The sequence below is a fragment of the Salmo salar genome, chromosome 01 (assembly GCF_965601325.2).
Source record: "Salmo salar chromosome 01, fSalSal1, whole genome shotgun sequence".
NCBI classification, from domain to species: domain Eukaryota; kingdom Metazoa; phylum Chordata; class Actinopteri; order Salmoniformes; family Salmonidae; genus Salmo; species Salmo salar.
In genome coordinates, this window is record NC_138291.1 from 31,767,058 (window position 1) to 31,911,236 (window position 144,179).

The 144,179-nt window shown below is 41.8% G+C and overlaps 5 protein-coding genes across 13 annotated transcripts in view; 1 reads left to right on the forward strand and 4 right to left on the reverse strand.

The window, feature by feature from the left end:
• Positions 1 to 265: 265 nt before the first annotated feature.
• Positions 266 to 10,946, reverse strand: tnfaip2b (tumor necrosis factor, alpha-induced protein 2b). Of its 5 annotated transcripts, NM_001140254.1 has the most exons (13): positions 10,728 to 10,843; positions 5,063 to 5,266; positions 4,155 to 4,806; positions 4,034 to 4,061; positions 2,997 to 3,119; positions 2,771 to 2,865; positions 2,543 to 2,638; positions 2,321 to 2,447; positions 1,997 to 2,122; positions 1,705 to 1,860; positions 1,468 to 1,589; positions 1,093 to 1,225; positions 266 to 632 (listed from the first exon to the last, which is right to left on the reverse strand). In NM_001140254.1, the coding sequence occupies exons 2-13, from the start codon at positions 5,262 to 5,264 to the stop codon at positions 594 to 596; spliced, it is 1,899 nt and encodes a 632-aa protein (NP_001133726.1). In that variant the 5' UTR covers positions 5,265 to 5,266; positions 10,728 to 10,843; the 3' UTR covers positions 266 to 593. The 5 variants fall into 5 exon arrangements, with proteins under 5 accessions (NP_001133726.1, XP_082824586.1, XP_082824926.1 ...); XM_082968460.1 differs by having other exon boundaries at positions 266 to 1,225; positions 3,950 to 4,061; positions 10,733 to 10,946; XM_082968800.1 differs by having other exon boundaries at positions 266 to 1,225; positions 3,950 to 4,061; positions 10,728 to 10,909.
• Positions 10,947 to 17,774: 6,828 nt separating this feature from the next.
• Positions 17,775 to 42,437, reverse strand: LOC106599536 (exocyst complex component 3-like protein 4). Of its 2 annotated transcripts, none has more exons than XR_014391929.1 (16): positions 42,285 to 42,437; positions 32,479 to 32,798; positions 31,984 to 32,028; positions 31,202 to 31,429; positions 29,655 to 29,783; positions 27,644 to 27,874; positions 26,756 to 27,383; positions 26,517 to 26,634; positions 26,229 to 26,357; positions 25,984 to 26,084; positions 25,665 to 25,763; positions 24,196 to 24,319; positions 23,783 to 23,905; positions 22,245 to 22,397; positions 21,852 to 21,966; positions 17,775 to 20,966 (listed from the first exon to the last, which is right to left on the reverse strand). XR_014391929.1 is itself a non-coding variant. In XM_014190825.3 (16 exons), the coding sequence occupies exons 2-16, from the start codon at positions 32,780 to 32,782 to the stop codon at positions 20,750 to 20,752; spliced, it is 2,748 nt and encodes a 915-aa protein (XP_014046300.1). In that variant the 5' UTR covers positions 32,783 to 32,798; positions 42,285 to 42,437; the 3' UTR covers positions 17,775 to 20,749. The 2 variants fall into 2 exon arrangements, 1 of the variants encoding a protein (XP_014046300.1); XM_014190825.3 differs by having other exon boundaries at positions 21,852 to 21,970.
• Positions 42,438 to 62,420: 19,983 nt separating this feature from the next.
• si:ch73-49p17.1 (protein LBH) lies at positions 62,421 to 65,785 on the reverse strand. Its single transcript, XM_014190863.3, has 4 exons — positions 65,595 to 65,785; positions 63,774 to 63,864; positions 62,888 to 63,086; positions 62,421 to 62,788 (listed from the first exon to the last, which is right to left on the reverse strand). Exons 2-4 carry the CDS (start codon positions 63,861 to 63,863, stop codon positions 62,715 to 62,717), a joined length of 363 nt encoding a protein of 120 aa, XP_014046338.1. The 5' UTR covers position 63,864; positions 65,595 to 65,785; the 3' UTR covers positions 62,421 to 62,714.
• Positions 65,786 to 97,979: 32,194 nt separating this feature from the next.
• On the reverse strand, positions 97,980 to 112,165 carry LOC106586451 (uncharacterized). The gene is made up of 7 exons (XM_082957600.1): positions 112,156 to 112,165; positions 111,632 to 111,681; positions 111,368 to 111,478; positions 111,197 to 111,283; positions 110,937 to 111,081; positions 110,483 to 110,646; positions 97,980 to 110,377 (listed from the first exon to the last, which is right to left on the reverse strand). The coding sequence occupies exons 1-7, from the start codon at positions 112,163 to 112,165 to the stop codon at positions 98,120 to 98,122; spliced, it is 12,825 nt and encodes a 4,274-aa protein (XP_082813726.1). The 3' UTR covers positions 97,980 to 98,119.
• A 26,353-nt stretch (positions 112,166 to 138,518) lies between these two features.
• The window catches only part of si:dkey-229e3.2 (uncharacterized), a 9,210-nt gene continuing 3,549 nt past the window's right edge, over positions 138,519 to 144,179 (forward strand). The window contains exons 1-4 of one of the 4 annotated variants that reach the window (XM_082973660.1): positions 138,519 to 138,602; positions 139,466 to 139,679; positions 139,851 to 139,999; positions 140,116 to 140,260. In XM_082973660.1, coding sequence (XP_082829786.1) covers positions 139,479 to 139,679; positions 139,851 to 139,999; positions 140,116 to 140,260 — 495 coding nt within the window. In that variant the 5' untranslated portion in view covers positions 138,519 to 138,602; positions 139,466 to 139,478. Of the gene's footprint in view, positions 138,603 to 138,648; positions 138,988 to 139,037; positions 139,182 to 139,465; positions 139,680 to 139,850; positions 140,000 to 140,115; positions 140,261 to 144,179 lie in introns of those variants that run through there. The other 3 variants (XM_082973663.1, XM_082973658.1, XM_082973661.1) reach the window with 3 other exon arrangements.

The window sequence follows — 144,179 nt, forward strand, 5'->3', positions numbered from 1 at the left end:
GTAGCTTACTGGTAAAGTGAGCGTTTACCTGGAACTGATACACAAAATAAATCATGGTCGGCTAGACAATTGGTTGGAGTGTATACTTTGCATTTTCATTGACAGAATGGTAACAATGACTTGGAGTCATTGACTAACCAATTCAAGGGAAAATGTAATTTAAATTATAATCTATGTACCCACAAGTAATTATTTATCATGAGATGGCCATCAACAATAACTTGTGATGCAGAATACTCCAAGAAAGATTAAAATCCCACCTCTCTGGTATTTAAAATTGTTTTTATTGCTGAGGTGTAGTCACTTTCGAGGACACACGCTCAAGTGCACAGTACAAATATGATACACATATGAAATATTTTATGATGTATTTCCTATTCAACAAAACTGTATGAATAAGGCTTGCTTTCTAAATATAGTACAATCAAATTCTAAAACAACTAACTATAAAATGTAAACTTCCTTATAACTGTAAAATACATGTTTCACATTAGAGAAAATGTGCATATTCTCTAAAGGTTTCTCTTGAACAAAACTTCTGCCCCCACCCTTCTGAACATCAGACAGGACTCTAGCTTGGCTTCCTGAACTCATTATGAACTGGCCGTTCTTCTCATATTAATATTGTCCGTCTATGACAAACAGAAAAAACATTTAAAATCTGTGAATTATTTTTGATGACTTTGATAAAGTTCTGGATGTGATGAAACCATTCTCTCCTGCTATGCTAGGATCTAAGGATTGCAGGCATGTGCTTTGTCAGTGGCTGTGACGTAGCATTCAGCCAGGAGTTGATGGAGAATTTGAAGAGTGAATGAAATGGTAAGCAGGGCATCCCAGCTTCAAGTGATGTCAGATTTCACAGCCTGAGGTATACAGGTGGAAGATATATACTTCCAAGTCCGTGAGATCTAGGGCTATCGCTGAATGCATGCTATTTCAATCTATGGTGTCCACAGAACAATTTATAAGCGAACATTTTGGTCAGAACCGGAACCAGAACCACGCTAGTCCCCTCTTTAAGGTACTTTCCTTACAAGAGCATTGCAGACTTGACTCATTAAGAGTATTCAGCACTCATCTGACCTGTACCTTGGAGAAAAAAGATGGGGCATCCTGGGAGCTGGTGGTGTCCTGGTTGTCCAGGAGGGTCTTCTTTACCCTCTTCACGGCAGAGGCAGAAAGGTTGGATTTGAGGCTAAGCAGGGCGGACACCTGGAATTCACTGTGGGTCAAAGTGGAAAAGGTTGAGCTCACTGGGTGTTCAACGCAAACACAGCATCATCTGCAGTGTGTTATTGGCCTTGTGCAAGGCACTGCAACTGAATTTAGTATTATAAAAGGAACTGTTTCAGCTGTTTCAATATAAACAATCACTGCATTAGAATATGCAATGGAAATACAAAATCACATAGCTACAGTATTGTCTAACAACAGTTATGTGAATAACAAGTATGAAAGTTTAACCTGAGGTCAGGGTAAGCTTGACTCAGAGTCACTATCTCCAGCTGTATGGAGGAAATGTCTTGGAGTTTCAGCACTTCAGCAATCTTGGGCAGGATGTCACTTAGCCACTCCTCCCTGGAACCCTGTGACAACAAACACAATATGATCTCCAGTGTGTATGTGTGTGTGTGTGTGTGAGTGAGTGAGTGAGTGAGTGAGTGAGTGAGTGAGTGAGTGAGTGAGTGAGTGTATTCTCACCGCTTCAGTGAACAGTTTGTGTAGTCTCTGGCCATCCTCACACAGCAACCTGGCCGCCTGCTCCTGCATCTCTTTGTCTCTCAGCTTGATCTTCCTCTTCAGTAGCCTCCTCACGTACTCCACTGTCACCTCCAAGTGCAGCTGGCTCAGCAGCTCCTGCATAGTCATTCGACCAATTAATCAACCAACCAACCAACCAACCAACCAATCAATTTCTCAATCTATAACCAACCTACCAACCAACCAGGAAATCAGCCATTCCATCTCTCAATCAATCTGTTAATCAAGTTACCTGATGACAGGAGTCAGTCAAGCCCTTAAGATCCTGGGTGTGTTTGTTAATTCCTTCAAACAGCTTATCAAACACCTCTTTCTTCTTCTCCAACCAGACAGGCGTTCCCAGATCGCTGTACTGAGACTGTGTGTGTGTGTGTGTGTGTGTGTGTGTGTGTGTGTGTGTGTGTGTGTGTGTGTGTGTGTGTGTGTGGAGAGGGCAGACAGACAATAGATCAGTACTGAATTAAGAGCAAGGACAGGCTAGTAGGTACATTGCACTTTATATTACTTGACTCAGACGCAAAATCAAAGAGAGATGAGTTGTGTAAGTCAGCTATACCTTGAGATCCTTGTGTATAGGGCTTGTTAAAGATGTGTAGCCAATGTTTTTCATTTCAGCTACTATGGACAGACAGCATTCCTTTACATCCACTGGGAAGATATCTGCTTTGTTCACAATATAGTCCCTGTGTGGAATCATAGACATCAAATTAGATGACTAATGTCATGGTGGTCCTATCAATTTGGACATAAAAAAACAGAAAAGAAAAGTAAAACATACCTAAATTGTTCAACACAGGCAAGAATGGCCATTATCACAGTTCTGCTGTTTCCATTGTTGCTTCCCTTGAGAACTTTCTCCTGGAATTTCTTATAGCTGCAAGTGTGTAATTTGGTATATTAGTAATAGATAATCATCATTTGATAGTATTTGGAGTAGAATACAATACAATGCATTGTAACTTCAGGACATGCAATTCTTTCCTGCAAAAAGTGTATACTGTAGTACCTATTTAAGAAGTCCTTCAACAGGCACACAATTATCTGGACTTTGGACGTGTCTCCCCAAACTGCCTCTATCGATTTCACTGCAGCATTAATAAACTAAAGGGACAGTGAAATAAAAAATGTATTAAATGAATCCCTGTTAAAATAAACAACCTAATTTGTGACTAACTGAATAGTTAGAGCAATAAAGGCATGAGGATGCCAAATATTTCCTATATGATGTCTACCTGAATTACGTCGATGGCCAAGGGGCTAAAGTAACAGTTGTCTCTGAGCTCAGGCACAGACCCCTCCATCCAGGCTTGTTCCTCCACCATCAGCACTTTGTTGATCAATGTCTGCACCTCTGCCTGAAAACAGGGCATCAACAAAACAATGCATCTAACAAGGGAAACATTTATCTCTGCACTCTTAGAAAAAACGGTGCTATCTATAACCTAAAATATAACCTAAAAAAAGTAAATGGTACTAAGCCCACACACTTAGAAAAAAGGGTTCCAAAAGGGTTCTTTGGCTGTTCCCATAGAATAACTGTTTTTTGGTTCCAGGTAGAACCCTATTGGGTTCCATGTAGAACCCTTTCCCCAGAGGATTCTACACGGAACCCAAAATAGTCCTACCTGGAACCAAAAAAGTGTGTCGGCTTATTACCATAAACTTTTTTTAATGATCCACAAGCCATCATTTACATCTTCAGATGTAGGATCTTAATTTGACGCTGCATCTAACAGCAGGAAAATAATCCAGGAAATTTACATTTTTGGAGACGGTTGATACATTTTTAGTAAGGGTAAATCAAGTCTGAACATTTTAAGTGGAAATTACTAACTTTAGAAGCCTTTTTAAACCTTTAATAGTTTTTTGTTGTTGCAAGATCCTACATCTGTAGATGGGCAAATCTAGGGCTCTATTCAATCCGTATTGCGGAAGTTCAGCATTACAGCATGATTGACATTTAAAGGCAATGTTCCTGCATTAGTGAAGACTTTATTCACAATAAACGCTGCATATGTCGGCTCAAACAGATATTACATTTACATTTCTATTGCACAATCTGTAATGCTTCAGCGATACAGACTGAATATAGCCCCTAATCTTTTTCTGTACAAAAACATAAACACATGGGTCAGAAAGCTGTGGTCCAGTTTGCAGGACACATTTGAATTTAAATCCTATCTACCTCTTTGTGAGTAAGACATTGATTCTCCAGTGGTGTTGTCAACTCCTCAGTCAACAGCTTTCCAAACATTTCAGGGTTAATCACCTTGGTCAGTTCCGGATTTTGTAGAATTCTAAGACAAAAACCAGGAGTTACTAGTCAGTCACATTTCCTTACCTCATTATATAGTCTTTTAATAACCAAACACAAACAAGACATCACTCACTCTGGGTAGGCAACATTCACCCAATACAGGAGGTAAGAGCAGTCATCCATGCCCAGCCCATACTCTTCAATCTTCCTCATTCCTGCGCTGAAGGCTTGGTGATACATCTTTCCAAAGAAGTTGCAGATATCCATGTCCTCTGGGTAGCAGCCCTTCACATCCTTCACCACCCTCAGCAGGTCCTCCTGCAGCCGCCTGCCCTTCCCACAGACATCCCTCTGCAGGGAGGAGCGTAGCTTGTTGCTCTCTTCAGGAGGCAATTCGGCATTGTCCATACGCTCCTCCACCAGGCTCTGGAGGACAGTGTTGTGGTGACGTCTACACTCACTGGGCCTCCAGTCAGGCCGTTTACCCTCCTGCTTCAGCCATTGCCTATCCTGCTCCTCCTCCTGTAGGATAGCTTTCACTGCAGACTTCAGAGCCTCAAGACTGTCTTCATCCGGACTGAGAGAACTCTTTACAGCCAGGTCTATTTGGCTGAGGAGGGCTTTGTGATCTCTGGTGAGCTGCTCTTTCTCCTCCTCCCTCTCTGTGGTCGACTGAACCACCTCTTCTGAGATCTGTCCATATAGACGCTCCTCTCTCTCAATCAGCTGTTGGCCAGCAGCAGACAGGCGATTTCTCTCAAGGTTCTGCTCAAAAGTCAACAACTCTGAGGGGAAAGACCACAAAGACTGTGTAGTGTTTACAGTGTCTAAACTATATGCCATAGAACATTTGCATATGAATGTACTGTATGATATCTGTTATATTAACCATCTACAGATATTATATAAACAAATGAATCAGTCATAAGGGAAATGTAAATTCCATAGGGATTTTGATAATAACCTTTGACAAGAAAGGAATCATTTGAAAATGCGATGCAATGACAGATAAAGGTAGAACTCATTGCAGTGTTTACTCACCCTCGAGAGGGGCAGTAATAACACTGGATGTGTTGGGGACATCTGGAGCAGTGATGCTGGTGTTACTCTTGGAATTCCGTCTTAGGATCTGGGGCAATGTTAAAGGTTTAAACTTTCTTCCAGCTGGCGCTGTCTTTCCGCTGTGTTCCACTGAGTTTGGCTCAGTGGATGCTGTTCCTGAGACTATGTTTCTAGTCCTCATCACTATATAGAGACAGTCAGAGACAGATGGACACTTACTGCATTAGCATCGGAGGTGGCATGCCGGTGGGGGTGTTTTACAGACACAATGTGTAATAAACTGTTGGTATTCAATCTGCTGCGCTGTTAAATATTGCACCGACTTTAACACAACACATAGCGATAGCGACCTCATCAAGAGGTTCGGACCGTTTAGTGTAAAGGTTAAGCATTTCGCTACACCCGCAATAACATCTGTTAAAAATGTGTATGTGACCAATAATATTTGATTGGATTAGTGTTAGCTTGACAGTCGCTGAACTGGGTTGGGTCCTGGTCATGGCTCCCCCAAATTCGCTACAATATTTAAAAATGTAAGGCCTTTTATCTAGCAATATCTTTATCTAACGTTACCCTAAAAAAAGTGGATAAGATATATATTCTGCAGATATCATTGCTATGTATATTTTGTTAATTAGAATTCTGAGATAATAAGCAAACGTTCAGTATGTGTAAAAGAAAGCATTCAGTATAGACATACCTTAAGCCAGATAGAAAAATAAGTGTGAACGGAAAGGAATAGCTCTACTCTCCCGACTGGACTGACCACTTTACTTGTATAGCGTAGAACCAGAGTTGCCAACTCTCACGCATTGGTCATGAAATACACGCATTTGAACCTCTTCTCACGCGCGCACGGCACACGTCTTATATCTCACGCATTGAAAAGTACTGAATTTATTTTTGTAATTAGTCGATTATAAAGTCAGCGCCTTAACTTTTCAACTGTGCTCCAACTCATTCTGAAATCGGAGCATATGCGCCTGCAATTTAACATCACGAGCGGAACCTCTATAACGGTCCTGCCCTGCCACACACAGTCAACCGCCGCATATTGAAGAATATGATTGGTCTAAATCTGTAAGGGCTCAAGATAATTGGATGCATGTTTTAAAGAAACGCCCCTCTAGGTTAAAGTGGCGCTGAAAGGAGAGAAAGGCGGCATTCCAAAAACTTAAAAGACACACTCTCTCCCCTCAGCCGTCAAATGAAGTGGACACTTCTGATCCTGACGTCTGACGAGTTTACACTTTTTTATTTATTAAACAGTAACATGTGAAACACAAAAAGCAGAACAGCCAGAGGGATTCCACAAAGAAATAAGGAAGATAAAAAATAAAATAATAATACAAATCCACATTATATCAATTCAAATACAGACATGTAGCGAATATATTTTTTAGACATTTTGTTTTGTATGCACTTGCAGGGCAAGGGAGGATCCTTGAAAGGTCGAGTATTGCTTTCTAAAGCTGAAGGTATCTCCAGACTTACTTATGCAGCCCAGTCCCTACATCTTGACAACAAAATAGGTAAAGCGGTTGACCAGATGCTTTTCAACTTCATCTGGAAAAATCGTACACATTATATTAGGAAATCTGTCGTTATAAACACATATGAATATGGTGGTCTCAATTATTTTGATTTTCCTACTTTGAATAATATGTTTAAGATAAATTGGGCTAAACATTTCTTAAAGAATCCAAATTCAATTTGGAATTTCATCCCTCATTATATCTTCTCCCATTTTGGTGGCTTCAATTTTATGTAACTTTGTAACTATAACATTGATAAGATTCCTACAAAATGATCTGCTTTTCATAGAGAAGTATCCTTAGCGTGGTCGTTAATATATAAACATACTTTTCCACCGCATAGGTATTTCATTTTGAACAATAAGGATATTTTGTATAGAAACAAGTCTTTATTTTTTAAGAACTGGTTTAATAATCATATCCTGCTGGTGAGTCAACTTTTCAATGCAGAAGGATTGTTACTCAATTATGAGGAATTTTTATCTCCTTACAATATCCCTGTTACACCTAGAGAGTTTGCCATAAACTTTGATGCTATTCTATCTGGAACTCTAATGTTGTTTAGAGATGTAACCAGACTTCACCTTCTTGACCTACCCTTGCTTAATCCAGTTGACTCTCCAATAGGAAAAATGTGTTTCTCCTTGCTCCCTCAGAACAACAGATCTATACGTGCTTTATTTGAAAGGGATATTGTATCCATTCCTTATGTCACAACTTACTGGAATACATTTGTCAATAATATCTGTTGGAAACAAGTCTGGTTATTACCACACAAATACCTGCTTGTTAACAAGGTCAAAGAGGTCTCTTTCAGAATGATCCATAAGTATTACCCTGCGAATCATTACCTGAAGAAACAAAAAATACATTAACATTAACTGTACTTTTTGTGTTGAGCATCCAGAAACAGTTTTGCATTCATTTTGGCATTGTGTACATGTAAAGAAATGATGGAAAGATATTCATAGTTTTATAATTGTTAATATTCTTGATGACTTTTGGTTTTTATGGGAGAATGTGCTGCTCGATTTCCTTAACTATAATAAGGATAAAGAAACATTTTTACCTCATGAATCTAATTGTGCTGATGGTAAAATGTCATATTCACAAATGTAAAATCACGAATAAAAAAACATTATTCGTGTTGTCTATAAGGAATTTGAGCAGTACATTAAGACCATTCTACATCTACGGTCCCGTGTGGCTCAGTTGGTAGAGCATGGTGTTTGCAACGTCAAGATTGTGGGATCGATTCCCACGGGGGACCATTACGGAGAAAAAATGTATGAAATGTATGCATTCGCAACTGAAAGTCGCTCTGGATAAGAGCGTCTGCTAAATGACTAAAATAAACATTCTTCTAACAAGAAAGCTGTTAAAACAATATGTTTATCTTTTCAGGTCTTTCTATAGTCTGTAATCATTGTCAGATTGTATACCTATTTTATGTATACTGTTTTTTTGCAATAAAAAACAATAATATTAATTTTTAAAATATACAATTTACAAAAAAATATGAAAAAACAAAACAAAAATCAGTCAATTATGATTGCATGTCTACTTATATTATATTAACTAACGTTATATAATTATTAATATAATACGCCTACAGTACGATAGCTAACAAATTATTAAGCTAACTAACATTAACCTGCCTAGCTGGAACTTCTGAAGAAGGAAAATGATTAATTTCTACATTTTTCAAAAGCTAACCAAACAAAAACATAATGACTTTTACGTGCATTTTACGTGCACAACGTCTAACTTATTTACATTCGTTTTTACTTACTGACTCCTCCATATTGACGTTGAGGTTTTAAGTTTTAGCTGACTCTTCTTAGTGGATGTACAATTAAAAACGAGGGCTGAGGGACTTACGTTGCAAACTTCCCTTGCTTGGGTAATCATTTGAACCGACGACAAATATGGCCGCGGGGATTCCCCCAAGGGAACGAGGGTGAAAGTGTCTTTTATGAGTTCGAAACGTAGCCAGAGAACGTTCTCTGCTGAGTTTATAAAACTGTAAAAAGACGCTGTAGCAACCCGTCATTCAGGGCAGGTGAGGGTTTTGAGCCCCACCTGTTTTGCATGTTATTTTTGCATTGATATGTGACGTTATCATGATTCAACTTTGTTTTTTTTCCGAGTTCCCAGCTGTCTTGAAAACACCATAAATCCAGAGAATGCCAGAATTTGATGACAATTTTTGATGACAGAATTTGCCTATGAAGGACCGTAGCGCCACCTTTCTGTTCAAGTGAGCACAGCACAACAAGGTGAGTCCAAAAACGTATTGTATGCTGCTGCGTAAATGATGTAACATGCCAGGGAGATATGTATACTGTAACTAAGAAAGTAATACTAAGCGTATGTTGTGTAGTAAGCTGTTAGTAGCCCATGTGCCTCTGTAACCGATGTGAAATGGCTAGTTAGTTAGCGGTAATGCGCGCTAATAGCGTTTCAATCAGTGACGTCACTCGCTCTGAGACCTGAAGTGGTTGTTCCCCTTGCGTTGCAAGGGCCGAGGCTTTTGTGGCGCGATGGGTAACGATGCTTCGTGGGGTGTACGTTGTTGATGTGTGGTTCGAGCCCAAGTAGGGGCGAAGAGAGGGACGGAACCTACACTGTTACACCTCACCCTAATCAGTTTGTCCTTTTCCCCCTCTTAATTTAGCCTACTGTTCTGACTTGGTGGTGCACATGTAGCCTATAGCCTGTTTTAGATGACAACTTGTTTTCTGGAGATTTTATTATCTATTTACTTTAATTAGTCTGATCAGTGGAACAATTCTCATTCTCAACGATGGGCTAAAATATAGGGTAATTACTGTGCTTGTCAGAAAGAACCCTACTGTTATTCCCCACACTTACTTTGTTATTCCACTTCTTCCTAATTATGCCACTGTAAACACATATTTCAAATCTCATATTTCTACTTATCTTTGAAATGGAATAATATGAGGCTATGTATTTTTGCAGCCATTCATGGACAGTTTTGAATAAGTCATACAAATAAGCATTTCTCCAGGAATCAAATATCAATTTTTGACATTTTAGTATTGTTCACATGGTAGGCAGAGATGGTAGGTGGACTCACAACTCATAAACACATATTTTGTCTATGTAGAGTAAAAGGATGGCAAGGATCTTCAACTAGTAGGCCTAAACCACCTGAATATTGATATTCATTACATTCTTCTTGAAGGTTTGGTGATTTTGAGAAATGTATTATTATAACAAGAACATTTTCAAACACTCAACTCTAAGGGAAACATAGATCAGCAGTTCCCAACCCTCCTGGAGAGCAAGCAGGATTTTCTTTCAGCCCTATTTTAAAGAGTTTACCCAAATTACAAATACAGAATATTTGCAATCTGCAAACTATGATTTAGTTAACCACTGCCATCAACCATTATTAATATTTCCTGTGTAGAGCCTTAGTGTAGTGGCAACACTCCCAGGCACGTGTTGCATGCAACTTTCCACTTGAGAACAGGGATCATTGCCTGCTTCCAACCTTCCCACGGTTTCTAGCGTTTGCCTGTATCCTTATTTCATTACTGTCCGAATAAAGTGTCAAACCACCTATAAATATCTCACAAAACCACACCTATCCCACTTTTGTAGAAGTTCAGAACGAGAAAGTGTAGGTTATATAGAAATACAGTAATTATGCTCAAATGAAAAATTATTAAACAAAATAATGAGGATTTCTATCAGCCTAATCGAGGTGAGATGACATCTCACATTTCAGTGTTCGAACTTGTAAACAAGGCTGCATGGGATTTATTTTAATACAATTCCGTGAAGCCAAGGCAATTTCCACTTTAGGGATAATGCAGGGAGAGCTTGTGGATTTGACTGCATTAACGCAGTTTCACCTCCAACACCGTCAAAACATCAGTTATGCGGATGTTGGCTAAAGCGGATTTGATTGAATCGGCCATAAAACACTTTGAGGCTATGGAATTTATCACCTGTTTTAAACAGATAGTTATTATTGAAGTAGCTAAGCAATAGTCTACTGAAGCAGTGAAAGCTTAATTGTTAGATTTATTTTCCGTTATGCAATGTCATTGAGTTCTAGACTTGAGAAATGATCATACCTTACCTGCTTCATTCCTCAACCCTCGAAATAACTTCATTCTTCCACAGTGTGCGCTGATATTAATGATGGGTCAAGTGTTCTACCTCCCCTGCATGTGGCCCTGGTGAACTGAATGTTGCTTAGAAATAGACACCTCAGGAGAATACTGAACAGTCTTTTATAAGACGGTTGAGCTGCTCTGTAGCAACATTGCTTCCTTCCTCATATGACGATATGGGGTTTCCTGTAGGTGTAGCTGGCTTCTGTGATCTGATGCTTTGGAGTTTATTTTCATAGAGCATGTCTCAACAGTCTCAAACATATTTCCCAATCCTATCATGTGCTGGGTTGGCCTGCATGCATCTCACATGATAAACAGGCAAATATGTATTTGACTTAAACTTAATGTACAAGATAATGATTACCTTTATGACACATTTGCTTATCATTATAGCTACAATATAATTAATGAGCTGACACAAATGATCAGTGAACTATGAGAACAGTATACAGTAGATGTTGGATGGATTTCTTTGGGATGGACTTGACATCTATAGTCATACTAGACACATGAGTACAAAGGAAGCAACTAAAGCTTTCACTTAACTAACAAATGGAGAAGAAGACTTCATTTGTTTTGTGGTTTAATTCTCTAAATGTTATATTTCAAAACCTCACTACACAAAAACAGAACTGTGGACTGTGGGGCCTCCCCTCAAAAAAACCCCGATAGGCTAATACCTGCAACGAAATGCATCTAAGTAGCCCGGAAATAGCTGTACTTTCACTTTCGTCAATGGTAAAGTTTGTCCCCCCCCCACAGTTTTATCATGAAAGAGGTAACGGTGTGCTTTAGGACCATACGGATGCCTCCAAGCGGTCTGGTAGGCTGTTTGGAGTGTTTATCCGACTGGATTTAGGACCACTCGGACACCACAGAGCGGGCTGACAGGCTGTGTGAAGGCAAAGCTTCTGGAAAGTTGGCTGGACCAGCACGGGAGATTTGAGCATAGTTTACGTGTTACGCTCTTTCCCTGAGTTGTGAGAGGAACAGAAACTGGCTACTTTTTAGTTGACTGATGTAGCTGGCAAGGTAACTGCTGTTTAACTTAACAGGAAAAAAACAAAACTTGTGTTTATTCACAGTGCTGAGCTAGTATTGTAACTGACATGTAACGTTAGCTAATGTTTCATCCCCTCTCGACTGAGGTGAATAAATAAGCTACGCTAGTGAGTAGCTAGCACAGCCAGGTCAGCTCTAGCCTTTAGTTATCTGTCAGATAGCAATATGAGGTGGCTATTATTACTATAGTAACAGCAGTTGTTTGTATGGACATGTTTTGTAGCCTTTGTTTTGTCACGTTTCAGAAGTAAATTCACTTGGCAAGCTTTTGCCAGTTGATAGAGAGATAGCTGGCCAAAAGTTGGCTTACATTAGCTATTATTTTGCCTCAATCAAACTAGACCTGACTCAAACAATGAAACCATCGACCAAACAATTTAAGATTGATATTCTGATGTTTTTTCAGTGCAATGTGGGTTGTATTAGTCTATGTCAATGTAACTGTCATGTCCTGACCAGTAATAGGGGTTATTTGTTATTTTAGTTTGGTCAGGACGTGGCAGGGGGTATTTGTTTTATGTGGTTCAGGGTGTGTTTGTGTATGTGTTCATGTAGAGGGGGTATTTGGTTTATATGGTTCGGGGTGGTTGTTTATGTAGAGGGGTATTTGATTTATTAGTCCAGGGTTTTGGTTATTGTTCTATGTTAGTTTAGTTCTATGTTCAGTCTAGTCGTTTGTATTTCTATGTTTAGTTAATTGGTGTTGGGGCCTTCAGTTGAAGGCAGCTGTCTATCGTTGCCTCTGACTGAAGGTCCTATAAATAGGTATGTGTTTTGTCATGGGATTTTGTGGGAGATTGGTGCTGTGTATAGCTTTGTGCCTTACCGGCCTGTTCTTTGTCGTCGTGTTTTTTGTATACGCGTTTATTTTGGTTTTCCTTCTTTGTCCTTTAATAAAAGATGAGTATACATTTTCCTGCTGCGTCTTGGTCTAAACCCTACGACACCCGTGACAGTAACGTTATTGATCTGTCAGTTTCCCTAGCTGATCCCCTAATTTTCACACTAACACAGTAATAAACAGCTCTAACGTTACAGGCTTTACCATCATGGTGCATAGTAGAGGTCTGCACCAGACCGATTTCTTCCTCCAGCTCTCGCCTGCACCAGCTGGCTTACTGTCTGACTCCCACCCGCTACCGCAAGAACTGGTCCCAAACCCAACCTCTGTCCTGCAATGTTATTTTAGGCATATGTGATGCAGTTCACTTGCCAGCCATGGTCCCAGCAATTTTGCGCCCTATAGGCAATTTCAAATGCGCAAAAATAACTTAAGAAATAGGTTAAAAAAACAGAGATTCTCACATGGCCCTTACATTGTATTACTGGGCTATATCAGCCAATGTGCTAGATGTAGTTTGAAAATATCAATATTTAGGCAATGTAGTGAACTATAGCCTATTTAGAAAGTACATTTCCTTGGAAAGATAACTGTCCCGTGCTTCTCCGCCCATTCTCTTAAATGCATACCAGCAAAGCCACTACACAACACTAAACAATAAATTAATTGCACTATAATGGTGACAAACGGTGCCCACAAATTGTTAGGGCCTACATAAAGCTGTCCCAACAGAAGAGTCCCAACAGCAGTCCCAACACCTTATCACTGCTACACCTGGCTATCAGCGGAGCCTTTTCTGGCAGCGAAACAGTTCATTCAGCCTCATTTATTGCCTTTTTAAAAAACATAGCTGATATGGCTGACTTGCTTAAACAAATGTGGTTTCTACTGACAATTGAGATGTACAAACTACATTATGGCATAAGGTGACGACGAGCGGATAAGAGGCAATCCATAATTTAGATTAAGACATTCATGAGCGAGCTCGGACGGTCGTTGTCAATATAACTAATTGTTCAGCACTTTTGAAATGTACAGCATCAGAATTCAGAACATGGGCCGTTCATACACTATTCTCCCTGTGCACCAAGTCAGAACTGTAGGATAAATAAAGGAAGCATAAAAGCAGACAATGAAAGCTCTTTCAATATTCAATGATTACATTTCTCTAAAACAGGCTATAGGCTACATGTGCACCACCAAGTCAGAACAGTAGGCTAAATTATGAGGGGAAAAGGGACCAAATGATTAGGATGAGGCACGTGGGCTACTAACAACTTACTACACAACATACACTTAGTATTACTTTCTTAGCTACAGAATACATATCTTCCTGGCATTTTACATAATTTTTTATGCAGCATACAATACATTTTTGGACTCACCTTGCCATTCTCTGGATTCATGGTGCTTCCAAGACAACTGGGAACTCAGTAAACTTCAGGTCGGAGCTCTAGAAAGAGGCCTGAGTTCCCGACTTGCAATTCCGAGTTGGATGAACGTTCAAAACTTATTTTCCCAATCAGAGCTAGATTTTTTCCCGACTTCCCAGTTGTCTTGAACTCACTGATGTCTGAGGTGTCCCAGTTCCGAGTTTCCAGTTGTTTTGAGAGCGGCAGAAGTCATTCTGGATTGACAGCAAGGCCAATGTTGAATGTTTATCCTTTCAAGCTTGGAAAAGAGACCCTTAAACCCAGACTTGGACCACACACCCACTCCACTGAATAGCAGACTAGTGATTGCTTTGCAATGCTTGCAGTTAGCCACTGATTCCTTCAAAACCACTCATTGTTGAATTTGCAATTTCCAACTTGTGTAATGTTTATGTCCAATGATCACCGATACATTTTATCTTTAATTTCTCTTCATTATTTCTCTTCACATGACAAGAATTGAAAAGGATTTGCCAGTAGATTGTCTACTTGATTCATGATGATGACTGCTAGCTAAGATTTTGAAAGTATGATGTTGACATAATCAGTCCAATCAAAGCTACGGTAGATATAACATGATTGGATGTCATATGTGTGGCCAATGACCTTGAGCCTTCTTGGATGGGCACTTCTATGTAACTCTATGGCAGCACCCAAGGGGCTTAAATTTTCACACTCTACCCGTAGATTTTGCGATGATGATATGTCCCCATGAGTGACAGAACACTGAGCCAATCACGGCGCAACTAGAGAACATTACCAACCCTTTAAGCTCCATATTTTCCTTTGGCTGCCCCACCACCACAGAAAGCGCTGAGCTAGGCTGACACACCTGCATTTTGGAGCTGCCTTACTCAAGAAAGCAAAAAAGAGACCAAGTTTGTATGTGGCTTTATTAACTCAATGATTCTTACTATTTGATAGTTTGCAAACTGATAAAAAAATGTTTTACCTTTATTTAACTAGGCAAGTCAGTTAAGAACAAATTCTTATTTTCAATGATGGCCTAGGAACAGTAGGTTAACTGCCTTGTTCAGGGGCAGAATTACAGATTTTTACCTTATCAGCTCGGGGATTCGATCTTGCAACCTTTCGGTTACTATGTGACATGTATTAATGCCAAAATAACATGCAAAACAGGCAACCCCAAAAATGTAAGTATTTCTTTTTTTAGCTAAACAGGTGGGGCTCTGCCACGCTTGCCCTTAATGACGGGTCACCACTGGTGTGAATAATGTGAAAAATGTGCTTTTAACACAATAGGTAGTCTAACGCATACAAAGCAGAAAGAGGACAGTTAAAAAACAATCTGTGCGACAAAAATATTTTCATTCCAAAATCGTCTGTCTGAATGCCCGCTCCCGCCTGCAGCATCAAAAATGCCGACCACACCGCAATTATCTCTGTCAGGACCCGCATCCCTGGATACAGTTATGTTAGAATGGCCAGTCAAGTCCATATAATCGCAGACATAAATTCATGCAGTTTAAGACCATCCAATAGAACATACTATATGCCAGTGAAACTGAATGCCATGCACTCAGACATTGCATTATTCTGCTGGAGGTGTAAAGCACAAAAGGGGACATATTTGCATATGGTGTGGTCTTGTGAAGGCTGGCTGAATTCTGCCAAAGAGTATGTTCTTTAATCTCAGCATGTGTACAGATTCTCCCTTTTCCCTGTTTTTGTTTGCTTGGAAATGTTGATACTGGAGACTTATCAGAAGAAACTGTGTAACCTAGAATTTATAGTGGTTAATAAATGCTTTGCCATTCATTGGAAGGTTGGTTATCCTTCCACAATGTATGGAAGAAATGTCAAGTTATGTACAGTATCACTAAGATTAAGGGTATACTGTGCAACACCCCCAGATGGTAAGGGTAGGTAACAACACATCTGCCACGCTGATCCTCAACCCGTGGGCCCCTCAGGGGTGCGTGCTCAGTCCCCTCCTGTACTCCCTGTTCACTCATGACTGCATGGCCAGGCACAACTCCAACACTATCATCAATTTTGCCTATGACACAACAGTGGTAGGCCTGATCACCGACAACGATGAGACAGCCTATAGGGAGGAGGTCAGAGACCTGGTCGTGTGATGCCAGGACAACAACCTCTCCCTCCACATGATCAAGATAAAGGAGATGATTGTGGACTACAGGAAAATGGGGAATGTGCACGCCCCCATTCTCATTGACGGGCTGTAGTGGAGCAGGTTGTGAGCTTCAAGTTCCTTCGTGTCCACATCACCAATAAACCAACATGGTCCAAGCACACCAAAACCTATTCCCCCTCAGGAGACTGAAAAGATTTGGCATGGGTCCTCAGATCCTCAAAAGGTTCTACAGCTGCACCATCGAGAGCATCCTGACTGGTTGCATCAATGCCTGGTATGGCAACTGCTCGGCCTACGACCGCAAGGCACTACAGAGGGTAGTGCTTACGGCCCAGTACATCACTGGGGCCAAGCTTCCTGCCATCCAGGACCTCTATACCAGGCGGTGTCAGAGGAAGGCCCTAAAAATTGTCAAAGACTCCAGCCACCCTAATCATAGACTGTTTTCTCTGCTACCGCACGGCAAGCGGTAACAGGAGCGCCAAGTCGAAGTCCAAAAGGCTTCTTAACAGCTTCTACACCCAAGCCATAAGTCTTCTGAACAGCTAATCAAAGGGCTACCCAGACCACGCTTTTACACTCCTGCTACTCCGTTTATAATCTATGCATAGTCACTTTAACTCTATGTTCATGTACAGTTGAAGTCGGAAGTTTACATACACTTAGGTTGGAGTCATTAAAACTCGTTTTTCAACCACTCCACACATTTCTTGTTAACAAACTATAGTTTTGGCAAGTCGGTTAGGGCATCTACTTTGTGCATGACACAAGTAATTTTTCCAACAATTGTTTACAGACAGATTATTTCACTTATAATTCACTGTATCACAATTCCAGTGGGTCAGAAGTTCACACACTAAGTTGACTGTGCCTTTAAACAGCTTGGAACATTCCAGAAAATGATGTGATTGCTTTATAAGCTTCTGATAGGCTAATTGACATCATTCGAGTCAATTGGAGGTGTACCTGTGGATGTATTTCAAGGCCTACCTTCAAACTCAGTGCCTCTTTGCTTGACATCATGGGAAAATCAAAAGAAAATCAGCCAAGACCTCAACATTTTTTTGGAGACCTCCACAAGTCTGGTTCATCCTTGAGAGCAATTTCCAAACGCCTGAAGGTACCACGTTCATCTGTACAAATAATAGTATGCAAGTATGAACACTATGGGACCACGCAGCCGTGGTCTGTCTCCTAGAGATGAACGTACTTTGGTGCGAAAAGTGCAAATCGATCCCAGAACAACAGCAAAGGGCCTTGTGAAGATGCTGGAGGAAACAGGTACAAAAGTATCTATATCCACAGTAAAACTAGTCTTATATCAACATAACCTGAAAGGCCGCTCAGCAAGGAAGAAGCCACTGCTCCAAAACCGCCATAAAAAAGCCAGACTACGGTTTGCTACTTCACATGGGGACAAAGACCTTATTTTTTGGAGCAATGTCCTCTGGTCTGATGAAACAAAAATATAACTGTTTGGCCATAATGACCATCGTTATGTTTGTGTCACAGTTGTCGTTGGTAGAAATGGAGGACCAAAACGCAGCAGGTACGTGAATGCTCATCTTGATTTTTAATTATCTTCAAAAATGAACATACAAAATAACAAAACCGAAAAAACGAACAACTAACAAACAGTCTGGCAAAGCAAAGCTCAACACAGAACAATCACCCACAAATCACACACACAAACACACCCTAATATATGGGACTCTCAATCAAAGGCAGATAGACAACACCTGCCTTCAACTGAGAGTACCAACCCCAATTAACCAAACATAGAAACACACACACCAGACTAACCATAGAATACAAACACATAGACCATCAACCAAAAACCCGGAAATACTAAATCAAACACCCTTTACACAAACACACCACCCCGAACCACATAAAACAAATACCCTCTGCCACGTCCTGACCAAACTACAAAAACAATTAACCTTATACTGGCCAGGACGTGACAGTACCCCCCCCCTTAAAGGTGCTACCCCAGAAGCACCTTAACAAAAAATAACCCCAAGCAACACCAAAAAAAATTCCCCTTTTCTAAAGGGAGGGAAGGGAGGGTGGCTGCCGTCAACGACGGCACTGTGCTACACCCCCCCTCCCCAACCCACCTATTTCTGGAGGTGGCTCTGGTTCCGGCCGTTCCAGGCTGTCGGGCCACTCTGGCATCGCCGGGGGCAGTCGGGCCAGTCTGGCATCGCCGGGGGGCAGTCGGGCCAGTCTGGCATCGCCGGGGGGCAGTCGGGCCAGTCTGGCATCGCCGGGGGGCAGTCGGGCCAGTCTGGCAGTTCGGGACAGTCTGGGCAGTTCGGGACAGTCTGGCAATTCGGGACAGTCTGGGCAGTCTGGCAATTCGGGACAGTCTGGCCAGTCTGGCCACTCGGGACAGTCTGGGCAGTCTGGCCACTCGGGACAGTCTGGGCAGTCTGGCAACTCGGGACAGTCTGGGCAGTCTGGCAACTCGGGACAGTCCGGCAGTTCAGCGCAGTCTGGCCACTCCGGCAGTTCAGCGCAGTCTGGCCACTCCGGCAGTTCAGCGCAGTCTGGCCACTCCGGCAGTTCAGCGCAGTCTGGCCACTCCGGCAGTTCAGCGCAGTCTGACGACTGTTGACTGGCGGGCAGCTCTGACGACTGTTGACTGGCGGGCAGCTCTGGTGACGACTGTTGACTGGCGGGCAGCTCTGGTGACGACTGTTGACTGGCGGGCAGCTCTGGTGACGACTGTTGACTGGCGGGCAGCTCTGGTGACGACTGTTGACTGGCGGGCAGCTCTGGTGACGACTGTTGACTGGCGGGCAGCTCTGGTGACGACTGTTGACTGGCGGGCAGCTCTGGTGACGACTGTTGACTGGCGGGCAGCTCTGGTGACGACTGTTGACTGGCGGGCAGCTCTGGTGACGACTGTTGACTGGCGGGCAGCTCTGGTGACGACTGTTGACTGGCGGGCAGCTCTGGTGACTGTTGACTGGCGTGGCTGGGTTGACGCACTTGTAGCCTGGTGCGTGGTGCTGGTACTGGGCTTACCAGATTATGTACACGCACCTCCAGGCTAGTGCGGGGAGCGGGAACAGGACGAGTCGGACTGGGTTGACGCACTTCCGGGTCCGCACGAGAGACAGGAGCTGGAAACCCAGGGCTATGGAGGCGCACAGTCGGTCTCGATCTTACCTCCTGCACAACCCGTCTTGGCTGGATGGAACTAGTAGCCCTGTACGAGCGGGGTGCTCGTACAGGGCAGACTGGGCTGTGCAGGGGCCTGATGGTAGCCGTGCGTAGAGCGGGAGTTGGGTAGCCTGGTCCTCGGAGGCGTACCGGCGACCAGATGCGCTGCGCAGGCATCCTCCTACCAGGCTGGATGCCCGCTCTAGCACGGCACCTGCAAGGGGCTGGAATAACGCGCACCGGACTGTGCGTGCGTATGGGTGAGATAGTGCGCTCCTCAGCGAAACATAGCGCTCTCCACCCCATACGCTCCTCCATATAACCACGGGTAGCTGGCTTCCGGCTTTTCTTACGCCTAGCCAAACTACCCGTGTGCCCCCCCCCAAAAAAATTATTGGGGGTGCCTCTCGTGCTTCTCCCTCAGCGCGTACTTGGCCTCGTACCTACGCCTCTCTGCCTTGGCTGCCTCAATTTCCCACTGCGGGTGGCGATAATCCTCAGCCTGGTGCCAAGGTCCGGCCCCGTCCAGAACTTCCTCCCAGGTCCATTTCTCCCGCCAGTCCAACTCGAATTCCCTCTGCTCCTTCTTCTGCTGCTTGGTCCTTGAGTGGTGGGTGATTCTGTCACAATTGTCGTTGGTAGAAATGGAGGACCAAAACGCAGCAGGTACGTGAATGCTCATCTTGATTTTTAATTATCTTCAAAAATGAACATACAAAATAACAAAAACGAAAAAACTAACAACTAACAAACAGTCTGGCAAAGCAAAGCTCAACACAGAACAATCACCCACAAATCACACACACAAACACACCCTAATATATGGGACTCTCAATCAAAGGCAGATAGACAACACCTGCCTTCAACTGAGAGTCCCAACCCCAATTAACCAAACATAGAAACACACACACCAGACTAACCATAGAATACAAACACATAGACCATCAACCAAAAACCCGGAAATACTAAATCAAACACCCTTTACACAAACACACCACCCCGAACCACATAAAACAAATACCCTCTGCCACGTCCTGACCAAACTACAAAAACAATTAACCTTATACTGGCCAGGACGTGACAGTTTGGAGGAAAAAGGGGGATGCTTGCAAGCCGAAGAACACCATCCCAACCGTGAAGCACGGGGGTGGCAGCATCATGTTGTGGGCTGTAGTAACAATAGATGATAGGAAACAAATGTGGTGTCTTAAAGCATCCCTTTGATTACATTAATCATTATTTTAAGTTTCATTTGTGCGAGGTGAACCTACTTGTGATACAGTATGTTATTTTTCTCAGACAGTTTGGTTAGGTTACCATCTCTGTGGTGGGCTCCTGTATCTAGGTCTGTTTATTAGCTGTCTGGGAGGAGGAGACAGAAGAACGGCATGTCAGCCAGACAGTCTGTATTGGTGACCTGCATGTCACTAAAGAGGGCTCTTCTATTATCTCCAATGTTCCCTGCGGTTCCCAGTTCCCTCTTCAGCTCAGTGAGACGCTGCAGGATCACCTGTCTCTCCCTGCCTCGCATCAAGCCCCTGAAGTACAGCACAGCCGACAGGTGCTTCTTACTGCAGACAGAGACCAAAAATTAAGTGAATCTTGATTTGTAGTTTACTAAAGTTCAATCAACAAATCACATGTCACAGAGAGATTCACAAAGACCCAGACCAGGACAATGTTCTGGGAAAGTACAGCACAACATACAAGTGTTCATGCCTCATCGGGGGAACACCCCCCACTGTCAGCCCTGCTTTGTAGTCAATTCAATGGGCTTTTTTCACATGGGAAACATTGCCAAAGTAAGTGAAATAGATAATAAACAAAAATGAAATAAACAGTAAACATTACACTCACAAATGTTTCAAAGCAATAAAGACATTTCAAATGTCATATTATAGACAGTGTTACAAAAGGGAAAATAAACATAAATATGGGTTGCATTTACAATGATGCTTGTTCTTCACTGGTTGCCCTTTTCTTGTGGCAACTTGTCACAAATCTTGCTGCTGTGATGGCACACTGGTATTTCACCCAATGGATATGGAAGTTGTTCAAAATTTGATTTGTTTTCAAAATCTTTGTGGGTCTGTGTAACCTGAGGGTAAGTATCTCTCACCAGGCTCAGGTGGGTCTGGCCCCTCCTATGTACATCCTGCATTTACTTCTATCAGGAATCAACAATTGCTTTCTGCTCCCTCGCAATCTGCTACTGTCAGCATGCTTCCCCTGTCTGATGAACACTGCTAACCACTGACCTACTTTGTCTTCCAGTGCTGTTCTTCTCTCTTCACAGCAACAGGGCCATAACAGAGTCAGAGTAGAATTCATATGATGTTTTTTTAACTAGTTTTTTGTCATTGTAATTTATACTGTGCATATTACACCGGTATACTCTGTTGATTACCAAAATCAACAGATACAAGATGTGACCACAGGAAGATGCATGGTATTACCTGATGTCTGGGTAGTCAGCAACGAAAAGTTTCAGGTGGTTCTTTATGTCCCTCTTGTTTGTTTCCCCAATGATGTTACTCAGGTGGTCTCCTACTGGGTGGAGCCAGTCATGGGCTGTCTTATAGAAGAGGAAAATATGTGTGTGTCTTGTAGTCTTGAATGGTTATAACAAGTAATTTGTTTATGACAGCACTGAGGGCCCATTCTGAATATACAAAGTAACATTCCTCAAAACACAAAGCCATAACGATGAAACAAATCAATGTACTGTAGTATTCTACATTTTAAACAATGTTGAATGAACATGAAAAGTGGAATGTGTGTGGATGTAAATTGATAAAACAATCTTAGAACGGTCAGATTGTGGTTCAGGGTTAAGAAGTGTTAGCTACCATTTCCTTAAACAGATCCTTGAGTTTATCCCACTGCGCCCTCATCTTGGTGGCAGCTTTGTCATGCTTCCTGTTCTTACAGGAGTAGTTGTTTTTCATCAGCTGGGAGACATACTCTTTCACCACGTAGTAGTGCAAGCGGCTCAAAAAGGTCTGATGCAGAGGAACACAGGGAACAGTGGGGCAAGAGAAAATAATTAAAAAGAGAAATTAAAGTCTGCTGTTTTCACGGTTTACATTCTCTCTTTCACATGACTGACATCATCCTAATCAACTAAGTGACATCCATCCTCCTCTCCCTTTTACTGCTTTTCCTGGCAGTTCACCCCCATTTCCACATCAACTCAAGAAGCTACTTTAATCCATTTTCCATTCTATGCATGGTCACCTTCCAGCAACAGACTCTTTAGGAAAGAGAATAGCAGGGAGGCTGCTGGCCCGGACACGGTCCCTCCAGCCATACTTAAGCACTGCGCTGACCAGCTCTCCCGTTTTCACGGACATCTTCAACCAGTCACTAGAGCAATGCACGGTTCCTGTCTGAATGACTACAGACCTGTACTCACCTTGGTCATCATGAAAACCTTTGAGCGTCTGGTACTGTTCCATCTCACAACCATCAATGAAGCTTTCCTTGACGCACTGCAGTTTGCCTACAGAGCTAACTGGTCTGTGGATGATGCTGTCAACATGGGCCTACACTACATCCTCAAACACCTGGAGAACCCAAAGACATATGCAAGGATACTGTTTGTAAACTTTAGCTCTGCGTTCAATACCATCATCCCAGAACTGCTACAAGACAAACTCTCCCAGCTGAATGTGTCCAGCTCCATCTGTCATTGGATCACTGAATTCCTGCCCAACAGGAAAAACTGGGAAAACACCTTTTGGAACTCTTTATCTCTCAACACCGGAACGCTGCAAGGCTGCATGCTCTCACCTCTTCTCACTCTACACCAATGACTGCACCTTCAACAACGCATCTGTCAAACTACTCAAGTTTGCAGATAACACCACTATGGTCGGTCTCATCACCGATGGCGATGAGTCCATGTACTGTGGAGAGGTCGATTGGCTAGTGGCCTGGTGCAGTCGTAATAACCTGGAACTCAACAAAGGCAAAACCGCGGGAAATGGTGGTTGACTTCAGAAACCGCCCTCCACCATCTCTCCCCCTTGTGATTGATGGCTCAGCTGTTAGCACTGCTGAATCATTCAAATTCCTGGGGACCATCAACTCCCACAAGCTCAAGTGGAAGGACATCACAACGGTCACCAAGAAGGAACACCAGCGGATGTACTACTTGTGGCAGCTGAAAAAACTGCTCATTATTTTATAGCTCTATGCTCACTCTACCTAGTTGTATTATATATTGTATGTAAACTTTGTTTAAACTCCGGTGTCTGTATTCTGTCTCTAAATGTTGTCTATCACTAGCAGCACCATATCACCAAATATAATTCTGAGTATTTTCTTAATTGAGTGTTATATCCTTAATTTAAAACAATATGAACAGCACTTCCTGATTCCTTACCTGTACATTTGGAGGTCTCATTTGTGAACAGCGATGGGTCAGCTTCTCTGTCCTGCTATACAGCTGTTGAAAGTCCTCATCTGTGGAGAGCCACTTCCTCGTCATCATTCTCCTGAGGTAGGGCTGGAAGAAACAGACACATATTAACCCACCCATTCCCTCACAATCTTTTTTGTTTGATCACCCATCCATAACATTGACAGCAGGAGCAATTGAGAGCTTAGCTTAAAAGCCTTTACAAAAACATGTGCAAGGATGAAATCAGTAGGCTACCAAACTAAGTAACTTCCAGGTCACCCGAGACAAGTAGCAAAGACAGATCTCAATCACCTCAACACACTCTGATCAACTCAGGCTATCAGGGCATTTGTAGAATGAGGATAAGGTCAATCAAACTTCCCTCCCTAACCTACCCTGACATCATTTTTAAACTGGTCCTCCAGGCCCTGGACCAGTCTATGGACCAGGCCATCCACCTCTCTGCTGAGATGGTCTACCTGTGTTGGGCAGCTCTCCCTGTAGCCCTCCATATGCTCCCTGGAGGAAGAGAAAGAGGGAAATGAAAGAGGTCAGGTCAGGTTGTCATTCATACACACCTATGTTCAATTCATCAGAACACTACGTTGGGGAAGGGGGGGTGAAGGGGGAATGGCATGAGGGTTTCAACAGGGGTCGTCAGAATTATGTTTTGTTTGTGTAACTATGTGATGTTTCTTGTGAAACTGGGGTTTTCGGATTATGTTTGGAAACATTTGTGACAGATGGATTTGGTAATTTGGGGAAGAAGGGCTATGTTGTCTTGATAGAGCTGCGTGATGAGATTATCCAAACAAACATTATGCCAATAGTAGGAAATACGGCTAAACAGTATAAAGTTATATCTGGCCATCTGAGTGTCCTGTCTCCTTGAACATGAATAACTAAATCTGCAGGAGAGAATTCTGACTTTTTTTGCCCATCTCTAATACTATGTTCCTCTTTTTTGACTGACATAGGCATGCTGTGGATTGTTTCAGTGGTATTACCAGCTCTTTGAGCATGGAGAGAGGTCTTCTACAGCTTAAACCCCTAGGCAGTTATTTTGCGCAGCTCCGTTTCCCTGAAACCACGTGGTGTTTCTCTCTTCAGACTGGCAGTGATATACTCCAGAAATGCCTGTTGGCTGGAAACAGCTTTGCTCTTCAATACACTTTCACTTATACAATAATATGATATAGTGTGCCACTGTGCCTGCATGGTAGTGTGTTTGAGTATGTTTGAGTTGGTTTGTAAGATACTGTACATATCTATCCATAATTCAACATGACTTGTGTATTTTTTTATGTTTATCTTGAACAGCATCTTGCAGGCAGGCTAAATTACCTTATTTGGGTTCCACAGAAAATGCACATTAAATAAATACTCTCTTATAGTTGTTTCATCGTCCCAGTTTTCCATCACACTTCTGTTGCATAAGTGGCAACTTCAAATCAGACATAGTGAAGTTAAACTTGTACCTAAATGCATGACACTATACCACTAAAATATGTTTGCAAACAAAAAATGTGCATCAAATCACTGAGATAGTTTAATTAATACTAATTGTTACTGACACTGTTCTTCTGATCCAAGACTTCTGTTCTTAGGTCAATCTTTTAGGCAGCAGTCAAATGTTTCATTTATTCACACCTTCCTTTGCTGAATGTACCCCAAAGTGTCTGGCAAGCTGAACTGACTGCCTAGCAACTGTTGTCCAGGACATTCTAGTCTACATTGTGGGTGGAGGAAAGGGAAAGGGGGATACCTAGTCAGTTGTCCAACTGAATGTATTCAACTGAAATGTGTCTTCCGCATTCGTGGGGAGTGTTGTTTACCGGATGTAGTGAAGAGGATTCAGACTTACTTAAGAGCTGTAAAGGTGTTGATGTAGGTTATCTGATAGTCAGCCCAAAGTGAAGGGTTTTCCACACTGTTACAGCAGTACGTTAATTTAGTCTCAAATCTATGGAGAGAGAAAGGAGAGATAAAACATATATAAGCCATGGGGTTATTAACACACAAAGGAGAAGGCCCGGTTTTGTTTTTCCAGTGAATAATGGTTAGGATAGAGATAGAAAAAGCAGACTCAAATCAAATAACATTTTATTGGTCACATACACATGATTATCAGATGTTATTGTGAGTGTAGCGAAATGCTGTTACAGGACTGTTGCAGAGCATACCGTTTGGGAAACTGCTGTAACTCTTCCAGGCAGGAACAGACTACTCTCATCTCCAGGTTCACGTCAATCCTCTTGGAGTTAACAGCATTGCTCTTAACTTTCTACAAAGAAAGCAACATCAGTTTCAACTCTTACAAAGTAATAGTAGCCTGTCACTACAATGAAAATGTATCTAAGTAGGCAATGTTGCCCTCTAATGGAGATATGACAGTATTGCAATATATGAAATCATGACAAAACAATACCGTCCAAATATCCATGTGTATGTCAGAGTTCAAGAAGTGTTCATCATCGGTCTCTGGTGCCTGTTTCTTTATCCAAATGTCCTCGTTTTCAAGCTCTAATATTCTATCCAGCGAAGCTCTCATGTCCTCCTGGAAAAGACATGGAAAGCAAAAGAATAATAAAGGCTAAAGGACTGACGAGCAAAATATAACAAAAATGTTTGTAAACTCTTCTAGTGTACCTTCTTTCAATCTGAATTCCTCCTAAACATCTTTCCATCTGTCTCTTAGAAGTGTTCGATCCCTTACCTTAGCCCGCATGCAGTATTTCCCCTTGAGCTGGTCCAGGAAGCCCTCCTCCAGTGAGAGGCCTATTTTCTCAGCCTCCATCTCTGGTCTCAATGAAGGACTGCTCATTATCTTCTCACTGTTCAACAGGGATGGTGTCTCTCAGATACAATAATACTCACCATTTTGAGTCATAGAAAACATTTTGTTTATATGCACTGTACTTCTTAGTCAAGACAATGACTTTTAGTCTTCCTCACCTCTCATAGCAATTGATGATCCAGTCCAGCAGGGCGTAGTAGTCCTTCAGATCTGTCACCTGCTGCTGAAGCGTGTTCAGGTGCTGGCTGACAGCACCATGGTAACAGCTCATGTAGGTGCTGAACACGTTGAAGCTGGGTGGGTAAGAGCCCTGCAGCTCTCCCTTCACCTTCTCCAAGTCTTCTACAATGGCCTTGCCCAGCAGGCCCAGGTGGATAGCCAGCCAGGAGGCATTCTGCTCGGGCCTGTCCAGATTAACTCTCTTCAACGTTGCCTCGACCCCCTTGCTCACAGCCTCCCTCCAGGCACCCCGCCAGTCCCCTAGCCCAACGACGCCCCCGGGCTCTGCCTCCCTCGTCTCCTCCTCCTGGATGACGCGGGCCACATGCATCAGGAGCTCCTTGTTGCAGGAGGGAAGGCTGTTGGAGTTGCACACTATCTCCTTCACCTTTTCCTGCATGGCTCTATAAAGGATGCTCAGGTCCTTCTCCTTCTTGGCCAGCTCCATGGGGGAGGCCTCCTCCATGCACTCCTCCCTCTCCCGCTGGAACTCCTGGCGTAGGGAGAGGAGGTTCAGGTGGGCCTCCTCCAGCACCTCAGTCTTAATCAGCTCGTTGATCTGCATCACTGGAGAGCAAGAGCAGACAGAGTGAAGGCCTTAGTGCATATAGAGACGACTTTGTTATCTGTCTGTGGAAGTTCAGGCTGTTTTACCTAATACACACATACTGCACACACAAGCGTAGTGATTTACATCACAGATAAGATCTCTTGTGATCTCTGTTGCTAAAACAAAGAAAGATGGATGAGACAAATCAAAGTGAGAGAGAAAGTGTGAGTGAGAAAGAGGGGGAGCGAGAGAGAGAGAGAGGGGCGGTGAGCCTCACCTGAGAGGGGTGTGAGGGGTATCTCTGGGAGTGTGTATGACTCTTTGATCTCTACACTCTCCTCCCTCTCCCGCTCTTCCTCCCGCTCTCTTTTCTCCTCCACTCTGATCTCAGTGACAGACTGGAGCGGCTCCTGTTTGAGGGTCTTGTCCTTCTTATTCCCCACAAGTCGCAAACTCCGTCGAATGGAAGCCCCCTTCTTCATAAGAGAGTTCCCAATGGTTGATGAGTCTATAGATGGCCAATACAGAGATCAGATTATGAAGACCTTAAAAAGACTCAGGATATCCCAACGGAGCTCTCTAGAATCTTGTCAGTGAAAAATACACTGCTCCAAAAAATAAAGGGAGCACTTAAACAACACAATGTAACTCCAAGTCAATCACACTTCTGTGAAATCAAACTGTCCACATAGGAAGCAACACTGATTGACAATAAATGTCACATGCTGTTGTGCAAATGGAATAGACAACAGGTAGAAATTATAGGCAATTAGCAAGACACCCCCAATAAAGGAGTGGTTCTGCAGGTGGTGACCACAGACCACTTCTCAGTTCCTATGCTTCCTGGCTGATGTTTTGGTCACTTTTGAATGCTGGCGGTGCTTTCACTCTAGTGGTAGCATGAGACGGAGTCTACAACCCACACAAGTGGCTCAGGTAGTGCAGCTCATCCAGGATGGCACATCAATGCGAGCTGTGGCAAGAAGGTTTGCTGTGTCTGTCAGCGGAGTGTCCAGAGCATGGAGGCGCTACCAGGAGACAGGCCAGTACATCAGGAGACGTGTAGGAGGCCGTAGGAGGGCAACAACCTAGCAGCAGGACCGCTACCTCCACCTTTGTGCAAGGAGGAGCAGGAGGAGCACTGCCAGAGCCCTGCAAAATGACCTCCAGCAGGCCACAAATGTGCATGTGTCTGCTCAAACGGTCAGAAACAGACTCCATGAGGGTGGTATGAGGGCCCGACGTCCACAGGTGGGGGTTGTGCTTACAGCCCAACACCGTGCAGGACGTTTGGCATTTGCCAGAGAACACCAAGATTGGCAAATTCGCCACTGGCGCCCTGTGCTCTTCACAGATGAAAGCAGGTTCACACTGAGCACATGTGACAGACGTGACAGAGTTTGGAGACGCCGTGGAGAACGTTCTGCTGCCTGCAACATCCTCCAGCATGACCGGTTTGGCGGTGGGTTAGTCATGGTGTGGGGTGGCATTTCTTTGGGGGGCCGCACAGCCCTCCATGTGCTCGCCAGAGGTAGCCTGACTGCCATTAGGTACCGAGATGAGATCCTCAGACCCCTTGTGAGACGATATGCTGGTGCGGTTGGCCCTGGGTTCCTCCTAATGCAAGACAATGCTAGACCTCATGTGGCTGGAGTGTGTCAGCAGTTCCTGCAAGAGGAAGGTATTGATGCTATGGACTGGCCCACCCGTTCCCCAGACCTGAATCCAATTGAGCACATCATGTCTCGCTCCATCCACCAACGCCACGTTGCACCACAGACTGTCCAGGAGTTGGCGGATGCTTTAGTCCAGGTCTGGGAGGAGATCCCTCAGGAGACCATCTGCCACCTCATCGGGAGCATGCCCAGGCGTTGTAGGGAGGTCATACAGGCACGTGGAGGCCACACACACACACTACTGAGCCTCATTTTGACTTGTTTTAAGGACATTACATCAAAGTTGGATCAGCCTGTAGTGTGGTTTTCCACTTTAATTTTGAGTGTGACTCCAAATCCAGACCTCCATGGGTTGACAAATTGGATTTCCATTGATTATTTGTGTGTGATTTTGTTGTCAGCACATTCAACTATGTAAAGAAAAAAGTATTTAATAAGATTATTTCATTCATTCAGATCTAGGATGTGTTATTTTAGTGTTCCCTTTATTTTTTTGAGCAGTGTATATATTTGTGCTCATCTTTGAACAGTATTTATGCCTACTGCAAACAGCCTCTAAAAACATCCATTGACAAGAACAAGTTATGGTTGGTTGGGTTAACAGCAGTGTACCTGAGTGTGTTCTGAAGTGTTTTTTCTGGGATGGTGGTGAATCTTCTGCAATCTCTCCTCCCTCCTTTCTTTGGAAGAACCCAACCGGACTCTTCAGGGGAGAGCCCACAGGAGACCCAGCACTCAAACCTGAGTGAGAGAGAGAGAGTTGCTGCCCAGCTAGCACCTAATGCCAGGATAACCATATGTTTCTTAGGACAACCACGCTCTCACCAAGCTCTATGGTTATTTTACATATAACCTTCCCACAATGTTCTGGGAAGGGTGCAGGATAGCCAGGAAAAACATAACGTTCTGAGAACCATATGTTTCTTAGGTGGGAATTTCAGCATAACGTTTCCTACAGGTTCCTACATGGTTCTATTTAAAATCATGTTCTCAGAACATTAACAAAACTTTCCATAAAACTGCAAGAAAACATTAGTAACGTTCAAAGAACGTTCCAAGAATGCTATTTAAAAACATATACATTCCACTCTCAGCTTCAACAAAACTCTCTCTATCCTCTATCTTGTTAAGTGTGTTTAAGTGTTCCGCTAATTGGCCACACCTGATCTTAATGAGTGCTTGTTTCCTTTGAAATGGGGTCTGTTTGAATAGAGTAAAATGAACAGCTTCGTATGAGTTTTAAAAAATGACACACTATCTCCATCCTGGTGTCGCAGAGGACTAATTCCTTGGATAGAAAACAGAAGATCATAGGTTAGAATCTCACTGACGCCATGCCACAATAAATAAGAAATGTTTTTGCATGATTAATGCCTAAGCAAATGAATTTCTGTGTGTCCCATCTGTGCTTGGAGTTCAAAACAGTTAACCCAAACTAAGCTAGCAGTACTATTAACAGTCTTACTGAAACATGTTCTCAGAACAACATTTAAAGGGTGCACTATGCAGATTTCACTGCCATTTCCTGGTAAAATTATAATAGTTTGCCTACTTTCAGTTAATGTGACAAAACAAGCAAGTATAGTGTAGAGAATCATTATACCATCTAAATCCCTAGAAAATCTTGCATTTAAATTTTCAGCTGGTGTACAAAACCAAAAGGAAAAGACAAAAACAAAATTTAAGAAAGGGAAGCATAGAAATAGTGCACATAGAACAGATCTACCGCTTTTTAGACTTGCTTTCAATGAGAATGACAGATCTATAACTCACGTTTCTATGTGAATTTGGTTGTGTCGCCCAAAAAGTTACATATTGTCATTTTAATTACCTTCAAATAACCTATAATTTATGTTCTCGGAACGTTAATAAAAACCTCCCAGGAAAACTTTCAGGGAACCATTGTAAAATGTTATAATAACCTTCCAGCAGCCTAAAAATGTACATTCCAAGAACAGTCAATTTTCACTACCGTTCTCAGAAAGTAAAAAAAAAAGTTCAGTTTTACCGGTTAGGAAAGTTCTGGCTTTTTTTGAAGAATCAATGGGAAGCTGAAAAAACATACATTCCCACAACTTCCAAGGAACCAAATGTTCTAGCTGGGTGATCTCTTTGACTTTGATATTGAAAGAGAGAGAGACAGACAGACAGAGCCTTACCTGAGGGGGGTATGAGGGGTATCTCTGGGAGTATGTATGACTCGTTGACCTCTTCTTTCTTCTTCTCTCGCTCTCGCTCCCTCTCTCTCTTCTCCTCCACTGTGATCTCAGTGACAGACTGGAGCGGCTCCTGTTTGAGGGTCTTGTCCTTCTTATTCCTCACAAATCGCAAACTCCGTCGAATGGAAGCCCCCTTCTTCAGAAGAGAGTCCCCAATGGTTGATGAGTCTATAGATGGCCAATACAGAAAACAGATTACGACAGTGGTTCCAAACTTAATCTCATCAAACAAATTAATAACATTTATCTTCAAATAGATATACGAATACAACCTTTTAATGTCAACTAAGGACCTCTTACACTATTGGAACGCACTTTCATGTCATTATTATGTCTTGGAACAGCCTGCGGGACCTAAAATGTTGTAAATATGAACACACAGCGTTAACTAGGGGAATATCATTTTCCCAAATGGGGTCCTCTGCATTTTCTAGTGTCAATTTGGGGTCATGTGCAGTAAAAGTTTAGGAACGCCTGTATTACAGAAGGGTATCCCAACAAAGCTCTCTAGAATTCTCTCAGTGAAAGAGATGTATTTGTGTTCGTCTTTGAACAGCATCTACACCTACTGCAAACAGCCTTTAAAAACAACCATTGACAAGAACAAGTTCTGGTTGGTTGGGTTAACAGCAGTGTCCCTGAGTGTGTTCTGGAGTGTTTTTTCTGGGATGGTGGTGAATCTTCTGCACTCTCTTCTCCCTCCTTCCTTTGGAAAAACTCACCTGGACTCTTCAGGGGAGAGGCCACAGGAGACCCAGCACTCAAACCTGAGCGAGAGAGAGAGTTGCTGATCTCTTTGACAATGAATACCGGTAGAAATGTAACTACCTTTTCAGTGTAATAGTGGGTGTGCTGACTGTTTGTGTGTGTGTGCACAACTGGTTAAGCAGCTTCTGTCAGATTTGTTATTGTACAAAGGTTAGTTATGTTAGTGTATATCCTGCTTGGTTGGGAGATGTTTTCTTATTAAGATAGGAATGTACATTTTTGAGTAATGAGGAAAACCTCCTGCTCAGTCTGGCCTATGTCAGGCTGAAAACAAATAAATACAAGTCCCCAATACAGTGCATAGGAGAGTCCTTCCTGTAATTTATACTGTCATTCTGTGTCTCCTGAGACTTCCTCTTCCCATGACCTTGGGAAGCCCTTTCTTGACTAAAGAGGATATTTCATAACTCACTTAATTTGACAGAGGGACAAACCCGAGTAAAACTTACTTGGCGAGTGAGTGGGCGGCAGCTGATGGGTCAGAGATGTCACTTCAGGGTCAATACTGTCCCCCCCCTGGTCTGAATAGGGTCTGTCCTTTGACCCGTTGCTGTTTGAGGCCAGAGGACTCCTCTCTCCAACCTGCTTCATCATCCCCAGTTTCTTCTCCTTCACCGGGCTGTCTGGTTGGGTCTTCCCGTTCCTTTCCATGGTGGATATGAGGGAGGATCTGTCCTCTAGACCCTGAGCTTCATTCACCTCCTCCATGTCCCCAGGTTCCCCAATCTCTGCCATCTGATCACCGCTTGCCATCGAATGTCCCTGGTTACTAAAATAAAATGGTAGGGGAAAGATGAAAAATGTCTCTAAAAAATACATCTGTGTCAGGTAAGGCAGTGTCTGTGGAATGTGTTGTTAAAAGTGCCTGTAGCTTTTGGTGCCTGTCTCAGCAGTCAGCAGGAACAGCTTCTGTTTACAGACAACATGCTATTTTCTCTTGAAGGTAAGAGGGACAGGGACAGTATAACGTGTACACTGGGAGTCGGGAAGCATGTACAGGGAGATAATAATTTAATAAATAAATGAACATGGAACAAAACAAGAAACCTGAGCAGCGTACAGACATGGAACACAAACAGTCACAGGAACAGAAACAATAACACCTTGGGAAAGAACCAAAGGGAGTGACATAAATAGGGAAGATAATCAGGCAGGTGAGTGAGTCCAGGTGAGTCTGATGAGGCGCTGATGCGCGTAATGATGGTGACAGGTGTGCGTAATAATGAGCAGCCTAACGACAGATGCCTCACAAGTCCTCAACTGGCAGCTTCATTAAATAGTATCCGCAAAACACCAGTCTCAACGTCAACAGTGAAGAGGTGACTCCGGGATGCTGGCCTTGTGAGGCGCCTGTTTCTCAAACTAGACACTCTAATGTACTTGTCCTCTTGCTCAGTTGTGCACCGGGGCCTCCCACTCTTTCCATCAGCCATTTCCAGCTACAATAGTAATTTACAACATTAACAATGTCTACACTGTATTTCTGATCAATTTGATGTTATTTTAAAGGGACAAAAAAATTGCTTTTCTTTCAAAAACAAGAACATTTCTAAGTGACCCCAAACTTTTGAACGGTAGTGTATATAGGGAAGGTAATCAGGCAGGTGATTGAGTCCAGGTGAGTCTGACGAGGCGCTGATGCGTGTAATGATGGTGACAGGTGTGCATAATAATGAGCAGCCTGATGACCACAAGCGCCGGAGAGGGAGTATACGTGACAGACAGGATGTGCCATCATGGTAATCAACCCATCGTCCCAAGATGGCGTAGCAGTTCAGACGTCCTTTGTCTTCCTCTTGTCGTGTATATATATATATATTTACATATTTTCTTCGCATATCTTTTTACATATTTTTTTTTCTAAAAACTCAACCTCAAAACACTCTTCTGCAACCCGCCTCACCAATTTAAAAAATAAAAGTATTATTTACCTCAAATCTGAAATCCACAACAGAAGCTAGCCAAAGGTTATCCTGGCTAACGTTGGAGTTTAGCTAGCCACGGTTAGCGGTCCTCAGCTATCCATTAGCTCGAAAAGCTATCACCAATTTTTGTACAGCGCGACTTTGTACACCGCAGGCTCTGGACGTTTACACCTGGATCTTGCAGCTAGCTAGCTGCTACCTGAGTGACTATTGGCAACATTGGTCCCGGAGTTAACATAATTATTCCGGAGCTAGCCAGCTGAAGAGTTTCATCAGCCACTCCTGGGCTATTCCGGAGCTAGCCAGCTGAAGAGTTCCATCAGCCTCTCCTGGGCTACAATCACCTATCCGGACCCGTTTTACGGCCGATGCGGAGCCCCATCGGGCCTTCACGACTGGACCACCGGCGTTGCCTGCCCGAGGGAGTTATCCAACTGGCCCCTCCGTCGCGACGTAACCTGAATGCCCATCTGCGGCCCGCTAATCGTTTGCTCTCTTATCGGCTGCTATCTGAATAGGTCTATTGGACAATTTTCTTGGGCCACTATAACTAACTATTTTGCCAATTGGACTGGTCCCCCCTACCACATGGAACCCCACTAATCTACAGACGGAATTGCACGAGGTGGCTAAAAACAGACCTCCTCCATCTTCTACCAGCTTGCTACCTATGGCTCGGCTAGCTATCACTGGACCCTTTGATCACTCGGCTAAGCATGTCTCTCCTTAATGTCAATATGCCTTGTCCATTGCTGTTCTGGCTAGTGTTTATTGGCTTATTTCACTGTAGAGCCTCTAGCCCTGCTCATTATACCTTATCCAGCCTCTCAGTTCCTCCACCCACACATGCTATGACATCTTCTGGTTTCAATGATGTTTCTAGAGACAATATCTCTCTCATCATCACTAAATGCCTAGGTTTACCTCCACTGTACTCACATCCTACCATACCTCTGTCTGTACATTATACCATGAAGCTATTTTATCGCCCCCAGAAACCTGCTCCTTTTTCTCTCTATTCTGGACGTCACAGACGACCAATTCTTATAGCTTTTAGCCATACCCTTATCCTCATACTTCTCTGCTCCTCTGGTGATGTATCCCTAACTACAACGTTTTCAGACAAGATAGAACGGCCAAAGGGGGCGGTGTTGCAATCTACTGCAGAGATAGCCTGCAGAGTTCTGTCCTACTATCCAGGTCTGTACCCAAACAATTTGAACTTCTACTTTTAAAAATCCATCTCTCTAAAAACAAGTCTCTCACCGTTGCCGCCTGCTATAGACCACCCTCGGCCCCCAGCTGTGCTCTGGACACCATATTTGAACTGATTGCCCCCCATCTATCTTCAGAGCTCGTGCTACCAGGTGACCTAAACTGGGACATGCTTAACACCCCAGCCATCCTACAATCCAAGCTTGACGCCCTCAATCTCACACAAATTATTAATGAACCCACCAGGTACCACCCCAAAGCCGTAAACACTGGCACCCTCATAGATATCATCCTAACCAATTTGCCCTCTAAATACACCTCTGCTGTTTTCAACCAAGATCTCAGCGATCACTGCCTCATTGCCTGCATCCGTAATGGGTCCGCAGTCAAACGACCTCCACTCATCACTGTCAAACACTCCCTGAAACATTTCAGCGAGCAAGCCTTTCTAATCGACCTGGCCCTGGTATCCTGGAAGGATATTGACCTCATCCCGTCAGTAGAGGATGCCTGGTTATTTTTTTTAAATGCCTTCCTCACCATCTTAAATAAGCATGCCCCATTCAAGAAATTTAGAACCAGGAACAGATATAGCCCTTGGTTCTCCCCAGACCTGACTGCCCTTAACCAACACAAAAACATCCTATGGCGTTCTGCATTAGCATCAAACAGCCCCCGTGATATGCAACTTTTCAGGGAAGTTAGAAACCAATATACACAGGCAGTTAGAAAAGCTAAGGCTAGCTTTTTCAAGCAGAAATTTGCTTCCTGCAACACAAATTCAAAAAAGTTCTGGGACATTGTAAAGTCCATGGAGAATAAGGACACCTCCTCCCAACTGCCCACTGCACTGAGGATAGGAAACTCTGTCACCACCGATAAACCCACTATAATTGAGAATTTCAATAAGTATTTTTCTACGGCTGGCCATGCTTTCCACCTGGCTACCCCTACTGCAGTCAACAGCACTGCACCCCCCACAGCTACTTGCCCAAGCCTTCCCCATTTCTCCTTCTCCCAAATCCATTCAGCTGATGTTCTGAAAGAGCTGCAAAATCTGGACCCCTACAAATCAGCCGGGCTAGACAATCTGGACCCTTTCTTTCTAAAATTATCTACCGAAATTATTGCAACCCCTATTACTAGCCTGTTCAACCTCTTTTTCGTGTCGTCTGAGATTCCCATAGATTGGAAAGCAGCTGCTGTTATCCCCCTGTTCAAAGGAGGGGACACTTGACCCAAATTGCTATAGACCTATATCCATCCTACCCTGCCTTTCTAAGGTCTTCGAAAGCCAAGTCAACAAACAGATCACCGACCATTTCGAATCCCACTGCACCTTCTCCGCTATGCAATCTGGTTTCAGAGCTGGTCATGGGTGCACCTCAGCCACGCTCAAGGTCCTAAACGATATCGTAACCGCCATCGATAAAAAACAATACTGTGCTGCCGTTTTCATTGACCTGGCCAAAGCTTTCGACTCTGTCAATCACCACATCCTCATCGGCAGACTCATTAGCCTTGGTTTCTCTAATAATTGCATCGCCTGGTTCACCAACTACTTCTCTGATAGAGTTCAGTGTGTCAAATCGGAGGGCCTGTTGTCCGGACCTCTGGCAGTCTCTATGGGGGTGCCACAGGGTTCAATTCTTGGGCCAACTCTTTTCTCTGTATACATCAATGATGTTGCTCTTGCTGCTGGTGAGTCTCTGATCCACCTCTACGCAAACGACACCATTCTGTATACTTCTGGCCCTTCTTTGGACACTGTGTTAACAACCCTCCAGACGAGCTTCAATGCCATACAACTCTCCTTCCGTGGCCTTCAACTGCTCCTAAATACAAGTAAAACTAAATGCATGCTCTTCAACCGATCGCTGCCTGCACCTGCCCGCCTGTCCTGCATCACTACTCTGGACGGTTCTGACTTAGAATATGTGGACAACTAAAAATACCTAGGTGTCTGGTTAGACTGTAAACTCTCCTTCCAAACTCACATCAAACATCTCCAATCCAAAGTTAAATCAAGAATTAGCTTCCTATTTCGCAACAAAGCATCCTTCACTCATGCTGCCAAACATACCCTCGTAAAACTGACCATCCTACCAATCCTCGACTTTGGCGATGTCATTTACAAAATAGCCTCCAATACCCTACTCAACAAACTGGATGCAGTCTATCACAGTGCCATCCGTTTTGTCACCAAAGCCCCATATACTACCCACCACTGCGACCTGTACGCTCTCGTTGGCTGGCCTTCGCTTCATAATCATCGCCAAACCCACTGGCTCCAGGTCATCTACAAGACCCTGCTAGGTAAAGTCCCCCCTTATCTCCGCTCACTGGTCACCATAGCAGCACCCACCTGTAGCACGCGCTCCAGCAAGTATATCTCTCTGGTCACCCCCAAAGCCAATTCCTCCTTTGGCCGTCTCTCTTTCCAGTTCTCTGCTGCCAATGACTGGAACAAACTACAAAAATCTCTGAAACTGGAAACACTTATCTCCCTCACTAGCTTTAAGCACCAGCTGTCAGATCAGCTCACAGTTCACTGCACCTGTACATAGCCCATCTATAATTTAGCCCAAACAACTACCCCTTCCCCTACTGTATTTATTTATTTTATTTTGCTCCTTTGCACCCCATTAACTCGTTTTCTACTTTGCACTTTCTTCTACTACAAATCTACCATACCAGTGTTTTACTTGCTATATTGTATTTACTTTGCCACCATGGACTTTTTTTTGCCTTTACCTCCCTTATCTCACCTCATTTGCTCACATTGTACATAGACTTATTTTTCTACTGTATTATTGACTGTATATTTGTTTTACTCCATGTGTAACTCTGTGTTGTTGTATGTTGTCGTCCTGCTTTGCCATATCTTGGCCAGGTCACAATTGTAAATGAGAACTTGTTCTCAACTTGCCTACCTGGTTAAATAAAGGTGAAAAAATAAAAAATAAAACCCAACCTGGCAAAGTACCTCAAGTTGAAAATAAGGGTAGTGTTCCTATATTGCGTAAGAATCATATATGGATACATTAATTTGTGTACAACCTGTAATTACTATGTAGGGAGTATTATATTCTAATATGCCGCTAGGCAAGGGACAAACAATTCACAAGTCACTGCTAAGAATGTACTTTTATAAAAGTCTGTCTTCAGTAGGGATTTAAAAAGGGGCACTGAATCTGCAAACCTAATCTCCTCTAACAGACCATTCCAAAGTCTAGGAGCTCTAATGGCAGTTTTCGACTTTGGAATGGTCAACAGTGCTTTGCTAGAGGATCTCAGGCTGCATCCCCACTCGTAAGGAGATAAAATATCTGAGATATAGGATAGGGCTAAACCGAGCCTTAAACGTGATTAACACAATTGAAAAATCGATTCTAAAAGTGATTGGTAGCCAGTGTAGAGAAGCTAAAATAGGTGTGACATGGTACATTTTCTGGTGCCTGTTAAAAGCCAAGCTGCAGCATTTTGAACTATATGTAGATGGAGTGATTTCTGACTAATACATTTATATAAATAGTTAACGTAATCTAGGAGTGAGGAAATAAAATCATGATTAACTTTGTCCTGATCAGTGACTGAAATAAAATACTTGACTTTGGCTATATTTCTAAGACGATAAATGCAGGACTGGACAATCTTCTTTACATGCAACTCGAAATTTAGATTAGGGTCAAAGAAGACACCAAGGTTTCTGGCCGTAGGCTTTACATTGGTGGACAAAGGACCAAGGTTATTCTCAGTCTGGGTTCTAGCAAGGTGAGGGCCAAATAAAACAACCTGATTTCTTGTCATTTAGCTGGAAGAAGTTGTCAGACATCCAACATATGATATCAACAAGACACTTGTGAAGGGTAGCTACGCTAGCTTGATCACTGGATCTGATTGGTAAATAAAGCTGTGTGTCATCCGCGTAGCAGTGAAACTGAATTTTGTGATCGCGAATGATGTCACCAAGGGGACACATGTGCAGGGAAAAAATGATGGGGCCTAGAATTGACCCCTGAGGGACACCATAGTGAATAGTTGCTGGGGACGATACTGAACCACCCATGCTCACATAAATATGACCTGAACCAATCGAGGGCAATACCGTAGATTCCCACCCACCTCTCCAGCCGGTAGACAAGAATGTTATGATCGATAGTATCAAAGGCGGCACTGAGATCCAAAAGAACTAGGATAGAGCATTCACTGGCATCGGCAGCCAACAGAAAGTTATTACTGATGGATTCTGGATTCTAACTCCTAAACTTGGGATAGGGTTAATTATCAGGTACCCTATTGAAATATTGAGTGCTTAGGTTAGAAGGTCTACACCAGAAGTGAATGGTTATCTGTAGGAGGAAGATCTATGGTAGGTGCAATTAAGCTTGGAATGTACTGAGTGTAGGGAAAACGATCATATGTGGCAGGCATTGATAAGGGGAGAGAGTCATGGATTAGTGATGAAGGGGGTCGAGGTCAGGTTAGGTCACGTTAAGGGAGAAGGAAAAGTTTATTACCCGTATCACTTAGTTTCCTGCCTAGCAATAAAAATGCAATGTTTAGCGAGAAGGAGGAGAATCCACCCAAACTGGGGTACATATCACCACTATTGTAAACATGTTTTTGTCGATTCAGCTGTTCAATCCTTTGGGAAGAATAAACTTGGTTTAAGCTTTGTGTCCGTCGAGTTCTTACTCTAATAATTAGAACCTAACATTACTGACTTTCAATAAAGCAGTTTCCGTATTCTGACTGAAGTTTCCGTAACCTGACTGAAGTTGTTCATACTCAAATAAGCCACCAATTGCTCGAAAACAACTTTCACTCTTGCATCTTTAACTGCAACATTGTAGTTTCTCATCAGATCCTTCATTATCTCATAGAATACTTGAAGTTTGCAGGCCTTCCATTTATGTTCAGCTTTTCGAAGTTCACTTTTTAAGGTACGGGTGTGGTCATTTAACCAAGGTACCCCCTAATTGATTTGCGGTGTTGGGGAAGCTACTCTGAAAATATAGTTTACCAAGCTACCAATTACTTCACACTGGAAGAAGTTAAGCTACACTAAAGCTTTCTTATTTTATTTAACCTTTATTTAACTAGGAAAGTCAGTTAAGAACAAATTCTTCCCAGCTAGCAATGAAGAATTGGCCCAGAAGCAGCCCTCTTCTGGGGGGCCGGAACTGATTGAATCGGCCCGGAATCTAAATGAATGACTGCCCAGAATCGGCCCAAGTACATTGACATTCTGGTAGACATTTCTGTCTACCAGAATTCAGCTGACTTTTCCGGCATCTTACCAGAATCCCCCCAGAAGCGGCCCAATGCAAATTTAAATAAATGTATACAAAATTACCCAATTTAGTCATTTTAAATATTACTATTATACACATACAAATTATACCCATCTAAAAGTTTTTTTTTTACCCCTTTTTGTCATATCCAATTGGTAGTTACAGTCTTGTCCTATCGCTGCAACTTCCGTACGGCCTCGGGAGAGGCGAAGGTCGAGAGCCGTGCGTCCTCCAAAACACAACCCCGCCAAGCCGCAGTGCTTCTTGACACAATGCAAGCTTAACCCAGAAGCCGCACCAATGTGTCGAAGGAAATACCGTAAACCTGGTGACCATGTCAGCGTGCATGCGCCCGGCCCACCACAGGAGTCGCTATAGTGCAAAGGGACAAGGACATCCCGGCCAACCAAACCCTCCCCTAAACCAGACGACTCTGGGCCAATTGTGTGACGCCTCATTGGTCTCCCGGTCGCGGCCGGCTACGACACAGACGGGTATCGGACCCGCATCTGTAGCAACACAGCTTGCACTGCGATACAGTGTCTTAGACCGCTGCGCCACTCGGGAGGCCCCATCCACAAGTTTTTAATGCTGATCAATTGCCTTGCACAAAGTATCAAAATACTAAAATACTCATTAAACAGGAAAGACTCTTAAAAAATTTAATTTAAATGTTCATTTAAAAAATGTATCACAGAAACAATGAGAAAATATGGAAAAAAAATAAATAAATAATGAAATGTTGATTATATAAAGCAGCCCGTGTAATCATCTGCCATGAAAACATAACATGGTAGCAACACAACATGACAACAACATGGTAGCAACACAACATGGCAGCAGCACAAAACATGGTACAAACATTATTTGGCACAGACAACAGCACAAAGGGCAAGAATGTAGAGACAACAATACATCACGCGAAACAGCCACAACTGTCAGTAAGAGTGTCAGTAAGAGTGTCCAAAGCTACCCTTAAGAAAAATATAGCTTACTTAAGTTAAGTTACTTAGAAAAAGTAGTTCACTACATCCAAACTACTTCATGAAAAATTACCATATCTAAATATGAAATGTCATAGACTACGAATTGCAAAAACAGTTCACTCTGGAGTCAGATGTTAACAGAATGTGTAATTAAGCCTATTAAAAACAAAAGTGAGAATTAGGCACACACAAAAGTGTTTCAAGTGAGAATTAGGCAGGTTTGATGACGAAAAAGAAAGGACATTCTTGCCTATTTCACCTATATTTTATTATTATTTTTGCAAATAAAAGTAGTGTAGTTCCAGTAGTTAGCTGTATCACTACATGGCAAAAATGTACAAAACACAAGCAAGATACTACTGAAACACTACCAAGATTTGAATTTAGTACACCAAGCTACTGCAAATGTAATTACATTACTAGTTTAAATGTACAGTAGTTCACTACTCCCCAACAATGTTGATGAATAAACATCCTCCTCACTTAAGTTTCCATGAGAGAGACAGCTTATTTGTTGATAGCTGCAGTGACATGTTAAAACTTGCCTGTAAAAATGGAAAGAGCCGTTTGGTATCTATCGAAGTATGTCTCTGTATAGCGTTATAGTACATTCATCACCATTTTCGAGGCAAAACTTAGCATGCAGAGGCTAAAGAAGGAAATTGTATGACAAATGCCCCAATTTGCATGAAACCTAGTCTGTAAAAACAATCTGCCTCAGCAGTATCCCCTGCTCTTATTTTCTATAGGGGAAAGCATTACAGACATACAGATACATTTTTCTCATAAGCATACACCCTTTCAAATTTCAAAAGAATATAGCCTGACTCACCTGAGCAACACCTTTTACAGTCTGGAGTGGTGACTAGGTCTACCAATCTGGGGATTTCACTGCTTTCACTTTCATGTTCACCTCACCAGTAGTGACAGGTAGCTATAGAAGTCTTGTGTAACCAACAATATCACAGCAAAAATGTGGGCTCGAGACAACCTGCGCATTACAGAAGCAAAGATCAAATATTGTTAGAAAGTTAATCATTACATTACCATTAATATTTGTTGTAGCTAGGCCTAAGTCCGTGGCAAACAATTACACACGATATAGAACGACGAGGCTTTTAAACCAGACTGCACTTTCATACAGGCATAGTTTTGAGATATCCCAAAGTGGAGTTCTACAGTAGACTAGATACGCTACAGGTCTATCTGTAAATAGCAAACAACTGCTCAGAAAAACAACTTTTGGATTATCTTTGAATTGTTGGTTATTGTGTGCTTGTTTGGCATTTACTGCACCTGATTGCATCTGCTAACTTATTTTGACAGGGAAGTCATACTGAGACTATGGTCTCTTTTACAGATGAGCCCTGCATAAATACATCAAGCACTTACAATATACAATACACAAAATTACAAAATGCATGAAGACAAACACACACATAAAAAAAATGTTAAAAAAGGGTTGTTTGTCTGTCCCCATAGGATAACCCTTGCTGGTTCCAGGTAGAACCCTTAATTGTTCCAGGTACAACCCTTTTTGGTTTCAGGTAGAACCCTTTTGGGTTTCATGTAGAAGCCTCTGTGGAAAGCGTTCTACATGGAACACAAAATAGTTCTACCTAGAACAAAAAAGGGTTCTCCTATGGGGACAGCTGAAAAACCCTTAAAGGTCCGAGATAGCACCTATTTTTCTCAGCGTGTAGCCTTAGTATTTTCTCTGATAGGGTGGTGTATAACCTATTCTATGGTTTGGAAGACAACAGTCTCCATATCAACAGTTTCATATCATATGTTATCATATGCTATATATAATAGTCACTCTCCCATATGGATAAGTACCGTAATATCCGGACTATTAAGCGCACCTGAATATAATAAAAAAAAAAAAATTGAACATAAATAAGCCGCACATGTCTATAAGCCGCAGGTGCCTACCGGTACATTGAAACAAATGAACTTTACACAGGCTTTAACGAAACACGGCTTGTAACAAAAATAAATAGGCTTTAACGAAACACGGCTTGTAACAAAAATAAATAGGCTTTAACAAAACACGGCTTGTAACAAAAAATAAAAAATTGCAGTAAGCTTTAGTTGTCTTTTTGCACTGAGTCAATTCCTCACGCTGCTGTTTCCAACGTCTTATCATCGACTCATTAAGACCAAGCTCCCGTGCAGCAGCTCTATTTCCTTTTCCAACAGCCAGATCAATCGCCTTCAACTTGAAAGCTGCATCATATGCATTTCTCCGTGTCTTTGCCATGATGAGGGTGACAAAATGACTACCATAATCAGAATGATGGGAAGTTTGAGAGTGCTTGATTTAATCTAAACAGTAAACAAAAAAGTTGTTTGACCTTAACCCGTTCGGCAATTTCATTGGTCTAATGAAAGCTTCATGCCGCCAAAAAACTGAGCACGTCACAGAATGTGTTTTTTTGGAGAAAAAAAATTTGAAAGCGGGAAAAATCCATATATTAGCCGCGTCATTGTTTAAGCCGCGAGGTTCAAAGCTGGGAAAAAAGTTGCGGCTTATAGTCCGGAATTTACGGTAGTCTGAAAAATATTATCTTGTGTGGGCAACAGTCTCTCCTACAGTCAAGGACATGTCAGGATATAAGAACTCCTCTGTACATTATATTTCCGGCCAAGATGTGGAGTTAATAACTGTGTGTGTATGTGCGTGTGTGCATATGTGAGCATTGTTATGTTCATTGTTATGTTCATGTTTGTGTCTGTGTATAGGACCTACATGCGTGAGAGAGTTGTGTGCCCAGACAAGATGTCCCTTGGATTACATTTTGGAGCCAATGTGTTACTGGACTACAGGTCAAGTGCTTGGGGTTTGGGCATGACCACAAGGTATCATATGATTAGTTAGTGTGATGATTTGGCTATACTTGCTGTGTCATACCAATGCAGCTTTGATGGCTGATGCAGAGCTCTGACAACACTTCCTCTGACATCTTATCTTCCACGTACTGCTCCATCTCCTCTACCAGAGGAGTGCCTCTGGGGACCACAGCAGTTATTCAAAAGCCTGGTGGGAGATTTTCATGAGGAGGTAGGGAGAGAGGATGAGAGAGGATGACTTCCTGCAGACAATGGTAGAATAGAGGTTTGGAGCTCACAGGAGGTTGGTGAAACCTTAGTTGGAGAGGATGGGTGTCACACCAGCCTTCGCTTTGGCTCCCCCTCCTGTCCAGCTCAGGTGTTCAGCGTCGCCGGCATTCTAGCCGCTGCCGAACCTACTGCTGGAAAACGCCCTTCACTCATCAATCCCGGACTTGTCTCGTCATCATTACACACACCTGGTTCCAATCCCCACTCTATCACTGTATATATATAAATCAGGTGTGATTTTTTTGTTGTTGTGGTAAGTATTGTTGGAGCTATGACATATCCAGTATATATATATACTCCCTCTGCCATTTGTCTTTGTTCGTCATTGCAAATGTTACTTGTATTTTTCAGGGGAATCTCTCCTACTATTTCCTGAGTACTTTATGTTTTGCATTTTGGGTTAGCCCTGTGCCTTTTTGTTTATGAAGATATATTTTGAGAACAGCGTTTGGGTTTCGTCTCGCTTTGATCAGTGCTTCTGAACAATGGAAACTGATAGCAAAGAAGTAAAGCATGTACATCACCCTTGTATACACAGGGTCAATGACAAATAAGGATTTCAAAATGGGAGAATTTTTTTGTTTGTTAAAAATGCTAATTAAAGTTCTTCATTAGAGTGTTGTGTGTGTATATATATATATATATATATATATATATATATATATATAATATTTCAACAAGTTTAAGTCACCAATAATTAAATGCATGCATTTTCATTTTGAATCATATTATTTCTCCCATGAATAATGTAATTCGGTGTAACGTTAATGGCTTTTACAAATTATTTGTTTATTTACCAGTATTAACATTCAGCTGTTGATAGATAGTAATACTGCTTTGAAAATCAAAATGGCATCATAATTAATATCATACATTTTGGCTTTTCTACTAACATGAGCTCATTTGTTGATTTTAGAGCCCACAATTTCACACTCGAAAGTGAAAATAGCGGGAAATTTCAAAAGGTTTTTCTGTAAAAGGAGTAAAGATTGTTACTGTATCCTCAGCGTGACAAAACTAAATTATGTAATATGTGAAAAACCTGCATTACACCATCTGACTGTGGCATTGTTTTACCGAATGACATACTGTGAGACTCCACATTGGATTATCCTAAAAGACTGTCTCAGCAACAAAGATGTAATTATTACATACTAAATATAAAATAAGAGGCACCGGCAATCAGTTTTAATCAGCTTTTTTTTTATTGTAAGGTAAATGGAGAAAAGGCACATGGAAAAGGCATATCAGAAGTCAAGATCAATTCATTTTGAAACATTGAAAAGTATAACATTTTGATTGAATAACATTGTTAGCAAAATGTGATGAACTTGGATTGAAAATCGAATTAACAAAATCCTGGTTGGTGTCTTATCCAACTGACAAGACTGAGGATGCTATGAAAGAATGTCACTACCTGTTTATCATTTACTTTATATTTTCTGTTCTCATTTGACTTCTGTTACATGACCTTATAACCATCACTTTAAATTAAGCTACAAAATACCTAATCTGTGGTGTATTCTCCCCATTTTAGCTGGAGCCTTTGAGTTACAACATCGCTTTGAATTGTTCCCAGTCCGGGTTGCATTGTTTTGAGCTGCGATTGGTGGATGGCTCTGGCTCTGAGATGACTGCTTTCACATCAGATATGTAGTAAAAGATCACATTGCTCGTTTCTGGCGACATTAATTAGTTCATTCCCCACCAGATCAAGGACTTGGCCGACGAAAGGTTGGTCATCATACATCACAATAACAAACTTCCCAACTAAATCCTGTGTTTTTTTGTGCAGGCTGCAGTATTGACTTTGAGCTTGTGGTGGCAGGCTCCTCAGATCCTTCTTGATTGAAGTCCACCTCATTTGGACCTTTGCAGTCATGGCACTGAAAACAATGGATACACTCTACAAGAGAGCCAAGGAAATGGTTAGGTATGTGAAGGGTCATCAAATTATAGCAGCAATCTACCTCACCAAGCAAAGTGAGAAGAATAAGAGCACCACATTGAAGCTGCCCAGCAACACCCGTTGGGGTGGTGTTGTCATCATGTTTGACAGTCTCCTGGAGGGGAAGGAGTCTCTCCAAGAAATGGCCATGTCACAGTCAAGAGGATCCTCCTGGATTATGTATTTTGGGAAAGAGTGGTAAGCAGCCTGAAACTCCTGAATCCTATAGCAGTAGTCATTGCACAGATTGAGGGAGACAATGCCATCCTGTCTGATGTTCAGACTCTGCTTGCAGATGTAAGAGAAGGAATCCGTACTGCCCTGCCCACTTCACTGTTGCTCCAAGCAGAGGAAACTGCAGTTCCGAAATACATCAAAAAGTGTGAAGACTTCTGCCTGAAGCCCATACAGTCCGCAGCGTACATGTTGGACCCCAAGTATGCTGGAAAGAGCATCCTGTCTGGTGCAGAGATCAGCAAGGCCTATGGTGCCATCACTACCGTGTCTCGCCACCTTGGCCTGAATGAGGGCAAGGCTCTTGGCAGTCTGACGAAGTACACTTCCAAGCAAGGGCTTTGGGATGGAGATGCAATATGGCAGTCGTGCCAACATATCTCATCAGCCACCTGGTGGAAGGGACTTTGTGGATCTGAGGCCCTTTCCCCTGTTTCCTCCTTCAACCTCCAAATCCCACCAACATCAGCCACCTCAGAGCAAAACTGGTCCTTGTTTGGGAACACACACACCAAAGCACGCAACAGGCTGACCAATACAAGGGTTGAAAAATTGGTGGCCATCCGGGAAAATTTGAGGCTTTTTGAGCCTGACAACGAGCCATCCTCAACAAGGTTGGAAAGTGACAGTGAAGATGAGGCCTCAGAGTCTGATGTTCAAGAGGTGGACATTGAGGAGGTCCAGGGAGAAGACATGGAAGCCTGAGAGGAAGACAAACAAAGCTTTAGTTTCTAGACTATCATTTTACAGATGTATGTTGAAAACGTTTTTGGGAGATGCGATGGATCATTGGGGATCACTCAATATTCCCTTTTGTTGTTCAGTGAAATCACCCCATGTGAAGAGTCAACTCATTTAATTAACGTTCTATTCGTAACTACATTTAAAAATAAATATCTATTGGAAGGATATAATAATTTGCAATTATGTCTACTTATGATAAGGTAAAAAGTGTATGTATCTGTCTCTATATGATATGGTAAATATATCCAATGCAAAAAACATCTACATTTAAATGGAATTAATATTAATTTGCATAAATTCACGTTAATTCCCACGGAAAGTTTCCACCTCTGAATATTCCCCAAAATGTGCAACCCTAATCCTCAACAGTATTTTTATTTATCAATACTGATACCCTCGCAATTACGCCAGAGGAGTTTATTTGATTTTTATTGGGGTTTGACATTTTTGCATATTGATTTTAGTTCTGGACAATTTTGGTACTTCTGAGCTCTATAGCTCCCTAAATTCCCATTATTCATAATGAATACTCTTAAGCTGATAAATAGGGGAAAGTTAAGTCTTATAATCTAGTGTTTTTATGTACATTTTTATAATACTGTAAATATTGTTCACACACCAAAATGGACACATCACGTCATTCTGTGGAGAAACCTAAAATGTCACCCCTCGTTAAAATGACATATGGAAATCACCTACTTTGCATTCAGGCTACAGAGCCCTACATCCATCAATCTCCCTAGGCAGACTTGTTGCCTCCCACAATGTAGCTACTTTGCCTAGGGTCGGGTTTACAAGACTCGTGGCAGCCCAGGGGAGTCAGAGGTGAAACTCAATAAAATAAGAGAACGGGAGACCGTTTTGTGGTGCTCAAACAAAAGTTGTTATTTAATAAATGTTGGGGGAAAGGGGAAGGGGAGAAATACAACTGAAAGGCCTCTCGGGTAATGGGTGGGTCACTCTGTCAGTGTGGCAGCTCCTCGGACCGCCTGTGTTAATGAACAAAACAGAGAGAGAGAGAGCTGCTACCACCTTTCAGCAGAGAACAAAAAAGATGACCATGCATGAAAAGTTAGCCAGAGAATTTAATGAGGAAGAACATGAAATGAAAATGAGAATTCTACAGGTTGAATTGGATATGAAGTTGGAAGAGAGAGGTATGATCCAAAAAAGATACAGTAATGAGACAATTGTGATTACCAGCCATGGTGAACAATATGATATGTACAAAAATAAATGTTTTGTTATTTGGATATTCATGAGTGAGAGTATTTTAATCACCACAAACTACATTTTAAACCAGCCTTGGTTTAGTCACTCATTTAATTTTGCTGCACACTATTTGAATTTTGAACAGAACAAACATTATCAAAGCAAAAATAAGCCATAATGAATGTATTCAATATTTAAATGCATCTCATCTAGTTGAAGTGCTGCAATTTGAAAGCAGCAACTGTGTGCAAGTCCTCGTTGGTCATTGCCTGCCTCAGCCATGGGCACATCTGCTTGATCCTGATCTTCCATTGGAGGATCAGGACAGCAATGCTGCTTCAGGAAGTTGTGCAGCACAGCTGTAGCAATGATCACCTTGCAGCATCTTCTTGGCTTGAAATTAAGTGTATTGTGTAAACACTGGATTAGATTTTTCCATACTCCAAAAATACGCTCGACCATCCCTCTCATGCGGATATGAGCTTGGTTGTATCTTTGCTGCTCAGCTGTTGTGGGATTTATGTATGGAGTGAATAAAAAGTTACTCTGACCATTTCCACTGTCACCAAGTAGCACCACTATGTTGTCCTCTCTGAAACTGAAATCCTTGAATTGTGAGTTGCACCTTTCCAACAGCAACAATGTTTGAAAACTCAAAATTAGGAGTGCATACACCCTGAACATTGATGGAAAAACAGCTCTTGCAGTTCCTGTACTCCTCAGCATCAGGAGTTGATGGACACTTGATGGGAACATGACATCCATCTATACAGCCAATCACTCCTGGGAAGTGCCCATATTCATAGAATTGCGCTTTATAGTTGGCTTGGCCAGCAGCATCAGGAAACTTGATGTAAAGACTCCTCAGTTCACAAATGGCCCTGCAGATTTGTGAACTATTCTACACACAGTTGCTTCACTGGCACCACACAAATCACCAGTTTCACGATTAAAGATTCCAGATGCCAAAAACCTCAAAGTGATCAGAACCTGGAGATAATTGGGTAAAGGCCTTCCTCTTTGAGACAGAGAGGAAAGTCATTGCTCTAGCAAAGATATTATCTCCAATGCATTCTCTTTGTACATACAAAAGCGGTCTCAAAAAGCTATTTCATCAAAGTCATTTAATGGATTATTCCTATTCACAAGTACTCGTCTGTCTGGCTTCTGTAGTGCATGTCGGTCTTCATTTAGATATTCCAAATAGTCTATGCTCCCTCACAAACAGTACTAAGCAGAAGTTAAACTTGCCTCTTTGAAGGATTCGTTTAAGCTTACATTTTTTTATTTTAAGATAAGTCTGTGCAAGTCGCTTTGACTGGGACTAGGCTTAAGCCTTGTCTGTGAAACCGGCCCAAAGAGCTGTTCAACTATTTAGTCTCCCACTTTCACAACCTGATAAAATTGATTATTTTTTACTGCAAAATGTGGAAAGGAACGATCACTCACCCCGTCTACGATCACTCACCCCGTCTACTTTTCACCGACAGCTCCCACACACGTCCTCGCCTGCTCCAAGTTGGGATCGGTGAATTGGGCGGTGCCAAACTGGAGGCTGCCTTTCCCTCCTCTGCAAAGAGAAGTGGAAAACATTTCTCCAGGGGAGTTCTCTTCATCTCGGTCGGTGCCGGGTGGAGTCGAGGGGGATCGGCTGGTGCCTCCACAGAGTCTGCAGAGGTGGGCAGGAAAGCGGCGGCACAGGCTGGTACGACGCTTCTACGTTGGGGAACCGTTCTCCTTTTCCCCGAAACTGTTCTCCTAGGGGCTGTGGCCCATCAGCTCCAGAATCTCTGGAAAATCAGGAAGTCCCAGCCCACTAGGACATCTACTGGCAATTTCTCTACTACCCTGGCTACAATCACAAAGCTACCTTGAGGGGTTTGCACTTCCATGCGGCAGGTGGGGTAACTTTTCGTGTCTCCATGTATACAACCCACTGTTATGGGCAGCTCCAGGCCAGGTGTCCCTTCTGGCCACAGGTGTAACACCCTCTCTGGTCCCTGCAAATTAGTGGCCATCATCTCAAGGGTGATCTGGGTTCAGTAAAAGGAGGCCATCTTGAAGCGGGGTTCAAATAGGCGTCTCCCTTTCTACCACGCATTGGTTCGGCCTTGACTTCAGGCATACTGGGCTCTGGCCTACTGCTTCACAACATCTCTACAGTAACCTGGTGATTTTCTAATCAAGTGACCAGGGCATCAACTGACGGGGGGTTGCTCTGGGCAGCATGGCGTTTAGCGTCGGTGGGGAAGCCCCGGATACATTTGTCCATTACCAGTTGATCTATTGCTGATGGCCCGTCCCCCGTGGTAAGCCAACTCCGAGTTAGTCTAACCAGCTCGGCTATTTGAGGTCTTACCGGGGCGTGGCCATCATAGGCCCAGGAGTGGAACCGTTGGGCCCGGGTTGGTAGGTTCTGCCCATAATGAGCCATGATGACAATTTTCAGAGCAGGATAGTTGTCGGCATCCGCCGACGTCCGCTAGTGCCCTCTGGGCTTCTCCAGTCAGAAAGTGGGCCACTTTGCCAGCCCAGTCCTCCTTGGGCCATCGCTCTCTCTCTGCGGTGTGCTCAAAAACCTATAGATAAGCTTCAATGTCATCTTCAGCAGTAAGCTTGGTGAGGACCATGCCTGGTTCCGTCATTCAGTCGGACCATAGCTTGGCTAAACTGTGTGACGGCCTCCTGAAGGGCAAGGAGGCTTTGGGCTTGCTGCGTTTGGGCTTGCACCAGCTGAGTTCAGAACATGGGATTGTTATACCCACATTCTCCACCTGTGGCAGCCCAGGGGAGTCATAGGTGAAACTCACAATAAAATAAAACAGCGGGAGACCGTTTTGCGGTGCTCAAAAGTTGTTCTTTAATAAAGTTTGGGGGGAAGAAATAAGCCAGACTACGGTTTGCCACTGCACATGGGGACAAAGATTGTACTTTTTGGAGAAATGTCCTCTGGTCTGATGAAACAAAATAGATCTGTTGGTCATAATGACCATCATTATGTTTGGAGGAAAAAGGGGGAGGCTTGCAAGCCGAAGAACACCATCCCAACCGTGAAGCATGGGGGTGGCAGCATCATGTTGTGGGGGTGCTTTCCTGCAGGAGGGATTGGTGCACTTCACAAAATAGATGGCATCATGAGGAAAGAAAATGATGTGGATATATTGAAGCAACATCTCAAGACGTCAGTCAGGAAGTTAAAGCTTGGTCGCAAATGGGTCTTCCAAATGGAGAATGACCCCAAGCATACTTCCAAAGTTGTGGCAAAATGGCTTAAGGACCACAAAGTCAAGGTATTGGAGTGGCCATCACAAAGCCCTGACCTCAATCCTATAGAAGAATTTGTGGGCAGAACTGAAAAAGTGTATGCGAGCAAGGAGGCCTACAAACCTGACTCAGTTACACCAGCTCTGTCAGGAGGAATGGGCCAAAATTCACCCAACTTATTGTGGGAAGCTTGTGGAAGGCTACCCGAAACGTTTGACCCAAGTTAAACAATTTAAAGGCAATGCTACCAAATACTAATTGAGTGCATGTCAACTTCTGACTCACTGGGAATGTAAAGAAATAAACACATCTGAAATAAATCATTCTCTCTACTATTTTTCTGACATTTCACATTCTTAATAAAAGTGATGAGCCTAACTGACCTAAAACAGGGAATTCTTACAAGGATTAAATGTCAGGAATTGTGAAAAACTGAGTTTAAATGTATTTGGCTAAGGTGTATGTAAACTTCCGACTTCAACTATAAATATATATAACACAGGTCTGTGACCCAAACAAAGAGCGAGGTCTAACCTCTAATAAATATACGGGACGAGACCCGTAATAACAAGTCCACACTAACACGAAAGCCGATACAACAGAGCACAGGTACTCACAAGACCAACTGACATGGATCAATAATCAATCAGGACAATGGGGAACAGAGGGTACATATATATATACATACTAATCAGGGAATGGGAACCAGGTGTGCGTAATGAAACAAGACAGTCCGGGGTTGGTGGTAATGATCCAGGTCAGCGACGCCTAGAAGGCCGGTGACGTAGACCTCTGGTGCTGGTGAACAGAATGAGCAGCAGTTCCAGGGGAATCCGTGACAGTTGTACAATTTGTAGTTTAGGCAAATGAATTGTGCTACTATTAGATATTAATTATGTTCTGGCCCACCAACTATTAGCTCGAATAAAAATTTGGGCTGAGGCCGAACCTATTTGACAAACCCTGTGCTAAGCATTCAACATATAACAAGTACTTTTGGGTGTCAGGGAAAATGTATGGAGTAAAAAGTACACTATTTTCTTCAGGAATGTAGTGAAGTTAAAGTAAAAGTTGTTAAAAGTAAAGTACAGTACAGATATCCAAAAAAACTACATAAGTAGTACTTTAAAGTAGGAAACCCAGTAGATAATAATTATGCAACAAATTTGTCTGTTTAATTCCACCAGTCTCTGTGCCATGACTCATCAGGTTCCCTCGCTCTACTCAGCAGAGGAAAGAAAACACCCAGGTGAAATGTGATTCTATCCAGCCCTATGTTATCAGAGTAGCTTTTATGAAAATGTGTGTGAGCGAGAGAAAGGGCAAAAAGAGTTAGAGAGGTGGGGTGAAATGTTTTCTTTCGCTCTCCATGTGGTCAGAAGAGCTTTGTGGGATGTGTTAGAGCCATGTGCAGTGGAACTCCACCCAGACAATTCAGACCATTGGGCTTTTACACCAGCCAAGGTCACAGACTTAAGCTGGTAGCTGGAGCACGTAAGCAGCAGCCATATTAATGGTTGCACTATAATCCACTGAGAGCTTTGCCATTTGAAAATAATAAATGAACCTTAATATGAGCGTTTTCCATGTTTTCCCAGCAGTGTAAATGATTTGTGTTGTGAGAAAGGTCAAATAAGTAAGCACACTTACTGAGCCAAAAACTAAGATGGATTATGTAAAACAATCATCTATAAATGTACTGTTTTATCAGTAAATGTAGCATATGATCAAATGTTACCAGGTAATGGTAGTGACAATTACTTGATGCACTTTAAATTATCTTCTTTTGATGTCTGTTTAAATGATAAAATCCTTCTTTATCCTATCAATATATTGTGTCACCATGATACCAATCAGAATGAGTTTTTCTGCACAAAAGGTCTTTATTACAGACAGAAATACTCCTCAGTTTAATCAGCTGTCTGAGTGGCTGGTCTCAGATGATCCTGCAGGTGAAGAAGCTGGATGTGGAGGTCCTGAGCTGTTGTGGTTATATGTGGTCTGCGGTTGTGAGGCCAGTTGGACGTACTGTCAAATTCTATAAAAGGATGTTGGAGGCGGCTTATGGTAGAGCTCTAGTGGACATTCCTGCCGTCAGCATGCCAATTGCACACTCCCTCAAAACTTGAGACATCTGTGGCATGACAAAACTACACATTTTAGAGTAGCATTTTATTCTCCCCAGTACAAGGTGTAATGATTTTTAAAAAGTCTTTATTTTAACTTAGGCAAGTCAGTTAAGAACAAATTCTTATTTTACAATGATGGCATAGCCTGGACAAACCCTCCCCTAACGGCACCGGCCAATCACGGCCAGTTGTGATATAGCCTGGGATTGAACCAGAATCTGTAGTGACACCTCTAACACTGAGATGCAGTGCCTTAGACCACTGCGCCACTCGGGAGCCCATACTGTTTAATTTGCTTCTTGATATGCCACACCTGTCAGGTGGATGGATTTTCTTAGAAAAGGAGAAATGCTCACTAACAGGGATGTAAACATTTGAAAGAAATAAGCTTTTTGTGCATATCGAACATTTCTGGGATCTTTTATTTCAGCTCATGAAACATGGGACCAACACTTTACATGTTGCGTTTATATTTTTGTTCAGTATAGATCCCCTACATACTGGACTTGACGAGAATAAAAAAAGTTAGAAGCATAAATATCATACCCTGAAGAGGGGTATGATATTTGTGCGTTTGTAACTTTCTCACTCATTATTATTCACGATTCATTCAGGACTATCCATAATCATGGTACATGTAGCATCCACACTAATAAAAGTGACTCCAAAACAAACAAAAAATGCATCCAACAAATTTGATGTAATCATTGCATGCTACGAATATGGGACCAAATACTAAACTTTTGATTACTTTAATGCACATAAGTGAATTTGTCCCAATACTTTTGGTCCCCTAAAATGGGTGGATTAGTACGTACACAAAGTGCGGTAATTTCTAAACGATTCACCAGAAATGGATGAAAATACCCTCACATTAAAGCTGATAGTCTGCACTTTAACCCCACAGTCATTATAGCATCAGTGCTGGAGTACAGAGCCAAAATAAACAAAGAAATGTCATTGTCCCAATACTTTTGGAGCTCACTATGTATTTTTTCTTAACTGACAAATAAAATCAACCAATCAATCATGATCGTGACAAAGACTGTTTACGTGCCATTTTTTGCTTGTGACAGAATCCCTAGCTCTCCTCGGCTCTGCCATGTGTAGTGCCTCTTATCTACAATTGATTAAAGTGACATTTAATGTTTGCTGGGAAGGCTACAGGCATGACCCTCGGCTGTGGTAAATATGAACACCGCATCACTAACAGGAGGAGAGAAGTAGCCTTGAGCTATTCAGTGAAGAGCCCTGTACATAATGAAGTGGTCATGCTACACTGATTGTTATTCTATAAAGCATTCAGAAACTGCATGTTCACTTGCAATTCTCTAGTGAGGATGCTGTTCTATCTCCCTGATACATTATATATATTTTTTTTACCTTTATTTAACTAGGCATGTCAGTTATGAACAAATTCTTATTTACAATGACGGCCTACCCCAGCCAAACCCAGACGACACTGGGCCAATTGTGCGCCGCCCTATGGGACTCCCAATCACGGCCGGATGTGATATAGCCTGGATTCAAACCAGGGACGGTAGTTACGCCTATTGCACTGAAATGCAGTGCCTTAGACTGCTGAGAGCCCTAACTAAATGTAGATTAAGTTGGTGGTTAATTAAGTGCCTTTGCAGGATAAGTGACCATATAGAATCAATGTGAATCTACATCCTCTCATTGGATGTGCTCTGCCTCTGAATTTTCTATCTCTCCTTCACATAATTTACTGTGAGGGAATGACTTTGCCAAAAGACTCCCAAAGCCTTAATTTCATTAAGTTCTTGTTCTGGGTAGGAAAAGATAGTGGGATGCAAGCCCACAGGCATGTCCTAGCTTTCCAGACCTTGGCCTCATTTAAGCATAATGACCCTGCCATGAGAGTTCTCTGGCCTGCTGCCCTGATGATGGGGAGACAACATCCCCATCAAGTTCCTGCTGGGTGAGATGAGGCTGAAAGTGATGTGTGAAGGCTGAGGATGCTGGGTGATTGGTGTGTGAAGGGATATGTTAGGTGTGGTAGGGTATCTAACTTGACCCATTACGCCCCGCTTTAAAGGACCTGTTTGAAGCCAGCGGGAGAGAAAGATGAAAGTGGGAACACAGAGCGGGCACCATCTGACGTGTGTCACTCTTTGTCCAACAAAATGGAACAAAATACAAATCAATGAGGAGGGAAAAAACACAAACACAGAAGATTATAAATGTATTTGTAATGATAATCACCATGAAAAAGGGAACACTGATGATGACGGTGATTGTATCAACATGTACAACTGGGTCAAGTATTGATTTTGAAATTATATGGAAATGTGCTTGCCATGGTGATGCTGCAGCCGTGTCAGAAGACTGTTGCCATGACATGAGAAATGTGCTTAAATATACAAAATACATGTTAAATGTACATTAGCTGTATGTAAAATAACTACTTTTTACTTGAGGGCACAATATACTATTATTGTGAACAAAGAGAAGAATTAGGTCTGGTGTTTATGTTCAAACAAGGACGAAATTGTGGTTTAGATATTTGGGGAGGACAATAGACGCATTTCCTGCAATTCTACAAAGTTTTACATTACTTTTAATGCCTCTTGATGGGTATATGGAGGGGTATTTTGAAAACACAGTATAAGTGGCAGGATAAGTGGGGATAAGTCATCACCATCATTAATGAAGGTATTTCAAGGAAAATATTAAGAATACACAAAATATGAAGACTGAGTTGAACTATTATGCACACATGCATATTTATATTAAGAGACAAAAGTTAAAAACTGCATTTTATTATAGTTGGAGTTCGCTTACCTTATGCCCGCTTACCTTAGCCGTAAGTTGATTCCCCATGAAACCAAATATCAACAGTGGAAAAAGAGTGTTTGGCAATCAAATGGGCTCTGGAGTCCTTGAAATATTATGTTCTGGGCTGCAAGTTTGTACTGACGACAGATCACGCTCCCCTTACCTGGATGAAGTAGAATAAGGACACTAACGCCCGAATCACCCGGTGGTTCCTCAGCCTCCAGCCTTGCCACTATCGGATCATCCACTGTTCATGTTCTAAACATGGTAATGCTGATACCATGTCTCGTATACATGCCATGTTTTCTTCGACCGGGGGGGAAGTTATGTAGCGGTTTCAGGGGTTGTGTGGTGGATGAATGTTATGTGCCTGCGAGTTTTTATTTTATTTTTGGCTGCCAGGACCACGGACAGCATTGTGAAGTATTCCCCAGAGGCAGGACCATGGACAGCTCAGGGGAAACTTCTAGACTGCAGCAGAACAGCCACACCTGTCTCCAGTTGTAATCTGACCAAAACTGCAGACAGGTGAAACCAATCAGTTTTTTTGACCCCGCAGTTTTCTTTCTTTGTCTTTTTTTGACCCCGGCAGGTGAAGGAGTAGGTTGAAATTGGAAAAACCACGTTTTTGACAAGAAAATGTGGTAGCTAACTAACCAGCCTGTTAACTGTTTACAAATAAATTAGTGAATGTGCTAGAAAGCTAAACAGTTACATAGTTAAGGCTCATTTTAAAAGTCGGATCAACTTATCCTTTGAGGCTTTAAAACGTATTCTTACCCTATGATTTTGAACATTAAAATAAACTGGGAAATGTACATGGCAGGCATTGTTGTCACCTTAGCTTGATACATAACTTCTGAGGTGTAGGAAGCACTAACATCACCACCAATCAGCTAACACCACCGCACACAGTGGTGGAAAAAGTACCCAATTGTCAAACTTGAGTAAAAGTAAAGATACCTTTATAGAAAATGACTCAAGTAAAAGTGAAAGTCACCCAGTAAAATACTATTTGAGTAAAAGTCTAAAAGTATTTGGTTTTAGATATACTTAAGTATCAAAAGTAAAACTATAAATCATTTCAAATTATTTATATTAAGCAAACCAGAAAACACAATTTTCTTGTTTCTTTAATTTACAGATAGCCGGGGTCCCACTCCAACACTCCAACATCATTTACAAACAAAGCATGTGTGTTTAGTGAGTCCACCAGATCAGAGGTAGTAGGTATGACCATGGATGTTCTCTTGATAAGTACGTGAAGTGGACCATTTTCCTGTCAAAATGTAACAAGTACTTTTGGGTGTCAGGGAAAATGTATGGTGTAGAAAGTAAATTATTTTCTTTAGGAATGTAATGAAGTAAAAGTTGTCAAAAATATAAATAGTAAAGTACAGATACCCCAAAAAACAACTATTTTTACTTAAGTACTGTACTTTACACCACTGACTTGCACACACACCCGCCATTACTATGACAACTAGCATAGCCTTATCAGCAAATGACTGCTGTCTGAACACACAAATCTGATTTGTTCACTTATAACTTGCTGTTTGGACAGACTGTAGTCCAAAATGGATTTGAAAAACTGATTTGAGCATTAAGGCCTGCAAGGCTTAAATAGTGCACAGTATCGATCTTCCATTTCTCAAAAATATATATTTTTTTCAAATGTCAAAAGGTTATCTACACCATATTATTTGTTTCGCCGTCTCACTCCTTGCTCTCCAATTCTGCCCACTCGTTTTCCCAGGAGTGGGTCCTTCACTAAACTGTCAGCTGAAAGGTCACATTCAAAAAGGAAAGAGATGGAAAAAATAAGATTGAGACCCTGCCACTCATGTCTAGATGAAAACATTGTATCTGACCTTTACCAGGAAACCAGTATTCAAGTGAGCCATCAGACTGTGTGTGGTTGGGCGGGGACCTACATGAAGGGGGTGAGAGAGAGGGGGATAGGTATATAGGCACAGCTGGGCAAAAATAAAGGTAACAAAAAAACTTTTGGCAAGCCTAAAGACTATTATTTGTGCAATACAATAGTGTTTTAGTACTATATCTCTTGACATAAACCTTCAAGCTGCATACTGGACTCTATTCCAACTAAACTACTGAAAGAGCTGCTTCCTGTGCTTGGCCCTCCTATGTTGAACATAATAAACGGCTCTCTATCCACCGGATGTGTACCAAACTCACTAAAAGTGGCAGTAATAAAGCCTCTCTTGAAAAAGCCAAACCATGACCCAGAAAATATAAAAAAAACTATTGGCCTATATCGAATCTTCCATTCCTCTCAGAAGTTTTTGAAAAAGCTGTTGCGCAGCAACTCACTGCCTTCCTGAAGACAAACAATGTATACGAAACGCTTCAGTCTGGTTTTAGACCCCATCGTAGCACTGAGACTGCACTTGTGAAGGTGGTAAATGACCTTTTAATGGTGTCAGACCGAGGCTCTGCATCTGTCCTCGTGCTCCTAGATCTTAGTGCTGCTTTTGATACCATCGATCACCACATTCTTTTGGAGAGATTGGAAACCCAAATTGGTCTACACGGACAAGTTCTGGCCTGGTTTAGATCTTATCTGTCGGAAAGATATCAGTTTGTCTCTGTGAATGATTTGTCCTCTGACAAATCAACTGTAAATTTCGGTGTTCCTCAAGGTTCTGTTTTAGGACCACTATTGTTTTCACTATATATTTTACCTCTTGGGGATGTCATTCGAAAAACATAATGTTAAATTTCACTGCTATGTGGATGACACACAGCTGTACATTTCAATGAAACATGGTGAAGCCCCAAAATTGCCCTCGCTAGAAGCCTGTGTTTCAGACATAAGGAAGTGGATGGTTGCAAACTTTCTACTTTTAAACTCGGACAAAACAGAGATGCTTGTTCTAGGTCCCAAGAAAGAAAGAGATCTTCTGTTAAATCTGACAATTAATCTTGATGGTTGTACAGTCGTCTCAAATAAAACTGTGAAGGACCTCGGCGTTACTCTGGACCCTGATTTCTCTTTTGAAGACCATATCAAGACTGTTTCAAGGACAGCTTTTTTCCATCTACGTAACATTGAAAAAATCAGAAACTTTCTGTCCAAAAATGATGCAGAAAAATTCATCCATGCTTTTGTTACTTCTAGATTGGACTACTGCAATGCTCTACTTTCCGGCTACCCGGATAAAGCACTAAATAAACTTCAGTTAGTGCTAAATACGGCTGCTAGAATCCTGACTAGAACCAAAAATTTGTATCATATTACTCCAGTGCTAGCCTCCCTACACTGGCTTCCTGTTAAGGCAAGGGCTGATTTCAAGGTTTTACTGCTAACCTACAAAGCATTACATGGGCTTGCTCCTACCTATCTTTGCGATTTTGTCCTGCCGTACATACCTACACGTACGCTACGGTCACAAGACGCAGGCCTCCTAATTGTCCCTAGAATTTCTAAGCAAACAGCTGGAGGCAGGGCTTTCTCCTATAGAGCTTCATTTTTATGGAATGGTCTGCCTACCCATGTGAGAGATGCAGACTCGGTCTCAACCTTTAAGTCTTTACTGAAGACTCATCTCTTCAGTGGGTCCTATGATTGAGTGTAGTCTGGCCCAGGAGTGTGAAGGTGAACGGAAAGGCTCTGGAGCAACGAACCGCCCTTGCTGTCTCTGCCTGGCTGGTTCCCCTCTCTCCACTGGGATTCTCTGCCTCTAACCCTATTACAGGGGCTGAGTCACTGGCTTATTGGTGTTCTTCCATGCTGTCCCTAGGAGGGGTGCGTCACTTGAGTGGGTTGAGTCACTGACGTGGTCGTCCTGTCTGGGTTGGCGCCCCCCCTTGGGTTGTGCCGTGGCGGAGATCTTTGTGGGCTATACTCGGCCTTGTCTCAGGATGGTAAGTTGGTGGTTGAAGATATCCCTCTAGTGGTGTGGGGGCTGTTCTTTGGCAAAGTGGGTGGGGTTATATCCTTCCTGTTTGGCCCTGTCCGGGGGTATCATCGGATGGGGCCACAGTGTCTCCTGACCCCTCCTGTCTCAGCCTCCAGTATTTATGCTGCAGTAGTTTATGTGTCGGGGGGCTAGGGTCAGTCTGTTATATCTGGAGTATTTCTCCTGTCTTATCCGGTGTCCTGTGTGAATTTAAGTATGCTCTCTCTAATTCTCTCTTTCTCTCTTTCTTTCTCTCTCTCGGAGGACCTGAGCCCAAGGACCATGCCTCAGGACTACCGGACATGATGACTCCTTGCTGTCCCCAGTCCACCTGGCCGTGCTGCTGCTCCAGTTTCAACTGTTCTGCCTGCGGCTATGGAACCCTGACCTGTTCACCGGACGTGCTACCTGTCCCAGACCTGCTGTTTTCAACTCTCTAGAGACAGCAGGAGCGGTAGAGATACTCTCAATGATCGGCTATGAAAAGCTAACTGACATTTACTCTTGAGGTGCTGACTTGTTGCACCCTCGACAACTACTGTGATTATTATTATTTGACAATCCTGGTCATTTATGAACATTTCAACATCTTGGCCATGTTCTGTTATAATCTCCACCCGGCACAGCCAGAAGAGGACTGGCCACCCCTCATAGCCTGGTTCACTCTCTAGGTTTCTTCCTGGGTTTTGGCCTTTCTAGGGAGTTTTTCCTAGCCACCGTGCTTCTACACCTGCATTGCTTGCTGTTTGGGGTTTTAGGCTGGGTTTCTGTACAGCACTTTGAGATATCAGCTGATGTAAGAAGGGCTATATAAATAAATTTGATTTGAATTGAATACATGAGGCTTCAATCTAAGCACTCACATTTTTATTGTTTATAAAAACTGCAGATTAGAAAAATGCAGTTGCGGTAAATACATTACACAGCATTTTCACTGTCATGGATTGTAACAACTAGGACTATCTCTGGATGTTAAGCTGTTGCATTTTATAGAAGAAATTGAAGGAAAAAAATATACGCTTACACATATGAAGCCAGACGTAAAAAACTGCCAAACAGAATAGTAGTTTTTCACTACACACGAACACCCACAGTTGTCACCACTTTATGCATCTTCAATTTTACTTGGAGTATATATGCTGGACACAACTTTAAATGCTGCTTTTCAAAAACACCTCAGTTCTTAAAAAGTACTCCATGTTTTTACACAGTATCACCATTTCTACAGAGAGAGGACAACAAAATGATTCAGGTGCAATATGCAGAAATTGCTCTGCCATTTCCTGGTTGTTAAAATGAGAATAGTTTGCCTAATTTGAGTTTATGTGAAAAAACAAGCATCTAAACCGCTGTGAAATATCTTTTCAATAACCAAAAATGTTGTATTTTCAGATGTTTGAAGCTGGTGTACAAAACCGAAAGCAAAAGACGCAAAAACAAAACTTAAGAACGGGAAGCATGGAAGTAGCGGACCTAAAACATATCTACCACTTCTTTAGACTTGCTTCCAATGACAATATACAACTATAAAACTCACATCTATAAAACTAAAATTTCTATGTGAATTTGGTCGAGTCGCCCAAAAAGTTACATATTGCAGCTTTGAGAGTGCTGCGTAGCTGTGATCTAGTCTGCATGTATATGAAAACTGCACAAAGTAGCTACTACCAGTAGTATGGCAAATGTGAGCAAGATATTTAAGACCGCTTTACAGATCGCTGTCCAGCTTAAACATCCAAATTAAATCATAGGTGTTCTGGCAGTGTGCAGGTAAGGGTTACGACCCTCCAAGTACCTCCTACCCTCTCTTCCGTGCCCCTGCCTATCTATCTTACTCTGGACACATTCACAGCGAGAGCAGCTGTGGAGGTGGATGGATGATCTTCTCAGTTAGATTCCTCCACTACAGCCCCAGACACCACTTCACTGCTGTCCTGCACCCCAAGATTCAGATCTTCACCTGGGAGACACATGGAGAGAGGTGTCACACTCAGATAGGGAAAGAGTCACACACACACTTTGAATTGGGGTAATAGAATATCATGCCAGGTTATCCTACCTGCAGTCTGGTCCTGTGTGGTCTGAAGAGGTGTGTGTTTGTAGGGCTGTATCCCACTTGGGACCTCAGCAGAGTTGGGATCCTTAGGGGGCCAGCGGAGTTCCCCACTCTCCACATTGCCCCCATCAGAGGGCTCCACCACAATAGAAGGAAGTCTCTTGGACAGCTTGGGATTCCGCTCATGGGTATCTGGGAAAATCTGGACACAAGAAGTATTACAATTTAGTAATTTAGCAGACACTCTTATTCAGAGCGACTTACAGTTAGTGCATTAATCTTAAGATAGCTAGGTGAGACGACCACATCAAATAAAATTGTATTTGCCACATGCGCCGAATACAACAGGCGTAGACCTTACCGTGAAATCCTTACTTACAAGCCCTTAACCAACAATGCAGTTAAGAAAATAGAGTTAAGAAAATACTTACTAAATCAACTTAAGTAATAAATAAAAAGTAACACAATAAAATAACAATAAACGGGGGTCCAGGTTAGTCAAGGAATTTGTAAATTTAGGTAGGGGTAAAGTGGCTATGCATAGATAATAAACAGTGAGTAGCAGCAGCAGCAGTGTAATAACGGGGGGGGGGGGGGGGGTGTCAATGCAAATAGTCCGGGTGGCCAATTGATTAATGGTTCAGCAGTCTTATGGCTTGGGGGTAGAAGCTGTATCTCAGTATGGTGTATTTACTCTTTATTAGGGTGTTTTACCCTTTTTAATAGGGATTTGAGATCCTTGCAATGAGAGCTCATACAGCATTTTACAAGAAAGATCCAAAATTAAAGGCACATTTGTAATTGTTTCATTGGTAGGATGTCAATTAATCTCTTGGTTGAGTGACTGGTGAATTGATGGATGGATGGATTGAGGCAATAGTAGACTCACCTGAAAGGATATGCCCTGATCCCCTGACACAGCTCCAGCTACAGTGAAGTCCTCCATCACAGGTTCCTGTGTGTTAATCACCTCAGTCATCCTATGAACAACAAGGCAATACCATTGTTGTACACACTTTCATGTAAATAAACGGATGTGGTTTATGTCTACCTATAATACATTCACATAGTGCTACTCACTGATACTCAAGAAATCCAATGTAATACTTTTATAATCTCCCCTCTTGTTTGCTCTCTCCTCCCTCCCTCCCTCGCTCAGCTCTTGCTTATTTTTTGACAACCTTGATCAGAGAGACATGTGAAGTGCAAAGCCAGCCTGTGGTCCAACGAGACAGCCAATCATTGCCCTTGAAGTTGAAACTAACTACAGGGTACTGTACTTAGTCTTATATGCAAATAGGCATAAAGAAACCTGGTACTTCAAAAACAACAAATTCACAAAATATTAAGACTGTGTAGAAGAAACTTATCTGAACCAGGGAATTTTTTAACAGAGTTTTCATGAGAACGTAAGCAGCATACTAAATGGATATCATGATGTCTAAACCCTGTTTTCATCACTGTTGAAGACTCACTCTTACTCATTATTTATGTATGCAGTTGTCCTTGAAATCTGATGTAGTGCTAGAGCAACAGCTGGCACAGGGAAACGGAGCAGACGCAGGCCATCTAATATAAAGGCATTCATGAAGTGCCACTGCCAACTCAACAGAATCAACAGAACATATTTAAACAGACAGACCTTGCTACACTCGGAGTCCAAGATATTCTGGTGAGCATTAGTTCATAAATTACCCCACTCAGTCAGTTGGATTGACAGCTATGGTTTCCATGGATACATGAGGAGATGTAATCTCTGTGTGATTGTCTGAGTATCACTCTTGGCAGTGTGGAAAAGGAAAGCTGATTTGGGTGTTTTCATTTATGCATTATAGCAATTACTGATGATTACTACTCGTAACCTGGATGTGTTTTTTTATTTTTATTCCTCGTACTGTGGTACATTTGTAAGACAATTGCTCCTTTATTCCTACTCAAAAGCACATCTTGTCCCTTGACGGAATTCCAGTGGTCACTTTGTGTCTTGACCTCTTGGCCATCCTAGGTCAAAGGGAAAGGCTTCTCTTACTCATTACCAGTTGTGAAGTCAACTTTACCATGGTTCAATGTGATTGTGAAAGCTTGGGTAGGCCAATACAAACACACCTACCTAATTATGGCATGAGTGTGAAACTGTGAATCACATCCTGTGAAAATGAAATACCACAGCATGATGTAACTAGGAGGAAGGGTGTGTGTGCAGGATGAACGCAGATGAAAAGAATGTCATCAAGGTGCATCCAACTATTCAAAAGCAAAGTCTGCATTACATTCCAACCCAATAAAGTGCTAATCCTGTCACTCAGACACAGGCTCAAAAACAGTTGGTGTTAGTTATATTTGTCCTATTTGAGGCCCAAGCAATATTGTTTAGCTGGAGTGACTGATAAAATGCACTCACTTATATCCAATCCTTTCATATTAGTGAGGCCTAAGAAATAAAACATAGGAAAGGAGGCGGGTCTGGTATTGAGATACACCCACGTCCTTATGACACAATATGGTTGCAATAATGCAGCTCTCTCCAAAATTAAGACCCACATTGATAACTCGGTGATCTATCAGTAGTAAACTGTTGAATACTACATTTGTGAACTCTATTCTCTATTATTATTGGATATTTTAGTTTGTCCTAAACCATTTGTTGTTAAACACAAACTTTTTACAGGCTATTAACTGTAACTGTGCGCACCTTAATAATCATGCCTACCTGTTTGGAGCGTTTATAAACGTATTATGTCCTTTCAAGCTGAGTTGAGGTAGGCTAGATGTCCAGTGAAAACACGGCAAACAATATATTTCTTCAGAATGGGTTTTCTTTCAGAACAGTGATAGAAATCCGGTAGACAAGTGTCCGTATAAACCGTGACGTACCCAATGAAGTTTCCCACGCACGCGAGTGCTGGAGCATGCGCACTTTCGCAGTCGGTCGAGTCGACTTCACAACACAGCCTACTTCAAATCAAAATAAAATAAAATTGTATTAGTCGCATACACATATTTAGCAGATGTTATTGCGGGTGTAGCGAAATGCTTGTACTGAGACAACGGGTAGGATAGAAAGAGCAGAGCAATTGATTATTCTGCCAAATGTATTACCCAAGACTGTACACTATGACTATATGCAAAATGATGTACTGAGTACTTAGAGCCATGAATGCTGATTGGCTGACAAATTCATGAAAACACGAATGTGTTTTTTGTTGTTGTCTTAATCTAAGGTTTGACATAAGGTTAGCAGTGTGGTTAAGGTTCGTGTTACAGTTAGGTAATAAATCACATTTTAAGAAGATAAATTGTAGAAATGTGGGATTTAGCTAAAGTTATGACTTTCTGGCTGTGATCACTACAAACCAGGTTTCCAACCTTTTTATGTGAGTAAAGTAGCCTACATGTTGGATAAAACAGTAATGACAGGCCTGATGGCAGAACTTTTTTGGTAAACTTTCCAAATGTCGACAAAACTAAATTTGCTAGACAAAGGAAACCCTTTTATGTGCAAATATTGATATAATAACTATCATATGGAAGTAAACTTGGAGTCATGCAATGACATGTACTGTGGTCCTCCCACTACAACTCATCTGGAAGCATGCAGTTTATTAGGCTATAGATGAAATCAATTATGTTCATTCACAGGTTGGTGCTCCTTTCCAATAAATATTGAAGGTCTTATTCTGGTGACATGATCATCAATGCTTGGCTGTCTTTTGTCAAATAAAAATGATGTCGCTCTTTTGTCCATAACAATCTCATCATGTAGGCTATACATGCGCTCTAGCCCAGGGAATCACAAACTCGGTCCTGGGCCCCCGGTGCACATTTTTGTTTTTTGCCCTAGCACAACACAGCTGATTCAAATAAATCATCATCAAGCTTTGATTATTTGAACCAGCTGTGTAGTGCTAGGGCAAAAACAAAAACGTGCATCCAGGGAGGGCCCCAGGACCGAGTTTGGGAAACCCTGCTCTAACCAATAGTGCCAGTATCTGCGGGTGTTGGCTAGAGCGCACATGCCAATACCAGAGTGGGCACACACTGCTGTACATAACGTAAATTGTTTTTGTGAGAAAACCATCAGTACAGTTGAAAATATGACGGAAACCCGTTTGACTTTAGGTTTTTTTTGGTACATGGGAATTTAACTGCAAAGGGTATTTGTTTATTTGAAATATGTCATGACGCACAGCCTTTTATCTGCAACAAGTCAATTTGATGAAAATACACTTCTGGTGGGAAATGCGCATATTGTTTTTATGTGGATTTTAGAATATTCGCATGAAAATCTGTTGCCAATTTGATAGAAATCTAGTTAGTGACGACCATAAAACATTTGTAGCCTATAGCCTAAAGAATGCGCCATGTCAACCTAGCCTGCTACATGTCGACCATGCCTCCACAACAGAACACCTGCGCCACTAGCTGTTTCCAATACCCTGTCCAGTACTCTGTACATTTCTTTGTGGACATTTAAAAAGTTTGCATAGAAAATTGATGCGACAATTGCCTGCCATGGTGCGTTTCCATTGAACTGTCTTGTGTTGAGAAAAAACACTGGATATACAGTGAGGGAAAAAAGTATTTGATCCCCTGCTGATTTTGTACTTTTGCCAACTGACAAAGAAATGATCAGTCTATAATTTTAATGGTAGGTTTATTTCAACAGTGAGAGACAGAATAACAAGCAAAAAAAATCCAGAAAAACGCATGTCAAAAATGTTAGGAAATGATTAGCATTTTAATGAGGGAAATAAGTATTTGACCCCTCTGCAAAACATGACTTAGTACTTGGTGGCAAAACCAGGGGCGAAAATCTGATATCCACTTTGGAGGGGACAATTGCATTAAATTTTCTCAAGAGCAATTCATGAGGGGGACACCAAAAGTAGTGCTGTAACACATAGCCTACATTGTAATATGGTAAATGTATATTGAGGAACCAAAGAAATAAGGTGTTTGCCGTACTCCTAACAACCGGTACCCAAAACTACACAACTAATCACAACAGCAATACCATTGCCTTTAACAAATCTTAGTTCAGTCACCAGTTTAAGTAGAGAGTGGGGGTATCCATGGCATTTTCCAATTATGTTCCTATTTTACAAGTCAAAAACATTGAGAACCTTTCATAATGTTGCCATACAAAGACTCAACAAACTTACCTGAGACTCCCTGTCTCTGCCAGTCTGTCCCTGCATATCTGTCCCCAACTCTGCTGTCTGTGTGCCATCTGTTGCCTGCTCTGCCTAATGACATCATTGTGAAACATTTCCATTAGAATTTCATTTCTTTCTTATGAACATTTTATCAACTAGTCTTTGAGATATTAGGCTACTAGGGTTCTTACTATGCGTTTTGGTGTATTGAAAAATACTCTGATGTCCGTCTTTTATTTTTCTGCCATTTTTCTACCTGGCTGGCTACACACACAGTGTGTAGGTTATTTACAGTAGGAGATGGGCTTCTATCATCTTCAATCATTCTATATGGGCTTCGATCTAAAAGGTAGCTAGCAAATGTGAAACGGATTAAAATGACAAGAGTTGACAGCTGTATGAGTTCACCATTTACACAACATATGCTGCAACCTTTTGTAATTTTAATAGTTTGTTTCATATTAGCTGGCTTCCAACAATAGCTGAATTTGCAAAGCTAGCGAGCACCAATTCAGTTTCAGTGGTGTTTGCTATAATCTTTGCTACCCGGGTTAAATAAAGGTGAAATAAAATAAATAAATAAAAGTTCCCTTGCGACAATTTAGCTTTTGCAACGAGACCATTAAATATATTTAAGACAATGGTAGATGAGAGTGTAGTTCTGTTCAGTTTGGACTTCAGTTTATCGCTAACCTTATCACAGGGACTTTGAAGCACTAACTTACATCATCTGCATGCTGATTCCATCTTTGACGACGCCACATAAATGGAATAGGTACTAGCTAGCTTAATAGTTAATATTTGCGCGCTAGCTCTGCATATTCAGCTAGTGTGTGTGTGTGCGCGATTGACTGGATGAACCTCACGGCAGTTACGTAGCAAGCTAAGGAACTGGCAGTGGATCAAACCATTGTGAGGCAAAGGGCGGTGGGGTCGCAATCTTTTGAAACTTAAAAACGCGCTATTAACCTGTTATGGCTAGGGGGGAGTATTTTCACGGCTGGATAAAAAACGTACCCGATTTAATCTGGTTACTACTCCTGCCCAGTAACTAGAATATGCATATAATTATTGGCTTTCGATAGAAAACACTCCAAAGCTTCTAAAACTGTTTGAATGGTGTCTGTGAGTATAACAGAACTCAAATGGCAGGTCAAAACCTGAGAGATTCCTTTACAGGAAGTGGCCTGTCTGACTATTTCTTGAACTTCTTTGCCATCTCTATCTTTTACAAAGGATCTCTGCTCTAACGTGACACTTCCTACGTCTTCCATGGGCGCTCAGAGCCCGGGAAAAACCTGAATGTCGTCATCCCAGCCCCAGGCTGAAACACATTATCGCCTTTCTCAAGTGGCCGATCAAGGGACTGTGGGCTTAGGCGCGTGGCCTGGCAGCCCCCGTCTTTGTGATTTTTCCTCTGTTTGCCGAAAAGGAGATTCCCGGTCGGAATATTATCGCTTTTTTACGAGATAAATTGCATAAAAATTTATTTTAAACAGCGGTTGACATGCTTCGAAGTACGGTAATGGAATATTTAGAATTTTTTTGTCACGAATTGCGCCATGCGCACGACCCTGATTTACCATTTCGGATAGTTTCTGTGCGCACGAACAAAACGGCGCTATTCGGATATAACAATGGATTATTTGGGACCAAACCAACATTTGTTATTGAAGTAGCAGTCCTGGGAGTGCATTCTGACGAATACAACAAAGGTAATACCATTTTTGTTATAGTAAATCTGATTTTGGTGAAGGCTAAACTTGCCGGGTGTCTAAATAGCTAGCCCGTGATGGCTGGGCTATGTACTTAGAATATTGCAAAATGTGCTTTCACCAAAAAGCTATTTTAAAATCGGACATATCGAGTGCATAGAGGAGTTCTGTATCTATAATTCTTAAAATAATTGTTATGCTTTTTGTGAACGTTTATCGTGAGTAATTTAGTAAATTGTTAGTAAATTCCCCGGAAGTTTGCGGGGGGTATGCTAGTTCTGAACGTCACATGCTAATGTAAAAAGCTGTTTTTTGATATAAATATGAACTTGATTGAACAAAACATGCATGTATTGTATAACATAATGTCCTAGGTGTGTCATCTGATGAAGATCATCAAAGGTTAGTGCTGCATTTAGCTGTCTTCTGGGTTTTTGTGACATTATATGCTAGCTTGAAAAATGGGTGTCTGATTATTTCTGGCAGGGTACTCTGCTGACATAATCTAATGTTTTGCTTTCGCTGTAAAGCCTTTTTGAAATCGGACAGTGTGGTTAGATAAAGCAGAGTCTTGTCTTTAAAATGCTGTGAAATAGTCATATGTTTGAAAAATTGAAGTTTTTGTATTTTTGAGGAATTTGTAATTCGCGCCACGCCTATCATTGGATATTGGAGCAGGTGTTCTGCTAGCGGAACGTCTAGATGTAAGAGGTTAAGTGTCTATAATCAGCACAATTGCTTTCATTGCGTATTATTAATATTATTTAAATTACATAGTTATGTTTCAGTGATATATCGGGGGGGACAAATCATATTTTTCCCAGGATGGGGGGGTCGTGTCCCCCCCCGTCCCCCCCGGGATTTCCGCCCCTGGTCAAAACCCTTGTTGGCAATCACAGAGGTCAGACGTTTCTTGTAGTTGGCCACCAGATTTGCACACATCTCAGGAGGGATTTTGTCCCACTCCTCTTTGCAGATCTTCTGCAGCTCCCGCCACAGATTTTCTATGGGATTAAGGTCTGGAGACTGGCTAGGCCACTCCAGGACCTTAATGTGCTTCTTCTTGAGCCACTCCTTTGTTGCCTTGGCCGTGTGTTTTGGGTCATTGTCATGCTGGAATACCCATCCACGACCCATTGTCAATGCCCTGGCTGAGGGAAGGAGGTTCTCACCCAAGATTTGACGGTACATGGCCCCGTCCATCATCCCTTTGATGCGGTGAAGTTGTCCTGTCCCCTTAGCAGAAAAACAGCCTGAAGCATAATGTTTCCACCTCCATGTTTGATGGTGGGGATGGTGTTCTTGGGGTCATAGGCAGCATTCCTCCTCCTCCAAACACGGCGAGTTGAGTTGATGCCAAAGAGCTCCATTTTGGTCTCATCTGACCACAACACTTTCACCCAGTTGTCCTCTGAATCATTCAGATGTTCATTGGCAAACTTCAGACGGGCATGTATATGTGCTTTCTTGAGCAGGGGGACCTTGCGTGCGCTGCAGGGTTTCAGTCCTTCACGGTGTAGTGTGTTACCAATTGTTTTCTTGGTGACTATGGTCACAGCTGCGTTGAGATCATTGACAAGATCCTCCCGTGTAGTTCTGGGCTGATTCCTCACCGTTCTCATGATCATTGCAACTCCACGAGGTGAGATCTTGCATGGAGCTGAGGGAGATTGACAGTTCTTTTGTGTTTCTTCCATTTGCGAATAATTGCACCAACTGTTGTCACCTTCTCACCAAGTTGCTTGGTGATGGTCTTGTAGCCCATTCCAGCCTTGTGTCTTAAATATCTTAAATGTTGTCCATTAAGTAATGGTTTTAAAACAATGATGATCATATTTAAAAAACTATGGTACTTATATACCAAGTCCTAGACTGTTTTCTAATGAGAATCATGAACGTTGAGTTGATAAACGAGATCCTTCCCAGTGGTTTCAGTCTGCCTTCTTGAAGAGTTGCCTGGCGACCACATCTCCAACTCTCATCTCCAGGTCTAGCTTGTCTCCCTCCAGCCAGTGTGTCCATCCTCTTCCCTCCTTCTCTACAATCTTGTCCCTGACATCCTTGGAGAGCTCTTTGGTCTTGGCCATGGTGGAGAGTTTGGAATCTGATTGATTGATTGCTTCCGTGGACAGGTGTCTTTTATACAGGTAAGAAACTGAGATTAGGAGCACTCCCTTTAAGATTGTGCTCCTAATCTCAGCTCGTTACCTGTATAAAAGCCACCTGGGTGCCAGAAATCTTTCTGATTGAGAGGGGGTCAAATATTTATTTCCCTCATTAAAATGCAAATCAATTTATAACATTTTTGACATGCGTTTTTCTGGATTTTTTTGTTGTTATTCTGTCTCTCACTGTTCAAATAAACCTACCATTAAAATTATAGACTGATCATTTCTTTGTCAGTGGGCAAACGTACAAAATCAGCAGGGGATCAAATACTTTTTTCCCTCACTGTAATTACATCGCATCTATAAAATACATATATATATTTTTCTCCCAAAAACCTAGTGTCGGAAAAAAATTAAGTGTTTCCATAATCCATTTGGGCAAAGTGCGCATTCATAAATTGGTGACTGCCTGTATGCCCTCCCACCTATTATTCTCATGTCTCAGGTAGCCCGCAAAAACCAGTATGGATAGAATGCAAGAATGGACAAATATATGCCATATTCGAATCATTCTAATGTGCCACAATATCGCCATGGTCCATGTGATATTTGCACTCCTATTAACCCTTGTGTTGTCTTAAGGGTCAAAAACGACCCACCACTATGTTTATCAGCAGAGAAAACCCCCTAAATAATATTTTTCCAACTTGAAATTTGATGACTTTTCCTAGAGTGACCCCAACATTAGAAAAAGTGAAACATCGCCTTTGTTCATATTTCCATGAAAGCTGTACACCACCAGGGTACAAAGATTGTTTTAGTGTCATTTTTGACCTGGCAGTTATAAAATCATTTACACACAACAAACAGATACACACACAAATACACACAATGAGAAATTTAGATGATGTGGGCTACTGATTGAACTCAGACAAAACTAAAACTTTCTTGTGCATGTGCAGCATCTCCCCTCCACAAGCCAACTCAAGTTCACAGACAAAATAAACAACATTTCAGACAAAATAAACATTTCTTGAAAGCATTGTTTACTAATGGGGAATGCAGTCAGAGGCTATAAAGGTGCTGCAGATGACAGTCCCCCCAGTTCTCTCTTTGCTGAAGCCATGAGTGCATGTTTCAGTGCCCAACAGGTCGTAGATCTGATTTTTTCAGATGTCCAGGAGGAACAAGAGAACAATGATTTAGAAGAGGAGGAGGTATCTGAAGAAGAAGATGGGGAAGAATACAACCCAGAGCACAAGGAATCATCTTCAGATGAAGAAGAAATCCCCCAAGCTGAAAGACATTGTTGTCAAAGAACAGCAAAATAACATGGTCCTTGTCACCATATGACAACCAGGGCAGGGTGGCAGCACAAAATGTCATAAGGATGACCCCAGTGCCCATAAGACATGCAGTTACCCATGCCCAGGACATCGCCTCAACATTCTACATGTTCATCACACCAGCCATCTAAAAAAATAATCCTGGAGATTGTCACGCTCGTCATAAAGATGGGACCAAGGCACAGCGGGATTGTGCATGCTCATCTTCCTTTTATTACGAAGAGAACCAAAACAAACACTTAATACAAAAACAACAACAACGACGACGACGAGAAACAGTCCTGTGAGGCACACAGCTACACACATACGGAACTACCCACAAAAACCCTTGAAAAAACACCCCTACTATATAGGACCCTCAATTAGAGGCAACGAGGAACAGCTGCCTCCAATTGAAGGTCAACCCAATAAACTAAACATAGAAATAGAATAACTAGACACAGACATAGAAATAGACTAACATAGAACATTAACCAAAAAAAACCTAAACACATAAAACAAACACCCCCTGCCACGTCCTGACCAAACTTACAATAACAAATAACCCCTTTACTGGTCAGGACGTGACAGTACCCCCCCCAAAGGTGCAGACCCCGGATGCACCTCAAACAAAAAAATAAAAAAAAATAAACCCCAAAACAAAAAAATAATCCCAAATTAAAGGGAGGGAAGGGAGGGTGGCCACCGTCACCAACGGTTCTTGTGCTACACCCCCCTCTCCCCAATCCTCCTACTATGGAGGTGGCTCAGGCTCTGGCCTTAGTCCCCAACCTAACCTGTCCACCCCCGCTGAAGGCTCAGGGCTAAAGCGCGTCGCTGGATACCTCGGACTGAGGCTCGTCGCTGGAGACCTCGGGCTGATGCGCGTCGCTGGAGACCTCGGGCTGATGCGCGTCGCTGGAGACCTCGGGCTGATGCGTGTCGCTGGAGACCTCGGGCTGATGCAGCCTTCCCTGTAGCTCAGTTGGTAGAGCATGGTGTTTGCAACACCAGGGTTGTGGGTTCGATTCCCACGGGGGGCCAGCACAGAAAAAAAACATGTATGGAATGTATGCATTCACTACTGTAAGTCGCTCTGGATAAGAGTGTCTGCTAAATGACGTAAATGTAATGTAAATGTGTCGCTGGAGACTTCGGACTGGAGGGCGACTCTGGAAGCTCCGGACTGGAGGGCGACTCTGGAAGCTCCGGACTGGAGGGCGACTCTGGGAGCTCCGGACTGGAGGGCGACTCTGGGAGCTCCGGACTGGAGGGCGACTCTGCAGGCTCCGGACTGGAGGGCGACTCTGCAGGCTCCGGACTGGAGGGCGACTCTGCAGGCTCCGGACTGGAGGGCGACTCTGCAGGCTCCGGACTGGAGGGCGACTCTGCAGGCTCCGGACTGTGGGCCGTCTCTGCAGGCTCCGGACTGTGGGCCGTCTCTGCAGGCTCCGGACTGTGGGCCATCTCTGCCGATTCCGGACTGTAGGACGTCGCCGGAAGCTCTAGACGGGGCACTGTCGTCGGAAGACGGGGACTGTGCACTGAAGGCCTGATGCGTGGGGCTGGCTTTGGAGGCGCCAGACTATTTTCACGCACCACAGGGCTAGTACCAGGAGCAGGACGAACCGGACTGGGCTGACGGCCTGGTGCATGGGGCTGGTACTGGAGGTACCAGACTGGAGACACGCACCTCAAGGCTAGTGCGAGGAGCAGGAACAGGACGTACTGGACTGGGCTGACGTACTGGAGGCCTGGTGCATGGTGCTGGCTTTGGAGGAGCCAGACTAGAGACACGCACCTCAAGGCTAGTGCGAGGAGCAGGAACTGGATACACTGGGCCATGAACAAGCACTGGAGATCTGGAGCGCACAGCCTGCACAACCCATCCTGGCTGGGTGGTAACAGTAGCCCTGCACGGGCGGAGTGCTGGCACAGGGCGAACTGGGCTGTGCAGAGGCCTGATGGCTGCCGTGCGTAGAGCAGGTGCAGGGTAGCCTGGGCCTAGGAGATGTACTGGTGGCCAGATGTACTGCGCAGGCATACTCCTACCTGGCTGGATGCCCACTCTAGCACGGCACTTGCGAGGGGCTGGAATCGCTCGCACCGGACTGTGTGTGCGCATGGGCGAGATCGTGCGCACTTCCGCATAGACCGGCGCTCTTCTGATCCGCTGCTCCCAATAATAAGCATGGGGAGTTGGCTTAGGGCTCACCCTTGGCCCAGCCAAACTACCCGTGCGCCCCCCCCAAAAAAAATGTCTTGGGGGTGCCTCTCGTGCTTCCGTTGTTGGGCACGCTCCTCGTACCGTCGCCGTTCCTCCCTCGCTTTCTCCACCTGTTTCCATGGCAGGGTCTTGTCCCCTGCCATTACCTCCTCCCATGTCCATGATGTCCTCCACTCTTTCTTTTCCTGGGCCCGCTGCTTGGTCCGTTGGTGGTGAGTAGTTCTGTCACGCTCGTCGTAAAGATGGGACCAAGGCACAGCGGGATTGTGTATGCTCATCTTCCTTTTATAACGAAGAGAACCAAAACAAACACTTAATACAACAACGACGACGACGACGACAACAACGACGAGAAACAGTCCTGTGAGGCACACAGCTACACACATACGGAACAACTACCCACAAAAACCCTTGAAAAAACACCCCTACTAAATAGGATCCTCAATTAGAGGCAACGAGGAACAGCTGCCTCCAATTGAAGGTCAACCCAATAAACTAAAAATAGAAATAGAATAACTAGACACAGACATAGAAATAGACTAACATAGAACATTAACCAAAAAAAACCGAAAGACATAAAACAAACACCCCCTGCCACGTCCTGACCAAACTTACAATAACAAATAACCCCTTTACTGTTCAGGACGTGACAGAGATGACAAATTTGGAGGGTTTCCGTAAATATGGAGACAACTGGAAAAGGATGGACGAGATTGAGCTGTATCCCTACATAGGGCTGCTAATCTTAGTGGGTGTGTATTGGTCCCGAGGCGAGGCTACATGTAGTCTCTGGGATGCAGAGAGGGGAAGGGTGATTTTCAGTGCCACGATGCCGCTGAAAGTCTTTCACACTTTCTCAAGAATGCTTTGATTTGATAACTGTGAGTCAAGACCTGCAAGACGTGTGAGAGACAAACTGGCGGCCATAAGAGAGGTCTGGGAGAAGTGGGTGGAGCGTCTGCCATACCTCTACAACCCTGGGCCTGAAGTAACAGTGGATGAGCAACTGGTTCCATTAAGAGGTACATTTTTATTTTCATATCTGTAATGTATGTGATTTTCACTGTTCATTTTATTATGTATTGCTGTAATATCATTGATTTATGTGATTGTTTTGTGTGACACTAACTACTGATAGTAATCTCTTTTGTCAAAGGTTCGCTGTCCTTTCCGGCAGTATATGCCCAGCAAGCCAGCAAAGTATGGCATTAAGATATGGTTGGACTGTGACCAGGGGCGGATATCCCGGGGGGGACGGGGGGGACACGACCCCCCCATCCTGGGAAAAATATGATTTGTCCCCCCCAATATATCACTGAAACATAACTATGTAATTTAAATAATATTAATAATACGCAATGAAAGCAATTGTGCTGATTATAGACACTTAATAGCGCATTTTTAAGTTTCAAAAGATTGCGACCCCCCCGCCCTTTGCCTCACAATGGTTTGATCCACTGACAGTTCCTTAGCTTGCACACTAGCTGAATATGCAGAGCTAGCGCAAAAAAATTTACTATTAAGCTAGCTAGTACCTATTCCATTTATGTGGCGTCATCAAAGATGGAATCAGCATGCAGATGATGTAAGTTAGTGCTTCAAAGTCCCTGTGATAAGGTTAGTGATAAACTGAAGTCCAAACTGAACAGAACTACACTCTCATCTACCATTGTCTTAAATATATTTAATGGTCTCGTTGCAAAAGCTAAATTGTCGCAAGGGAACTTTTATTTATTTATTTTATTTCACCTTTATTTAACCCGGGTAGCAAAGATTATAGCAAACACCACTGAAACTGAATTGGTGCTCGCTAGCTTTGCAAATTCAGCTATTGTTGGAAGCCAGCCAATATGAAACAAACTATTAAAATTACAAAAGGTTGCAGCATATGTTGTGTAAATGGTGAACTCATACAGCTGTCAACTCTTGTCATTTTAATCCGTTTCACATTTGCTAGCTACCTTTTAGATCGAAGCCCATATAGAATGATTGAAGATGATAGAAGCCCATCTCCTACTGTAAATAACCTACACACTGTGTGTGTAGCCAGCCAGGTAGAAAAATGGCAGAAAAATAAAAGACGGACATCAGAGTATTTTTCAATACACCAAAACGCATAGTAAGAACCCTAGTAGCCTAATATCTCAAAGACTAGTTGATAAAATGTTCATAAGAAAGAAATGAAATTCTAATGGAAATGTTTCACAATGATGTCATTAGGCAGAGCAGGCAACAGATGGCACATAGACAGCAGAGTTGGGGACAGATATGCAGGGACAGACTGGCAGAGACAGGGAGTCTCAGGTAAGTTTGTTGAGTCTTTGTTTGGCAACATTATGAAAGGTTCTCAATTTTTTTTACTTGGAAAATAGGAACATAATTGGAAAATGCCATGGATACCCCCACTCTCAACTTAAACTGGTGACTGAACTAAGATTTGTTAAAGGCAATGGTATTGCTGTTGTGATTAGTTGTGTAGTTTTGGGTATCGGTTGTTAGGAGTACGGCAAACACATTATTTCTTTGGTTCCTCAATATACATTTACCATATTACAATGTAGGCTATGTGTTACAGCACTACTTTTGGTGTCCCCCTCAGGAATTGCTCTTGAGAAAATTTCATGTAATTGTCCCCTCCAAAGTGGATATCAGATTTTCGCCCCTGACTGTGACGCACAATCCAGCTACTTCTTGGAAGATGCAAGTCTATACAGGGAGGCCGACCGGTGGAGGCCCAGAGCAAAACCAGGGGATGCGAGTTGTGCTTGATGTGACAGATGGACTGAGGGGGCACAATGTCACGTGTGACAATTTCTTCACCTCTTATGAACTCTGCCAGCAGCTCCTGAAGAGGAAGATCACCATGGTTGGCACAGTTAGAAAGAATAAGTCTGAGCTCCCCCCTGCACTCCTCTCAACAAGGGGGAGAGAGGCCTTCTCATCAAAGTTTGTCTTCACCCTCACCACCACTCTAGTTTCTTTCCTCCAAAAAGAGGAACAAGAATGTGGTCCTCCTGAGCACAATGCACAAAATGGTTGAGATCAGTGATCACGAGGACAGGAAGCCAGCCATCATCCTGGACTACAACCACAACAAAGGAGGCATGGACAACCTGGACAAGGTGATTGGAACTTACAGTTGCAGGAGGATGACTGCCTGCTAGCCCCTGGTCATCTTCCATAACATCATTGATGTGTCCTCATACAATGCCTTCATGATATGGAACAAGTTCAACCCTACCTGAATGCCTGATAAGCAGAACAAGAGGAGGGTGTTCCTGGAGCAGCTGGGAAAGGCACTTGCAACCCCACATATTCAAAGAAGGGAGCGCCTCCCCTGCAAAGTCCATGCACACACACATGTGCTAATTAGAGTTGATTGATTTATGTTCTTCACGTTTTTGTTTTGTATCTATTATCTTATTTTATAATTTTTTATTGTTGTTGTTTATACACCTTGTAGGTGGGGGCAATGGTTAAAAAAATGGGAGAAGACTAGTATTTTGTAGTTTAATTCTTCATTGTACAGTATATAAGAATATATCACTATGTTGCCAAAAAAGTTCAAGACTCTTATTGTTTCCGTTCAATAAAATGCTTTCAAAACTACTTTCTGCACATTTCTGCTACTTTCTTAGGCTATACAAGTGCATAAATCTGAAGTACATAAATCTCTTGCAAAAAAGGTGTTTACACCTGCGGTACCTTTATCAATAATAATAATAATAATAATAATAAACCTCTACTTTAGTAAAGCAAACAATTATGACGTGTGTTGTAATAAAAACGCGTGGTGTCCACTGATTAAATGCATCTTTCTTCATTGAGAAGAGGGAAAACCTAGATATTCACAAAGTTTGTGATGAGTGGCAGGTTGTTTCTCCATGCAAAATAGATTTGGGGTTTACAATTCAATTAAGCTGCTTTATTTTAGGGGTTTAGTGAAGGCGGGTCATTTTTGACCCTTAGGACAAGGGGAGTATACAGAATGTTAAGACTACACAAGGGTTAATCTGAAATGATTGGATTGGGAAATTTACAACCAGCCAACCAGAAAAGCAAGGCGAAGCAATTCAGGCATTCTTGAAAGTCAAGACAATCCTTGTCCTGCAATAAAACATAATTTTTAGAGTTGAAAATAGATTTAGCAAGCGGTAGTGTCATAGTCCGTGTATGTAGGTGGCAGGGAAGTCAGGCGCAGGAGAAAACAGAGTGGTTAAAAAAATGGAGTATTTATTTCCAAAACTAACTCCAAAACCCACGTAGAAAATAATCTGGGTAAACAAATAACCCGTCGCACACCGATACATAAACAACACGTACATAACATAACAAACAATCACCGACAGAGAAATGAGGGGAAGCAGAGGGTTAAATACACAACATATAATTACTGGGATATGAAACAGGTGTGAAAGAAACCAGACAAAACCAATGGAAAATGAAAAACTGATCAATGGTGGCTAGAAGACTGGTGACGTCGACCGCCGAACACCACCCGAACAAGGAGGGGCATCAACTTCGGTAGAAGTCGTGACAGGTAGGCATTTAGAATTAAATATGGAGTGTAGCTTTATAGTTACCTGGTGACATCAAATTCCTCATGTACCTTCAAAATGATTAGGCAATCATAATTTATTCGAAAAACACTGTTTCCATAATAATTTAAAGCAATAAAGAAAGTTAGACAAAAGAAAAATACAGCCCTGTCAAATGGATAACATGTTGGCGATCTTTAGAACATTTCTCTACCGTTTCCATTACACGTCACAATGGTTTTTTTTATGCAACATTGATTTTGTTGAGTAAACTTGGGCAGTGGCGACCCGTCTGTTTTGAATGTTATTTTGGCATTAGTACATGTCACATATCAGTTTGCAAACAATGTAAAAATATATATGTCATTATTATCATACAAACATGGTCTCTTTTTGGTTTTCTTGAGTAACGCAGCTCCAAATGAAGGTGTTTCAGCCTAGCTCAGTGCTTTATGTGGTGGTGGGGCAAGCCAGCAGAAAATATGGAGCATTGCGCCATGATTGGCTCAGTATTCTGTCACTCATGGGGACACTACGTCACCACCAAGTCTAAGGGTAGAGCTAAAAAATTCAAGCCCCTTGGATGCTGCCATAGAGTTACGTTAGAAGTGCCCATCCAAGAAGGCTCAAGGTCATTGGCCACAGATAAAAGGACATCAAATCACGTTATATCTACAGTAGCTTTGATCGGACTGATCATGTCAAAATCTTAGCTAGCAATCATTACCATGAATCAGGTCGACAATCTACTGGCAAATCCTTTTTAATCCTTGTCATATGAAGAGATAATGGAGAGAAATGATTGATTAAACGTATCGGTACTCATCGAATATTTGACATAAACATTACACAACAAGCTGGAAATCGCAAATTCAACAATGAGTGGTTTGGAAGGAATCAGTGGCTAACTGCAAGTATTGCAAAGTAATCATTAGCCTGCTATTCAGTGGAATGGCTGTGTGGTCCCAAGTCTAAGATTAAAGGTCTGTTTTCCTAGTTTAATATTATAAACATTCAACATTGGCCATGCTGTCAATGAAGTATGATTTGTGCCGCGCTCAAAACAACTGTTAACTCGGAACTGCAAAATCTGACTTTAGTAAGTTCAAGACAACTGGGAACTCGGGAAGAACGAGCTACGACTGGGGAAATAAGTTTTGAACTTTCATCCAACTCAGAATTGTAAATCTGGAACTCAAGCCTCTTTCTAGAGCTATGACATGAAGATCACTGATGTCATCAAGATGCAAGCTTTTTTTTGTTTTGTTCCCAGTTGTCTTGAAAGCACCATAAATCCAGAGAATGGCAGACTTTGATGACAAAGTTTGATGACAAAATTTGCCCATGAAGGACCACCGTGCCACCTTCCTGTTCAAGTGAGCACAGCACAACAAGGGGAGACCAAAAATGTGTTGTATGCTGCTGCATAAATGATGTAACATGCCAGTGAGATATGTATACTGTCGCTGACTTGTTGTACAGAAAGAATACTGTAAGAATGGCCCATGTTCTGAATTCTGTCACTGTACATTTCAAAAGTGCTGAACAAATAGTTATATTGACTACGTCAGTCCTAGCCCGCTCATTAATGTCTTAATCGATATTACGGATTGCCTCTTATCCCGCGCCACCTTCCTGTTCAAGTGAGCACAGCACAACAGTGTGAGTCCTTAAATAGCTTTTATGTTGCTGCATAAATGATGTAACATGCCAGGGAGATATGTATACTGTAGCTAAGAAAGTAATACTATGTGTATGTAGGCCGTCATTGTAAATAAGAATTTGTTCTTAACTGACTTGCCTAGTTAAATAAAGGTAAAACATTTTTTTCCAAATATTATCCGCTTGTCGTCCCCTTATGCCATAGTTTGTACATCTCAATTATCGGTACAAACCACATTTGTTTAATAAGCAAGTCAGCCATATCAAATATGTTTTCTTTTTAAAGGCATAAATGAGGCTGAATGAACTGGTTCGCTGCCAGACAAGGCTCCGCTGATAGCCAGGTGTAGCAGTGGTAAGATGTTGGGACTGCTATTGGGACAGCTTTATGTAGGCCCTAACAGTTTGTGGGCACCGTTTGTCACCGTTATAGTGCAATTAATGTATTGTTTAGTGTTGTGTTGTGTAGTGGCTTTGCTGGCATGCATCCCACTTTCTTTTTTTGCTACCCCTACAAGATTTACATGCTAAAATCGCCACTGAACCTGGGTCAATGGAAACCTACCTATGAAAAAATAAAAGAATCATGTAGGCCTATTGAATTCACACATCGTATCAGGGCTGCCGGAAAACGTGTAGCGAGGCGACATTTGCCACAGCACTATTCAATCCGTTTGTTTTAGTTTAATGAAATATATTGATGCAAAGTCTTAAAATGTTCGATTTGCACACAATTTCTCTGTCCTTCACATCGTAGTGCTGTAGCAGTCTCTTTACCAATCAGATTAATGGAAATCGCAGGTCGGGGCCGGGCACAACACACAAAGCTCAAGGCGTGCTCCCTACTTTCCTCTTGTATTTATTTAGCAAGAGTGATAACCAATTATGTATATAAACCCTGGATTGCTGAAGCTATATTCTGGCCAATGAGAGCCTTTGAAGCCACTGGTTGGCCATATTGGCTCACCACAGAAGGAGCAGTCCTCCATCGGAATGGATGGAATTCTACAGTATTTCAGTTAAATGTTTCAAGGACATAATTACATGTATTAAGGTATTATTTTGCTGTAGTGGGGACAGTAACATTAGAACTTTCAAAAAAGGATACTTTAAGGAAAATGTTTTTATATATTTTTGTATTTTTTATTTGTATGTTTAGCTCACATAATATAATGTACAAGTATGCATTAAGGTGTCTGTAATATAATAAACGTGGCAAAAACAAATGTAGACATTGATAAATGCAGTTCTATAGTTTCCAAAATATTTTTTTCTTACAATGATGGGGGAATGCCAAGATGGCGGCAAGGTGGTTTCAAAACAGAGCCCCCCGAGAGTCATCTAGTGTATAAAGAAAGTATTGGTGATAACACATCACTCCGAGTCCTGACAGACACAAGCAAAAACTCTTACAGAAATTTAGCAGCCTATACACCTGAACATTAGTGATCTGACATTCTGTATTGCATGAAAGCAATACTATTTGTTTTAGTCTGATCAACTGTATACTACTAACAACAGCAGCTGCATAGTCTGACTCCAGCCTACTATGCGCCCTGTCCCACTGGTCAGGGTAAATGAAGCGGTAACATTGTGTATTTATATCCAATTTGTTTGTTAGAAAACGTGAACAGGATCAAATTTGGTTTATATTTAAACTTGGGCTGAATAGGCAACATTGGCCTAGTTTTTTTTAAAAACCATGTTACCTGATTAGAAAAATCTTGGCCCTTCATAGCCCATATTACCTTTTTTTTTTTTTACAACAGATTAATTACGTCATACCGTATAAGGTCTGGAGTGTAGGTTATCAGATCAGGAAAAACTACGGGCCCCAGACTTTTTGTTGTTGCGCCATACCCCTCTGGGACCTGTGGTGCCACCTCTGCGTAGTATAATGAAAACTTGGTGCAATTAATGGGCTGTGTCTATTGCAAATAACATAAACACACCTCGAATGTCAAAACTGCAATGCTTACAATGAGTAATGCCAATGATCACAAACGGCAATGGGGTTTATATTTGGCATGCTGCATTTCCATGTTGTGATGTGCATCTTCAATTCGATAGTTGAGCTTTTCATTACGAGGTGCGCACGGTCACAGAGGTAGGAGGAGCAGTGTCTGTCAATCATAAGTTCCATACCTACACCTCAATGCACAACATCTTCATTCGATGCATTGACTTTTATCATGTTTTTATCAAGGTAACCAAAGAAGCAACAGTATCTGACTTTGTCAAAGAACTACAGTGTCCCAGCGAGAGCACAGATGTGAATAATTTTGAATTCATCATTAGCTTATTCAACAATCAATAGATTTGTCATATAGAGCCCCACTGTGTCATAATACGCCCAAAAACCTAGCGGTCAAACAGGGAAATAGTTCCAATCATTTATTCCACCATTCATTTTTCCCATATGGGATTTTATAAACACTTCAAATAAGGGCTGTGTTTCATGTAGGCTTACCCTGGTATGAGGTTTGATAATCATGTAAATCTCTCTCGGACATGATTACCTTTATCAATATATTCATCTCTATTTACTCTCAGATTCGAAAATGCTAATTAGCGTCAAAGTAGACATGCAAAACTACAAATCCCTGCAAGCTCCTGCACGTCATTCCTAGCTGACACCTTTGCTAACAGGTATTGTGCCAATTTTTAACTTGCACAAGACAATTTACAGAATTGTTCATGCTAAAATGACGTAAATTTAAAAAAATTTAGCCCATTTATTTTACTAACATTAGATAGTTAATACAGACATTCTCATCTTTGCCTCGATTCGGCAGCCTCGTCCAGATAATCATAGCATTTGTATTTCTTTATGATAACCACATTAGCATTTCAGTTTTGGGGGTTAAATACAGGTGAATATAATGATAAAAGTCAACTTGTCCTAGAGAAATTTGCACGATTATCAAAACGTCACCCCAGTGTAAGCCTACACAAAACACAGCCCTTATTTTAAGTGTTTCTAAAATCCCCTATGGGAAAGATGTATGGTGGAAAAACCATTGGAACCATTTCCCTGTTTTACCATTAGGTTTTATGGGTATTATCACTCATACTGTGGTACTCTATTCGCACAGACAAAGCCACATACTTCTAGTAGAACATCTCTGGCACAGATTCAACTTCAGGCTGAAGTTGGTTTATTCGCAGCCTCTTCACCTTTTAACTCAACGCAGCTTCTTTTTTTTTTTCTTTTTTTTTTTTACAGCTCATGCTGCTTTTAATCTTAAATGATCAGAGAATGTCACAGATTTCTTCTCCAATATTAACCCATTTACAGTTTTTCTCAGTCGCTTTGGTGCATTTCTTAGATCAAAAGTGCCATTCTTGATACTACTTGTACAAATTCCAAATCATCTAGTCACTTGTGCACATCATTAAAGCAATTTCTTATTCCTTTGAACAAATTGCAATTGCTTTTGTACATATTGCAATTGATAATGTACAAGTGTCAGCTTTTTTCCACATTTTCAATTGTTCATGTCATGTTGATCAAAATATAGTAGTAGACGGTTCTCTGTTGAATAGTCTTACCCCTCAAAACATCTAGGCATTAGTTCCTTGCATAAGCCATTACATGCAAAGTTGTTGAACTATTTGTCATAAACTGTCAAGCATAGTTTTACACATTTCTATTAGACCTTTTATACAAAAACGTGAATTGATGAATGATGCAGGTGAAATTGACCCTCACTCATGAAGGAATGTAAAGTGTTAGTTCAACCAACAATCAACCAGTTGTCTAAATTGCTCAGGTGCATCTCATGAAGAATCAATTGGCAAGCATATATAGACAGACCACAACACAGAGTTGCAATTTTCCAATAATGAATGGACCAGGAAACTAACAGGGTCAACAGCCAAGAGGAGGAAGAAGAGGAGCAAGGATGCGTGGTGGAAGGCAAAACAGAGGAAGAGGCAGAAGAGGACATAGGCGCATATCTGATGACATAAGGGCCACTATTGTAGACCATGTTGTCAATCATGGCCTTACAATGGCCGAGGCGGGTCGAAGGGTGCAGCCGAATATTGGGAGATCAACCGTGTCCTCAATAGTTCAAACGTTTCGAAGAGAGAACAGGTATGTCCACCAATGTACAGTGCACAGTTACTGTATATAAGCAGTATACTGTATACTTCCTACAATGCTTCCTATTACAGTAGTCCACTTGTATTTCACAGCATACAGAAATATACTCTATACAGATACATACTGCACCTTACATGCACCCACCTGTATGTTTTACAGTAAAATGTGTGTTCGCATAGTTTTTGTCTATGTAAAAGTGTGGATGCATCACTGCATTTTTCCCCACATAGGACTGCAAGATTACCTCAAACCGGTGGCAGAGGACGCCTTTTCACACCTCAACAGGAGGAGGCTATTTGCACCGTGGTCCGAGCAAACAATGCCATGAGACTCAGGGAAATACAAAGGACCATTATAGAAGACAACGATGTCTTTGAAAACATCCATACGGTTAGCATCTTAACCATCGACAGGGTGTTGCATAGAAACCAGATGAGTATGAAACAGCTGTACCGTGTACCATTCCAAAGGAATGAGGACAGAGTTAAGGAGCTACGGTACCAGTATGTACAGGTAAAACATATATCTATGTAACTACTTTACAGCAACATTTTATGGTGATACATAGTACAGTAAGCATAAACTGCACACATTTCCATTACTGTGGAAGGAACATGCAATATATGTACATTTTATGTCACTCTTCCTTACCAAAACAAATTCAACTGTGTGTTCTGGGATATAGCGTATAATGGAGTTGGAATCAAGTGAACCCTCTCACAACTTTGTATACGTGGATGAGGCTGGCTTCAACCTGACCAAATGCAGAAGGCGGGGTCGGAATATCATCGGTCACAGAGCTACTGTGGATTTGCCAGGCCAACGGGGAGGAAATATCACCATGTGTGCTGCTATTTCGGAGCATGGTGTCCTAACCCATATCCCCCTTATAGGGCCATACAACACCCAGCATCTACTCAACTTTTTAGAGACTCTCTACAGGGCTCTCATCCCTGATGATGAGAGGGGTCTGTTTAGAGAGGATTTGCCAAAGTATGTGGTCATTTGTGATAATGTGAGTTTCCATCGATCAAACATCATAAGGCAATGGTTTGTGACCCACCTGAGGATGCTCATAGAATTCCTCCCACCTAATTCACCATTCCTTAACCCAATTGAGGAGTTCTTTTCAGCATGGAGGTGGAAGGTGTACGATCGTCAGCCACACACACAGATGACCCTGCTGGCTGCAATGGATGCAGGATGTGAGGACATCACAGTAGACGCCTGCAGAGGATGGATAAGGCATTCCAAAAGATTCTTTCCACATTGCATTGGAAGGGAAAATATCCGGTGTGATGTGGATGAGAATATGTGGGCCGACAGACAGGAACGTCTGGATGTGTAGAGACAGCACTAGAACAGCGCTGCGGGAAAAGTTGTGCCTTAGGGGTGGTTTCCTGTGTTTCTTTCTAATTTAGTTTTTTTTCCTTTGTGCCCCTTGGGTTGTCCAGTCTCTTTCAATCAATAACCCACATATAGTAATATGTAAATAGTACTGTTGAAATTGATATATGCCATAGAAGTGCAGCCTTGTGCATTTTCAATACAGTAACTGTCATCCAAACTGTAGCCTAAGTTTACATCAGGTAATACTGTCAAAGTACACAGTTCCATTGACAACATGCCTAAACATTTTGACGACCTTGTTCGTGAACAATGACTCAATGACTTATCATTCTGATGACACTGACATGATCATTGGCATGAATATTTCCTTTTGAGAGATGTACTAAGGATTTTTAGTGACTGACTAGCTTTAGAAACGCATCTATTGTATATTGCAGTTTGTACAAATTGTTCTGAGAAATGCACTTATTATTTTGCACATGTTAGGGATGATGTGAAAAATGCACCAAAGCGACTGAGAAAAACTGTAAATCCATGAAAAGGTATGTGAATAGACTAGCAGTACAGTCATTCCCCCCTATGCAGACTCCTCCACCAGTAAGAATTACCTGGCTACGCTATTCCCCAGTGTTTTTGATAGATAGATAGATCGATAGATAGATAGACACACCGTCGGCCCTCTCATTAAGCAGGATTAGGCGGCCGCTTTTGGTGGCAGATTGACAAGGGCGGCATTTTATGAGCTAAACTGAACAAGACGCATCTCCAACAACAACACATAAAACCTCACATAATTCTACCCCAAAACAAGGACAATTTCATTCAACCCTGTGGCTCAGTTGGTAGAGCATGGTGTGTGCAACGCCAGGGTTGTGGGTTCGATTCCCACGGGGAGCCAGTACAAAAAAAATGTATGAAATGTATGCATTCACTACTGTAAGTCGCTCTGGATAAGAGCGTCTGCTAAAATGACTAAAAATGTAAAAAAATAAAAATGTAAATATGGGCTTTTTAGGTGAGCCCACTTTGTCAAAGGCAGGAGTGCAAAATTCCATTCCTAGTGCGCATCTCCAGGGTGCTGTTGGAGAGACGCAGCGCTTCACCAACGTTACGTCCCAAAAATGATCTAACATAAAATAGGATATGGTACAAATAGTGTGTGGCCTTTTCTATAGCCTACAGACTGGAGATAAATGTATGACAATTCAATGAGACGGACAATTTTTACATAATGCCAGATTCTCAGATCAAATAGCTTAACTTAAATGGCCCTCAATCAAATAAAAAAATGTGCTGTCATGTAAATAAACAACATATCCTAAAAACAGGACATGTCAAAGTAAAATGGACAATATGGAATAGACAATCACAAGTGTTGTCCAGGTGTTTCACCCCATTGTCATGATCAGTGGTTTCAAGTTTGAATCCGTACATTTTTGACAAGCTGATCATAGCAAAAAAGACAATACTTCTGCATTTCCTGTTGTGTAAACACATTGGAAATAGGCTTATGATAACTCCTGATAAAGTTGGGTAGCTGATATTCAGAGCTTAAATAGCCAAATTGATTAGTCAGGACTAATAAAGCCAATGCTACAGCCTGTTTTACAAACGGTGCGCCTACCACATGGATGTGCATTCATAAAACTCCATTGTGGGCCAACATGGTAGGTTACACCCCAGTAAGCACAATACTTTTTTTGGTCCTGTCCGGAAGTTTTTTTTTTGTGTTTTGCAAACGGTAGGCTTACCACATAGATGGGCATTCATAAAATTCAATTTCAGGCAACACTGTAGGCTACTCCTCAGTAAGCATGGACCGACACCGACGCCTTTTGGACGTCGGACCGGCCTTGATTTCCACATCCACGGATATTATTTTTTGGTCCAGTCTGGACCAAATCTGAACCAATGTTTGGTTCAGATTTTGTCCGGTCTGGACCAGCCTTGATTTCGTCCAGACATAGATGTCTATAAATGATTTATTTTCAACTTTAATTCAGAACCAAAAATGAGCCTGATTTCAACATCTGGAAAATACATATTTTCAACATCTGGAAAATACATAGGCAGTGATGTAAAGTACTTAAGTAAAAAATACTTTAAAGTACTACTTAAGTAGTTTTTTGGGGTATCTGTACTTTACTTTACTATTTATATTTTTGCCAACTTTTACTTTTACTTCACTACATTCCTGAAGAAAATAATGTACTTTTTACTCCATACAATTTCTCTGACACCCAAAAGTACTTGTTACATTTTGACAGGAAAATGGTCCAATTCACACACTTATCAAGAGAACATCCCTGGTCATCCCTACTGCCTCTGACCTGGCGGACTAACTAAACACAAATGCATCGTTTGTAAATTATGTCTGAGTGTTGGAGTGTGCCCCTGCCTACCCGTCAATAAAAATAGAAAATACAATTGTGCTGTCTGGTTTGCTTAATATAAGGAATTTGAAATGGTTCATACTTTTACTTTTGATACTTCAGTACATTTTAGCAATTTCATTTATGTTTGATACTTAAGTATATTTAAAACCAAATACTTTTAGACTTTTACTGAAATAGTATTTTACTGGGTGACTTTCACTTTTACTTGTGTCATTTTCTATTAAGGTATGTTTACTTTTACTCAAGTTTGACAATTGAGTACCTTTATTTATAGGTCTTTAGTCGGGCCTCTTGGTAGGTTTTCTCTAGATCAGAGATTTCATATTCAAGGACATTCAGTTCAGCACCGTGTTTTCTCTTCAACCCTTTAGTATAGGCAATGATCTGTCCCCTCAGATTGGCTATCAATGCGTCCCAAAGAATGAAACTGTCAGGAGCAGAGGGTTTGTTTGTCAAATAAAAAATATTGGTCTGCTCATCTATATGCTCCATTTACCTTGGTAGGAATGGAGATTGATAATATCAGAGGAGAATGGTAAAAAAGCAATCTGGGGAGATAATTGGTATCTAACACTCTATGAAACAGTTGGGTTGATAGCAATAAGTTATGTATGCGTGTGTGTGCTGTGTGTGAATAAAAAGAGTAGTCCCTATCCTGTGGGTGCATCTGTCTCCAGATGTCTAGTAAATTGAGATCCTTCATGAATGACATGGTGAGCTTGAAGGCTTTGGTAAGAAGGGAGGGTTTATCAGAGGACCTATCAAGAACTGTATCTAAACAAAAAATTACAATCTCCTCCAGCCAGTAGCCATCCTGGTGGTGCTTGAGCAACCTGAAGGAAGACATTCTGAATAAGCAAATGGTCATCGAATTTAGGAGCATAAATATTCAATAGGGTCCAAGACTCTGAAAACATATGCCCCTGCACCAAAACAAACCTGCCCGAGGGATCAGAGATGGTGTTGTTGACGCAGAAGGGGATGTGTCTACTTATCAAAATTGCAGTTCCTCTTGCTTTGGAGTTAAAAGAGGACGCAAAAACATTCCCTCTTTAATTTCTTGTGTTCACTGGCTGTAAGATGTGTTTCTTGTAAAAACACAATGTCGGCCTTTAATTTGTTAAGGTATGTATAGACTCTTTTCCTCTTAATCGGGCTGTCAAGACCTTTTACGTTGAATGTGACATTTCTTTGTGGATTAAGCATGGGTTGGGTTTCAAATATATAACCGAATGGTCAGGTAATGTTTCAACTTTAGTTTGAACACTGAAGTGACTTATGTGTCTCTAGGAAGGAAGAAAAAAAACACCCACCCTGATTGTCGGACTAAAACCACAATCCCGAGAATCAAACATGAAAACACTTGTAGAAATACGTTGTTGCTCGCTTTCCATCTTGCTCTTACTAGCTAAACCTTGGCGTAAACTAAAACCTACGAGCACTCTATGTTGAAAACAAACGTTGTAAATAGACATTTATGGCTGAATATTTACTGTCAACAACAAGGGCTGCTTGAGTCTCTTTTCAGGAGAGGAGTAGAAATATAAATGCGGGAAAAAGCAGTGGGCCTAAGCCTACTAATTTGCTTTGCCCAGTGGATATCGACAAAACCAAGATATACTCTCCTGTAAATGTAATAAAACTCACCACGGGAAAAATAATTGTTAGTTGAAAATGTCTAAATCAACTGTAGCGACCGAATCGCGGTGTAAACGGATCCAAATTCCAAGTAGACATCAGCAGTTCAGTCCCAGGACCGCTGAAACAAGAAAAAAACAATAAACTGTGTCATATCCCACGGACAGACCTTCGTGAATCAAACGCGATTCAGTTCTTTGTGAAAGGTGAACACTTCTCTCGGTTTGTCGAAGAGATGGCTTCGGGGCTTTGTACTGAACTTTCATCCGCGCAGGGTGAATGAGGTAGCCGGTGATGTTCTTCTCCTTCAGTGCTTTGGCGGCTGGTTTGAACTGCTTGCAACATCTGGCGAGTTCTGCGCTAATATCCGGGAAAATGCTGACCCTCTTTCTATCGATGGTGATGTCCCCTTTGGCTCTTGTGAGTTGCAGTATCTTCTCCCTGTCCTAGAAACGGAGGAACCTGATCAGGTCGGCCCATGGGGGCACATCTGGTGTAGGTTTCGGTGTTGAGGTTCTGTGGGCGCGTTCGATTTCCAGCGGCTTGGTGAAGTTGGTTATGCCTAGGACATCAGAGATCCATTGAGTGAAGAAACGGACCGGGTCACGGCCCCCACTGTCCTCCTTCAATCCCACCTCACAGATATTTCTACATCTGCTCTTATTCTCCATCTGGTCTACTTTGTTTTTGAGATAGGCATTGTCCTTCTGCAGATGTTTCATAACCTGGTCAAGTCGAGTAATGGTATCTTCAACTGTGCTAATGCGCAACTCAGCCTCGGTCAATCTCAAAATGAGATTATTCAGGGAGGATTTCAGGTTGTCAATGGAAGAATGGAGTTGAGCTGATTTCTTGTACATTTTCAGTGAAAGACCTTTGTTACCATCTTGAATTTCCCGAAGGAGAGTAGCAAGCATGCCAGAAGACTCGGAAGAGGCTGCTGAGAGCAACAATCTGGAACTGTCATCTGAGTTATAAGGGCTAATGCTAATCTTGCTAGTTGTTGCATTATCATAATCTTGGGATTCAACAACGTTTTGGTCATTCTTCTTGCTTCTCGGCCAGAGGTCCATGGCTTTTTGGGAAGATAAGTACATAACAGTTTATCAGCCAATGCTAGAATATTGTTTCAATGTTCTTATTTAGGTAATAATAGGATAACTTTTAAGAGTTCAGTTTGTTAACGCCTGCTCAGCTCCGCGGCCTCATGTGCTCCCCAGAAAATATGTATTTTAAATATACGTAAAATACCTTTTCACCTTTCATTCAGATCCTAAATTGAACCTAACTTCAACGTCTGGAAAATGCGTTTTTTAGACGTCTTTTCAACATCATTTTGCTTACTGGGACTATTCCAGTTTTGCGATAGATAGATAGATAGATAGATAGATAGATAGATAGATAGATAGATAGATAGATAGATAGATAGATAGATAGATAGATAGATAGATAGATAGATAGATAGATAGATAGATAGATAGATAGATAGATAGATAGATAGATAGATAGATAGATAGATAGATTTTTTTACTTTTTTATTTAACCTTTATTTAACTAGGCAAGTCAGTTAAGAACAAATTCTTATTTACCAAAAGGCAAAAGGCCTCCTGCGGGGAGGGGCCTGGGATTAAAATATTTAAATACAATATAAATATAGGACAAAACACACATCACAACAAGAGAGACCTAAGCCAACAACATAGCAAGGCGGCAACACATGACAACACAGCATGGTAGCAACACAACATAACAACAACATGGTAGAGACACAACATGGTAGCAGCACAAAACATGGTACAAACATTATTGGGCACAGTCAACGGCACAAAGGTCAAGAAAGTAGAGACAACAATACATCACACAAAGCAGCCACAACTGTCAGTAAGAGTGTCCATGATTAAGTCTTTGAATGAAGAGATTGAGATAAAACTGTCCAGTTTGAGTGTTTGTTGCAGCTCGTTCCAGTCGCTAGCTGCAGCGGACTGAAAAGAGGAGCGACCCAGGGATGTATGTGGTTTGGGGACCTTTAACAGAATGTCACTGGCAGAACGGGTGTTGTATGTGGAGGATGAGGGCTGCAGTAGATATCTCAGATAGGGGGGAGTGAGGCCTAAGAGGGTTTTATAAATGTCACATGTTTTATAATGTCACAATGTTTTTTGTAAATAAACCTGGGAGGAATGGAAACCCGCCTAGGCTCTAGTAGGCTATCCTACGTACTTCAAGTTTCAAGTCATATTAATTGCAATGTAAAGGCCAGACATTCTTCAGTTGCAATACCACATATCTGGAGCTCATGAGATTTCCTTATCTGATCTTTAATTCAAATTTGATCATCTCACTTTTAATTTAAACAGATCTCAGAAATGGAGATGACATCACATTATTGGATATCACATACAGCCTGCACTGTGTGCTGCACCATTCATCTTGGTATTACATTATGAAGCTCACTCAATTCCCCTCAGAGCAGGTGAAGAGTTAATTGACAATCTACCTCTTTTTATGTTATATGGAGAGAGTAGGATACATTAGGCTACTGTAGGCCTACAGTTACAACACTTCAGGGATTTGTTTATGTTGTGTGTGTAGATAGGGAAATTAGAAAACGGGTAAACGGTTGGACTGTCTGACTGATTCATTGTGGAGCCACAGATGTAGCTTGGAGATATCACTCACTGCCATCCCTAATGCCATCCTCTCAGGCACTTCACTGACACTGCTCTTACACAGATGAGAGTTGTATTCATTCTGAGCTGTGTGAGTAGAACACTACCAACCTCTAGTGACAGCATTCAGGTACTACTGCATCTGTTGTTACCTGCAACAACACTTGAACTTCAAGGGCGTTCCCCAAACATACAGCTTTGCACATTTTGTGGCCATCAGACGGTTAAATAATCACCACTAGCCTGCCTCCACCCAGTAACGTGAACTTAGTCACTGTTACTAGCCATCTACCACACACTGTTCTACCCTGCACCTTAGAGACTGCTGCCCAATGTACATAGCCATTGAACATTTGTCACTTTGAAATGTTTACATACTGTTTTACCCACAGCATACAGTATGTATATACTGTATTCTAGTCAAGACTTATCCTATATAACTACTGCTGTACACACCTTTTATATTCATATACATGTCCATAATGTATATACACACCATCATATACACTACCGTTGAAAAGTTTGGGGTCACTCAGAAATGTCCTTGTTTTTGAAAGAAAAGCACATTTTTTGTCCTTTAAAATAACATCAAATTGATCAGAAATACAGTGTAGACATTGTTAATGTTGTAAATGACTATTGTAGTTGGAAACGGCAGATTTTTTATGGAATATCTACATAGGTGTAACGCCCTGGCCATAGAGAGGGGTTTTTGTTCTTTATTTTGGTTAGGCCTGGGTGTTACATTGGGTGGGCGTTCTATGTTCCTTTTTCTATGTTTTTGTATTTCTTTGTTTTGGGCCGTGTGTGGCTCCCAATCAGGCACAGCTGAAGCTCGTTGTTGCTGATTGGGAGTCACACATAAGGAGCATGTTTTTCCTTTGGGTTTTGTGGGTAATTGTTTCTGTTAGTGTTTGCACCTGACAGGACTGTTGGCTGTCGGTTGTCTCTTTTCTTGTTTTTGTATAGTGTTCAAGTTGTTCAATTAAATGATGAACACTAACTCCGCTGCACCTTGGTCCACTCTCTCTTCAGACAGCCCTTACAATAGGTGTACAGAGGCCCGTTATCAGCAACCGTCACTCCTGTGTTCCAATGGCACGTTGTGTTAGCTAATCCAAATTTGTCATTTTAAAAGGCTAATAGATCATGAAACTGTTGTCCTGATTAAAGAAGCAATAAAACTGGCCTTCTTTAGATTAGTTGAGAATCTGGAGCATCAGCATTTGTGGGTTAGATTACAGGCTCAAAATGTCCAGAAACAAAGTGCTTTCTTCTGAAACTCGTCAGTCTACTCTTGTTCTAAGAAATAAAGGCTATTCCATGCGAGAAATTGCCAAGAAACTAAAGATCTCGTACAACGCTGTGTGCTACTCACTTCACAAAACAAAGCAAACTGGCTCTAACCAGAATAGAAAGAGGAGTGGGAGGCCCCGGTGCACAACTGAGCAAGAGGACAAGTACATTAGCGTGTAGTTTGAGAAACAGACGCCTCACAAGTCCTCAACTGGCAGCTTCATTAAATAGTACTCGCAAAACACCAGTCTCAACGTCAACTGTGAAGAGGCGACTCCGGGATGCTGGCCTTGTAAATTCAATTGATTGGACATGATTTGGAAACGTACACACCTGCCTATATAAGGTCCCACATTTGACAGTGCATGTCAGAGCAAATACCAAGCCATGAGGTCGAAGGAATTGTCCGTAGAGCTGTGAGATAGGATTGTGTCGAGGCACAGATCTGGGGAAGGGTACCAAAAATGTTCTGCAGCATTGAATGTCCCCAAGGACATAGTGGCCTCAAATCATTCTTAAATGGAAGAAGTTTGGAACCACCAAGACTCTTCCTAGAGCTGGCCGCCCAGCCAAACTGAGCAATCGGGGGAGAAGGGCCTTGGTCAGGGAGGTGACCAAGAACCCAATGGTCACTCTGACAGAGCTCCAGAGTTCCTCTGTGGTGATGGGAGAAGTTTCCAGAAGGACAACCATCCCTGCAGCACTCCACCAATCAGGCCTTTATGGTAGAGTGGCAAGACGAAAGCCACTCCTTAGAAAAAGGCATATGACAGCCCGCTTGGAGTTTGCCAAAATGCACCTAAAGACTCTCAGACCATGAGAAACAAGATTCTCTGGTCTGATGCAAACAAGATGGAATTCTTTGGAGGAAACCTGGTACCATCCCTATGGTGAAGCACGGTGGTGGCAGCATCATGCTGTGGGGATGTTTTTTAGCGGTAGGGACTGGGAGACTATTCAGGATCGAGGGAAAGATGAACGGAGCAAAGTACAAAGAGATCCTTGATGAAAACCAGCTCCAGAGCTCTCAGGAGCTCAGACTGGGATGATGTTCACCTTCCAACAAGACAACGACCTAAAGCACACAGCCAAGACAACGCAGGAGTGGCTTTGGGACAAGTCTCTGATTGAGTGGCCCAGCCAGAGCCCGGAATTGAACCCGATCGAACATCTCTGGAGAGACCTGAAAATAGCTGTGTAGCAACGCTCCCCAACCATCCTGACAGAGCTTGAGAGTATCCGCAGAGAAGAATGGAAGAAACTCCCAAATAAAGGTGTGCCAAGCTTGTAGCGTCATACCCAAGAAGACCCGAAGCTGTAATCGCTTTCAATGGTGCTTCAACAAAGTACTGAGTATATGGTCTGAATACTTATGTAAATGTAATATTTACGTTTTTTATTTTTAATACATTTGCAAATAATTCTAAAATCCTGTTTTTGCTTTGTCATTATGGGGTTTTGTATGTAGATTGATGAGGGGGGGAAAACAATTCAATCCATTTTAAAATAAGGCTGTCACGTAACAAAATTTTGAAAATGTAAAGGGGTCTGAATACTTTCCACATGCCATGTATATAGGGTTGGCTACACTTCCAGGATTTCAACCTAGTTAGCTAGTTACCTTGGAGGTTTCTCAGGTGATTACATTTTACATTTTAGTCATTTAGCAGATGCTCTTATCCAGAGCGACTTACATTGCATACATTTCATACATTTTTTTTCCCCCTTACTGGTCCCCCGTGATCTGATGAGAATCTGAGGGAAGATATGTAACTTGTCACTGATCCTAAAAGCGTGTCTCGACAGAAATAAATAATAAAATAAAATAAATTAATATAGGGGGAACACTACGCACTCTGTAATATGTGCACACACCACCAAGAGTGGGCCTACCGCTGTAATGATGTTGAATTATTCATAGATAGTCTGTAGCTAGCCAGCATACATGATCCACTATAATGGCCAGTAGCCTGCTATAGAAACTAGCTCACTACTAGGTTCCAGAATATGACATGTCTGTGGAGAAGGTACCAGAAATCTGAGTGGCATTAAATGTAGATACATATTGCAGTAAGGAAATGCACTTCTTAATATTTTAGAAGATTTATTATGTATAGTTTTGCTAATACATTGATTACATCAGTGGAGAATAAGAGCAACAATCAAAGTAACTCTGCAAAAGAAGTGATCAAAATCAAGTATATACATAGGCATTTTCAATTTTCCTACTATACACAAATCCAGGAATGTTTTTGTTAGGTACAGTATACATTATGGAAAATTAAATCTATGCATAATTCTAATCAAAATATAGTTGCATCAATATATTTTTCTAGCTTTTTTACTATGATTACAAGCATTACATATTTGCAACATATATTTATTTCATTGTAATAAGTGTTCACATTGCAATTGTTCCTTATGTGTTCTGTACTTTTGTTCTATTAATGTTGCATGGTTTGTATTTATATCACTACGTATTCATTAAGTATTTTGTATGGTTTTACAGTGAAATAATTGTAAACATATTTTCAGAGTCATAATCATTGATACCTTATATTTATATATTGCTGCCCAGAATTGGAATAAAGAGCAGAAATCAGAGGTAATTTATCAACGTATTTGGCAGTGGATTAACAAGTTTCTCTCCATTATATGTACAGCAGGACAACCTGCAGAGATGTATTAAAACAGCAAATTCAGTAAAATGGTCTCAATGGTAGTAATTACAATGAAGTGACAATTTTGGCATTAATATCCCTACCTGTATCATGAGGCATGTACACAAACTTGTGTATATATATATATATATATATATATATATATACACACATATATATATATATATATATATATATATATATATATATATATATATATATATATATATATATATATATATAGTGTGTACTAAGTAAACAATCAAAACATTTAACTGTATATATTAAAACTCTGTCATAAATGAAAGCACAATTAATTATTAAGAGCACAATAATAATCTGACTGATATTACTTCTCAATTGAGGGATTTATCATATTCCTCCAAGTCACTCCAATTCAGCCCCATCGAAGAATTTCATTTTTTCAGAGTGCATAGTTTCTTTCATCTGTTTGATAGATGAGGCTGTTTCATCTGAGATGGGCTCAGCCCCAATCACATGTGTAACTCTTCGAGTTATGACAACCGTTTCCTTGTCAGTGCCTGACATTTCCCTAACTACATGCCTCTTAATAACTGTTTGCCCATCACTCTGTGTTTTGTTGGTGTCGTCCACTGACCAAGATGCAGAGGAAGCTCCGGCGGTCCCTGTCTGCAATCCAAAATCTGTTAAGAGCGTGGCTTTCTGTGTGTCTGGTATTGCTTGTATATTGGATGTGATGACATGTGTACCAGACTCCAGTTTTAGGGTGTCCACTGATGAGGAGGAAGTTCCAGAGGACATTGGAATGGTGACTTTCTCTGCCAAGTAGGGTTCAAAAGAGATAATTTTTGTCCTTGCTGTGGAGGTAATGACATTACCTTGTATCTCATTGGCAATAGGGTCAGAGTATTTCACTGTGACTTTGGTTGGAGAGGCCAATGATGGAGCAACTTGTTCGCTTGTGACTGTAGAACTGATATCTGCAAAAGCATCCGATGACCGCACTGAGAAGGTCAAGCTGGAGTCTTGTTCCTCAGAGTCACCTGCAGGGCTTTTCTCACTTGCTTCTTTCTCAGAAGTTTCTTTTTCTAAAATCTTGGCAGATTCTGAAGGAGAAGATAGTCCAAATGTGGGAAACTTAAACCAAACAAATTTTGATTTTTCTTTCGCTTCTTCCTCTTCTTGCACAGACTGGGTTTCAGCACTGGGTTGAGCATTTAGTTTGGTTTTTCTTGAGGCTGTTATTTCTTCCCTTGAGCCTGTGAGCTTTTCTTCCACTTCCTCTAATGCAGGGACATAAAATTCAACATCAATGCTTCTTAATACCTCCCCAAATGCTGTCAAAGTCAACTTTGGTGAAATCTCTGGTCCTTCTGGTTCCACATGAATTTCAGAATTCTCCAAAATAATATTTGGACTTATATCATCATGTTCATGTTCATTCTGAGGTTTGGATTTTGAAATGCTCAATTTGGGCATTTTGAAGGTCGGAAGTTTGAATTTACTAGGTGAGCCTTGACCTTTGCTGGGTAAGCCATGGCCTTTATCATCAATTGTCAGTCCTGAACTGTCAACATCATGAACATCCACATCAGCTACTGTCATTCCTTCTTCAACTGAGGGCCCTTCAGATCCAGCAACATGTAGCTGAACTTCACTACATCCTTTAATGTCAACTGTATCCCCGGGTTCTGTTAAATCAACTGGAAAAGAAGCTCCTAGTACTTGATCTGGAATTTCTACACCAGGCACATCAATATCCTTCTCTTTATCAGAGACATCTACTGACACCTTTGAAGTTGCACCAAATGTAGGCAATTTGAATGTTGGCATTTTGAATCTTGAGGGGGAGCCAACAGCGTCTTTTACGTCAACTTCAATCTCTGGAGCTTTAACTTTCACTTCAGGCACTTTGAATTCTTTTCCCTCTGGGAGTGAAACGTCTACATTTGGAGGAATCACAACAATCTCAGGAGACGTAATTATCAGTGGTCTCTTCACCCCCATTTCAATCATTTTATCCTCGATGTCTGGTGTTTGTAGTTTTCCATCAACTGAAAAACCTTCATTTTTCATTTCAACTTGACTCTCTGGAGCTATCATTTCTACATATGACTCTTTGACCACCTTTCCTACAGGTAGAGAAAAATCTTCCTTTGTAAGACTGACATCAACCTCAAGTGCTTTCGCATCTGGTTTTGAAAACCATCCAAATGACATCCGGGGCTTTTTCATTTTTACATCCATTTCTGTAGCAGCTCCCTTAGGTATTTCAACTTCAATAGAAGGCGCTTTGAGTTCAATGCTAGCTGGTTGGTCCTTCATTTTGACCTCTGGTAAAGTGACATTTTCAGTTATTTTACGACTGACATCGACATCTATAGATTGACCTTTAAGGTCAACACTTGGCTTTTCAACGTTAATTGCTGATATTGTCAGCTTGGGTTCAGGTATTTCAGTTCCATGAACCTTGATGTCCTTGTCCAAATCTGGCACCTCTATTGTGACATTTGGAGAAGCTGCTCCAAATTTAGGGAATTTTAAAGTTGGCATTTTGAATCTTGAGGGGGAGCCTACGGTATCTTTCACATCAACTTGAATCTCTGGAGTTTTCATTTCCAACTCTGGCTCTTTGACCTCCACCTTTCCCTCAGGAAGAGAAATATCCACCTCTGGAAGACTGATATCAACCTCTGATGCTGTCACTTCAGGTTTTGAAAATCCAAATTTGGGGAATGACATTCTTGGCTTTCTCATTTTCACATCAATATCTTTAGAACCGGCTTCTGGTATTTCAACTTCAACAGAGGGCCTTCCGACTTCCACATCAGGTAGTTGGAGGTCTGCTCTTCCCTCTGGTAAATCGACATCTACATGTGTCTTTGAGAGACTTAAGCCAATTTCAGGACCTTTAACTCTTGGCAATGAGAGTCCAAATTTGGGTAATTTAAATTTACTTCCTTGTCCCTCAAGCTCAATATCATGTTTCATTTCAATTTGAACTTCTGGAGATTTCATTTCCACGTCTGGCTCTTTGATCTCCACCTCTCCTTCTGGAAGCGAAATATCCACGTTGGTAAGACTGATATCTACCTTGGGTGCTTTCGCTTCTGGTTTTGAAAACCATCCAAACGACATCCGGGGCTTTTTCATTTTTACATCCATTTCTGTAGCAGCTCCCTCAGGCATTTCAACTTCACCAGAAGGCACTTTGAGTTCAATGCTAGGTGGTTGGACGTTCATCTTGACCTCTGGTAAAGTGACATTTTCATTTTTTTTACGATTGACATTTATAGATGGACCTTTAAGGTCAACACTTGGCTTTTCGATGTTAATTGCTGATATTGTCAGCTTGGGTTCAGGTATTTCAGTTCCATGAACCTTGATGTCCTTGTCCAAATCTGGCACCTCTATTGTGACATTTGGAGAAGCTGCTCCAAATTTAGGGAATTTTAAAGTTGGCATTTTGAATCTTGAGGGGGAGCCTACGGTATCTTTCACATCAACTTGAATCTCTGGAGTTTTCATTTCCAACTCTGGCTCTTTGACCTCCACCTTTCCCTCAGGAAGAGAAATATCCACCTCTGGAAGACTGATATCAACCTCTGGTGCTGTCACTTCAGGTTTTGAAAATCCAAATTTGGGGAATGACATTCTTGGCTTTCTCATTTTCACATCAATATCTTTAGAACCGGCTTCTGGTATTTCAACTTCAACAGAGGGCCTTCCGACTTCCACATCAGGTAGTTGGAGGTCTGCTCTTCCCTCTGGTAAATCGACATCTACATGTGTCTTTGAGAGACTTAAGCCAATTTCAGGACCTTTAACTCTTGGCAATGAGAGTCCAAATTTGGGTAATTTAAATTTACTTCCTTGTCCCTCAAGCTCAATATCATGTTTCATTTCAATTTGAACTTCTGGAGATTTCATTTCCACGTCTGGCTCTTTGATCTCCACCTCTCCTTCTGGAAGCGAAATATCCACGTTGGTAAGACTGATATCTACCTTGGGTGCTTTCGCTTCTGGTTTTGAAAACCATCCAAACGACATCCGGGGCTTTTTCATTTTTACATCCATTTCTGTAGCAGCTCCCTCAGGCATTTCAACTTCACCAGAAGGCACTTTGAGTTCAATGCTAGGTGGTTGGACGTTCATCTTGACCTCTGGTAAAGTGACATTTTCATTTTTTTTACGATTGACATTTATAGATGGACCTTTAAGGTCAACACTTGGCTTTTCGATGTTAATTGCTGATATTGTCAGCTTGGGTTCAGGTATTTCAGTTCCATGAACCTTGATGTCCTTGTCCAAATCTGGCACCTCTATTGTGACATTTGGAGAAGCTGCTCCAAATTTAGGGAATTTTAAAGTTGGCATTTTGAATCTTGAGGGGGAGCCTACGGTATCTTTCACATCAACTTGAATCTCTGGAGTTTTCATTTCCAACTCTGGCTCTTTGACCTCCACCTTTCCCTCAGGAAGAGAAATATCCACCTCTGGAAGACTGATATCAACCTCTGGTGCTGTCACTTCAGGTTTTGAAAATCCAAATTTGGGGAATGACATTCTTGGCTTTCTCATTTTCACATCAATATCTTTAGAACCGGCTTCTGGTATTTCAACTTCAACAGAGGGCCTTCCGACTTCCACATCAGGTAGTTGGAGGTCTGCTCTTCCCTCTGGTAAGTCGACATCTACATCTGTCTTTGACAGACTTAAGCCAATTTCAGGACCTTTAACTCTTGGCAATGAGAGTCCAAATTTGGGTAATTTAAATTTACTTCCTTGTCCCTCAAGCTCAATATCATGTTTCATTTCAATTTGAACTTCTGGAGATTTCATTTCCACGTCTGGCTCTTTGATCTCCACCTCTCCTTCTGGAAGCGAAATATCCACGTTGGTAAGACTGATATCTACCTTGGGTGCTTTCGCTTCTGGTTTTGAAAACCATCCAAACGACATCCGGGGCTTTTTCATTTTTACATCCATTTCTGTAGCAGCTCCCTCAGGCATTTCAACTTCACCAGAAGGCACTTTGAGTTCAATGCTAGGTGGTTGGACGTTCATCTTGACCTCTGGTAAAGTGACATTTTCATTTTTTTTACGATTGACATTTATAGATGGACCTTTAAGGTCAACACTTGGCTTTTCGATGTTAATTGCTGATATTGTCAGCTTGGGTTCAGGTATTTCAGTTCCATGAACCTTGATGTCCTTGTCCAAATCTGGCACCTCTATTGTGACATTTGGAGAAGCTGCTCCAAATTTAGGGAATTTTAAAGTTGGCATTTTGAATCTTGAGGGGGAGCCTACGGTATCTTTCACATCAACTTGAATCTCTGGAGTTTTCATTTCCAACTCTGGCTCTTTGACCTCCACCTTTCCCTCAGGAAGAGAAATATCCACCTCTGGAAGACTGATATCAACCTCTGGTGCTGTCACTTCAGGTTTTGAAAATCCAAATTTGGGGAATGACATTCTTGGCTTTCTCATTTTCACATCGATATCTTTAGAACCGGCTTCTGGTATTTCAACTTCAACAGAGGGCCTTCCGACTTCCACATCAGGTAGTTGGAGGTCTGCTCTTCCCTCTGGTAAGTCGACATCTACATCTGTCTTTGACAGACTTAAGCCAATTTCAGGACCTTTGACTCTTGGCAATGAGAGTCCAAATTTGGGTAATTTAAATTTACTTCCTTGTCCCTCAAGCTCAATATCATGTTTCATTTCAATTTGAACTTCTGGAGATTTCATTTCCACGTCTGGCTCTTTGATCTCCACCTCTCCTTCTGGAAGCGAAATATCCACGTTGGTAAGACTGATATCTACCTTGGGTGCTTTCGCTTCTGGTTTTGAAAACCATCCAAACGACATCCGGGGCTTTTTCATTTTTACATCCATTTCTGTAGCAGCTCCCTCAGGCATTTCAACTTCACCAGAAGGCACTTTGAGTTCAATGCTAGGTGGTTGGACGTTCATCTTGACCTCTGGTAAAGTGACATTTTCATTTTTTTTACGATTGACATTTATAGATGGACCTTTAAGGTCAACACTTGGCTTTTCGATGTTAATTGCTGATATTGTCAGCTTGGGTTCAGGTATTTCAGTTCCATGAACCTTGATGTCCTTGTCCAAATCTGGCACCTCTATTGTGACATTTGGAGAAGCTGCTCCAAATTTAGGGAATTTTAAAGTTGGCATTTTGAATCTTGAGGGGGAGCCTACGGTATCTTTCACATCAACTTGAATCTCTGGAGTTTTCATTTCCAACTCTGGCTCTTTGACCTCCACCTTTCCCTCAGGAAGAGAAATATCCACCTCTGGAAGACTGATATCAACCTCTGGTGCTGTCACTTCAGGTTTTGAAAATCCAAATTTGGGGAATGACATTCTTGGCTTTCTCATTTTCACATCGATATCTTTAGAACCGGCTTCTGGTATTTCAACTTCAACAGAGGGCCTTCCGACTTCCACATCAGGTAGTTGGAGGTCTGCTCTTCCCTCTGGTAAGTTGACATCTACATCTGTCTTTGACAGACTTAAGCCAATTTCAGGACCTTTGACTCTTGGCAATGAGAGTCCAAATTTGGGTAATTTAAATTTACTTCCTTGTCCCTCAAGCTCAATATCATGTTTCATTTCAATTTGAACTTCTGGAGATTTCATTTCCACGTCTGGCTCTTTGATCTCCACCTCTCCTTCTGGAAGCGAAATATCCACGTTGGTAAGACTGATATCTACCTTGGGTGCTTTCGCTTCTGGTTTTGAAAACCATCCAAACGACATCTGGGGCTTTTTCATTTTTACATCCATTTCTGTAGCAGCTCCCTCAGGCATTTCAACTTCACCAGAAGGCACTTTGAGTTCAATGCTAGGTGGTTGGACGTTCATCTTGATCTCTGGTAAAGTGACATTTTCATTTTTTTTACGATTGACATTTATAGATGGACCTTTAAGGTCAACACTTGGCTTTTCGATGTTAATTGCTGATATTGTCAGCTTGGGTTCAGGTATTTCAGTTCCATGAACCTTGATGTCCTTGTCCAAATCTGGCACCTCTATTGTGACATTTGGAGAAGCTGCTCCAAATTTAGGGAATTTTAAAGTTGGCATTTTGAATCTTGAGGGGGAGCCTACGGTATCTTTCACATCAACTTGAATCTCTGGAGTTTTCATTTCCAACTCTGGCTCTTTGACCTCCACCTTTCCCTCAGGAAGAGAAATATCCACCTCTGGAAGACTGATATCAACCTCTGGTGCTGTCACTTCAGGTTTTGAAAATCCAAATTTGGGGAATGACATTCTTGGCTTTCTCATTTTCACATCAATATCTTTAGAACCGGCTTCTGGTATTTCAACTTCAACAGAGGGCCTTCCGACTTCCACATCAGGTAGTTGGAGGTCTGCTCTTCCCTCTGGTAAGTTGACATCTACATCTGTCTTTGACAGACTTAAGCCAATTTCAGGACCTTTAACTCTTGGCAATGAGAGTCCAAATTTGGGTAATTTAAATTTACTTCCTTGTCCCTCAAGCTCAATATCATGTTTCATTTCAATTTGAACTTCTGGAGATTTCATTTCCACGTCTGGCTCTTTGATCTCCACCTCTCCTTCTGGAAGCGAAATATCCACGTTGGTAAGACTGATATCTACCTTGGGTGCTTTCGCTTCTGGTTTTGAAAACCATCCAAACGACATCCGGGGCTTTTTCATTTTTACATCCATTTCTGTAGCAGCTCCCTCAGGCATTTCAACTTCACCAGAAGGCACTTTGAGTTCAATGCTAGGTGGTTGGACGTTCATCTTGATCTCTGGTAAAGTGACATTTTCATTTTTTTTACGATTGACATTTATAGATGGACCTTTAAGGTCAACACTTGGCTTTTCGATGTTAATTGCTGATATTGTCAGCTTGGGTTCAGGTATTTCAGTTCCATGAACCTTGATGTCCTTGTCCAAATCTGGCACCTCTATTGTGACATTTGGAGAAGCTGCTCCAAATTTAGGGAATTTTAAAGTTGGCATTTTGAATCTTGAGGGGGAGCCTACGGTATCTTTCACATCAACTTGAATCTCTGGAGTTTTCATTTCCAACTCTGGCTCTTTGACGTCCACCTTTCCCTCAGGAAGAGAAATATCCACCTCTGGAAGACTGATATCAACCTCTGGTGCTGTCACTTCAGGTTTTGAAAATCCAAATTTGGGAAATGACATTCTTGGCTTTCTCATTTTCACATCAATATCTTTAGAACCGGCTTCTGGTATTTCAACTTCAACAGAGGGCCTTCCGACTTCCACATCAGGTAGTTGGAGGTCTGCTCTTCCCTCTGGTAAGTCGACATCTACATCTGTCTTTGACAGACTTAAGCCAATTTCAGGACCTTTAACTCTTGGCAATGAGAGTCCAAATTTGGGTAATTTAAATTGACTTCCTTGTCCCTCAAGCTCAATATCATGTTTCATTTCAATTTGAACTTCTGGAGATTTCAGTTCCACGTCTGGCTCTTTGACCTCCACCTTTCCTTCTGGAAGCGAAATATCCACATTTGTAAGACTGATATCAACCTCGGGTGCTTTCATTTCTGGTTTTGAAAACCATCCAAATGACATCCGGGGATTTTTCATTTTTACATCAATTTCTGTAGCAGCTCCCTCAGGCATTTCAACTTCACCAGAAGGCACTTTGAGTTCAATGCTAGGTGGTTGGACGTTCATCTTGACCTCTGGTAAAGTGACATTTTCATTTTTTTTACGATTGACATCTATAGATGGACCTTTAAGGTCAACACTTGGCTTTTCGATGTTAATTACTGATGTTGTCAGCTTGGGTTCAGGTATTTCAGTTCCATGAACCTTGATGTCCTTGTCCAAATCAGGTACCTTTATTGTGACATTTGGAGAAGTTACTCCAAATTTAGGGAATTTTAAAGTTGGCATTTTGAATCTTGAGGGGAAGCCTACGGTATCTTTCACATCAACTTGAATCTCTGGAGTTTTCATTTCCAACTCTGGCTCTTTGACCTCCACCTTTCCCTCTGGAAGAGAAATATCCACCTCTGGAAGACTGATATCAACCTCTGGTGCTTTCACGTCAGGTTTTGAAAATCCAAATTTGGGGAATGACATTGTTGGCTTTCTCATTTTCACATCAATGTCTTTAGAACCTGCTTCTGGTATTTCAACTTCAACAGAGGGCCTTCCGACTTCCACATCAGGTAGTTGGAGGTCTGCTCTTCCCTCTGGTAAGTTGACATCTACATCTGTCTTTGACAGACTTAAGCCAATTTCAGGACCTTTAACTGTCGGCAATGAGAGTCCAAATTTGGGTAATTTAAATTTACTTCCTTGTCCCTCAAGCTCAATATCATGTTTCATTTCAATTTGAACTTCTGGAGATTTCAGTTCCACGTCTGGCTCTTTGACCTCCACCTTTCCTTCTGGAAGCGAAATATCCACGTTTGTAAGACTGATATCAACCTTGGGTGCTTTCATTTCTGGTTTTGAAAACCATCCAAATGACATCCGGGGCTTTTTCATTTTTACATCCATTTCTGTAGCAGCTCCCTCAGGCATTTCAACTTCACCAGAAGGCACTTTGAGTTCAATGCTAGGTGGTTGGACGTTCATCTTGACCTCTGGTAAAGTGACATTTTCATTTTTTTTACGATTGACATTGACATCTATGGATGGACCTTTAAGGTCAACACTTGGCTTTTCGATGTTAATTGCTGATATTGTCAGCTTGGGTTCACGTATTTCAGTTCCATGAACCTTGATGTCCTTTTCGAAATCAGGTACCTCTATTGTGACATTTGGAGAAGCTGCTCCAAATTTAGGGAATTTTAAAGTTGGCATTTTGAATCTTGAGGGGGAGCCTACGGTATCTTTCACATCAACTTGAATCTCTGGAGTTTTCATTTCCACCTCTGGCTCTTTGAACTCCACCTTTCCCTCTGGAAGAGAAATATCCACCTCTGAAAGAGTGATATCAACCTCTTGTGCTTTCACTTCAGGTTTTGAAAATCCAATTTTGGGGAATGACATTCTTGACTTAGCCGCGCCCTCAGTTATTTCAACTTCACCAGAAGACACTTTGAGTTCAACGCTAGGTGGTAGGACCTGCACTTTGACTTCTGGTAAAGTGAACATTTCAAGTTTTTTAAGATTGACATCCATATCTATAGATGGACCTTTAATATCAACACTTGGCTTTTCAATGTTAATTTCTGACATTGTCAGCTTGGGTTCTGGTATTTCAGTTCCTTGAACCTTAATGTCCTTTTCCACATCAGGTACATCTACGGCGACTTTTGGAGCAGCTGCTCCAAATTTAGGGAACTTTAAAGTTGGCATTTTGAATCTTGAGGGGGAACCTACAGTATCTTTCACTTCATCTTGAATCTCTGGAGCTTTAATGTGCACATCTGGCTGTAGGACCTCCCCATTTCTTTTTGCAAGACTGACATCAACCTCGGATGCTTGGATGTCTTTTCTCCTCTCTGCTCCGTTGACATCTACCTTTTTTTGGGAGAAACTTTCAGCACCTTTTACTTTTGGTAATGAGATTCCAAATTTGGGCAGTTTTAATTCTCTATCTTGTTCTTCAATTAATTTTTGTGTCTTCACGTCCACATCCACAGCTTGGTCATCAATGTCTATAGCTCCTCCTTTGATGTCAACTGAAGTTGCTTCTCCATTCACTGATAGTTGAGTTTCTGAAAATTGTCCCCCCAATAGCGAATCCAGTTGTGTTATTCCAAACCCAGGCATTGGCATCTTTGCTTTCTTTGACTTCTTATCTAATCCTTTAGTGTAAGGAATAACATTTGTCTCCTCAGCTTTGATGGTTGACCACTCAGGTACTGGTACTGCCAACTCTTTTTCCCTTTCCAATTGGCTGGGAGATCCTTTTTGATGTATATTTTCCATTCCAGGTATCTCTACGTCCTCTCGTTTATGGAGTTCAATTTGGATTTCAAACTCGTTGGTCCTTCCAGCTTCCTCTTTTCTTTTTTTATGGTATATTTCTGTCATAGTAATAGGTTCATGAGCACCTAGATCAGAAAGTGTGTTCTTTGGCAATTTGATTGTGGTAACTGAGCTCCTGCTCAACTTTTCAGGTGAAGCATTTATGTCAGTCTTTTTGACATACGTGTCCAACTGTGCCTTTATGTCTGTGATTTTAGACACGGTGGTATCTACTTTCACGTTTACTCTTTCTGCATTCACATCTGTCTTTGTGATTTCTTGATGAGCAGGCAGTCCTACAGTGTCACCCTTCGGCAGCTTGAACCCCGGCAATTTGGAGACAGCCTCTTTAACTCTGTCAACGTCTATAACCATCTGAACACTCTGCGCCTGAATTTCTTCAACAGGAAGAGTGAATGCTGTTTTAGGCTGTTTGATCACTGGGGTTTTGGTGCCAGTTGACGATGCATCTTCCATGCCTGGGATCTCAATATCATCACGGTTTGGAAGTATCTTCAACCCCTTATCCTCAACTTTAAGGCTTTTCTCATCCATTTCTACAATCTTCACGTCTGTCATTTTTATAGGTTCGTCAGTAACAAAGTGAGCAAGGTCCTCCCTTGGCAGCTTGAACTTGGTAGCAGTCCTTGTACCAATTTGTACTAAAACGTCATCAATGCTTTCCTCTGTTGGTAACTTTAAAGCCTGTATTTCCATCTGCAAGTCAGGTTCCATTGTTATACTGGTGACCTTAGCATTCATTTCCTGTGCATTTAAATTTGTTTTAACATATGTTTCTTTCAAGTCTCGTTCTTGTCCAACCTGAGGGGATTTTCTGATAAGTCCTACATCTGACATGTCTATTGGGAGTTGACGCTCCTCCAGCTTAGTATGTGATACTATAGTTGGAATCAGCAAGGTATTGTCATGTGCAGACAGATCAGATGAAATGATATCTGCTCCTGGTATCGTCATGCTTTTTGGGGATGATTTTACATGTATGTCTTGCTTGTGTTTGTCTTTTTTCTCCTTTTCCTTGATCCTAAACTTTAGTTCTGACCTCTCTTTCTTCTCTTTCTTCTTTTTCCTTTCCTCCAGAGATGTCTTGGTTAAGGGACTTTCTTGATCAGCAAAAGCAACTGTTATGTCTGTGGTTTTCAAAGTTTTGTCCAGTCTGATGAGTTCTACCTTGTGCTGTTTGGTTTCCGAGCCTGTCAGGTCTGGAAGAGTGCATTCATTTTTTATCTTGGTGGATTCCATTTTTTCTGATTCTGATTCAAACACATATACTTGAGGTGTTTCTCCTGATGTGCTCTCTAGATCATCCGGTGAGTATATGTCATCTTGACTCTGTTGGATTTCCATAACTTGCACACATTCTATGTCTGTGTCTTGGTCTGACTGTTCAACAGACCTGCTCTTGTGGCCCTTCATCTTTAGACTTGACAACTTTATCTTCTGCTTCTTTGTCCTGCCCTTGACAGCCTCCTGAGATTTGATTGGCGACTCTGTGTCACTTGTGGTTGGGCTTAGCTCCAGCTTCCTTTGATCATCTGCATCTGCGGTACTGTGAGACCTCTTAAAATGGGACTTTCGACTTTTGCTGAAGGAGGGGAAGTTGGGCCAAGAGATTCGGTCACCGTGCCTTTTTGTCTTTGAATGTCCCCTCATTTCCAGAGAGGAACCTTGTTCCACCTGTAGGATAAAAAAGTGAAATGTTGATTGATTGCTTCATGAGAAAAAGAGCCAAAGACATAACACTACACTACAGATCCAGAAAAACAACATAGTGATAGTTACTTGGGTAAATTCAAGGGCTGGTTCACTCTCAAGGGTGGATATCTTTATTGGTTTGCGTTTCAGAAGTAACTCCATCTTGTAAGGCTGTGCATGTTCCAATATCTGAATGGCATCTTCATATTTAACATCGTCAAAATACACTGTGGCACTGAGTATCTGATCACCTGAATGAACAAAAGGAAGACATAGAAAGATCAATAAATCCCCATTTGAACTGTTGAACAGGCATATCAAAGAGTCATATCAAAGAGTCTCTTACCCTGGATAGCAAAAACAATCTTGGCTCCATTACTTCATATTTCACCCATTTCACCCCACATTTCACCAATATGTCCTTTGCTTTCAGATTAACTATTTGGTCTATACTATAGACTCTTGACTACAGACTCTAAAGGCAATTTTATTTTTTTATCAACTTCTGAAAGAGCATGGTATGAGCTAGTTGTCTGCTTACCCTCATGTACACTAAGAAGCTTTGAGGCTGGGGACTCTGGCCTCACTTCCTTAATGAAGATTCCCTCCTTCCCTCCTCCGCTCACAACAAGACCCTCGGCACATGTCTCTTTTGCCATTCTCACAATCACTCCCGACTCTGAGCTCTGAGTTTACAGGAAAAAATTAAGAAAGAAAAAAAAATGAACATGTTATGTACCACCAATGACAACCTGAAACAATGCTTCTGCATGAGTTCAATATAATGCAGACATGTCTGACCTCCAGTTGACTCATCTTGGCAGGGGAGCGCTTTTCAAAAAGGGACCCAAAACCCCTCTTTCCTTTCTTGCCACTCCCACCTCCACCCTAAAAGGAATGTTAAATGAATCAGTGTCTGACAAAATTCGAACTACAAGTCACCATGGTTGGTTGAAATATAAAGTATTGTACCTGTTTATCAATGTCAGTGTATTTGTCAGTCTCAGGGTATTCATCTACAGGGGAGGATCCTTGTGGGCGAGGTCTCTCCCCCTCTATAAATTCAGATGGCTCTTCACATATCTGGAACAAAAATATGTATAGTTCATTTTGTTGCTATATAGGGATTAATTAAAAATGATAATTTAAGTTGTGTGTCTTTCCCATAGTCTTTAGTATTCACATGATGTCCACACATGCAAGAAATAGGTTTTTCATATCAGTAGATCCACTCACTGAATCATCCACCGTGTCAGGCTCTGGTCCCTTCAGACTTCGTCCGGCCCCTATTCAAAACCAAGAAGAAAAAACAGTAAGAGCATATTCAGTTCAAGGTAAACCACTACAGTTGTCAAAAGGTTAAGGCTCAGAATATCTATCATTAGATAATCAGGTATTAGAGAGGATTTCAATGTTTTGTTCACATGTTTAGTGAATATTATCTTGATATTACAAGAACAAAATAATTCAGATGTATTTCACAAAACCGAGCCCTGGACTGACTGATCCTCTCTGCCTGTCTTACCATGGGAGCAGAATTGTTTTGAGAAACTGGAGCCCAGGAGGAGATTATTGGAAGTTCTTCCTGGCAAGAATTCCCAAAGGAACCAGCTTCTGCAGCGCCTGTTAAGCAATCCACTCTATCGATCTGGAGATTTGACTTACAGCCAGTGTGGCTGGCTAGCCTTGAAGTCTAAAGTAGGTAAGGGAGTGTAGTTTTGAAATTGTATAATCCTGATCAATGCGATTGTTATTATTACCATCATCCATGATACACAATCATGCTGTGATCATATTTTCTGTTGTTCAGTTACCCTGCCGTGATGCCACAATTTCGGAGAAATAAAACAACTATTCAAAAACAAATGATGGTGTCAATAGGGTCATAATAGCTGCTGAGTACCCTCAATGGTTGGACAAATCTGAAGCTTCATATCACAATAGGCTTCTGTAAGTCACTGGTCAGATCACTGCAGTGGTAGAAAAGCAGTGGTGAAAAGCAGGGGTGTCTCACAAAATCAGATGTTGCAGTAGGCTGAAGTAGCAGTGGGGTTGTAGAGACACTTTTCATGTTGATGTGAAAATCAAGATTATCTATAAAATATGCTGTAACAAGGTTACAGTCGAGACCACTTCCCCGCTCAGCATTAGACCTATCCAACGCTGAGTTTGCGTTCTAAGATACTGTATGTGATATCGATTGACTTACTTTGATATGTGTTCCGGTCTAAACGTTGCAAGCAATAAAGTGTACGAGAGCATTCAACCGTAAACATGTTTGATATGTGTTCCGGTCTAAACGTTGCAAGCAATAAAGTGTACGAGAGCATTCAACCGTCTGAAGGTACGTATTACTTTTCTACAAACAGGTTCTCTCATCAAAATGCAATTGTAATTTGCTTATAAATTCTGAGCAATCTGTGATAATATCCTTTTAAAGTCAATGTTGTGCCTACTGGGTGAACAATGATCTGTCTGTAACCACCAGTGGTCAGTGCTTTCAGTATAATTGTGTTGCAAAAACATGTGTTCATTAACAAAAATCTTTCCTATGTTCAACAACTTCCTCATTGAGTACAAATAGTTCTTACCACAGTATTTTAGACCTCAGACTGCAGATCTGCTTGGTTCCCAAAACATGTATTACAACATGAATAGATTTCAGAATAAGAAATCAATTGACATGTTATGCTCCACTTGAAAACATCCTGGTTAGTTTGAGCGATAAGTAATGGGGCATTTTCTGTGTACACAATCTTGTGTGTGCACTTGTGAGTTTGTGTGTATAGGTGTGGGAACTTCCTATGGAAAGGGTGTGTCATTCCCTTAGCAAGTACCTTATGAGCAGTGGTAAGTCGTTTTTTGGGGTATCTGTTCTTTACTTTACTATTTATTTAAAAAGAAATTACCCTCTGTAATCTTGAGGGGATTGATCTTTGACCCTCTCTATCTTTTTCACTCAACATTATTCACGATTCTAATCAGAAGTATCCATAATCGTGGTAGCATCCACATTAATGTAGAAGTGTTTAGAAACATTCTATCCTTATTTATAATAAAAGTGACTCAAAAATGACACTACATTATTTACCATTAATTTCTATTGGGCACAAAATAATCTGAAACACAATCAAAACTAACTGCAAATGCATCCAACAAGTTTGATGTAGTCAACTTTTGACTACTTAATTTATAAGAATCTTTAGGGGTGTTAATAATTTGGACCCCTACCTTTTTGAGAAAAAAATATATAACTTCTTAAACAAAATCTCTTTCTCTGAGCAATTGTATTAGTATAAAATAATATAAATTCCCAATTTTTTTAGCATACAATATAGCTCAGTATTTGAATTATTTATTTTATACAGTCATTATGGCTCATTTTTATCAAGGGTATCAATAATTTAGGACCAAACTGCATCAATATAATGCCTTGTCATCCCTACTGGCGCTGATCTGGCGTACTCACTGAACACAGATACTGCGTTTGTAAATTATGTCTGAGTGTTGGAGTGAGCCCTGTTGGTCTTTAAAAAAATATATAATAATATTTGTGCCATCTGGTTTGCTTAAAGCTACAATTTGTAACTTATTGGGTGACCTGACCAAATTCAAATAAAAACGTTGGTTATAGATCTGTCATTCTCATTGAAAGAAAATCTAAGAAGAAGTAAATCTGTTCTATGTGCACTATTTCTATGCTTCCCGTTCTTAAGTTTTGTTTTTTGCATCTTTTACTTTTCGGTTTTATACATCTGCATAGTGCACCTTTAATATAAAGAATTTGATGTGTAGCTTTTACTTTTTACTTTTACTGAAGAATGACAATTTAGTACTTTTTCCATCATAGTACTTAAGTACATTTAAACCAGATACTTTTAGACTTTTACTCAAGTAGTATTTTATTGGGTGGCTTTCACTTTTACTTAAGTAATTTTCTATCAAGGTACATAGCTGCGGGAAGTAGGGGTGCTGAGGGTGTTGCGGCACCCCCTGAAAAATCTGGAATAAGAAAAAGATTAATCATAAAATATTTGTATTTTTTTCACCTTTAATATAAAGAATTTGATGTGTAGCTTTTACTTTTTACTTTTACTGAAGAATGACAATTTAGTACTTTTTCCATCATAGTACTTAAGTACATTTAAACCAGATACTTTTAGACTTTTACTCAAGTAGTATTTTATTGGGTGGCTTTCACTTTTACTTAAGTAATTTTCTATCAAGGTACATAGCCGCGGGAAGTAGGGGTGCTGAGGGTGTTGCGGCACCCCCTGAAAAATCTGGAATAAGAAAAAGATGAATCATAAAATATTTGTATTTTTTTCACAAAAGTTGTGCACTAGGCCTTTACTAGTCCTGTATTATCAGACTAATATAACCTTCTGTAGCTCAGGAAAAAATTCTGCCCCTCAGTAATAGAAGCAAAGTGTCTGCTAAATGGCCATCACTACTACTACTACGTTTGCTTTTCCAACACAGCTAATCCAAGCACATGAAAACAATGTCATAAAGAAATTATTATATAGAGAGCGCTTACCTGAAGGAAAAATGTCACCCTCTAAGCTACACTAGCAACCTGATTTATCCTGTTAATGCTGCCTCACCCAGATTCCACTGTGGACCAACAGACTGAATGAAACTGCCAACATAGCTGTTTTGTTTTTGCTCCCAAGAGAGTGAGTGACCAGCCTCTGATAGACATATAAGGGTGGATACGGCCTTCTAATCTAGATCAATCTTGTAACAGTATGAGTAACACAGGAGGAGACAGTCAGGATTGGAGAGTTGATAATCATATTTTAAATTCATTCTCAGAAAGGTGTGGATGTTCTCCAACATAAATGTAAATTGACCGGATTTATGTCTGTATATTATAACCCTTTGCCCTCCTACAAGGAATGTACACTGCAGCTATGAATAGAAATACTATGTCAAGTTTATGGTCTTCAGAAAGTTCCACTCTAATCTCACAGGGACTTATTTACACACATTTTTCTTCAGATTGAATGATTATCAGCATCTGTACATGATCAGAGGGGAGGGTAATGCTGGAGAGGGTTATGACTGTAGAGACAGTGGGCTCAGTGTTCTCTGAGAAACAAGGGAACTCTACCTTTGTGAGCTGAACAGAAGTGGATGCTTAAAATCAATTTGTTCCCTTTATAACTTGTATTAAAATGCGAAATACAACTACATGCAATGGTAGAGAGAAATAGATTTGTACACTATAAAGCAGTGTTCCCTCCTAAGAGAATTCCCTTCTCAGGATAATTCATTTATTGTGGTATGAAGCTAGACAATCCTACAAATTGATATCTCCATAAAAAAAAGACCAGAAAATGCTAATGTTCATGTTATATTCTATTTCCTTTGCAGGGGCTGGCATATATTCCTGTACCTAAAACTGGAACTAAACGTGAAGGAACTCCTTACTCAAATATTTGTCATATGGGTGCTGCAGAAAGGTGATATGGTGACACACTATTTACCAAATTATCCACATGAATTCACTTTCTGCCCTACTTTAAGTTAGGTGTCCCTACAAAATGTGTTGACATAGTAATTGCATACTGTATGGCAAGTGTAATTAGTTACACCATTTTACAATGTGGTTGGTGTGATTGCACATTGAGGTTTATGTGATTACACACAAATATATTTTTTTGCATGCTTTATATTTGCCAACAATCTCTCCCTCACTGTACAAGATTAAAAAAAAGGTCCCCTCAATGTTCAAGTTTATTTACAAATCTCTGAAATTGTGCAACATTTCATGGAGTTAATCTTACATGACTCATGTGGGGTGCAACCGCACCATTGTCTTTGGGTGTGGTCCCTCTCAGGCCACGTCTAGCTAGAAATAATGTGGTAGGGAGTGGGCTATTCTACTATTGCCTGGTCTCCTCGCTTGTTAGGCTGGAAAACCAAATGTTACTGTTAGTCTAAAACACAGGGCCAAAACCAAATAGTAAATAGTCATGTGCATTTACCTGTAAATAAATGGGATTGCACCTTGAAATGTGGAAGGCCATTCATAATCTCATAATATATGAATACATTTGTATCAACAGTGGCTAAATAACTATTTTGTCATTTTATATACCCTCGAAGAAATTATGTTATACTAAAAATCCTGGATTACTACGGCATACATTTTCCTCTAACAACTTTATCAAACAACTTCTCTCTGAACATAACCATTAGAGTTAGTTTTTTTCCTCATAGGCCCTGCACCTGGTAGGATCCTGAGCTCAGCTCATTAGCCAAACTCATACATTAGCCAAACTAATTACATGTCCTCATTTACAGAGAAGCAAGACATAATTTCTACCCAATTTGAATAAGAGACACAAGGTCCTTCTTCTGGGGGGTGGCTTGTTTGCATTCAAATTATAATCAGATTTCAGCCACAGGAGGAAAAAATCTAAATTGGATTTTCCCCGTGGATTATGTGGACATGGGACTGTGATCCCACATGCTTTCAATCGAGCAGGCCAGAACATTAATTCATTCTCAACTAACGTGATAGGAGTTTCATCATGGTTTTAGAATTCAACTATCAGAATTTGCCCCTATTCCCACATATGTCCTCCCAACACGATTTTTTAAAATTGCCCCACAGGGAGAAGTCATTAAGATACTGGAGACAATACATCTCATAGGCATAGATTGAAAAAGCAAACAATAGTGTGAACACCCATCCTCTAATGGGACCAGTACTGCTTACCACCACTTCTATGCAGAGGGGCAAAGTACAATAATATGTCTATAAAACTCAGAAATATTCCCCAGACTGTCTGTAAGAGATTGTCAATGTCTATGGTGTTTAATTGATGATATCATGGATGATAACTTAAATGGACTTTCAATGGGCTTTAATGCTAAGTGGACCACCTATCCAGTATGCCAAGAGTGTGCAAAGCTGTCATCAAGGCAAAGGGTGGCTACTTTGAAGAATCTCAAATATAAAATATATTTAGATTTTTCTAACACTTTTTTGGTTACTACATGATTCCATTCAAGGCACACTTAACCAGCATGGCTACCACAGCATTCTGCAGCGATACGCCATTTCCTATTCAACAAAACTGAATATGAGTATGAATAAGGCTTGAAATAACATATATAGGATTTCTAAATAAAGTTGAATCAAATTATAAAATTATTAACTATAAGATTTCACCTTCCTTATTTTCTAAATCTCTCTCTTGAACAAAACGTCTGCCCCCATCACTGTGAACGTCTCACAGAGCTCTAGCTTGGCTTCCTGAACTCATTAAGAACTCACCTTTCATCTCATGTTAATGAGAAACAGAAAGTGTTTTTGTTTAATATCTATTAATTACTTTAGATTACTGGCTATAATTTTATCTCTGAATGTGCTAGAGCGACTAAATCACTCTCTCCTCCTGTGCTATGGTGTAAGGATTGCAGGCATATGCATTATTAGGCACTGTGATGTAGCGTTCAGCCAGGAGTTGATGGACAGTTGGAAGAGCGAATGAAATGGTAAGAGCTTCAAGTGGTGTCAGATCTCACATCCTGCTTCACACAGTCAAAAGAGCCTTACTCCTGTGTCCATGAGAATCAGGGCTACAGCTCAATGCAAGACATTTCTATCTATGGTGTCCACAGATTTATTTATAAGTGAAATTGCAGGTCGAAACCGGTATCAGAACCACACAGGTTCCCAAAACAGGGGACTTTACATCTAAGAGGTTTTAAATTGAAAACAATCCCAGTAAGGTACTTAATTGTTACCCAGAAAGGATTTGATATTGACATAAAAACGTATGCATTGGAACCTTTTAAGGTTAAGTGAATGGAATTATTTAAGTCAAGAGAATAGTCAAAAATAAACATTATTTGAACACGTCAATGACACCAGAGTTTTGTTTGTAAAAATCTAAGAACATTGTCCACAAATCTAGCATCTAAAGAAAAACAAAGGCCATTGCTAACATTGGAAAGGCACAACATATTCTCATTGACCATAAAGAATGTTTTATTATCACAATTTCAACTAAAGATAACCTAAATTACTTCTTAACCTTTCAACAAAATGCTTGCAAAACTGAATACACTTTAGATAGTTCAAGCAAGCACGGCCTGTGATACAAAGTCTCAATGAGTTTGTCCTCCAAAATTTGCTTCTATATGAAACTTAAATTAGTTATGTTTACATTGTGAATGACAGATTGCACTCATCTTTTGATACATTCTGCCTGGGCTCTCGGTTAATGACTATACACCAGGAAAAAGTACATCAACTTATGTAAACACATCAAGCGCATCCCTATGAAGAAGGCTCACCCAGACAAAACACTGGAGACACACCCATCCACACACTGCAGGCAGGCAAGCAGCAGGTCAGCAGCATGACTCAGCACTCTACTCTCAGCAGCACCAGCCTCCCAACACACTCACTCACTTACTCACACAGCTCTGCTGAGCTCGGGCGCTAAATCAAGGAATAGTTTAGGACCACATAGAAACAGAGAGATGAGAGAGAGAGGGATGCCCACCCGTGCCCGGCGAGCCGTGCCAGTTGGGGAAGGCCAAGTGAAAACAGTCGCACATGTTGTCAGTCCACTGGGGTCCTGGGAGGGAGAGGGCGTCCTGTCCTAGGACAGGTAGTCGACAGCGCAGCGGCCCTGGCTGCTGATGAGCTCTGGCAGCTTGCCTGTTCTGGAGTGGCTAGAGCTGCAGCCTCTTCCTCAAACTGCCTCCACTCAGTCAGTCACAGCAGGGAAGGAGGCAAGAGTCGCAGGACCAGAGAGAGAGTAGAGTGAGTGAGTGAGTGAGTGAGTGAGTGAGCGAACGAGCGGCGTGCGAGAGAGTGATTTCTGCAGCATCCACGCTCAGAGCAGTCCACACTGGAGTGAGGCAGGGCTCTCCTAATCTCTCCTGTAAACATAGACCTTCAGAGCAGCATGCTAACCGAATTATGGGAGGGCTGCCCCCACCCTCCCTCTCACCAGCAGCATTGATCAGACCAATCAGGCAAGGACACTCAGGGCGACGCTCCAATAGAGATTTATGCTGGAAAGACCACCTTCTTTTTTTTTGGGGGGGGGGGGGGGGGGGAGGAGGAGGAGGAGGAGGCACATCATTGAATTTGACACAGTACACTACATGGTTTAATATCTTTCACAGGACAAGATGCTACATATTACAGTTGTTATGAAACGTGTAGAAGAGGGAAAGGCAAAAGGGGAGCTAAACACAGACTTTAGAGAGTGTGTATGAAAAACCTGAGGTGCCGCAGTGGTGCCTGGTCACATTGTCTGAGTCAGGGTGTGTTTTCAAAGGGATGCTTCCTGTTAAATTATTTAAGAGCTAAAATAGAGTATGAGCTCACAACAAGAGAGAAAGAGAAGGGATGCTGCGTAGTAACCCAGGCCAGACAAGCAGAGCACAGCATCACATACAAACACACACAGGGAAAGCATAGCATTAGGCACTAAAAGCCATTCATAAACGAAACCTTTGTGCAATAGATTGTCAGTTGCTTATGATGACACCTTGTTTGTAGCTTGTCTACTTGCTATCCTTGTATGTATTGTTGGTAAGACTGACTACTATGGTCTGGTTAAGCGAGTGGGACTGTTCATTGGCGGTGTGATGTACATTAAGGTGAGGACCTGTGATCAACATCGAATAACGTGTACTTACAGTGCATTTGGAAAGTATTCAGACCACTGAATAAAAAAAATCCTCATCAATCTACATACAATACCCCATAATGACAAAGCAAAAACAGGTTTTTAGACATTTTTGCAAATGTATTACAAATAAAAATGGAAATATCACATTTGCATAAGTATTCAGACCCTTTACTCAGTACTTTGTTGAAGCACCTTTGGCAGCGATTATAACCTTGAGTCTTCTTGGGTATGACACTACAAGCTTGGCACACCTGTATTTATGGAGTTTCTCCCATTCTTCTCTGCAGATCCTCTCAAGCCCTGTCAGGTTGGATGGGGAGCGCCGCTGCACAGGTATTTTCAGGTCTCTCCAGAGATGTTAGATCGGGTTCCTGTCCGAGCTCTGGCTGGGCCACTTAAGGACATTCAAAGACATGTCCCAAAGCCACTCCTGCATTGTCTTGACTGTGTGCTTGGGGTCGTTGTCTTGTTGGAAGGTGAACATTCGCTCCAGTCTGAGGTCCTGAGTGCTCTGGAGAAGGTTTTCATTAAGGATCGCTCTGTACTTTGCTCCATTAGTCTTTCCCTCGATCCTGACTAGTCTCCCAGTCCCTGCCGCTGAAAATCATCCCCACAGCATGTTGCTGCCACCACCATGCTTCACCGTAGGGATAGTGCCAGGTTTCCTCCAGAAGTGACTCTTGGCATTCAGGGCAAAGGTCAATCTTGATTTCATCAGACCAGAGAATCTTGTTTCTCTTGGTCTGAGAGTCCTTTAGGTGCCTTTTGGAAAACTGCAAGTGGGCTGTCATGTGCCTTCTACTGAGGAGTGGCTTCCGTCTGGCCACTCTGCCATAAAGGCCTGATTGGTGAAGTGCTGCAGATATGGTTGTCCTTCTGGAAGGTTCTCCCATCTCCACAGAGGAACTCTGGAGCTCTGTCAGGGTGACCATCGGGTTCTTGGTCACCTCCTTGACCAAGGCCCTTCTCCCCCGATTGCTCAGTTTAGCTGGGCGACCAGATCTAGGAAGAATCTTGGTGGTTCCAAACTTCTTCCATTTAAAAATGATGGAGGCCACAGTGTTCTTGGGGACTTTCAATGCTGCAGAAATGTTTTGGTACCCTTCCCCAGATCTGTGCCTCGACACAATCCTGTCTCAGAGCTCTACAGACAATTCCTTCGACCTTATGGCTTGGTTTTTTCTCTGACATGCACTGTCAACTTTGAGACCTTATATAGACAGGTGTGTGCCTTTCCAAATCATGTCCAATCAATGAGCTCAACTTCGAGTCTCATAGCAAAGGGTCTGAATACTTATGTAAATAAGGTATTTATGTTTTTATTTTTAATACGTTTACAAACATTTCTAAAAACCTGTTTTCGCTTTGTCATTATGGGATATTGTGTGTAGATTGATGAGGGAAGAAAATGTATTTAATCAATTTTATAATAAGGCTGTAACATTACAAAATGTGGAAAAAGGGATGGGGTCTGAATACTTTCCGAATGCACTGTACATAGCGAGAACAGAGATTAAACATAACTGTTCATTTACAAACCATATCATTGATTTATTAGCCCATCTTTAAGTGCAGTCAACACTAAGTGATGTTTTACCGCAGAGTGAGCAGTGCATTAGACCTGATGTTTTGGCCCAGGGCATTAGATCAATACTACACAAATGCAAGGCAGTATACTTGAAATGCAGGGCAATAATGTACATGTACAATATAGGGGACATCCAAGGGCTAGGCTCACAGTCCATAAGCCTTTCCTGCAATCTAGAGACATAATCATTATGCTTAATTCTATTTAAAAAATATGTCTATTTTTCTGTATATCTAAGCATACATTTTGAGCTGTGTGTATTAAATAAACTAAATATGCTTCTCTGCATCTCTGCTAAAATCTGGGTAAAAGACTGAAAGGAATGTGAGTCTTATTCAGGATATTTAGTTATTGCTTGCTTTTCTAAAGGCTACCAATCTTGCCAGCAGGCGTACCAGATACACTATATACAGGGTTGGGGAGTGTCATAGTATAAGTCGTACTCATCCTTGAAAATGTCGTACTGGAGAGAAGAGGACCAAAACGCAGCAGGTGTGTGTATGCTCATCGTGTGTATTTATTACAGACTAAATGAACATCAAAACAACAAAACGAACTCACGAGAATGAACGAACAACCAACAGTCTGGCAAAGCATTGGCTCAACACAGAACAATTCCCCACAACCCCAAAGACAAACACACACACCTATATAGGACTTCTAATCAAAGGCAACTATACACACCTGCCTTCAATTGGAAGTCCCAATCATCAACCCAACATTTAACAAACACAAACCCCCTGCCACATCCTGACCTAGACTAAGCAATACGCCCTCTGCTGGTCAGGACGTGACAGTACCCCCCCCTCAAGGTGCAGACTCCAGGATGCACCTAAAAAAGAAAAAAAAGAAAATCCCCAATACCCCAACAAAAACCCAACAAACAATAACCCCTAAACCATAAGGGAGGGAAGGGAGGGTGGCTGCCGTCAACGACGGCACTGTGCTACACCCTCCCTCCCCAACCCACCTATCCTGGAGGTGGCTCAGGTGCAGGCCGTTCCAGGCAGTCGGGCCACTCTGGCAGCACGGGACAGTCTGGGCAGTCTGGCAGCTCGGGACAGTCGGGGCAGTCTGGCAGCTCGGGACAGTCGGGGCAGTCTGGCAACTGGGGACAGTCTGGGCAGTCTGGCCACTCCGGCAGTTCAGCGCAGTCTGGCCACTCCGGCAGGTCAGGGCAGTCTGGCCACTCCGGCAGGTCAGGGCAGTCTGGCCACTCCGGCAGGTCAGGGCAGTCTGGCCACTCCGGCAGGTCAGGGCAGTCTGGCCACTCCGGCAGTTCAGGGCAGTCTGGCCACTCCGGCAGTTCAGCGCAGTCTGGCCACTCCGGCAGTTCAGCGCAGTCTGGCCACTCCGGCAGTTCAGCGCAGTCTGGCCACTCCGGCAGTTCAGCGCAGTCTGGCCACTCCGGCAGTTCAGCGCAGTCTGGCCACTCCGGCAGTTCAGCGCAGTCTGGCCACTCCGGCGACTGTTCAGCTGCAGTCTGGCCTCTCTGACGACTGTTGACTGGCGGGCAGCTCTGACGACTGTTGACTGGCGGGCAGCTCTGACGACGACTGTTGACTGGCGGGCAGCTCTGACGACGACTGTTGACTGGCGGGCAGCTCTGATGACGACTGTTGACTGGCGGGCAGCTCTGATGACGACTGTTGACTGGCGGGCAGCTCTGATGACGACTGTTGACTGGCGGGCAGCTCTGATGACGACTGTTGACTGGCGGGCAGCTCTGATGACGACTGTTGACTGGCGGGCAGCTCTGATGACGACTGTTGACTGGCGGGCAGCTCTTGCCCCGTCAAACAGCCCTTGTGCCCCCCCCCTAAAAAATTATTGGGGGTGCCTCTCGGTCTCCCTTACCCGTTGTGTCTCCCAGTCCTCGCCAGCCTTCTTCCGCTGCTTGGTCCTTTGTTGGTGGGGAATTCTGTCATAAAATAAGTCGTACTCATCCTTGAAAATGTCGTACTGGAGAGAAGAGGACCAAAACGCAGCAGGTGTGTGTATGCTCATCGTGTGTATTTATTACAGACTAAATGAACATCAAAACAACAAAACGAACTCACGAGAATGAACGAACAACCAACAGTCTGGCAAAGCATAGGCTCAACACAGAACAATTCCCCACAACCCCAAAGACAAACACCTATATAGGACTTCCAATCAAAGGCAACTATACACAGCTGCCTTCAATTGGAAGTCCCAATAATCAACCCAACATTTAACAAACACAAACCCCCTGCCACATCCTGACCTAGACTAAGCAATACGCCCTCTGCTGGTCAGGACGTGACAGGGAGTAACGGGTTACAAAAAATGGTAACTGTAATCTGTTACAGTAACAGCAAAAATATTGTAATCAGATTACAGACACCTTTGAAAAAGTAGATGATTACTTCAAGGTTTACTTTTAAATTCAGAATGTTTGCGGAAAAAAATATTGGACACTTCTCTGTTTTCTCACTGACATTCAAATCAGCATTGAAAAAGGCACAAGTTTAAGTTTGTTCCACGTGAGCGAGTCTGAACACAAGTCAGATACCACTATGATGACACACCAAATGTGTTTGATGGATCACGAGAACAGAGCAGGAATAGGCTTTTGTAGCCTACAGTCCAAGTTATATCTTCAAATGGTGCGACTGCTGTGCCGATTTTATACACCAGTCAGCAACGGTTGTGGCTAAAATAGCCGAATCCACTAATGTGAAGGGGTGTCCACATATTTTTGTATATATAGTCAGGGTTGGATAGGTTACTTTCTAAATATAATATGTTACAGTTACTAATTACCTGTCCAAAATTGTAATCAGTAAAGTAATTGAAGGATTACCCAAACTCATGAGTTTAGCTCAATCTAGTTCATGCTGATAAAAAACAAAATCCATAGGCCTAATGGACAGATGCTCAAACTTGCACACTTTTGATAGACTTAAAGGGACAATCTGTAGTTGCTACATCCTTTTTTGGGCTTATAAATTATATTCTGTATACCAGAGGTGGGACCAAGTCATTGTTTTACAAGTCACAAGTAAGTCTCAAGTCTTTGCACTCAAGTCCCAGTTAAGACAGGCAAGTCCGAGTCAAGCTTCGAGTCCTAAACAAGTCATAATGTACTCTTCACCAAATGTATTTCATATTTTTAACAAGAGTAATAGTTAGTATATGTGTGGGTGGATGGCTATGGGGCGCAATCGGGCGATGTAGTCTTGTACACAATCGCCCAACCTTAACACACACACACACACTCTCTGTGTGGTTACAGTAGGCTAACATATGTCAATGGTTTTAGGAACAGCAGTAACATCAGGCAGGATTTAGGCTACCAACTGCCTAGCCAGTTGTAGCTCAATCTTGGGTGCAATGATCACGTTCTGACTGACTGTGTGGAGGATCATTGATTTAACGTTACGTTAGCCTACATGATACACTAGTAAAGAAATTAAATATATAGCTGTCGGCTATATTAGCCACGACTTACCGTTCTTTGTGCAGATTCAAATGTCGAACAAAGTTGGAAATTGTTGCACCTCCGTCTGTAGTTTTCTTCCAGCATGTTTTGCAAGTTGCAATCCATTTTTTGTTGATACAGCGTCGTCTTTATATCTGAAAATAATAATTTTGGGTATCATCTTTCCAAGGGCTCCATCTGAATTCACCTGCCGATGTTCCTCTGCACTGCCACGCACAACTTTTTCTCAGTTGGCACAATATGATTGGCTGCTGCCCGAATCAAAATGTAATCCGATAAATGAAGAGTTGAAGCACTGCACACTTTTTTTAATAGCATAACTTTTTATATTTGGGCTTGGGGAGGGTATCAAGTCAGGTCGAGTCATAAGGCTCAAGTCCAAGTCAAGTCAGGAGTCATTGGTGTTAAAATCAAAGTCGAGTTGCAAGTCATCATATTTGTGACTCGAGTCTGACTCGAGTCCAAGTCATGTGACTCGAGTCCACACCTCTGCTGTATACATAAATAGAGTTGAAGTCCAACGTTTACATACACCTTAGCCAACTACATTTAAACTCAGTTTTTCACAATTCCTGACATTTAATCCTAGTAAACATTCCCTGTTTTAGGTCAGTTAGGATCACCACTTTATTTTAAGAATGTGAAATGTCAGAATAATAGTAGAGAATGATTTATTTCAGCTTTTATTTCTTTCATCACATTCCCAGTGGGTCAGAAGTTTACATACACTCAATTAGTATTTGGTAGTATTGCCTTTAAATTGTTTAACTTGGGTCAAATGTTTTGGGTAGCCTTCCACAAGCTTCCCACAATAAGTTGGGTGAATTTTGTCCCATTTCTCCTGACAGAGCTTGTGTAACTGAGTCAGGTTTGTAGGCCTCCTTGCTCGCACATGCTTTTTCAGTTCTGCCCACAAATTTTCTATAGAATTGAGGTCAGGGCTTTGTGATGGCCACTCCAATACCTTGACTTTTATGTCCTTAAGCCATTTTGCCACAACTTTGGAAGTATGCTTGGGGTCATTCTCCATTTGGAAGACCCATTTGCGACCAAGCTTTAACTTCCTGACTGATGTCTTCAGATGTTGCTTCAATATAGCCACATAATTGTCCTCCCTCATGATGTCATCTATTTTGTGAAGTGCACCAGTCCCTCCTGCAAAAAAGCACCCCCATAACATGATGCTGCCACCCCCGGGCTTCATGGTTGGGATGGTGTTCTTCGGCTTGCAAGCCTCCCCTTTTTTCCTACAAACATAACAATGGTCATTATGGCCAACAGTTCTATTTTTGTTTAATCAGACCAGAGGACATTTCTCCAAAAAGTACAATCTTTGTCCCCATGTGCAGTGGCAAACCGTAGTCTGGCATTTTTATGGCGGTTTTGGAGCAGTGGCTTCTTCCTTGCTGAGCAGCTTTTCAGGTTATGTTGATATAGGACTCGTTTTACTGTGGATATAGATACTTTTGTACCTGTTTCCTCCAGCATCTTCACAGGGTCCTTTGCTGTTGTTCTGGGATTGATTTACACTTTTCACACCAAAGTATGTTCATCTCTAGGAGACAGAACGCGTCTCCTTCCTGAGCGGTATGATGGCTGCATGGTCCCATGGTGTTTATACTTGCGTACTATTGTTTGTACAGATGAACGTGGTACCTTCAGGCAATTGGAAATTGCTCCCAAAGATGAACCAGACTTGTGGAGGTCTACAATTTTCTTTTATGTCTTGGCTTATTTCTTTTGGTTTTCCCATGATGTCAAGCAAAGAGGCACTGAGTTTGAAGGTAGGCCTTGAAATACATCCACAGGTACACCTCCAATTGACTCAAATTATGTCAATTAGCTTATGAGAAGCTCCTAAAGCCATGACATCATTTTCTGGAATTTTCCAAGCTGTTTAAAGGCACAGTCAACTTAGTGTATGTAAACTTCTGACCCACTGGAATTGTGATAAAGTGAATTAAAAGTGAAATAATCTGTCTGTAAACAATTGTCGGAAGAAGTTATTGTGTCATGCACAAAGTAGATGTCCTGACCGACTAGCCAAAACTATAATTTGCTAACAAGAAATTTGTGGAGTGGTTGAAAAATTAGTTTTAATGACTCTAACCTAAGTGTCTGTAAATTTCCGACTTCAACTGTATATATATATATATATATATATATATACAGTATATATATATATATACATACATGTATATATATATATATATATATATATATATATATATACATACATATATATATATATATATATATATATATATATATATATATCCATTGATTCTTGAAGAATATAATTTATTAATGCCTCATGAGCTTAGTTCACCTCATGAGCTTAACCTGTTAGGGCTAGGGGGCAGCATTTGCACGTCTGGATAAAAAAAATGTACCCGATTTAATCTGGTTACTAATCCTACCCAGTAACTAGAATATGCATATACTTATTATATATGGATAGAAAACACTCTAAAGTTTCTAAAACTGTTTGAATGGTGTCTGTGAGTATAACAGAACTCATTTGGCAGGCAAAACCCTGAGACATTTTCTGACAGGAAGTGGATACCTGATGTGTTGTATTACCTTTAAACCTATCCCATTGAAAAGCACAGGGGCTGAGGAATATTTTGGCACTTCCTATTGCTTCCACTAGATGTCACCAGCCTTTACAAAGTGTTTTGAGTCTTCTGGAGGGAGATCTGACCGAACAAGAGCCATGGAACGATGATGTCCCATTAGACACCTGGCGCGCGAGTTCATGTTGGGTACCCTCGTTCCAATACGTTATAAAAGAGTATGCATTCGTCCACCTTGAATATTATTCATGTTCTGGTTAAAAAAGGCCCTAATGATTTATGCTATACAATGTTTGAACGAACGGAAATATATTTTTTCCCCTCGTTCATGACGAGAAGTCCGGCTGGCTTACATCATGTGCTAACAAGACGGAGATTTTTGGACATAAATGATGAGCTTTTTTGAACAAAACTACATTCGTTATGGACCTGTGATACCTGGAAGTGACATCTGATGAAGAGAATCAAAGGTAATGGATTATTTACATAGTATTTTCGATTTTAGATCTCCCCAACATGACGTCTAGTCTGTATCGCAACGCGTATTTTTCTGGGCGCAGTGCTCAGATTATTGCAAAGTGTGATTTCCCAGTAAGGTTATTTTTAAATCTGGCAAGTTGATTGCGTTCAAGAGATGTAAATCTATAATTCTTTAAATGACAATATAATATTTTACCAATGTTTTCTAATTTTAATTATTTAATTTGTGACGCTGACTTGACTGCCGGTTATTGGAGGGAAACGATTTCCTCAACATCAATGCCATAGTAAAACGCTGTTTTTGGATATAAATATGAACTTGATAGAACTAAAAATGCATGCATTGTCTAACATAATGTCCTAGGAGTGTCATCTGATGGAGATTGTAAAAGGTTAGTGCATCATTTTAGCTGGTTTTATGGTTTTGGTGACCCTGTCTTTGAATCGACAAAACATTACACACAACTCTTGTAAATGTACTGTCCTAACATACTCTAAATTTATGCTTTCGCCGTAAAACCTTTTTGAAATCGTAAAACGTGGTTAGATTAAGGAGATGTTTATCTTTCAAATGGTGTAAAATAGTTGTATTTTTGAAAAATTTGAATTTTGACATTTATTTGGATTCAAATTTGCCGCTCTTGAAATGCACCTGCTGTTGATGGAGTGCACCACGGGTGGCACGCTAGCGTCCCACCTAGCCCATAGAGGTTAATTCAACTGTCACACCATGATAACCCAAATTATAAGCTATTTTTTCCCCAATGTTTGTAAACATTGTAAATGTAATTAAACACTGTATAGCCTCATAACATGGTTAAAACAATCATTTTGATATCATGGATGGTCAGTCCTTGCATCTATAGCTATTAATCTGAAAGTGGTTACATTTCTCCAGGCCATTCCTCAGCTTTTTACCAAAACAGAGGCTGGGCGACCGTTTTGTTATTGCTTCGTCTGTGGATTTTCCCTTTAAACAGCTGCATATTATCAAGATATCAAAGTGTCACCAACAAAAAGGTAAACAATAGGCCTATAGCAAATGCAGCATATGGCATTCATTTTTCACATGTAAATAGCACTTTTCAGGAGTGCTCAAAGCATGCCATTCCATGAGCGCAGCATTTATTTTTCAACTCAAATCAATGAGCCCAATCAGTCCTCCATGACAACAAAATCATAAACAACAGAGGGCTGGCTAATAAGTCCTTAGTTTAGGAGTCATGCTCAGGTAAAACAATTTGGCTAATCTATTCTTCCATATTTCCAAGTCCTATTCTTGAAGACCAAGGGGAATAACATTTATTGGAATGACTGGAATTCTATTAGACTTTGGTTTTTAATGTAAAGATATAATAGAATCCTATTATTATATGTAGTAGAAAGCAATGGGTTAAAAGAAGCCTACATAACCAACCCATAAAGTAAAATTTAACATCCATATATGGCCAGCTATGTAAACTTTAAAATGGATTTATCCTGCAATAGATGTCGTTCAATTGGTAACATACATTTTTGTCTTTTTCTAATGTCTCTTAAAGGGAAAGTAACGGAATGTAATCAGATGACGTTACTGAGTTTGTGTAATCCAACAGTTACGTTACTGATTTCAATTTTGGACAGGACAGGATTTTAAGGGGTCGTGGGACTTGTGCAAGAAAATGTTAATAAAATAAACATTATTTTGAAAGGTAACCGCCACACCGATTATTGTTGTTGACTTTACACGTGCAGTGAGTCTGCAGTTGTGAAATGTTTGTTGACTTTACATTACTTTAAATGTCTAGCTAATTGACAAATACAATAACGTTCTAGCCACCCACACATACACTGATCCAATGAAATGTCAGATTTCTCCCCCCCCCCCCACACACACACACACACACACACACACACACACACACACACACACACACACACACACACACACACACACACACACACACACACACACACACACACACACACACACACACACGCATATCCAATAAACATTTCATTATGCCACATTGTTTAGTTTTAAATGTGACACGTCCAATCAGATAATACAGATCTTCTTCTGACAGCTAGCTTGATTGATAGCTAACTATGCAGATTTGTTCTGCAGTTATTGCACATGTGGATAGTTAGCTGTCATTTAACTCATGTAGGCTAGCTGTCAGAGTAAAATCATGGACAAGTTTTTAAAACGTGCAGCTACGTCATCTACTGCTGCTTCCAATATCAACAACAAGGCAGACAACCCGGTCCCTGTCAAGAAGAGAAAATACGACCCCGACTTCATCAAATGTGGTTTAACATAGGGTGCATTCGTAAATTCGCTCTGGCTTACTACTCAGATTTCAGAGCACGCTCGTCTGAGTGTGCCAGAGCGCAGAATAACTGATGAATTTACGAACACACCCATATATAGAAGACAGACAGGGTGAGTAGACCCTAGTGCGTTCAATGCAACGAGCTGTTAGCTAATGGGAGCATGAAACCCTCCAAAATGAAACCGCATCTGGGCACCAAGCATCCAAGCCACAAAGATAAAACAACAGACTTTTTAAAAAGGAAATGTCAATATCTGGAGGCCTCACAAGATTCATTGAACAAGGTATGCATGGTACATGAAAAGGCATTTCGCGCATCATACCTTGTGGCCCAGCGCATTGCTGAGTGCAAAAAAGCCCACATTAGCGCAGAGAATCTCATACTCCCTGCTGCGATTGATATGTGCATTGAAATCTTTGGAGTCAGCCGCCAACAAACTTAAAACCATCCCCCTATCCAATGACACCAGGAGGAGGAGAATCCAGGACATGTCTGAGGACATAACGCGCCAGACCTCAGAGAGCATTAGTGCAAATGGCCATTACCCACTGCAGCCTGATGAATCCACAGATGTGGCTAACCATGCCATTCTAATGGTCTATGTCAGACACCAACTGTTACGTCCTGACCAGCAGAGGGAGTAGTTGTGTAGTATTTTGGTCAGGACGTGGCAGAAGAAGTCTGTGTATGTGTGTTCTGGGATGTCTGTTTCTATGTTGGTCTGTGTGGCTCCCGATCAGGGACAGCTGGTTATCGTTGTTCCTAATTGGGAGTCATATATTAGGAGTGTGTTTGTCATCTGGGTTTGTGGGTTGTTTCGTTAGCACTGCTATTTTTGTAAGTATAGCCGGTTAGCCTGTCTTGAGTCGTTCTTGTTTATTGTTTTTCCATGTTTGCGTGATTCTTTACCATTAAAAGATGAGTATTCACATCCCGCTTGCGATTTAGTCACTTCAACACGGCTATTTCTGTGACAGAACAACCCACCAAACCAAGACCAAGCAGCGGAGAAAGGAGCGGCAGGTTGAGAAAAGGGACTTTGAGTTGGACACTCGTGAAAAATGGACTTGGGAACAGATTCTGGCCGGAGGGGGCCCGTGGAGGAAGGCTGGTGAGGACCGGGAACACTACCGGGGTACACGACTGGCGAGGAAGCCGGAGAGGCACCCCCAAGAATTTTTTTGGGGGGGGCACACGGGTAGTTTGGCTAGGCCAAGGAAGAGCCATAAGCCAGCTACCCGTGAGTATATGGAGGAGCGTATGGAGTGGAGGGCGCCGTGTTTCGCTGAGGTGCGCACTATCTCGCCCATACGCACGCACAGTCTGGTGCGCGCTATTCTAGCACCTCGCAGATGCCGTGCTAGAGTGGGCATCCAGCCTGGGAGGAGGATGCCTGCACAGCGCGTCTGGTCGCCGGTACGCCTCCTAGGACCAGGCTACCCTACGCCCGCTCTACGCACGGTAACCAGCAAGCCCCTGCACAGCCCAGTTCGCCCTGTACTAGCACCCCGCTCGTACAGGGCTGGTAGTTCCACCCAGCCAGGATGGGTTGTGCAGGAGGTGCGGTCAAGGCCACCTGTGCGCCTCCAGGGCCCAGTCTTTCTGGTTCCCGCCTCTCGTGCTGACCCGGAAGTGAGTACCTCCAGTCTGGCACGACCAGTACCAGCACCACGGATCAAGCTTCCCATGAGTCAGCCTAGTCCTATTCAGCCTGTTCCCGCTCCTCGCACTAGTCCTGGGGTGCGTGTATCCAGCCTGGTAGCTCCTCTACCAGCCACACGCATCAGGCGTCCAGTGCATCAGCCCAGCCTCGAGAGCTCGGCAACAGTGTGCAGTCCAGAGTATCCGGCAACAGTGTGCAGTCCAGAGTATCCGGCAACAGTGTGCAGTCCAGAGTATCCGGCAACAGTGTGCAGTCCAGAGTATCCGGCAACAGTGTCTAATCCGGAACCGAGGGAGTCTGCCTGCGACCCGGAACCGAAGGAGTCTGCCTACGATCCGCAACAGAGTGAGTCTGTCTACGACCCAGAACCCAATGAGTCTGCCTACAGTCTAGAGGGCAGTAGGCCGGAACCAGAGCCACCTCCAGGATAGGTGGGTTGGGGAGGGGGAGTGTAGCACAAGTGCCGTCGTTGACGGCAGCCACCCTCCCTTCCCTCCCTTTTTGTTTAGGGGGTATTATTTTTGGTTTTTTTGTTGTGGTATTGGGGATTTCTGTGGTTTCTTTTTAGGTGCATTCGGGGTATGCACCTTTAGGGGGGTGGGTACTGTCACGTCCTGACCAGCAGAGGGAGTAGTTGTGTAGTATTTTGGTCAGGACGTGGCAGAAGAAGTCTGTGTATGTGTGTTCTGGGATGTCTGTTTCTATGTTGGTCTGTGTGGCTCCCGATCAGGGACAGCTAGTTATCGTTGTTCCTGATTGGGAGTCATATATTAGGAGTGTGTTTGTCATCTGGGTTTGTGGGTTGTTTCGTTAGCACTGCTATTTTTGTAAGTATAGCCTGTTAGCCTGTCTTGAGTCGTTCTTGTTTATTGTTTTTCCGTGTTTGCGTGATTCTTTACCATTTAAAAGATGAGTATTCACATCCCGCCTGCGATTTGGTCACTTCGACACGGCTATTTCTGTGACACCAACTCTGCAGAGCCTGTCTTTAACACAATGAATATGTACTTGGGCTCCGTGGGACTGGCCTAGGATAGGAGCGTCGGTGTGACCACTGACGGGGCAGCTGCCATGACGGGAAAGCACTCCGGGGTATTAAAGCGGATCCTGGACAGAGCACCGAGTGCGACGTGGAACCCCTGCTTCCTACACAGGGAGGCATTGGCAGCGAAGGACATGGTGCCTGAGCTCCACGCCACGCTCCAGGATGTGATCAAGTGTGTCAACTATATCAAAAAGAGTTCCACGAAAAGCAGTTGTTTCCAGGCCTTATGTAGGGATATGGGGAGTGTGCACCAGCATGTGGTTTATCATGCAGAGGTCCACTGCCTGAAAATGTTGATTGTGAGGAATGGTTCACGCAAATTGCCTACCTGGCGGATATTTTGATCATCTGAATTCTCTCAAAGTGTCAATGCAAGGGAGGTGGCACAATCGATTTGAACAGAGGGACAAAGTGGATGCCTTCAAGATGAAGCTTACCGTTTGGACAAATCATGTACCTAACGGGAGGACATTCATATTACATTTTATTGAACGGGTTAAAAACGTACACCTTTAAAAACACTTTTCAAGGTTGTGAAACTATTGACATGATAATTGATGATTAAGAATTCCTAATGATTTGTTGTTTTTTTCAATTTTAAAAACTGGTATGTGTTACTGTTCATTTACATTATTGGACTGGTTTTGATGTCATGTTCTGAGTCTGATAATTTATTACATCCCACTCCTGAACTGGTCGCCTAATTAAATGTTTTATTTTCTTGAATTGATAATAAATGTTTTCAGTTAATATGGCTGTGTAATGACTTTCTTTAATACCATAATTGAGACAGAGTATACTTAGCAAGGGAACACAAAATGTAATCATCAACAGTCCATAATATTGGGTCGCGACTCGAATTGTCATTGTCAAATTTGGGTCCCCGGGCAAAACCAGTTGAGAACCACTGTTCTAGGTGATTCTGTGCTTCCAACTTCGTGGCAACAGTTTCCTATTTCAGCATGACATTGCCATATTGCCATTGCCAACTCCATATTAATGCCCGTGATTTTGGAATGATGTTCGACGAGCAGGTGTCCACATACTTTTGGTCATGTAGTGTAGCTACATGTAGTGTAGTGTAGTGTAGCGTAGTGTAGCGTAGTGTAGCTACACGTAGTGTAGCTAGCTACTCTAACTTGATTGATAGCCGGAAATGGCTTCTTGGTAGCTATTTGTGTGGTTGGGAGTTGGGAACCTATCTGGGCTAGCTAAAGCCAACTTCATAAAATAACCAAGTGGCAAGCACTATTACAAAGACAAAAAAATCTGAGGGGGCACGTGCCCCTGTGCCCTCTATGGGTATGGGGTATGAAGCCTCTGGGGGACATTATCCAATATCCTGATTGTGATGCACAGTAATGTGCTTTTTTCACATACATACATTCAATATGTGTTCAATTAGATCAAGCCTCACAAATGCATCTGAATTAGATTGTAATAATTGTGAGCTGCAAGATGATAGTACATTAGCTTTTGGCACAGGATCAAGCAACAACTCCAAACCAGAATCAATGCTAGGTCAAGAGAAACAAGAAAATGTTCTTCCCCCATCCTGTGCGTATCCAAAATATTCAGGCTATACCTCTTCTTTATGGATCTCATCCTTCTGAAAAGCACAGGAAGGAAAACATAACCTCATCTTGATCTAACAATAATTTATAATATCCTAACCCATTTAATGTAAACCCAGTTTAAATTCCATAAAGCCATTGTCACTATGTAGAATGTGGAGAAAAAATACTGTGTGCAGCTATGCAAAGTGTATGTGTCTTTAGCTCCATAGAGCAGCATATGATGTTACACGGATCAGTTCCAGAAAACCTCCTGTAAAAAGGTTGAAATGTGTGGGATCTTGTGAGAAGATGCTCATGGCTCAGAGAAAGGTCACACAGGAGGGTGAGGGATTGTATTTAGGCACACAATAAACAAACCTGAGGTTCCCAGACATATTGGCATCACATTACATTTGTAGCCTACAAAACACTGAAAACACCTCTCATGTACACAGATACATACTGTACCTATACACTTATACAAACAATTTCCATCCATGACTACCCCATTGGAATCTGGGCACCATGAGAGCATAAGTCATGCATATTTCTGCTTTTTCCACCGGTATCATAGAGGACACCCTTTTGTCTGCTATTTAAGCATAAAATCAATGCTATGCATCCCTTTCTGCATCTCTAGTCTCAACCTAACACACTGAAGAATCAGAAAGTCCTCATGGACCATCTCAACAATAATGCCCTCGGTGCCCATAATACCCACATGGAAAAACACTACAGTTTACTATAGAATAATACAGTACTGTCAATGGAATTTTTCAATCCCAATGATAATAATTAACAATCAATAAGCCTTGACTAATCCCCAAGGTTTGTAAGACACTGTGTTAAGAATAATTAGGCAAGGACTGAGCTTTCTGCAAAAGGTCTGTACAGTTTATTCAGAGAACGTTCTGAGGTCCATTACACAAAGATGTTCATTTTATGCTCACTCCCCGCTTACGCACATACCTACACACAAACAATAGATATCCTACGCACATACATACACACGAACAGTATGTGAATTGTATCCCTCCCTGGACTTCTCACCACTGTTAATCACTACCCAGCGCTGCCTGTTCCTTTCCCCCGAGATTAGGGGGATCTTGAAGGTTACACCCTGTTTTCTCCTAAGTCTCTCCAGGTCGGGTCAAACACATGTCTACGGTTCCCTTAGGCCCACTAACACACACAACTAACACACACACATTTCCCTTCCTCCCGGGTCTTCTACTAGACCTTATGGGACTTACGTTCAGTACTTTAATTATTCATTACATAACTATTAATTACTAATCAGTTACGTTTCAGGGATGGATTCTTTATTCATTTACCTTTATTATATAATTCCCTTATCAAGTACTTACTATAGAATTCTTCAGTAAGCTGTTGTATACTGTAATAAATACTAGAATACTGTAACGAGTGCGCTGAGAGTCGGGAAGCAAGTTCAGGGAGTGAGTGTTTTAATAAAATAAACAGAACATAATACAAACAAGAAACACTAACAGCACACAAACATGGAACAGACACAATAACGCCTGGGGAAGGAACCAAAGGGAGTGACATATATAGGGAAGGTAATCAGGGAGGTGATGGAGTCCAGGTGAGTCTGAAGACGTGCAGGTGCACATAACGATGGTGACAGGTGTGTGCTATACCGAGCAGCCTGGTGACCTAGAGGCCGAAGAGGGAGCACACGTGACACTACCCCCTCCCCGACGCACGGCTCCAGCCGCATAACGCCGACCAAAATGACGATCCTGGGGACCAGGAGTGGACCGGTCACCTCTGCTGAGGCGCGGGAAACCTGTCAATCCGGCTGAGATGTGTGAGCATGGCGACCTAGAGCGCCGGAGAGAGAGCATACATGACAAATACTATAGTACACACTGAGGTATCCCTTGTATAGTACTTACTATAGAGTGTTGTAGTACACTGTAGAATACTGTAAATACTACAATATTATCCGCAAAAAAACACTGTAGTAAATACTGCAGTAAATACTATAGTAATGCCCGCAAAAACACTACAGTCCGCAAAAACACTACAGTAAATACTACAGTATACTACAGTCTGCAAAAACACTACAGTAAATACTATATTATATACCACAGTTTTTTTTACTACAGAATTTAAACTACAGTAAATTGTAAATAATACAGTATACTACAGTCGTGTCAGCAAAAACACTACACTGAATACTACAGTAAAGTTCGCAAAAACACTACTGTGAGTACTGTTTTTTCATGTGGGAAGACAGAGCTGCACAAAACGGTGTTACTCTAGGAAATTAGCTTTAATGGAACACCAGAAATACTGCATGCAATCCACATTGGAATCCTTGTCAATATAGAAAATCAACGATGTGGTTCTGTTTACTTTTCTCAGGTACATATGGTATAACTGCCCATGTCCTCACGGGAAATTATATATATCTGATGGTGCAGTAGTTGGACATTGTACATATGAGAAAGCTGAGGCAGAGAAAGGTCAAATGAATTCTCTCTCTCATTCCTCCATTTCCATGCTTTGTCTCCACATCAAACTGATACAGATCTGGGATTTGCTCCCTCACTGACACAATGTAACCCCTGTCCTGCGACTTACAATGGAATTGCAAAAGGGATAAAGTGAAAACATTAATTAATCCACCATAGTATTTTTTCTCTGCTTGGGACTTTGGAAGGGCAAGGTTCCATTACATGGCCATGCCAAGTGTTTTAAATTAAAGAGCGATAAAGCATTGTTTGTTGGTTTAGTGTAATGAAAAACATCTTAATCTTGTAATGCATCCAACTTTTTATCAGTGAGTGAAGACCTAAAATGGTTAAAGTTCCAAATAAATAGGTAACGTATAGATAGTCCTACCATTTTCTTTGGTTGGGTAACATCCCACTGGGCACAAACTGGTTGACTCAACATTGTTTCACCTTAATTTGTCAACGTGGAATCTACGTGGAAAATGCATTGGATTTGAAAAAAGGAATCAAAGTAAACGGTTGTTTTGAGGGTGAAATTTCAGCCACAGGATTATGTCATCATGGTAACCGAATTTCAACATAGACAAACCTTGTATAAAATATGTTGAATTTGTACCTTTAAAACAACATCAGATCTTCAATGTTATATCCACTATCAGAAAATAAACTATAGACTGGGCAGTTGATATATCTACAGCTACCCTTCGGTCTCTCATCCAGAGTTTTACCAAGCCCAGCCCTGCTTAGCTTTATTTACTATTCCAATTACAGATCTGAGTTCACATGGCATGCCTTAAATGAGCTGGGGTTGAGGAATGTCAAAAATGCCAAAAATATTGTTCTTCATACTGTCTATCAACAAAACCTGAAAAGAAAGACTAATCATATCAGTCTAGTCAGCCTGTCTGAGCAACTGTGCGTACTGTTACTACTAATTGACAGTCGGGTTTTGATTTTAACCATGTGGATGGATATACATATTTCCTCCCAAGTAATTGTTCTCATTATGTCAAACCATAAGAGTAGAGTCAGGCTGTGTATTTCTTTGCCAATGTCTCAGGGCAAACGGAATTAAATGAAATAAAATAAATGTTTACTCACAGTAAATGTCCTTGATTGCTTTACCAACTTGAGGCCAACACATTATTCATCACCAGTCATTTTAAATAATATACAGTATCTCCCTATGGAGGGTCAAATGTTAATGTTGGGCCTGTCTAGTCATGTCTTGACAATCAATTCTTACTTTGTCGAGTAGGCCAGTGTTAGACAACTGTGGCTAAAACAAACATCTTAGAATTTAGGGCGCCCTCTGTCGGTTTCAGTTGCGTCTAGATTTTCGCTGTCAATGCACCTGCGTCAGGTAAGGTTAGCTCTGGGCTCCTACGCAATCTCTTCGTCATCGGAGCGGATCCAAAACAGTGGGAAGTAGTGCCGCGTTCAAAACAACTGGGAACTCGGAAAAAAATACGATGTTAAATCATGACGTCATTGATCTTCAGGTCGGAAAGTCGGAGTTGTATAGGCCCGAGTTCCATAGTTGGAATTTGGTTTGATGACCGTTCAAATCGTTTTTTTCCAGTCGAGCTCGTTTTTTTCAGAGTTCCCAGTTGTTTGAAACTCACTGAAATCGGAAGTCGAAGATTTCCGAGTTCCGAGCTCCCAATTCTTTTGAACGCGGCATAGGCTATTGTTTATTATCACCTTCCGGATTCTTAGAAACTTCCCCTGTTACAGACCCGCCACCGGTAAGTAATATTTACCCTGTTTAGAGGTCTCTCAGCTAAAGACTTCGTAGGATCTAACGGTGTAGACCTATCCGATACACTGTATCGTGAGTGTAATGTAATCCTAATGTACGTGATATGGTTATTTCAAATTAGTTCAGTCTAACAACGGGTTAGCATTATATGTAGGTTGTGTTTCTTGTTTTATTAATCAGGTTTGTATAATTATCGTTTTAATTTGCACACATGCATGTTTTTGTGGCTATCATTACACTAATTCACTTCATGTCGTGGTTCTATCCTCTATTACATGTTGCACCGTATTATTTAAGTGTATGGGCTGCACAGGAAATCATAACAATAGAGAGAGGGAAGTCACTGATGGCCTTCTTATCGTCACAGTGTTGCCTGATCAGTCCAGAAGTTGGGGGCGTCTGTGGATGTGGACGGGCGGATAAATTGTAATTTCTTCAATTTTCTGATCCTTGTCCTAAAACAGACTTATCTGTTCAATGGAGGAACCATTATTTTTTGCTTGCGGGGATTTGGTCGACTGGTCTGTCCAAACTGCTTGGGAACAGAATGACGCCGAGGTGGACAGTGCGTTTGGAGACTGGAGTTCTGCCTGTAATGGCAACAAGTCGGATGCAGTTGAAAGATCTTCATCTCTGTCTTCACCCATGAACATGGACATCTCTAAACTCTCAACAAAGGTGAGAGTGCTCCAGTCTTTTTGATCATTACAAGTTTACTTTACTTAAGAGGAAATTATTACCTGTGAATTGTGATCTATATAGGAGCTGTCTTAATTGCCATTTTCCTAATGTAGGCTAATATATAAACAATGTAAAAATATGATATATGTGATACATTTTTCTATACAGCTGGAGAATGGCAATGTGAAGAAATCATGTGTAGTTTTCCAGGAGTGCTTCCAGGGCTTGGGTGAATCTAAAGAGGCCAACTGTACTGTACGATCTCTGTCCCAGCTGATAGAAAACACGCAGCCTTTTCAACCGACAGCTACAATATGGTGTCTAATTTATCTTTTTTTTTTTACTGTAACTAAAAACATGCCTCTGTATATGTATGAAGCTTCACTTCTGTGTTCCATGAGATTGTATCTGACTCCTCTTCTCTCTTGCTTAGTGACTGTGGCAGCTTGTGGAGCCATCTGGTGGCTGAGCCCAGCAGGCTGAGGCTGTCAGAGCCAAAGCCCAGCTTACACTGCCACAGCCACAGCAGAATGGTTTCTGCCCTCAGAATCACACCTTCAAATTGCATCTCTGACCAGGTGAGATGGGAAGGTGGGGAATGAGGAGAATGGGGTCCTTAAAATGAATACACCCAGCCTAGTTGGATGAATGTCTTTACTTTTTGTGAAAGAATTGTGGGTTATTAATTGGAAATAAGATAGTCAGGTCCAAAATAATTGCCACCTTTTGATAAAGATTTGCAAAAAATCTGAGCTATGTTGTATCCGGCCCAAAAATAGAATATTATAGGATTTTATACTAATACAATTGCTGGGAGATCCTCTTAAGGATCAGCCCCTTTTTTTCAATTTCTGCTTAAAATGACATACCCAAATCTAACTGCCTGTAGCTCTGGCCCTGAAGCAAGGATATGCATATTCTTGGTACCATTTCAAAGGAAATACTTTGAAGTTTGTGGAAAAGTGAAAGGTATGTAGGAGAATAACACATTAGATCTGGTTAAAGATAATACAATCTTTGAAATGCAAGAGAAAGGCCATAACGTATTATTCCAGCCCAGGTGTAATTTAGATGTTGACCACTAGATGGCAGTAGTGTATCTGCAAAGTTTCGGACTGATCCAATGAACAATTGTATTTCTGTTAAAAATTTTGTATCAAGACTGCCCAAATGTGCCTAATTTGTTTATTAATAACTTTTCATGTTCGAAAATTTGCACTCTCCTCAAACAATAGCGTGGTATTCTTTCACTGTAATAGCTACTGTAAATTGGACAGTGCAGTTAGAGTAACAAGAATTTAAGCTTTCTGCCAATATCAGATATGTCTATGTCCTGGGAAATGTTCTTGTTACTTACAACCTCATGCTAATCGCATTAATTTACGTTAGATCAACCGTCCCACAGGGGACCCACTAATCCTGAAGAAGTTTTAACAAGTAATAAAAACTCTCAAAAAGATTGGGGTAAATATTATTGGCATCCCTGTTTTCAATACTCCAGGACCCTCCCCTTGTAAACTTAAATGGTCATCTCTATTCTATTATCTATATTTCTATGATTTCAATTGGTTTCCTATGGAGGATTGACTGTATAATTGAAAATAACAGATATTCCCATTCAAGTCAACATTATCTCATGTGTGGGCCTCCAACCATCTTTGTGGTACCATTTGAAAGTTGAAATTTCAATTTGATTCCCATTTATCAGCCAAACATGACACCCACCCTGTATTCAAGAGCATGTTGTGTTTCAACCGATGGCGGTATGTTCCCCAATGCTGGAAGGGGGGCCTGAGTAAAAAAGTTGTGGAACCCCTGTGCTAGATGATGCTCCAAGATTCCACACTGGAGGAAATATATTTGCCAAGTCGTCTGCCTCGTGTTCTGCATAGACAATGCAGTGCCTTCAGAAAGTAGTTATACCCCTTGAATTATTCCACATTTTGTTGTGTTACTGCCTGAATTCAAAATGTATTACTTTTTTTTCTTCTCACCCATCTACACACAATACCCCATAATGACAAAGTGAAAATGAAATACAGAAATATGTCATTTACATAAGTATTCACACCCCTAAGTCAATACATGTTAGAATCACATTTGGCAGCAATTACAGCTGTGAGTCTTTCTGGGTAAGTCTCTATGTAACCGATGTGAAATGGCTAGTTAGTTAGCGGTGGTGCGCGCTAATAGCGTTTCAATCAGTGACGTCACTCGCTCTGAGACCTGAAGTGGTTCTTCCCCTTGCGTTGCAAGGGCTGTGGCTTTTGTGGCGTGATGGGTAAAGATGCTTCGTGGGTGTCAGTTGTTGATGTGTGCAAGGGTCCCTGGTTCGAGCCCAGGTTGGGGCGAAGAGAGGGACGGAACCGACACGGTTACATCTATGAGCTTTGCACAACTGTATTGTACAATATTTGCATTTTTTTTTAAAAAAATTTATTCTTCAAGCTCTTTCAAGTTGGTTGTTGAACATTGCTAGACAGCCATTTTCAAGTCTTGCCATAGATTTTCAAGTTGATTTTAAGTCACAACTGTAACTAGGTCATTCAGGAACATTCAATGTTGTCTTGGTAAGCAACTCCAATGTATATTAGACCTTGTGTTTTAGGTTATTGTCCTGCTGAAAGGTGAATTTGTCTCCCAGTGTCTGTTGGAAAGCAGACTGAACCAGGTCTTCCTCTAGGATTTTGACTGTGCTTAGCTCTATTCCGTTTATTTTTATCCTAAAAAAATCTCCCAAGTTCTTGCCGATAACAAGCATACCCATAACATCATGCAGCCACCACCATGCTTGAAAATATGAACAATGGTACTCAGTGATATGTGTTGTTGGGTTTAGCCCAAACATAATTACATTTACATTACATTACATTTAAGTCATTTAGCAGACGCTCTTATCCAGAGCGACTTACAAAATGGTGCATTCACCTTATGATATCCAGTGGAACAACCACTTTACAATAGTGCATCTAAATCTTTTAAGGGGGGGGGGGGGTTAGAAGGATTACTTTATCCTATCCTAGGTATTCCTTAAAGAGGTGGGGTTTCAGGTGTCTCCGGAAGGTGGTGATTGACTCCGCTGTCCTGGCGTCGTGAGGGAGCTTGGTCCACCATTGGGGTACCAGAGCAGCGAACAGTTTTGATTGGGCTGAGCGGGAACTGTGCTTCCTCAGAGGTAGGGGGGCCAGCAGGCCAGTGGTGGATGAACGCAGTGCCCTTGTTTGGGTGTAGGGCCTGATCAGAGCCTGAAGGTATGGAGGTGCCGTTCCCTTCACAGCTCCGTAGGCAATCACCATGGTCTTGTAGCGGATGCGAGCTTCAACTGGAAGCCAGTGGAGAGAGCGGAGGAGCGGGGTGACGTGAGAGAACTTGGGAAGGTTGAACACCAGACGGGCTGCGGCGTTCTGGATGAGTTGTAGGGGTTTAATGGCACAGGCAGGGAGCCCAGCCAACAGCGAGTTGCAGTAATCCAGACGGGAGATGACAAGTGCCTGGATTAGGACCTGCGCCGCTTCCTGTGTGAGGCAGGGTCGTACTCTGCGAATGTTGTAGAGCATGAACCTACAGGATCGGGTCACCGCCTTGATGTTAGTGGAGAACGACAGGGTGTTGTCCAGGATCACGCCAAGGTTCTTATCACTCTGGGAGGAGGACACAAGGGAGTTGTCAACCGTGATGGTGAGATCATGGAACGGGCAGTCCTTCCCCGGGAGGAAGAGCAGCTCCGTCTTGCCGAGGTTCAGCTTGAGCTGGTGATCCGTCATCCACACTGATATGTCTGACAGACATGCAGAGATGCGATTCGCCACCTGGTTATCAGAAGGGGGAAAGGAGAAGATTAATTGTGTGTCGTCTGCATAGCAATGATAGGAGAGACCATGTGAGGATATGACAGAGCCAAGTGACTTGGTGTATAGCGAGAATAGGAGAGGGCCTAGAACAGAGCCCTGGGGGACACCAGTGGTGAGAGCGCATGGTGCGGAGACAGATTCTCGCCACGCCACCTGGTAGGAGCGACCTGTCAGGTAGGACGCAATCCAAGCGTGGGCCGCGCCGGAGATGCCCAACTCGGAGAGGGTGGAGAGGAGGATCTGATGGTTCACAGTATCAAAGGCAGCAGATAGGTCTAGAAGGATGAGAGCAGAGGAGAGAGAGTTAGCTTTAGCAGTGCGGAGAGCCTCCGTGACACAGAGAAGAGCAGTCTCAGTTGAATGCCCAGTCTTGAAACCTGACTGATTAGGATCAAGAAGGTCATTCTGAGAGAGATAGCAGGAGAGCTGGCCAAGGACGGCACGTTCAAGAGTTTTGGAGAGAAAAGAAAGAAGGGATACTGGTCATGATAATGCTTTGTATTTAGGACATAAAGTTAATTTCTTTGCCACATTTTTTTCAATATTACTTTAGTGCCTTATTGCAAACAGGATGCATGTTTTTGAATATTTGTATTCTTTACAGGCTTTCTTCTTTTAACTCTGTCATTTAGGTTATTATTGTGGA

Coding starts and splice junctions, on each gene's coding strand:
- tnfaip2b (XM_082968460.1), bottom strand. CDS start 10,766: ATGAAGTTATTTCGAGGGTTGAGGAATGAAGCAG. Junction 2,639..2,770: donor TTGAAGGACTTCTTAAATAG/GTACTACAGTAT, acceptor ACACACTTGCAG/CTATAAGAAATTCCAGGAGA. Junction 1,861..1,996: donor TGACTGACTCCTGTCATCAG/GTAACTTGATTA, acceptor ATGACTATGCAG/GAGCTGCTGAGCCAGCTGCA.
- LOC106599536 (XM_014190825.3), bottom strand. CDS start 32,782: ATGGCAAGCGGTGATCAGATGGCAGAGATTGGGGAACCTGGGGACATG. Junction 29,784..31,201: donor ACCCCTCATACCCCCCTCAG/GTAAGGCTCTGT, acceptor TCTCTCACTCAG/GTTTGAGTGCTGGGTCTCCT. Junction 20,967..21,851: donor GCTGACTACCCAGACATCAG/GTAATACCATGC, acceptor CTCTGTCTGCAG/TAAGAAGCACCTGTCGGCTG.
- si:ch73-49p17.1 (XM_014190863.3), bottom strand. CDS start 63,863: ATGACTGAGGTGATTAACACACAGGAACCTGTGATGGAGGACTTCACT. Junction 63,087..63,773: donor ATCAGGGCATATCCTTTCAG/GTGAGTCTACTA, acceptor TCTTGTGTCCAG/ATTTTCCCAGATACCCATGA. Junction 62,789..62,887: donor CACACAGGACCAGACTGCAG/GTAGGATAACCT, acceptor TGTGTCTCCCAG/GTGAAGATCTGAATCTTGGG.
- LOC106586451 (XM_082957600.1), bottom strand. Junction 111,284..111,367: donor ACACTGACATTGATAAACAG/GTACAATACTTT, acceptor CATTCCTTTTAG/GGTGGAGGTGGGAGTGGCAA. Junction 110,647..110,936: donor GCTTCTTAGTGTACATGAGG/GTAAGCAGACAA, acceptor TTGTTCATTCAG/GTGATCAGATACTCAGTGCC.